The 138,196-nt window shown below is 45.1% G+C and overlaps 2 protein-coding genes across 3 annotated transcripts; both read right to left on the bottom strand.

Annotated features, from left to right (window-relative positions):
- Window positions 1-41,377: 41,377 nt before the first annotated feature.
- LOC123402418 (probable adenylate kinase 5, chloroplastic) lies at window positions 41,378-50,109 on the bottom strand. Of its 2 annotated transcripts, none has more exons than XM_045096344.1 (20): window positions 49,873-50,109; window positions 49,631-49,765; window positions 49,240-49,368; window positions 49,025-49,159; window positions 47,801-47,947; window positions 46,993-47,067; window positions 46,804-46,906; window positions 45,971-46,002; window positions 45,740-45,865; window positions 45,446-45,481; window positions 45,295-45,375; window positions 45,068-45,206; window positions 43,903-43,982; window positions 43,751-43,816; window positions 43,462-43,491; window positions 43,274-43,383; window positions 43,036-43,170; window positions 41,954-41,983; window positions 41,806-41,871; window positions 41,378-41,722 (listed from the first exon to the last, which is right to left on the bottom strand). In XM_045096344.1, the coding sequence occupies exons 1-19, from the start codon at window positions 50,047-50,049 to the stop codon at window positions 41,847-41,849; spliced, it is 1,791 nt and encodes a 596-aa protein (XP_044952279.1). In that variant the 5' UTR covers window positions 50,050-50,109; the 3' UTR covers window positions 41,378-41,722; window positions 41,806-41,846. The 2 variants fall into 2 exon arrangements, with proteins under 2 accessions (XP_044952279.1, XP_044952278.1); XM_045096343.1 differs by having other exon boundaries at window positions 41,378-41,707.
- A 7,623-nt stretch (window positions 50,110-57,732) lies between these two features.
- On the bottom strand, window positions 57,733-111,589 carry LOC123404994 (pre-rRNA-processing protein ESF1-like). Its single transcript, XM_045098874.1, has 8 exons — window positions 111,146-111,589; window positions 110,938-111,060; window positions 110,142-110,281; window positions 60,244-60,375; window positions 59,761-59,923; window positions 59,125-59,247; window positions 58,049-58,755; window positions 57,733-57,940 (listed from the first exon to the last, which is right to left on the bottom strand). The coding sequence occupies exons 1-8, from the start codon at window positions 111,587-111,589 to the stop codon at window positions 57,733-57,735; spliced, it is 2,040 nt and encodes a 679-aa protein (XP_044954809.1).
- Between the last annotated feature and the right edge of the window lie 26,607 nt (window positions 111,590-138,196).

Here is a 138,196-nt window from a genome sequence, read left to right as displayed (position 1 = left end):
ATTTGCTGTTTTTTTTTCATCTGGCCCTCTCTAGCACGGCAGCCCGCCACAGATCCTGCCTAGATTCCTGCCTGCTCCCCGTTTCCCGCCCGCTCCCCCTTTCCCGCCCGACGCCTTTCCCGCGCGCAGCCCTTTCCATATGTTTGGCCCTTTCCCGCGAATCCCGCATTCCCGCCCATGTGTGCCCGCCTTGATTCCGTGCCGCGACTGGCGCCCTTTTTTTGCCCGAGTCCCGACGCCCCGCCCAACGCCCGCAATCCCGCACGGCCTGCTCCCCAGTCCCCTCATTTCCTTCGCTGCCTAATCATGTCGTGCCGGGCCGGCACGCGGGCTTGGAGTGGCAGCCCGAGCACGGCCCACGGCGTGCTCGTGCCTGGCCCGAGAACGATTAGCACGTGTCGGGCCCGGCACGTGTCGTGCCTGGCCTACGGGCAGTCGTGCCAGCCCGCGTGGCACGACCCGTTTGGCCAGGTTTGCGTAGGGCTGAAGGTACGTCCAAAGCAAAATGAACAATTCTGACCCTGAGCTAAAAGAACTCACGAACCGAATCCCCCACGGAAAATGGGAATCGTTTCCACCCGGCGCGCCTCGTTGGCAGATGCTCGCAACATTTTTCCGTCAAATTTGCTGCAACCGTGTTTTTTTATACAAACGTTTTCCATGCAGCTTTTTTTCTCGTGTAAATTTGTTGCAACCAGCGTCATATTTGCTGCATATACGCTTGGTTGCAACTCCAGTTTTTCGAATTTTTCGTTACAATCAATGTTTTTAGTTTTGCTACAACCGTGTTAATTTTTGCTACAACCGGCATCATTTTTTGCTGCAACTGTTCACTAAAAAAGTTGCATACACGTCACGTAAATATTTGTTACAACCGGCGTTTGACTTTTGCTATCATGTACCATCAGCTTCGTTTTTTTGCTACGATCACGTAGATATTTTTTTTGCTACATTTTTTTGTTTTTTGTTGCAACCGTTGAAAAAATTGTTGCATCGCATCGAAATTTTGCTGCATCGAAGAAAAAATGTTGCATGAAGATCCAACAGTGCGGACGCGCGGGAGTTGGTGGATCGTGCGATCCGCGCGCGGCCGGCCAAAAGTTTCGGCCGGCGCGCCGGCGCAGAGCACTCCCCCGGAAAAAATTCATCGAGCTGACCATTTATGTGGCGTCCGACGCGTAGGCGCCACACTACAGTGTGTGACGCCTAAACCGTTGGCGTCACACCCGCGTCCACGCTGGCGCTGCAGGCCCCATCTCCGGCTGTGTGACACCTAAGACTCAGGCGTTGCACTTGCGGTAGTGTGGCACCGAGCTCTTAGGCGCCACACCTTCAGTTATCCAGCCACGAGTCGGCCTCCTCCCCCCTCCTCATTCACCCCCTTCACCACAGAGTGTTCACAGCTCGAGTTCAAGTCGCCCCTTCCTCAAATCCCTCTCCAAATTAACAGATTTGAAGGTTTGGTTCGGGCATTTCGTGTCCAATCCCTCCCTTAAGGTAACCCCCCCTCCCCCAATCCCCTCCTTCTCATCCCCCAAAAAAACTCATTTGGTCACTTTTTTGCAAATGTGAGGAAACCCTAGTTCTTCATGAAATTTTGGATGTATATGATATTGTTGCATTTGTTTGTATGTTAGGATAAGGGGTATGATGGGGTTAGGATTAGGGTTGTTTGGAAGTTTGGATTATGGTTGTGTTAGGGTTAGGGGTAAGATGGGGTTAGGATTATGGATGTTTGGATGTTAGGAATATGTTTTATTTTTATTAAGCAGATTTTGTAGTATTTGGATGATTGCTTATAGAAAATATTGTATGTTGTGTTGTTTAGGGATGGGAAGAACATGTGTTTATGTTCATCATGTGGACAAGGATGCCTTTTTAAAAGGCAATATTGATCCGGACCCGTATGAGCTTGACATGGTGTTCAATTTCTGTCCTAGCTATGCTGAATTGTTGGAACAAGTCCGAAAGGATTTGAATTGGATGGACCCAAGTGATGTTGTTGAGTTTGATGGTAGGCATAATGTGGGATTCGGAATGCACGTTCGTTGGAAGACCATGCATGTCAACTCCGAGCAACATTGGCTTGCATACAAGGATACGGTGGCCGAATCACTAGACAAGGCTCTAGAGTTATTTTCCATAAAAATAAATGATCCTAACTTGCACTTGGATTTCAACGAGGTTGCCTCTTAGATTGGTGAAGCAAGCCCTCCACGCATCAACAAAGAGGCCAACATTAAACCTCTTTTGACACAACAATCGAGTATCCAACATGAACCATTGCTAGAGGAGAATGATGAGCATGATGATGATGAGAATGATGATACTGCTCTCCATGACAACAACCTTGGTGATTTGGACAAATATAATTTGCAAGAGACAATGGACCATTCTATTCCGTACTCACGTGGCTATGCATCCAAGTTGGACGATGACAGTCCCGATGAAGAAGTTGATGGGGAAGGGTTCACGACAAAGGAGGCTGAAGCTTTCACGAAGGTATTAGGGCGGGATCACCAGACACCATTGTTCGAGGATCTTAGTCTTGCGGATGAAGTCGTGGTTGACGGAGGCGAAGGCATATTGTTTGGAGTTAGGCCACCTTCTCACCGGTACAAACATGTGAAGAATATTATTTTGCCGGGGTCAAAGTTCGAAACATTCCTTGAACTGAAGATGTGGTTGGATGAATATTCCGTTACGCATTATCGGCCACACAAAGTTGTTCATTCAAACATGAAGATGCATTACACGGTTGCATGTGAGGATTCAGGATGTCCATGGATTTTCCGTGCAAGACCATGGAAAGGAGGGCCCGGATGGAACATTGTCAGTTGTATGCCTCACCTGTGTCGAGGCAAGAGGGTTGATGGCAAGCTTTCGTCGCAAAACCATAGACAACTCACCTCCGAGTTCATCGCTTATAGACTTTCCAACTCCATCTCCTCTCTTCCTACAATGAGCATAAAAAGCGTACAAGACCTTGTGAAAGCCCTTTTTCACTACAAGGTGAAATACGGGAAGGCATGTAAAGCAAAGCAATCCGCATTCAAGATGTTGTATGGTGATTGGGAGCAAGCATACAACCGACTAGCTAGGTTGTTGGGAGCTATTGCCGCCACTAACCCGGGCATGGTTCATGTGGTCGAGCCGTACGGGGAGAAAACAAGAATTCACAATGGAAAGACAGTCCGCGTATTTGGCCGTGCATTTCGGGCATTTGAGCAATGTGTGAGGGCTTTTCAGCACTGTCGGCCGGTCAGCTCCATCGATGCATGTTCTTGACCGAACAATTCAAGGGCACTATGTTGGTTGCAATAGGAAGTGATGCCAATAACCGGTTGATGCCTTTGGCTTTTGCTTTGGTTGAGGCGGAGAACAATGTTAACTGGGAATGGTTCTTGCATATTTTGAGAACCAAGGTATTAACGTGTGAAAGGGAAATTTGTGTCATATAGGATCGCCATCAAGGAATACTTAACGTAGTTGACATTGTCATTCCGGGCCATGCTCCTTTGCACCATCGATGGTGCATGATGCATTTTTGTGCAAACTTCTACCGGACATGTGGTAGCAAGGAGTTGACGGATGATCTTCAAGATTGTTGTCAATCTTTTTTGGACAAACGATTTGCAAGAATGTACAACGCTTTGGTTGCAAACAAAAAACTTGATGCAGGTGGTCTTGAGTTTCTCAACAGGCACATTCAACTTCGGCCAAAGTGGGCATGAGCTTATGATGAAGATGGACGAAGATATGGTCAAATGACAAGTAACATGGCAGAATGCTTCAACCGGGTGTTGAAGGGTGTCCGTGTGTTGCCGGTGACGACAATAGTTCAATACACATTTGACAAGTTGAGAGCATACTTTCTAAAGTACTCAACTAAAACGGATGATCAGATTGCGGGAGTGAACAAGAAAAAGTACAAGTACAAGTTCCCAACAAAGGTTTACAAATGGATGGAATTTCAATCACGGAAGGCTGGCTCCCAAATAGCTACATTGTACAACAACGAGGATTGGACGTACCAAGTGAATGAGCCCGGAGGAACGACAAACAATGGCCAGCAACACGGAAATAGGGCGTTCAAGGTATCTTTATCGTTGTGTGATTGGTCTTGCGGGAGGCCAAGGTTGATTCATATCACATGCTCGCACTTGTACACGACAGCTCGCACTAGGAATGTGGACGTCAACCATCCCCTAACTGTGAGGGAGTCCGAGTCCTCTACCATGACCATGAAGAATACTTGGGCTCCTAGGTTTGAACCATACTTTGACCAATCACAATGGTCGGAGTATCATGGAGTACAACTATGGTCCGACCCGGAATGGAAGGTGGTCCACTACAAGAAATATGCTCATACATGACGTTTTTTAAGATGTCGTTGATGAATTCGTCATAAATCTATGACGATTTCATCTGAGATCGTTGTAAACCGTTTGAGGGGACCAGATCTACATATAAATTACGACGATGTGAGTCAAAAACGTCGTAACCGCATAAGATGAGATCGTCATAACTTTTACGACGATTGTAAAAATGTCGTAACACGTTCTAACTATGTTGACATGTCACTCGTGGGTCCATTCTATCCCACCTCATCCTAGTTTGTGAAGCAACCTACTATTCTGTCATTCCAAAAATTCTCGAAAAATTCTCATAAATACTTTGGATCATATATTTCTCAAATATGCGAAAACCCTTCCTTCCATAGTTCAAAAATAATTCAGCAATATTCATTTTCCTATTCTGTTCAAAATAGCACTTTGTGAAGGAAGTGCTATTTCTATTTATTTGATTACCCTCGTATTTGGGCACTCTTTCCTATCCAAATCATTGCCTCATGAAAACTTTCATAACGATTTGGCTAGTAAATCTTTCTCAGGAAATTTCCAAAGTTTGTGTTCAGCTAACAACTTTGTGAAGGAAGTACTAGATAGGAATATCCTGATGAGTTGAATTTTTCCACATCATCTATGTGCCCAAAACATAGCTCTCCATAAAATTTTAGCCACATCTAACAATCGATGTGAGCTCATCATCCCTTCTTTATTTTTGGTAATATTTTCATTTTGTGAAGCAACTAGATTTTCTATTGATTTATAGTTTATGAAAATTTACCATGGGATGACACTGACCATATAACCTCACTCCACCAAATTTTAGCTCATTTTAATTAAGCCAGTTTCCCTCAATATTTTTCTCAATATTCTGTTCAGTAGAGAGCATTGTGAAGGAAGTACAATTTTTGTTTATCCAAATTTTATGAAATTTTTACAGTACCTTAATGTGCCCAAATTATCATCCTCCTCCAAATTTCAGCTCAATCCAATCATCTATGTGAGCCGAGTTTCAATTACTATTTTCTGTCCAGATTGGCACATTGTGAAGGAAGTGTCACTTTGGCATGTCCAAATAGTATAATTTTTATACAGTGCCTTCATATGCCCAAATTAACATCATACACCAAATTTCAGCTCAATCCATTCATTCATTTGACCCCAGCTTCAACATCCATATTTCTGCACAGTGTGTTACTTTGTAAAGCAAGTGCCACCTAGATTCATCCATTTGAGCTAAAAAATTCCAAGAGATTCCCCTTAGTAGATGATCATCCACAGCCAAAATTTAGTCCCATTGTCTATGTGAATTACCGCACCGCTAATCAAACACTTGGCTGCTAATTCATGTTTGAGGTTAGTTCAGTCTCCTCGTGCGATTCTTCTATTGTATTCTTCTTGCTAACACCTACCGAGGCATTGTCCAACCCACCAGACATGCCTATTCCACCTAGAACGCGTGGCAACACAACGGTCAGGCGGTGACCATGCGGCTGGCATGCAAGTTCACGCGCTGTGGAGTTGGGGCCATCGACCACCATCTAAACCTCGACGTCAAGGCACCACACCATGTATTTATGATTAAATAGATACTTATATACCTATAAATTATTTTTGGGAAAAATAAAGAGCAAACTATAATGCAACTGCAGTTCAAATTTAACCCGCTTCCAACTGAATCGATATAAATTTTTCTTTTTCACGAGAGGTGGATAAAAGCTTTTAACACCCAACCATTTTATCAATTGTACATTAAATATGGACTAGTATTTTATAAAAATGATTTGGTCCAATTTTGAAACAAATATATGGTAGGTCCTTCACAAAAAAACTCATTTTGGTCACTTGAAAAATGGAAAATGATTTTTTCATACAAGGAAAATGAAAACTTCCTTAATCAATTTTGTTTGCCATTCCAATATGCACCCTTGTGCATAATATTATATCATTTCAACAAACTATGTCATGAATGTGGCCATAAGATTGATCATTTGGCTTGAAAGCCATGAATCTTCACACATGATAGCCCATTTCTAAGAACACTTATTTAAAATAATTGTCGCATTACTAGTTTATTATTTTTCCTGGTAACTTTGTCGCATATAATGACACAATGCAATTGTTTTCCATTTTTTGAATTTGTTTTGAATTTTTCATGGCCATTTCAAAACGCGGTCAAAACAACGGGTATGACCGTTCCTACCTAGTGGTTGAATCTTGAAAATATTTTGGTGTTTCTATGATTAAATAGATACTTGTGTATCTAGAAATGATTTTTAGGTAAAATAAAGAGCAAACTATAATGTAGCTGCAGTTCAAATTTGACCCGCTTTCAACTAATTCAACGAAAATTTGTCTTTTTCACGAGAAATCGATAAAATCCTTTAACACCCAACCATTTTGTCAATTGTACATTAAATATGTCCTAGTATGTTAGAAAAATGATTTGGTCCAATTTTGCTACAAATATATGGTAGGTCCTTCACAAAAAAACTCATTTTGGACACTTGAAAAATGGAAAATGAATTTTTCATACAAGGAAAATGAAAACTTCCTTAAGCAACATTGTTTGCCATTCCAATACACACCCTTGTGCACAATATTAGATCATTTGAACAAACTATGCCATGAATGTGGCCATAAGATTGATCATTTGGCTTGAAAGCCATGAATCTTTACACATGATAGCCTATTTCTGAGAACACTTTTTTTAAATAATTGCCATATTACAACTTTATTATTTTTCCTGGTAACTTGGTCACATATAATGACATAATGCGAAGGTTTTTCAATTTTTTGATTTTTTCATGCCTGTTTCAAAATGCGGTCCAAACGGCGGGTATGACCGTTCGTAGCTAGGGCTTGACTCTTGCAAATTTTGTGGTGTTTCTATGATTAAATAGATAATTATGTACTTAGAAATGATTTTTGGGAAAATTAAAGAGCAATCTATCAAACAGTTGTAGTTCAAATTTAACATGCTTCCATTTGAATCAAAGGAAATTTGTCTTTTTCACGAGAGGTGGATCAAAAGCTTTTGGCACCAAACCATTTGGTCAATTGTACATTTAATAAGACTTAAAATTTTAGAAAAATGATTTGGTCCAATTTTGCAACAAATATTTGGTAGGTCCTTTATAAAAAAACTCACTTTGGGCACTTGAAAAATGGAAAATGGATTTTTTGTGCAAAGAAAATGAAAAATCCCTTTGGCAACATTGTTTGTAATTGCAAGATGCAAGCTTGTCTATTCCAAGAGATTATATTTAGATTTTATCATGTGAAAAAGTAGAAGCAAAACAATAGGAAAAATACAATTACATATGCTTTATTCTAATTGGTGGAATTGGTTATGGCATGGATCGATGACATGGCGTTCATCCATCCACCCATCTCTCCATCCCCATCCATCCATCCCTCTCCCTCGCGCACAGGAACCCTAGCCCTCTCCCCGATCTCCGTCCCCCCGATCCATTTCCCGTTCCTCCACCGAAGCCGCCCCAACCCACGCCGACGCGGAGCCATCGACTATGGCCGCCGATGACCCACAAGTATAGGGGATCAATCGTAGTCCTTTCGATAAGTAAGAGTGTCGAACCCAACGAGGAGCAGAAGGCTGTGATAAACGGATTTCAGCAAGGTAATAACTGCAAGCACTGAAAGTAGCGGTAACAAGTGATGGTATAGTGAGGTGAAACGTAGCAAGCGAAAAGTAACAAGTAGTAGCAACGGTGCAACAAGTGGCCCAATCCCTTTTGTAGCAAGGGACAAGCCTGAACAAAGTCTTATAGGAGGGAAAACGCTCCCGAGGACACACGGGAATTTCTGTCATGCTAGTTTAATCATGTTCATATGATTCGCGTTCGTTACTTTGATAGTTTGATATGTGGGTGGATCGGTGCTTGGGTACTGCCCTTACTTGGACAAGCATCCCACTTATGATTAACCTCTCTCGCAAGCATCCGCAACTACAAAGAAGAATTAAGACAAAGTCTAACCATAGCATTAAACTAGTGGATCCAAATCAGCCCCTCACGAAGCAACGCATAGACTGGGGTTTAAGCTTCTGTCACAACAGCAACCCAACATCTACTTACTACTTCCCAATGCCTTCCTCTAGGCCCAAATATGGTGAAGTGTTATGTAGTCGACGTTCACATAACTCTGATACGTCTCAAACGTATCTATAATTTTTTATGGTTTCACGCTCTTATCTTGTCTTCTTTGGTTGTTTTATGTACCTTTTATATCTTTTTTGGGACTAACTTATTAACTCAGTGCCAAGTGCCAGTTCCTGTTTTTTCCATGTTTTTGACTCTTTTCAGATCTAATTTTGGAACGGAGTCCAAACGGAAGAAAAACCCCGAAATGATTTTTTCCCGAACGGAAGAAGATCAGGGGCCCTTCGGGCCAAGCCAGGTGGGCTCCAGGGAGCCCACAAGCCCCACTCCGCCACCAGGGGGAGGCGGCGGTGGGCAGGCTTGTGGCCTCCCTGGCCACCCCCTGACCTATATCCTTGGCCTATATATTCCCAAATATTCCGCAAAAAATCAGGGGATCCTCGAAAATACTTTTCTGTCGCCGCAAGCTTCCGTTTCCGCGAGATCTCATCTGGAGACCTTTCCCGGCGCCCTGCCGGAGGGGACTTTGAAGTTGGAGGGCTTCTTCATCATCATCATCGCCCCTCCAATGACTCGTGAGTTGTTCACTTCAGACCTACGGGTCCGTAGTTAGTAGCTAGATGGCTTCTTCTCTCTCTTGGATCTTCAATACAAAGTTCTCCATGATCTTCATGGAGATCTATCCGATGTAATCTTCTTTGGCAGTGTGTTTGTCGAGATCCGATGAATTGTGGATTTGTGATCAGATTATCTATGATATATATTTGAGTCTTTGCTGATTTCTTATATGCATGATTTGATATCCTTGTAAGTCTCTCCGAGTCTTGGGTTTTATTTGGCCAACTAGATCTATGATTCTTGCAATGGGAGAAGTGCTTGGTTTTGGGTTCTACCATGTGGTGACCTTTCCCAGTGACAGTAGGGGAAGCAAGGCACACATCAAGTAGTTGCCATCAAGGGTAAAAAGATGGGGTTTTTATCATTGGTTTGAGATTATCCCTCTACATCATGTCATCTTGCTTAAGGCATTACTCTGTTCTTATGGACTTAATACACTAGATGCATGCTGGATAGCGGTCGACGTGTGGAGTAATAGTAGTAGATGCAGAAAGTATCGTTCTACTTGTTTTGGACGTGATGCCTATAGATATAATCATTGCATAGATATCGTCACGACTTTGCGCGATTCTATCTATTGCTCGACAGTAATTTGTTCACCCACTGTCTACCTGCTTTCATGAGAGAAGCCACTAGTAAACACTACGGCCCCCGGGTCTATTCACATCCATCGTTTACACCTCTGCTTTTACTTTGCTTTGTTACTTTGTTGCTTTCAGTTCTCACTTGGCAAACAATCTATAAGGGATTGACAACCCCTTCATATCGTTGGGAGCAAGCTTTTGTGTTTGTGGAGGATCTTGTGATACTCCTCCACCGGATTGATACCTTGGTTCTCAAACTGAGGGAAATACTTACCGTCGCTGTGCTACATCACCCTTTCCGCTTCAAGGGAACACCAACGCAAGGCTCCAAGGCCACGGGGGAAATCCTTTGCATACTTGCCTAGGAAGTCCCTTAAGGCGTGGCCGCAGCTGAAGGATTCCTGGTGCCGTCGACACACCTGTTTCTGGTGCCATTGGAAGGACTTTTGTGCATTAGCATAGCTGACATCAGAAGCATTTCTGGCACCATTGTCAGGCAGGAGAAATCAAGATCTATCTAAGTAGGTCTCACAAACTCTTCTCTTGCATTTACTTTTGTTGCCAGTTGCCTCTCGTTTTCCTCTCGCCCACTTCACATTTGTTGTTTTCATTTGCTTTTCTCCTTCGCCGTTTTCTTTTGCCTTTGTCGTTCCCTTTCGCCCATCTGCTCTTAGGTTTGTTCGTGAGAAACCTTTCCTCATGGCCAAACCAAACTATTTCAGAAAATTGGAAGAGATTGAAACTAATGTCAAAAGTTTCATGTCTTCTCGGTTTGACCAAAATAGTTACTTCCGTAGGGAATTAAAAGAGCAAAATTCCTTTTTGGTCTGTTTGAATAAAGAGGTTGATGATATGGCCAATGATTTCCTTGCACTTAGTTCTCAGTTTGCTCACCTTGAAAAATTGGTGGGCCAAATTTCTGACAAGCAGGCTACCTTAGTCAATAAGATGGCAGCTAAACCTGAAATTTCTGATGCAAATCACGAAGATCTTAAAGTGCTTGGTGTGTCTCCTCTTGAATCTTTGTTTTCGCGTGTCAAACCTACTTATGGAGGGGCTAGATATGAATCCACTTTGGTTGAAAAACGCCCCAATGATTCAGAGTCCACCTATCTTGATGATAAAGGTGTGGAGAGTGGAGTAGAAGAAGTCAAAATTTTGGGTAGTAATGAAACTCCCACTTTGGATTTCAAGGAATTCAATTATGATAATTGCTCCTTGTTTGAATGCATTTCTTTGATGCAATCCATTGCAAACTCTCCACACGCTTATAGCCAAAGCAAAGCCTTTACCGCGCATATCGTAGATGCTATGATGAAATCTCTTAAAGAGAAGCTCGAACTAGAAGTCTCTATACCTAGAAAACTTCATGATGAGTGGGAACCTACTATCAAAATCAAGATCAAAAACTATGAGTGCAATGCTTTGTGTGATTTGGGTGCTAGTGTTTCCGCGATTCCAAAGTCTTTATGTGATATTCTTGGTTTTCATCAAATTGAAGAGTGTTCTCTTAATTTGCATCTTGCGGATTCTACTGTCAAGAAACCCATGGGGAGGATCGATGATGTTCTTATTGTTGCAAATAAGAACTATGTACCGTGGATTTCATTGTACTTGACATAGATTGCAATCCTTCATGTCCCATTATTCTTGGTAGACCTTTCCTAAGGACTATTGGTGCTATCATCGATATGAAGGAAGGGAATATTAGATTTCAATTTACTTTAAAGAAGGGCATGGAGCACTTTCCTAGAAAGAAAATAAGATTTCCTTATGAATCTATGATGAGGGCTACCTATGGTTTGAGCACCAAAGATGACTATACGTGATTCCATCAGTTTTGCCTAGCTAAGGGCGTTAAACAAAAGCGCTTGTTGGGAGGCAACCCAACGAATCTATCCTTTTTCTTTCTGTTTTGTGTTTCCCACACTTTCATAATTCTGTTATGATTGTGTTTTTGTGTTTCTTTTTGCGTTTGTGCCAAGCAAAACCGTTATGATTAGTCTTGGGGATGATCGCTTGGTCATGCTGGAAAAGACAGAAACTTTCTGCTCACGAAAAGAATTTTCATTTTTTTCTGTAAGAGCTTTTGAGTTGATTCTTTTTCTGCTGATTCCTACGCAAATTCGTCACACTGTCATACTTTTTCAGAATTTTTGAAGTACCAGAGGTATACGAAATATACAGATTGGTACAGACTGGTCTGCTGTTAACATATTCTGTTTTTGTTGTGTTGGTTGCTTATTTTGATGAAACTATGGATAGTATCGGGGGGTATTAGCCATGGAAGATTGAAAATACACTAACCCAACATCAGCACAAGTAGAATTGAAGTTTGCTACAGTACCTAAGGAAGTGGTGGTTTGCTTTCTTGTACTAATGTTATCACGAGTTTCTGTTTAAGTTTCGTGTTGTGAAGTTTTCAAGTTTTGGGTGAAGTTCTTATGGACAAAAAGATAAAGAGTGGAAAGAGCTCAAGCTTGGGGATGCCCAAGGCACCCCAAGATATTCAAGGATGTCGTAAAAGCCTAAGCTTGGGGATGCCCCGGGAAGGCATCCCCTCTCTCGTCTTCAATCCATCGGTAACGTTACTTGGGGCTATATTTTTATTCACCACATGTTATGTGTTTTTGCTTGGAGCGTCTTGTACCGTAGGAGTCTTTTATTTTTGTTGTGTCACAATCATCCTTGCTGCACACCTAGGGAGAGAGACATGCACACACCGTGATTTTGTCAAGCTTCACTTATATCTTTTGATAGACAATTTAGCTCACATGTGCTTCACTTATATCTTTTGAGCTAGATACTTTTGCTCTATGTGCTTCACTTATATCTTTTAGAGCACAGCGGTGTGTGGCTTGGTAGTTGATCTATGCTTTGAAAGTAGTCTCGAAAGGGGTAGTTATCCAAAGGGATACGAAAACTTCCACCTTCATGTGCATTGAATAGTTAGAGAAGTTTGATTAATCTCAATTAGTTTTGAGTTGTGGTTATGGTAATATTGAAGTCATGCTAGTAAGGTGTTGTGGATCTAGAAATACTTGTGTTGAAGTTAGTGATTCCCGTAGCATGCACGTATGGTGAACCGCTATGTGATGAAATCTGAGCACGATTAGTATATTGATTGTCATCCTTTGCGTGGCGGTCGGGATCGTGCGATGGTTTATACCTACCAACCCTTCCCCTAGGAGTATGCGTTGAATGCTTTGTTTCGATTACTAATAAAACTTTTGCAACAAGTATATGAGTTCTTCATGACTAATGTTGAGTCCATGGTTTAGATGCACTTTCACCTTCCACCATCACTATCTTCTTAGTGCCGTGCAACTTTGGCCGGTGCACAAAACCCACCATTAGCCTTCCTCAAAACAGCCACCATACCTACCTATTATGGTTTTTTCAAAGTCATTCCGAGATATATTGCCATGCAACTACCACCATGACATGTGCCACCACGTCTACATTGCCATTTCATGATCGTAAGATATCTAACATGATGTTTCCATTGATGTCTATGCCATGCTAGATCATTGCCACGGTACACTACCGAAGGCATTCCATATAGAGTCATAGTTGCTCTAAGTTTTGAGTTGAAAGTGTGATGATCATCATTAATGGAGCATTGTCCCATGTGAGGAATTAAAAGAGGCCAAAGAAGCCCACAAAAATTAAAAAAGAGGCCAAAGAGCCCACCAATAAATTAAAAAAATAAAAAAATGAGAGAAAAAGAGAGAAGGGACAATGCTACCACTTTTTCCACACTTGTGCATATTAAGCACCATGATCTTCATGATTGAGAGTCTCTCGTTTTGTCACCACCATATAGCTAGTGGGAAATTCTCATTATATAACTTGGCTTGTATATTCCAATGACAGGCTTCCTCAAAATTGCCTTAGGTCTTCGTGAGCAAGCAAGTTGGATGCACACCCACTAGTTTTCTTTAAGAGCTTTCACATTTTCATAGCTCTAGTGCATCATTTGTATGGCAATCCCTACTCATTCACATTGATATCTATTGATGAGCATCTCCACAGCTCATTGATATGCCTAGTTAATGTGATTATCTTCTCCTTTTTTGTCTTGCAACCTCCACCACATTCCACACCATCTATAGTGCTATAACCATGGCTCACGCTCATGTATTGCGTGAGAGTTGAAAAGGTTTGAGAAAGTAAAGGTGTGAAACAATTACTTGGACAATACCGGGGTTGTGCATGATTTAAATTCGTTGTGCAATGATGATAGAGCATAGCCACACTATATGCTTTTGTAGGGATAACTTTCTTTTGGCCTTGTTATTTTGAAAGTTCATGATTACCTTGCTAGTTTGCTTGAATTATTATTGTTTCCACGTCAATAGCAAACTATTGTTTTGAATCTAATGGATCTGAACATTCACGTCACATAAGAGGAATTACAAAGGACAACTATGCTAGGCAACATGAAAGCATCAAAAAATCATTCTTTATCACTTCTCTACTCGAGGACGAGCAGGAGTTAAGCATGGGGATACTTGATACGTCTCAAACGTATCTATAATTTTTTATGGTTTCACGCTGTTATCTTGTCTTCTTTGGTTGTTTTATGTACCTTTTATATATTTTTTGGGACTAACTTATTAATCAGTGCCAAGTGCCAGTTCCTGTTTTTTTCCGTGTTTTTGACTCTTTTCAGATCTGATTTTGGAACGGAGTCCAAACGGAAGAAAAACCCCGAAATGATTTTTCCCCGAACGAAAGAAGATCAGGGGGCCTTTGGGCCAAGCTAGGTGGGCTCCAGGGAGCCCACAAGCCCCCACTCCGCCACCAGGGGGAGGCGGCGTTGGGCAGGCTTGTGGCCTCCCTGGCCGCCCCCTGACCTAGATCCTTGGCCTATATATTCCCAAATATTCCGTAAAAAATCAGGGGAGCCTCGAAAATACTTTTTCGCCACCGCAAGCTTACGTTTCCGCGAGATCTCATCTGGAGACCTTTCCCGGCGCCCTACCGGAGGGGACTTTGGAGTTGGAGGGCTTCTTCATCATCATCATCACCCCTCCAATGACTCGTGAGTAGTTCACTTCCGACCTACGGGTCCGTAGTTAGTAGCTAGATGGCTTCTTCTCTCTCTTGGATCTTCAATACAAAGTTCTTCATGATCTTCATGGAGATCTATCCGATGTAATGTTCTTTGGCGGTGTGTTTGTCGAGATCCGATGAATTGTGGATTTGTGATTAGATTATCTACGATATATATTTGAGTCTTTTCTCATTTCTTATATGCATGATTTGATATCCTTGTAAGTCTCTCTGAGTCTTGTGTTTTGTTTGGCCAACTAGATCTATGATTCTTGCAATGGGAGAAGTGCTTGGTTTTGGGTTCTACCATGTGGTGACCTTTCCCAATGATAGTAGGGGCAGCAAGGCACACATCAAGTAGTTGCCATCAAGGGTAAAAATATGGGGTTTTTATCATTGGTTTGAGATTATCCCTCTACATCATGTCATCTTGCTTAAGGCATTACTCTGTTCTTATGGACTTAATACACTAGATGCATGCTGGATAGCGGTCGACGTGTGGAGTAATAGTAGTAGATGCAGAAAGTATCGGTCTACTTGTTTTGGACGTGATGCCTATATATATAATCATTGCATAGATATCGTCACGACTTTCTATGGTTCTATTAATTGCTCGACAGTAATTTGTTCACCCACCGTCTACCTGCTTTCATGAGAGAAGCCACTAGTAAACACTACGCCCCCTGGGTCTATTCACATCCATCGTTTACACCTCTGCTTTTACTTTGCTTTGTTACTTTGTTGCTTTCAGTTCTCACTTGGCAAACAATCTATAAGGGATTGACAACCCCTTCATAGCGTTGGGAGCAAGCTTTTGTGTTTGTGCAGGATCTTGTGATACTCCTCCACCGGATTGATACCTTGGTTCTCAAACTGAGGGAAATACTTACCGTCGTTGTGCTACATCACCCTTTCCGCTTCAAGGGAACACCAACGCAAGGCTCCAAGGCCACGGGGGAAATCCTTTGCATACTTGCCTAGGAAGTCCCTTAAGGCGTAGCCGCAACTGAAGGATTCCTGGTGCCGTCGACACACCTGTTTCTGGCGCCATTGGAAGGACTTTTGTGCATTAGCATAGCTGACATCAAACACCACTAGAGGAAAAGACAATATACAACATATCAAAATACCGGACGAATATCAAATTCACATGACTATTATTAACATGACTTATCCCATGTCCTGAGGAACAAAAGTAACTACTCACAAAAAATAATCATAATCATGATCAGAGGTGTAATGAATAGCATCAAGGATCTCAACATAAAATCTTCCACCAAGTAATCCAACTAGCATCAACTACAAAGAGTAATCAACACTACTAGCAACCTTACAAGTACCAATCGGAGTCGCGAGACGAAGATTGGTTACAAGAGATGAACTAGGGATTGGAGAGGAGATGGTGCTGATGAAGATGTTGATGAAGATGCCTCCCCTTCGACGAGAGGAGTGTTGTTGATGACGATGGTGACGATCTCCCCCTCCGGGAGGGAAGTTTCCCCGTCAGGATCGTCCTGCCGGAGCTCTAAATTGGATCTGCTCAAGTTCCGCCTCGTGGCGGCGGCGAAACCACGAAAAAGCTCCCGTCTGATTTTTTTCTGGACCAAGATGCTTCATATAGCAAAAGAGGGGGGTGGCGGTGTCAGCCCCCTCCGGTAGTTCTTTCGCCCAGTATTTTTTATATAATCCCAAAAAAATCCACGTAACTTTTCAGGGCATTTGGAGATGTGCAGAATAGTGGACTAGGATTTGCTCCTTTTCCAGTCCAGAATTCCAGCTGCCTGAATTCCCCTCTTCAAATAAACCTTGCAAAATAAGAGAGAAAAGGCATAAATATGGTACCACAAGTAATATAACAGCCCAAAAAGTAATAAATATTAACATGAAAGCATGATGCAAAATGGACGTATCAACTCCCCCAAGCTTAGACCTCGCTTGTCCTCAAGCGAAAACCAAGTCCCATAAACATGTCCACATGTTGAGGGACGAAGGTGTCGATAAAACAAAATACGGACATGAGGGCATCATGATCACACATAGGACAACAATACATCATAAAGATTCTTATGGGAAAGTAACAATTCCTTCACAAAGCAAAGCATGAAGCAAAAACCTTACCGAGAAGTAACCAACAATAAACCATAGTCATTGAAGCAATTGCAATTTATCACAACATCAGAAAGAGTCAAATAAGAGCTTGTAAGGCAAACCCACATACTCAATCATCTCTTTTGTTTTCCACAATTGTTACAACTCACGTGGTACTCATGGTGTCAAAGTTTCAGCTGGACAAAGAGGAAGATAGGGGCTTATAGTTTTGCCTCCCAACCATTTACCTCAAAGGTGAAGTCAACAACAATAAAGCATAAGTACTCAACTCCAAGTTGATATATGAATATAGATCTTTCCCAAGCATGTGACGGTAGCCAAGACAAAGGCAAAAATAGGGAATTGGTGATGATCACCATGACTCTTACAAGGGCAAAAAGTAAAGGTACAAGATAGGCCCTTCGCAGAGGGAAGCAGAGGTTGTCATGTGCTTTTGAGGTTTGAATGCGTGTCCTCTTAGTGCGGAGGAACGTCACTTTATATTGCCTCCTGAGATAAAGAACTTTATTATGCAGTCTGTCGCTTTTATGTCTTCCTCATCACAGGTTCATACAAAGCTTATTTTCCACACACTAATAGATCATACATATTAGAGAGCAATTTTTATTGCTAGCACCGATGACAACTTACTTGAAGGATCTTATTCAATCCATAGGTAGGTATGGTGGACTCTCATGGAAAAACTGGTTGGAGGTTTATGGATGCACAAATAGTATCTCTACTTGGTGCGGGAGTTTTGGCTAATATGAGGTGGAAGCAATCGTCACATGCTAAGGGATCTCTAATCATATAACATTATTTGGAACCAAGCAAAAACAATTCATTATGTTGTCTTCCTTGTCCAACATCTACTCCTAGGCATGTAATAGTTTGGTGAGTGCTCACAATTGTAAAAAGTGTCTAAGATGATATATTTATATGTGAACCTCTCTTTCCTTATTACTTCTTATTAATTGCAGCAATGACTGAGGTCTATGTTGATTTATTCTCAACAAGTTTCAATCATCATACTTGTCATATGTGAAGCTATCACTTTCTATAAAATCATCTCATGATCTTTCATGCTATCGTTCTTTTCATAGTATTGATCATGGCACAAAGCAAAGCCCTTGACTAAGATACTCTTTATTATATAGCTCGTAAGCTCGAATACATCGGGAGAGAGACAAAAGCAAAAGACTCAAACTAAACACTAAAGACTTATTCCTCTAAGAGAAGAAATAAAAACTGAAAAGGAAAGAACTAAAAGAAAGGTTAAAGCAAAAGATATAAAGGTGATACGATACCAGGGCAACTCCCCCAAGCTTGGCAGAAGCCAAGGGGATTGCCCATACCAATGCTTAGTTGCCTTCCTTCGGTGGTGATGGTGGTGTTGTTGTTGGAGTAGACTGATCCTCCATCTTCCAAGGCATAGGTGCTCCATCATGGCAGGATGAACGAGTCGCCGAAATCCTCAAATCTGCAGCCAACCTTATTGATTTAAATCTATACTCATACTCACAGTTTTGGTTCTGTAGGTCATAGATCTGGCCCTGAAGTTGATCAACCCTGTCATAGAGCCTGGAGAGGTGTTTCCCAATATCAATGGCATCCATCTTGTGATTGCTAGTGAACTCCGTGATCATCGTGTGGTTGGCGTTGAGTCCACGCTCCACCATCGCTTGACACTTGAGGACTTGTTGCTCCATTACTTCGAGCCTCGTCTCCACACTTCCGGTCTTCTTAGGCCCCTCAACATCACGGATGTGCAACATCTCCTCGCTCATCTTGATAGATTGAGGGTGTTTCAGCACTTCCGTGAGGTAGGGATTGATGACCTTCTCAAAGATCTTGTCCTTAGGAGCGTTTGGGGAAGTCATGATGATCTAGAGCTGTCACAGAAACGGGCTCGAAACGAAAACAGAGGAAAACTGCACGATACGGAGATCAAATCCTTCGGGCGACTATATATTGATTTTTTTTTGGGCCAGAAGGAGTCCTCCGCAAGAAAACGGAGTCCGGGAGGCACACGAGGTGCCCACAAGCTTGCCCTCCGCCACCAGGGGTAGGGGGCGGTGGCAGGGCTTGTGGCCACCTCGTTCGCTCTCTGGACTGCTTTTTATTTTTCTAATTTTCCAAAAATTCCAAAATGGAAGAAATTTCCTATTGGAAAAGCATCGGAGTTCAATTTCTTACCGAAACAGACACATCTTCGTTTTCAAGGTCTGAAACAGGCTGATAAACATCCCTTATGTACTCCTCTGGAGTTATGACATTGATGATATTGGTCTCAACATTTATGGGAGTACCAGAGATGTAATGCTTGGTTCTTTGCCCATTTACCACTCTAGGAAAATTTCCTTCCGTGTTATTGATTTTGATGGCACCGGAATGATATACTTCCTCGATAACATAGGGACCTTCCCATTTAGAGAGAAGTTTGCCTGCAAAGAATCTCAAACGAGAATTGTATAGCAAGACATAATCACCTACATTGAACTCTCGTTTCTGTATTCGTTTGTCGTGCCATCTCTTAACCTTTTCCTTGAACAACTTGGCATTCTCGTATGCCTGGGTTCTCCATTCATCTAACGAGCTGATATCAAACAACCGCTTCTCACCGGCAAGTTCGAAATCAAAGTTGAGCTCTTTGATTGCCCAATAAGCTTTGTGTTCTAGCTCAAGAGGTAAATGACAGCCTTACCATAAACCATTTTATACGGTGACATGCCCATGGGATTCTTATAAGCAGTCCTATAAGCCCATAATGCATCGTCAAGTTTGCTAGACCAGTTCTTTCGAGATCTATTGACGGTCTTTTGTAGGATCAATTTGATCTCCCTATTACTCAACTCAACTTGACCACTAGACTTAGGATTATAAGGAGATGCAACTCTATGGTTGACATCATACTTAGCTAGCATCTTGCGGAAAACACCATGAATGAAGTGTGAACCGCCATCAGTCATCAAGTATCTAGGGACTCCAAATCTTGGGAATATGACTTCTTTAAGCATCTAATAGAGGTGTGGTGATCAACATTTTTAGTGGAGATAGCTTCTACCCACTTAGTAACGTAATCCAGAGCAACTAAGATGTGAGTATACCCATTGGAACTTGGGAAGGGTCCCATATAATCAAAGCCCAAGACATCAAATGGTTCAATGGCAAGTGAATAGTTCATAGGCATCTCTTGATGCTTACTGATGTTCCCTATTCTTTGGCATTCGTCACAAGATAAGACAAACTTACGGGCATCCTTGAAGAGAGTGGGCCCATAGAAACCTGATTGCAATACCTTATGGGCAGTTCTATCTCCAGCGTGGTGTCCTCCGTAGGCTTTGGAATGACACTTCTACAAGATCTGTCCCTGTTCATGTTCAGGCACACAACGTCTAATAACACCATCTAATCCTTCCTTATAAAGGTGAGGATCATCCCAAAAGTAATGTCTCAAATCAAAGAAGAATTTCTTCTTTTGCTGATAGGTGAAACTGGGTGGTATGTATTTGGCTACGATGTAGTTTGCATAATCTGCATACCACGGTGCACTATGTGAAGTGCGAATGACACTTAATTGCTCATTAGGAAAGCTATCAACAATAGGTAGTGGGTCATCAAGGACATTCTCTAGCCTAGACAAGTTATCTGCTACAGGGTTATCAGCACCCTTTCGGTCAACGACGTGCAAATCAAATTCCTGTAGCAGGAGAACCCATCTGATCAGCCTAGGCTTAGCGTCCTTCTTCTCCATGAGGTACTTAATAGCAGCATGATCAGAGTGAATAATGACCTTGGAGTCAACTATGTAAGATCTGAACTTTTCACATGCAAACACGACTGCTAAAAATTCCTTCTTCCTAGTGGCATAGTTTATTTGGGCACTGTCTAGAGTTTTACTAGGGTAGTGAATGACATTCAACTTCTTGTCAACTCTTTGTCCTAGAACAACACCAACATCATAATCACTAGCGTCACACATGATTTCAAAGGGCAAGTTCCAGCCAGGTGGTTGAACAATAGGTGCGGTTATCAAAGCCTTCTTAAGTATTTCGAAGGCTTACTCACAATCCTCATCAAAAACAAAAGGAACATCCTTCTACAAGAGGTTGGTAAGAGGCCTAGAAATCTTAGAGAAGTCTTTAGTGAACCTTCTATAGAAACCAACATGACCTAGGAAACTTCGTATACCTCTGATATCTGTGGGGCAAGGCATCTTCTCAATTGCATCAACCTTAGCCTTATCAACTTCAATGCCTCTTTCACAGATTTTGTGTCCTAAGACGATACCTTCATTAACCATAAAGTGACACTTCTCCCAATTCAAGACGAGATTGGTTTCTTCGCATCTCTGTAAGACTCGATCAAGGTTGCTGAGGCAATCATCAAAGGAAGACCCGTAAACGGAGAAGTCATCCATGAAAACCTCGACAATCTTTTCACAAAAGTCAGAGAATATAGCCATCATACATCTTTGAAAGGTGGCACGTGCATTGCATAAGCCAAAACGCATACGTCTATAGGCAAAGGTACCGAAAGGGCAGGTGAAAGTGGTTTTCTCTTGATCAGATTGTGCAACAGGTATTTGCGAGAAACCTGAATAACCGTCTAGAAAGCAGAAGTGTGTGTGTTTTGATAGCCTTTCTAGCATTTGGTCGATGAACGACAAAGGATAATGATCTTTCCTGGTTGCCTTGTTTAGTTTCCGGAAGTCTATCACCATTCTATAGCCGGTAATAATCCTTTGTGGGATTAGTTCATCCTTATCATTAGGAACGACGGTGATACCTCCCTTCTTAGGTACGCAATGTACTGGACTTACCCAATCACTATGAGCAACAGGATAAATGATTCCTGCTTCCAGAAGCTTCAATATTTCTTTTCTAACGACCTCTTTCATCTTAGGATTTAATCTCCTTTGATGATCAACAACTGGTTTAAAGTCAGGATCGGTTTTAATCTTGTGCTGACATAGAGTAGGACTAATACCCTTAAGATCATCAAGAGTATATCCAATAGCAGCGCGGTGCTTCTTCAGAGTTTTTAATAACTTCTTCTCTTCGTGATTTGAGAGGAGAGCACTAATAATGACAGGATATATCTCCTTCTCATCAAGATAGGCATACTTAAGAGTATCAGGCAACTGTTTAAGCTCGAACACAGGATCACCCTTTGGTGGGGGGGGGGGATCCCCAAGCAGTTCAACAGGCAGACGATTCTTGAGAATAGGAAATTGTTCTAAGACAATTTTATCTATCTCATCTCTCTCCTCCATACGCATATCATTTTCATGCTCAAGAAGATATTGCTCTAAAGGATCCGTAGGAGGTACGACAATAGAGGCAAGAGCAATGATTTAATCCCTACCAGACGACTCTCTTTCATGGGGTTGTCTTCCAAACTTGGAGAAGTTAAATTCATGAGACACACCCTCGAAACTAACAGTGACGGTCTGCTCAATGCAATCAATGTGAGCATTGACAATGTTGAGGAAGGGTCTACCAAATATGATGGGACAAAAGCTATCTTGTGGAGTACCAAGGACGAGGAAATCAGTAGGATACTTCGTCTTACCACACAGGACTTCTACGTCTCTCACAATTCCCAAAGGGAAGATAGTGTCTCTATTAGCTAACGTGATAGTGACATCAATGGGTTCTAACTCAGCAGGTGCAATCTCATCTTTGATTTCATCATATAGAGAACGGGGTATTGCACTAACACTAGCTCCCATATCTCATAAACCATGGTAACAGTGATCTCCTATCTTAATAGAAACAACGGGCAGGCCAACTACAGGTATGTGTTTGTCTTTCGTGTGAGGTTTAGCAATTCTAGCGGGGTCCTCACAGAATTTGATAACATGCCCATCTATGTCTTTGGCTAAGAGATCTTTGATAATAGCAACACTAGGTTCAACTCTAATCTCTTCAGGGGTGCAAGTGGTCTAATGTAACCCCTATGTATCACAGTTGGAGCTTTAGAATAATTCTTTATCCTAGCAGGGTATGGTGGTTTCTCAGTGTAAGCACAAGGAACAATAGGATCACTAAAAGCAATGACTTTCTCGTCAACTAGATTGGTTTTGGCTATGTTGCTTTCTACAGGAGGATGATATTTAAACCAATTCTCTTTGGGAAGATCAACATGAGCAGCAAAAGATTCACATAGAGAAGCTACTATCTCAGAGTCAAGTCCATACTTAGCGCTAAAATCTCTAGAAGTGTTTGTCTCAACAAAAGATTTAACGCAATCAAACTGGAAATTCATACCTGACTCCTTACCTTCCTCCAGCTCCCAATCTTCAGAGTTGCTTTTGATTCTCTCCTATAAATTCCACTTGTGATCAATATCCTTCTTCATAAAAGAACCGACACAAGAAGTGTTGGGGAACGTCGCATGGGAAACAAAAATTTTCCTACGCGCACGAAGACCTATCATGGTGATGTCCATCTACGAGAGGGGATGAGTGATCTACGTACCCTTGTAGATCGTACAGCAGAAGCGTTAGAGAACGCGGTTGATGTAGTGGAACGTCCTCACGTCCCTCGATCCGCCCCGCGAACAATCCCGCGATCAGTCCCACGATCTAGTACCGAACGGACGGCACCTCCGCGTTCAGCACACGCACAACTCGACGATGATCTCGGCCTTCTTGATCCAGCAAGAGAGACGGAGAGGTAGAAGAGTTCTCCGGCAGCGTCACGGCGCTCCGGAGGTTGGTGATGACCTTGTCTCAGCAGGGCTCCGCCCGAGCTCCGCAGAATCGCGATCTAGAGGAAAAACCGTGGAGGTATGTGGTCGGGCACCCATGAGAAAGTCGTCTCAAATCAGCCCTAATTGCGCCATATATATAGGAGGAGGGAGGGGGGCCTTGCCTTGGGGTCCAAGGACCCCCAAGGAGTCGGCCGAGCCAAGGGGGGGAGGACTCCCCCCCCAAACCGAGTTGGACTTGGTTTGGTGGGAGGAGTCCCCCTTCCTTCCCACCTCCTTCCTTTTTTTTCCTTTCCTCTTGATTTTTCTTCTCTTGGCGCATTGGGCACTTGTGGGCTGTCCCACCAGCCCACTAAGGGCTGGTGTGGCTCCCCCAATGCCTATAGGCTTCCCCGGGGTGGGTTGCCCCCCCGGTGAACTCCCGGAACCCATTCGTCATTCCCGGTACATTCCCGGTAACTCCGAAAACCTTCCGGTAATCAAATGAGGTCATCCTATATATCAATCTTCGTTTCCGGACCATTCCGTAAACCCTCGTGACATCCGTGATCTCATCCGGGACTCCGAACAACATTCGGTAACCAACCATATAACTCAAATACGCATAAAACAACGTCGAACCTTAAGTGTGCAGACCCTGCGGGTTCGAGAACTATGTAGACATGACCCGAGAGACTCCTCGGTCAATATCCAATAGCGGGACCTGGATGCCCATATTGGATCCTACATATTCTACGAAGATCTTATCGTTTGAACCTCAGTGCCAAGGATTCGTATAATCCCGTATGTCATTCCCTTTGTCCTTCGGTATGTTACTTGCCCGAGATTCGATCGTCAGTATCCGTATACCTATTTCAATCTCGTTTACCGGGAAGTCTCTTTACTCATTCTGTAATACAAGATCCCGCAACTTAGACTAAGTTACATTGCTTGCAAGGCTTGTGTGTGATGTTGCATTACCGAGTGGGCCCCGAGATACCTCTCCGTCACACAGAGTGACAAATCCCAGTCTTGATCCATACTAACTCAACTAACACCTTCGGAGATACCTGTAGAGTATCTTTATAGTCACCCAGTTACGTTGCGACGTTTGATACACACAAAGTATTCCTCCGGTGTCAGTAAGTTATATGATCTCATGGTCATAGGAATAAATACTTGACACGCAGAAAACAGTAGCAACAAAATGACACGATCAACATGCTACGTCTATTAGTTTGGGTCTAGTCCATCACGCGATTCTCCCAATGACGTGATCCAGTTATCAAGCAACAACACCTTGTTCATAATCAGAAGACACTGACTATCATTGATCAGCTGGCTAGCCAACTAGAGGCATGCTAGGGACAGTGTTTTGTCTATGTATCCACACATGTAAATGAGTCTTCATTCAATACAATTATAGCATGGATAATAAACTATTATCTTGATACAGGAATTATAATTATAACTATACATTTATTATTGTCTCTAGGGCATAATTCCAACAAGAAGTGTCAAGCATGGTACGATCTTCATGAGAAAGCCGAGCATAAAAGTTTTGAGTGATGATTTATCTTGAGAGCTCATGATTGGGGCATGAATATAGCATTGATTTAAGCCTCCCCCAAGCTTGAGCTATGCTTTCCCTGTCACGAGGCCAAAAGTTATAAATAAAGTTCCGATCACGCTGTACTAAATGCATAGGATAGAACTTTTGATGAAAGTCCAATTTCAACCGATTGTAGCCCCATGATCCAGTGTCATCACATAGCCTATACCATGTCAACGCCTTATCCTTCAAAGATAAAGGAAAGACTTTCTTCTTTACCTCATCCTCGGGCAAACCTGCAAGCTTAAATAAACCACAAACTTCATCTACATAGATTAGATGCAAGTCTGGATGTGAAGATCCATCTCCTGTGAAAGGATTAGCGAGCAGTTTCTCAAGCATACCCGAAGGAATTTCATAAAAGATATTTTCAGTAGGTACCTCAGGTTGAGGAACAAATCCTCGTGCTTCCATTCATGGTGAAGATACCCCGAACAAACTCCTTAAAGGAACAGTTTCCATAGTGACAAGTGACAATAAATTTCAGCACAATATATAAATGTTTCCTTACCAATTTCCACTTACCAAAGGCACTTCACTCCCCGGCAACGGCGCCAGAAAAGAGTATTGATGACCCACAAGTACAGGGGATCAATTGTAGTCCTTTAGATAAGTAAGAGTGTCGAACCCAACGAGGAGCAGAAGGCTCTGATAAACGGACTTCAGCAAGGTAACAACTGCAAGCACTGAAAGTAGCGGTAACAAGTGATGGTATAGTGAGGTGAAACGTAGCAAGTGAAAAGTAACAAGTAGTAGCAACGGTGCAGCAAGTGGCCCAATCCCTTTTGTAGCAAGGGACAAGCCTGAACAAAGTCTTATCGGAGGAAAAACGCTCCCGAGGTCACACGGGAATTTCTGTCATGCTAGTTTAATCATGTTCATATGATTCGCGTTTGTTACTTTGATAGTTTGATATGTGGGTGGACCGGCGCTTGGGTACTACCCTTACTTGGACAAGCATCCCACTTATGATTAACCTCTCTCGCAAGCATCCGCAACTACAAAAGAAGAATTAAGACAAAGTCTAACCATAGCATTAAACTAGTGGATCCAAATCAGCCCCTCACGAAGCAACGCATAGACTCGGGTTTAAGCTTCTATCACTCCAGCAACCCATCATCTACTTACTACTTCCCAATGCCTTCCTCTAGGCCCAAATATGGTGAAGTGTTATGTAGTCGACGTTCACATAACACCACTAGAGGAAAAGACAACATACATCATATCAAAATACCGAACGAATATCAAATTCACATGACTATTATTAACATGACTTATCCCATGTCCTCAGGAACAAAAGTAACTACTCACAAAACATAATCATAATCATGATCAGAGGCGTAATGAATAGCATCAAGGATCTGAACATAAACTCTTCCACCAAGTAATCCAACTAGCATCAACTACAAAGAGTAATCAACACTACTAGCAACCTTACAAGTACCAATCGGAGTTGCGAGACGAAGATTGGTTACAAGAGATGAACTAGGGATTGGAGAGGAGATGGTGCTGATGAAGATGCCTCCCCTCCAACGAGAGGAGTGTTGGTGATGACGATGGCGATGATCTCCCCCTCCGGGAAGGAAGTTTCCCCGGCAGGATTGTCCTGCCGGAGCTCTAGATTGGATTTGCTCAAGTTCCGCCTCGTGGCGGCGGCGAAACCACGAAAAAGCTCCCGTCTGATTTTTTTCTGGACCAAGACGCTTCATATAGCAAAAGAGGGGGGTGGCAGTGTCAGGGCTTGTGGCGCCCTGGCAGCCCCCCTCCGGTAGTTCTTTCGCCCAGTATTTTTTATATAATACCAAAAAAATCCACGTATCTTTTCAAGGCATTTGGAGATGTGCAGAATAGTGGACTAGGATTTGCTCCTTTTCCAGTCCAGAATTCCAGCTGCCTGAATTCCCCCTCTTCAAATAAACCTTGCAAAATAAGAGAGAAAAGGCATAAATATGGTACCACAAGTAATATAACAGCCCAAAAAGCAATAAATATCAACATGAAAGCATGATGCAAAATGGACGTATCAGCCGCCACCGCCTCCTACTTCTCCGGCGCGGCGCTGATGCCGTCGCAGCGCGCGGGGGCACGTGACTACTCCGCCGTTGGTGCGGCCACCCACTTCCACACCCATATAACCCTAATCCTCAACCTATTCCGTTCCCCTCAGCCGCCACAACTACCCGCTCCCGATTCCGGTGACTGGGTCAAACTGACGGGTGGGGCCGTCTTTCATTGACTCGAATGTGCACAGGTCATCACGGTTCTCAATGGGATGGCGATAGATTTGTGCATCCCTCACGCGATCGTAGGCCAGAACAATCAACATGGAACCCTTTTCCGGGTCCAAATGTCAGCCATTTGATGTGTGCATGTTTTACCACGGCATGGTGATGGCCTGCTCCTAATAGTGTTGGCACGAGTCGACGGACACGTACACACAGTCGCACGTCGGTCGTGCAACTCCTGACCGTGTCACGATGTAGTGTGTCGCGGGACACCACCCCCAGGAGGAGTCGCCATTGTGGTTGTGCATTCCGGGCATCCACTTCCACATCATTTTGCACAAGTGGGTGCGCGATGGCGCGGGCTAGGGTTTGATTGCCGGATGGCGGGGTGGGGGGGGAGGGGGCATCCACGCCCACTCCTCTTTCTCCCTCTCCCCTTTCTCCCCCGTCCCCTCCCATGCAAGGAATAGTTGGGTTGTTGCTGCATGAGCCCAAACAGACATCGAGCGGATGTGTGACACGTCTATCTCATGTCTGTGTGCAAACCCAATCCAAATTTGGCGTATTTACGTCCACACCAACATGAAACACACATGATCAAATGGGTCGCCACGTTGGGTCATGGTTTCTGCCCACACTGGTCCATAAAAATGAGGAGATGAATTGCATACCTACATGGGAGCTACCGTGAGGTACAAGGACAACACCAGTGTGTCAAACCAAACTGACATCAAATGTGTCCAAGGGGTGACCCATTGATCCGCCTTGTCTATTTATTTTTATGAATTTGTCATTTTGACCATTCTATACAACTTGATTAGAATTAAAAAATAGTGCACATGATTAAACAAATAAGTCACATAGCTTAGAGCCAAATAAATTTAAAATTATAGCAAATAGATAGAATGTTTTAGAAGATGGAACTATTAATTTCTATGTGAGTTTGCATATGTTCAATCAAATCATTTTGAAATTGGGTGTGAGTCGTTTGAATTATGCAAACATTATCTCCACCCTCGAGCTAAACCAAATAACCTTGGTAATACTAATCTTGGTCATAGATGTATTCATCACGCTCATCCTTTACGATAATATTGTGCATGACCACACATGCAGTTATCATCTCCTATATAGTGTCAGCCCTCTATCTTCTCGCATGATGCTGAACAATAGTCCAACAAGATTGGATGTAATGCTCTGGAAACACTTGTAGGTCTGTTACTCCTAACGGGATCTATACTGGCTCAAAAGATTGACACTGGTGTTTTCTGGACACTTTGTCCTCACTCGTGCGTACTTGGGAGCAACTTCCTAGTCAATTACCCATCCTAAAATTACTCCAAATTGAGCACACTTAACTTTAGAGATCTTTCAGAATGGCCACACGGATAAGTACTAACATGAGTAGTCTATCATCTCTATTAAGTCAGGCTATCACATACACCCCCACTCAAAGAAACCAACGTCTTTATAGGGCCACAAGAACGTTCCCGCTAGGCACACGTATGTGCGTCCAATCCGACACATGTGCCATGTAATGTGTCACGACGGGTCACAAACGTCATGCACAACATGACCACGCACCTGACCCGCAAACATCTGTGTAACCGTGAGGGTCGGCTCTGATTCCAAATTGTAGTGTTCCGTACACATCCGCCGGTTACTGGCCATTTACTCCTGGTGGCATCTAGACTGGTCTCATAGATCAACTCTAGTCTTTCCTCCATACTTTATTCTCACTCGTGCGCACCAGGGAGCAACTTCCGAATTGATCATCCATCCTAAAATTGCTCCAAGTTAAGCACACTTAACTTTGGAGTTCTTTTAGAATGAGCTCCTCGAAAAGAAGAAATTTCCTTATTGATATGAGTAGTCTATCATGCCTATTAAGCGGGGATATCACAGTGGAGCCCTAGTTAAAAAAAATAGACCAGACCGACGGTCGAACCGAAAAAACCAGAACCGGCGGTCTCATCGATCTTTTTAAGCTAATAAGACTGTTCTGCAATCGGACCGAAGAAAACCGGTTGAACCGGGCCGGTTTTCTAGAAAACCAGTGAAAAAACCAGGATACTGAACCGGAATAAACCAAGAAAACATTTTAATAGAAATTGGGAGAAGTGTGATTCAATCCCAGGTCATGCGAGCAGTACGTGGCGCCTGTCCACGGTCCAATAACCAACTCGGATGTGCTACTTTGTTGTCCACTACACAAAAATTATTTTATTTGACCATTGTTTCATACTATATTAGCACCTATGACACTTTCCTAGGTCATGCCCGACCTCGAAACATCGACACGTCGTAGTCCCACCTAGACTCAACACAGAGGCCAGCCACCGGTCTAAATCCTAAGTGCGCAGGGGTCATGCGCCCATCATCCTTTGCACTCCTGCACGATGTGTGGGCGGCCGAGATCAGTCCTAGCACCCCTTATTACAAGCGCGATGCCTATCCGGACTACTCGGGCGCGCGTCGCTCCATTGCTAACGTCTGAAGAGATTCGGCTGATACCACGACGTTGAGTACCCATAAATTCTCCCACGTAGACGGTTAGTGCGAATAAGGTCTCCGACCAACCCAGATCAAATACCCAAATTCATTAACATTTTAATTAACTAATTGACACATCCACGCGGGAACCCACCCGCCAAACATTATTCATCAATGTTTCCAGTAACACGGTCAAGTAATTGTGTGGTTGTAACATCAGGGGGATCCGAGGTATCACCCTCGTTGGATTCCGAATGATATAACCAGACAACTGGACTAAGGGTCAGAGGGGATGACTGAGCCACCTATGCTAAGCAGTTTAAAGTGTGGTACTGGAAAGTAGTAGTTCATCAAAATTAGGCTATGCATCAGATATAGGAGCTAACTACAACAGTAGCAAAATTCTAATGCAAGCATGAGGGAGAAAGAAATAGGCGATATAGGGATGATCAAGGGGGGTTTGCTTGCCTTGTTGCTCTGTGGCAAAGGGCTGGTCGTCAGGAGGGTAGTCGTACCCGGCAGCAGCATCTGTCTCGGGGTCTACCGGTAAGAAGAGGGGGGGAAGAAACAATAAATATAACACAGATGCAATCACTAAGCATGCCATGCAATATGCAGGTCTAGGCATGAGCTAACGCAGTGACATCCGTCATAGACGGATCAGGAAAATATCGGATGATATTTCCCAGGTCTCTCGTTACTAGCGGTCAGGCGAAACAGATGGAAAGGTTTCATGTTGGCTATGCTAGGGATGCACGACACACGAACGGATAGCGTATCTGGGTTCGTCTCATTCTCCCGATCAACTTTCATGTTCAAAATATTTTCATCTGACTTAAGAATTAATTAATATTAATTTTTTAAGTTTTATTCAATATTCAGAAGATAAAATAGATTATTTTAATTCAATAAATGCAGTTATGACACCATCATGATGTCAGCAGCCAATAGGTTTGTTGACTCGGTCAAACTGACGGGTGGGGCCGTCTGTCATCGACACGTGGTTAATTAAAGTTTAATTAATACTAATCATGTCAATTAATTAACAAATTAGTTAATTAACATCATTATCCTTAATTAAGTTAACTGATTAATTAACATGAGTACTAACTAATTAACTTTAATCATCTAATTAATTAATTACTTAACTAATTATTTAATTATTCATTTTTTTATTATGTATTTACAGAGGGGTGTCCTGGGGGCCCTCTGTCAGTCTCACGGAAGGGGCCAATTGCCCCAAAACAGCTAAACACACAAGGGGGGGGGGGGGGTAATCCCCTTGCTAATCGACCAGGGGCGAGCGGGCAGGGCAGCCGAGGCCATGGCCGGGGGCTGCCGGTGGAGCGGCCCGCGTCGGCCACCGGGGTGGTCGTCGGTGACACGTGGGGAGGGGAGGCTGGAGGGGCGCGCGGCGTGCGACTGCAGGCCAGCTAGGGGAACGGGGCCGGTGCGGCTGCGGGTGACGGGGCGCGCGAACCAGCCGGAGGTGCGAAGAGCGCCGGGGGAGGCTACGGGCGCGCGGCGAGGGAGCTTAGGGCGACCGAGGTGCGGAGGGAAGGAGGGGGACGGGAGGAGCCCAGGAGGGCTCACCGCGGTGCAGGGGATCGGGTCAGTGAGGCTTGGTGGAGCCGGTGGGGAAGAGTTGAAGAGGGCGGCGGCGAGGTGAGGAAGAGCTGGGAAGTCCGGCGAGGAGGAGGATGGGGACGTGGCCGGCGACATGATGGCGAGGTGTTGGCCGGCGGGACTGTGGCCGGCGGGGCTGGCGAGGAGGCCGGGGCGAGGAGGAGGCGGCCGGTGGAGAGGAGGGCCAGGAGAGGTGGTCGAGGCCGGGGGAGGCACCGGGGGTGGCCGGTTAGGCCAGGGGAGGCGTCGGGGGTGGCCGGCTAGGCCAGCGACGACACCGGTCGGTGCGGGAGCGAGGGGGCACGAGCCCCTCGTGCTCTTGGGGGCTGGAGATGGTTGTTGGGGGGCTGTGGGAGGGAGTGAGTGAGAGGGCTAGGTGGAGATTAGGGTTAGCTATGGGGTTTTATACCCCACGGGGGTAAGGTAGGCCGGTGGGCCGGTAGGGGTGGCCGGTCGGCTGGGCCGGTTGGCCGAGTAGGCTAGGAGGGTTTGGGTTTTATTTTGTTATTTCTTTTTCTTTGCTTCTGTTTTATTTAATTTAGGCATTAACTCTTCTCTCCACAAAAATGTGCCACATGGTCCAATAATTATATTGCAATATTCCACATGACCACATAAAGTTTAGGCAATTTTGAAATCTATTTGCATTTTATATTTGAATTTAATAGCAATTTAAATTGCAAATTGGTATTGTTATTAAAGGTGGGGTCCACACCAACATCAAGGTGATGTTGTTTTCCTTAACATTAACTGTTTTGAACTTTTCATAATAGGTGCAACACTTTTCCCATCATGTTTGAGGATTTATTTTACTACAATAAAATTCAAGTGGTTTTTGAAGTGGAATGAGATGTGAATTTCAACTTGATCATATCCAATTTAGCAAAATGATTTGTTGCTGATCATGGCCATCAGTGTAGCTTAATTACAATGCTCAATGTAGTAAAAGCTGAGGATGTCACAATATCACAAAAAAATTCAACTAACTTTTCATATATATTCATCTACTAATATAGGCATATGAATCTAGCCATCTACATACAGGAATAGGAATATTCTTTTACTCATCCTACTCATATAGGAATAGTCGTGTACTCATCTACATATAGGAACTGTCATCTACTCATTCACTCATGTACATATTACTAAAAAAATACTCATATGAATCTACCCATCTTCAAATAAAATAGTCATGTAGTCATTTCCTCATAAAATCCGCACCATCTACTCATAGGAATAGTCATATATCAAAAGTACTCATCTAGGATTCATAAAATAGGACTAACTCCTCATCTATATTTCAAATCCAATCAAAACATGGCTCTCAACCAAACTAATACAAATCTGAAAAATATGCAATACTCTTTGGATAGAAAGATGGGAAACGGAAGAGATTACCTCCTAGACCAGTTTGGGAGATAAATCCAAGGAAGAAATCAACAGATCTGAAAGATTTGGAAGAGGGGATTGAGATGAGGAGATGAGGCAGCCGTCGCTGCTCTCTGTTGGGGGAAAACGAGTGGGGAGGGGGTTGGGGGAGGGGGACGACCCGTGGCTGAATAACTGAGGGTGTGACACCTAAGAGCTCGGTGCCACACTACAGTGTGTGCAACGCCTGAGACTTAGGCATCGCACTGTCGGGGGCGGGGCCTGCAGAGCTAGCGTGGACAGGTGTGCAGCGCCGACGGCTTAGACGTCACACAGTGTAGTGTGACGCCTACGTGTTGGATGCCACATAAAAGGGTTAGCTCGATGAATTTATTCCGCGGAGGGTTCAGTTCGCGAGTTCATTCAGCCCAGGGTCAGAATTGTTCATTTTGCGTGCATCCAACGCTTCACGTGCAATTTAAATTATTTTTTCATTTTTCATTTCAGAAAATAAGTAGTACTAGTAAAAGGGGAGCTCGCCGAAATCAGTAATTAACGAGTACATCTTCCAACGATTACTCTGTCCTTCACAAGTTGCGACAAGTGACGTGCTGCATGCGTGTCACTTCTCACAATGTGGGAGTTTTCTCTTTTTCCGTAGATTCGTATTTTCAAAAACGTTTATCTCCTAAATCGTGCGTCCAAATCAAACCGTTTCCACCGTTGTCTTTCTCACGTCGGGATCTTCAAAACTAGATCCCATGTTGATAGGTATTGACGAACTTTTTTTCACGAAAAAATCCGAAAGAAAAAACCGGACGAAAAAACCGTGCCTCTCGTGAAAAAAAGAGAGAGCAGAAAACGCGTTTCCCCCTTTCGAGGAGAGGCACGGGCGTGCCTCTCGCGAAGACAAAACTGTGTTTTTCACGGAAGCAAAACCGTGCCTCTCACCAAAAAAAAACAAAAAACGCGTTTTTTCCTTTCCGAAAGGCACGGGCGTGCCTCTCGCGAAGGCAAAACCGTGCCTTTCGCAGAAGAGAAACCGTGCATCTCGCAAAAAAAGCAGAAACACGTTTTTCCTTTTCGAAAGGCACGGGCATGCCTGTTGCGAAGTCAAAACAGTGCCTTTCGCGGAAGCAAAACCGTGCCTCTCGCAAAAAAAGAGAGAAAACACGTTTTTTTCCCTTTCCGAGACGCATGGCAGTACCTCTCGCGAAGGCAGAACCGTGTCTCTCGTAAAAAAAACATGTTTTTTCGCGTAAAAAAACAGAAAACGCGTTTTTTTCACACAAAAAAAATAATTTGTTTTCCTGCCCGAAAGTACGAAAGACTGGTGAAAAACCGGAACACCAAAAAAATCCGGAAAACCCCCACTCAAAAAGGCAAAAAACGCATGCGAAAAAATAGAAATAACAAAATTCGAAGGAAGCGCTCAGAACGCGACAACACGCGCGACGGATAGGAACACGTCAAGTGACGGCGCGCGGGAGCGATCGCTGGAAGGTTTCTGAGAAAGCATAGTTGCTTCCAAACCTCGTTCAAGCTTCTGATGCTCGAAAACGACGCGAGTGGGCGGGCCCATGAAACGGGCGGAGCAGTGAACGCAAAAGCTCCCAAAAAGCCGCAAAAATTATTACTCACTTCTGGTTCGCCACATCTACTTCAGATACAATGCAACCAGCCGGTCAAGCTAATAGCGTTTGAAGATTTTCAATAGCGGCAAAAGCATAGTAATAATGTAACAGCGCTATTTTATTGCATAGAACCATTCATCTATCGTACACTTAAAAAGAAATTGAATTATTTGGGAAAATTAGTGATTTTGAAAAAAAATCTTCATTCAGGAAGAAAAGTTCACGAGCCTGAAAAAGACCATTGATATTCAAGTTAATAGATTTTGAAAAGAAAATTCATCAAATCTGAAAAACGTTCATCGAATTTGCGAAAGGTTTGTCAAATTTGAAAACAAATTCAGCGAATTTGTAAAACATTCATCGAATGTAAAAAAAGGTTAATGGATTTTCAATAAATGTTCGTTAAAATTTGAAAAATTGATAAAATATAAAAATAGTTCAACAAATTTGAAAAAAAATCATCCAATTTTAAAAAGAGGTAATCTACTTTCAAAAAATATTCATCAAATTTGAAAAAGTTCATAAAATATAAAAATAGTTCATAATTTTTTTTAAAGTTCATCGATTTAGTTTTTTCTATAAAAAATGAAAAACTTCATTATTTTTTAAGAATGTTCATCAATTTATAAATAATCATCTTTTTTGAGGAAAAAAATCAAAAAATTTGAAAAAGGTTTAACGAATTTGAAAAATAGTTCACCAATTTTGGAAAAGGTTCACAAATTTTCAAAAAAACATCAAATTAAAAAAAACATATAATTTGAAAAAAAGTTCATCAAACTTTGTAATAGTTCACAAATATTAAAAATTGGTCATCAAGTTTGAAAAAAGTTCATCAATATGAGGAGAATGTTCATAAATTTTTAAAAAAGTTCATCGAATATGAAAAAAAAGTTCATCAAATTTGAGATAAGTTGGTCTATTTTGGAAAACCGTCGAGAGATCAAAGACAAAAAAAACAGAACAAAGCCGATTCGGATAAAAATAAAGACGAAAAAAATATAGGTGAAAAAAGAAATAGAAAAAAGGAAAAGACGTACTGTAAGAAGAAAGAGAGGAAGAAGCAGGAACTAAGCAGCTAACTCTCCAGGCTGGAGTGGTTAGCGCGTCAAACCACTGACCTCACGGCCGAATGATCGAATATCAGCCAATGCGTGCATTATTTTTGTTGTTTGTACAACAAAAATAAAAAGAGAAGAGGGGCCGAGCCCACATAACGCGCTAATTTGCAAAAAATAAAGAAACCAGCGCCTGCAGTGCTAAATAGAAAAAGCCTAGTAAAAAAGCATGTGTGTTGTAATGGGAGAAGAAAAATACCACACGCCCCTACCACAATAACCATGACTGAAGACCCCAATAGATCCACGCCTTTTATTTCAACATGGCCTCTTATTAGTCTTACCATTTATCCTTCTTTTCACTCTCGCTGACGGACATGCATGGTTATAGAGAATTTCTTCCATCTCAAATTTGTTTGTGTTGAGGTGTTCAATTTTCTTTTGAATCGGTACGAATACAAAAGAAAGACGGATAATGCAACACCGATTAATGTTGCATCCTAAACATCATTCTAAATATTATTAACATGTGAAACAACATCATATTCAGATTTTACATATTTTTATAATCTATTTTAAATATATGAATATTTTAAAAGCATTTGAATCTGTTCATAAACATAATTTAAAAATGTTTAACGTGTAAAAAAATATCATATTCATATTCTACATATTTTTCTAATCAGTTTTCATAGATAACATGTTAAACGCCATGTACACGCAATTGACCGCACTGCTGGGTTATACTCCCTCAGTATCTAAATACTAGTAAGATGCCCGTGCTATGCTACGGAACCACTTAAGGTAGAGCCAAAAGTAATTTCATTGCATTCAGCTATTCAAAATTTCAATGAAGACATTCTAAAGTTGCAAAAGAAATATGAGTTATTCCTTTTCTTATCACATCAATTAATGGACTTCTCTACTGATGATACTATACACAATTCGAGTTATGGTTTAAAAGATATGATATTAAAAAAAATTTGAATATATTTAAAAAGTTATTTTCTAGACAAAACAGTGAGTTAATTAACAAAAATCTTAGGGGGTTTTCTGCAAAAATGCAAAAAGTTTTCTATTCTCACTTAAAAGAGGACCGCGGGTCGATTAACCGAAACCTTAGGGATTTTTTTGCATAACGCAAAACGTTCTTGACTTTTTTACAAAATGCATGATGACGGACGGCCAGAGACACTATTTACTTTATTTTTAGGTAGAGATATATTAGCCGCCAAAAGTTGATTTATTACGTTAATTCAACTGAAAACATAACTAAAATAAATAAATTAAACCCTAGAACTACATGTCCTCGCCCTCGTTGACGAGGTCGATGTAGACCGAAGGCGGCCATGAATATGGTCACAATGCTGGTCCTTCCTTCGGCGTCTCGTGCTGCTCCCACATGCAAGGGACAGTGGATGTCCATGCTCGAACGTGTCCTACTAGCTTTTGGCAATGGTCACGACTCCAAATACAGCTCCAGTGGCGGCACGGATGCACTCGCCTCCACCGCTCATGCTTGTAATACCCTTAGATGATCAGGGCACATCGTGAGCTCTGCCAGCTTAGAGGCCTCAAGGCCCTACTTTAGGGCCTTGTATTCTTCCTGCCCCTCCTTCACTGTGAGTTGTGACGCTAGAGCACGCGCACGCACAAGCGGTAAAGCACGATCGACTCCACTGGTTGTCCCCGTCGTAGAATCACATATCCCAGTGAGGAGAGTACTCGATGAACATTGGGTCGTTGCAGAGGTCATCAGGGTTCTCAATGGGATGATGATAGATCTCCGCATCCCTCACGCGATCGAAGGCCAGAACAATCGACATGGAACCCTTTTCGGGTCCAAATGTCACCCATTTGATGTGTGCATGTTTTACCAGGGCATGGCGATGCCCTGCTCCTAATAATGTTGGCACGAGTCGACGGACACGTACACACAGTCGCACGTCGGCCGTGCAACTCCTGATCGTGTCACGATGTAGGGTGTCGCCCGACACCACCCCCAGGAGGAGTCGCCATCGTGGTTGTGCGCTCCGGCCATCCACTTCCACATCATTTTGCACAAGTGGGTGCGCGGTGGCGCGGGCTAGGGTTTGATTGCCGGGGGGGGGGGGCTCCCCCCCCCCCCGGCGCAAGGAATAGTTGGGTTGTTGTTGCATGAGCCCGAACAGACATCGAGCGGATGTGTGACGCGTCTATCTCCTGTCCGTGTGCAAACCCGATCCAAATTTGACGGATTTACGTCCACACCAACATGAAACACACATAATCAAATGGGTCGCCACGTTGGGTCGTGGTTTCTGCCCACACTGGCCCATAAAAATGAGGAGATGAATTGCATACATGCATGGGAGCTACCGTGAGGTACCGAGGACAACACCAATGGGTCAACCCAAACTGACATCAAATGTGTCCAAGGGGTGACCCATTGGCCCGCCTTGTCTATTTATTTTTATGAATTTGTCATTTTGACCATTCTATACAACTTGATTAGAATTAAAATATAGTGCACATGACTAAACAAATAAGTCACATAGCTTAGAGACAAATAAATTTAAAATTGTAGCAAATAGATTGAAATTTTGAGAAGATGGAACTACTAATTTCTATGTGAGTTTGCATATGCTCAAACAAATCATTTTGAAATTGAATGTGAGTCGTTTGAATTGTGCAAACATTATCACTCCACCCTCGAGCTAACCAAATCACCTTGGTAATACTAATCTTGGTCATAGATGTATTCATCACGCTTATCCTTTACGATAATATTATACATGATCACACATACAGTTATCATCTCCTATATAGTGTCAGTGCTCTATCTTCTCGCATGATGCTGAACAATAGTCCAACAAGATTGGATGTAACACTCCGGAAACACTTGTAGGTCTGTTACTCCTGACGGGATCTATACTGGCTCAACAAATCAACATTAGTCTTTTCTAGACATTTTGTCCTCACTCGTGCGTACCTCGGAGCAACTTCCTAGTCGATAACCCATCCTAAAATTACTCCAAATTGAGCACACTTAACTTTAGATATCTTTCAGAATGGCGTCACGGATAAGTACTGATATGAGTAGTCTATCATCTCTATTAAGTCAGGTTATCACATACACCCCCACTCAAAGAAACCAACGTCTTTATAGGGCCACATGAACGTTCCCGCTAGGCACACGTATGTGCGTCCAATCCGACACATGTGCCACGTCATGTGTCACGACGGGTCACAAACGTGATGCACAACATGACCGCGCACCTGACCTGCAAACATCTGTGTAACCGCGAGGGTCGGCTCTGATACCAAATTGTAGCGTCCCGTACACATCCGCCGATTACTGGTCATTTACTCCTGGCGGGATCTAGACTGGTCTCATAGATCAACACTAGTCTTTCCTCCATACTTTGTTCTCACTCATGCGCACCACGGAGCAACTTCCCAATTGATCATCCATCCTGAAATTGCTCCAAGTTGAGCACGCTTAACTTTGGAGTTTTTTAGAATGAGTTCCTCGAAAAGAAGAAATTCCTTATTGATATGAGTAGTCTATCATCCCTATTAAGCGAGGATATCACACTGGAGCCTAGTTTAAAAAATCAGACCGGACCGACGGTCGAACCGGAAAAAACCAGAACCGACGGCCTCATCGATTTTTCTAAGCTAATAAGACCATTCTGCAATCGGACCGAAGAAAACCAGTTGAACCGGGCCGGTTTTCTAGAAAACCAGTGAAAAAACCGGGATACTGAACCAGAATAAACCAAGAAAATATTTTAATGGAAATTGGGAGAAGTGGGATTCAATCCCACGTCGTGCGAGCAGTACGTGCCGCCTGTCCACGGTCCAATAACCAACTCGGATGTGCTACTTTGTTGTCCACCACATAAAAATGATTTTATTTGACCATTGTTTCACACTATATTAGCGCATATATTACTCAACATATATTATTCTATTGCTTAAAAAAGCGACAATCGAACGAGTGAACCGGTGGTCTGACCAGTAAAAACCTGAACCGACATCCTTTTTGGTTTGGTTTTTTAAACTATGACTGGAGCACACCAAAAACACGCTCCACATCCTTCCTAGCACTTTCTTGTTCTTTGGCAAACCTCGCCTTCTTGTGTCCTCCAGATCGGAGAATGTCTCCACAAATGTAGACCATGTAGATCTCATCAGTTAGGTAGTATCCCTTGTTTTACGAGTGACCATTGATCTCATAGTTAACCTCTCAGAATTGCCATCCGAAACCCTCGAGAAGACCGGGGAGCGCTGAAGCACGTTGATGTCATTGTGAGAACCTACCATGTCAAAAAAGTCAAAACCGGATATCTTGTGATTTTTACAGCTTCAAGTATCACCGTGCAACCATCAACATGTCCATTAAAGCGCCCCCGCCAAGCAAATGGACAACTTTTCACCCCTAGTCACTACAGGAATCAGCTTATTTGTCGTCTGTCATAACGGACGGCAAAGGGGCAGTTCACGGACAACAAAGGCCTTCGACGTTAGCCTCCGGTCGGCAAAACTTCTACGACTACTTTCGTCGGTAAAGGCCCTTCTTTGTTGTGTACATGTTGAAAGCGGACGACAAAGGGCTTTGCCGTCAGCCTTGTTACAACATATTTCTCTCTATGTGATTTTGGTAATTAATAACAATCCCTATGGACTAATGTTTGCATTGAGTTATATTCGAAGGATTTTTCCATAAGCACTTCTTGAAGTCCATTTGTTGGTTTCAAGGAGTTTATATGATGACCAAGGTGGTATTCAAAGTATTATCCAAAGATTGATCATAAAGACACAAGGTTGATCAAGACTAAGCAAAGAGTAAACCAAGATGATCAACACACAAAGTGTACAAGATGTACCGAGAGGGATCAAGTGATCCCATGATATGGTAAGCATTGTCCATAACGCTTTTGTGTACTAAGCCATGGTCTTCGTGAGAGTTCTATGTGGGGTTAGGTGTGTCTCCATGGGTTTGCGTCAAGAGGAAGATCTCATTCAACCTATGAAGGATGACATCAAGTGATGATCCTCATCAAGATTGTTGTGTGCAAGTTCAAGTGGAGCATCACGAAGATATCATGCTTGAAACTTGCCGTCCATTGTGGTGGCAATGGACTTGTGAAGATGTGTTGAAGAGTGGCTCACCCACAGTGAGAATGGGGAAGCAATCAAGAAAGGTGGTCCATCTTGAGGAAGCCAAGATCATCATCATCTAGCTCAAGAGGACTAGGTGCAAGGTATAAGTTTGCCCTTGATAGGTTTTTTCTATTGTAGGATAGTTTGTCGTACTGTCAAGGGGCTTTCTCAAGTGAGTAGCTTGATCATATCGTTCGTTGAGAGCTCAAACCATTTGCATCCTTGCATCATATCTTGGTTCTTGTTTGGTGTTTCTCCTTGTGAGTTTTAGAGCTTATGATCATCTTCATGACAAGCTTGAGTTCATCAAAAATAGAATCCATATGCATCTTCTATAATGTTTTTGATGTTGAAAGTTTTTGCCGGTTCTTCATTCATAGAGGTCTCACATCTCTATATCATTGGTATTTTCACAACTGCATGTTCTTAAGATTTCCAATGTTTGTTTGCATTCCATTCACACGATCTCCTGACTTTAGTAGCAACAATCCATTCAAATCATTGCAACATGTCAAGTCCATAATTGCAGTGTTTTGCATGCTCCGCCAATTACTTTATGTACTATGTTTTCAAAGATGACACGAGGTATACTCCCTCCGTCCCATAATATAAGATTTCATTACATCCAATACGCTCACATATTAAATGTAATAAGATCTTATATTATGCGACTGAGGGAGTAGAAAGAATCCAGTCTTCATGTTTGGAGATATAAAATATTGGCTACACCAAGATAAGGAAACAAAATCCATTACAGTGTGTGTTCCGGCTACTCTTTGTATATTGACAACGGTTGATGCAATTGCTCTTTGTCTATTGTGTATCATTTCAGCTATTCCAAAGTGGGAGCCTGTAGTGTTGCAGAAATTTACTCTTCATTCATAGTTACATTGAAAATTAACGATGATGGATGATGCGTGCACATAGTATATATATATATAGGACACTACACATGAGGATATAATCCAGCATCGCGGGATTGCGCAAAGATCTTGTCTAGTTACACTGATGAAAAGCTGATTGACTGGGACCCTGCAAATTAAAAATCTGAATGACTAGGACATTGGGTGAGCACATTGGAATGGAGATAAGAACATCAATTCCAAGCTAATACATCATTTGTTCCTTACCTCACGCAAAAACTTATGCCTGCATAGTAGACTGATTTTACTTACAATATACCGCTCAAGAAACCCCTACAAAATGATGAACAATTCGGTAAGTGTCTTCCATGATAATAGTTACACAAGTCAACTGTCAACTGAAGGCATAAGTTACCAGAATCCAGAGGGCGCATTTTCCTTTTTCCTGCATTAAAAACAAGAACAATCAACCTAAAAGCAGAAATCATTCCAAGATCATGTCCAATGTTAAACACTAGGATGTACTCCCTCTGTAAACTAATATAAGATCGTTTAGATCACTTAGTGACTATTAAATATGAGTGGCATTCCATTGGTCCAGATATCTGTGTCGAGGCGAGGGCCAGGAACGGGAGAGCCCGCCTTGCCCCCGGTACTCATATATATTTCTGAATATCATTGGGTAACATTTTTGTAACGAAATTGGTAACCTTTCTTACAGCTAGACAGTTTGATTTCCCACCACGGGCCTAGAATTATGGACTGTCGTTAAAGAACCTCTTGTCACGATAAACTCTTCTTGCCCAAATTTTAGGGTGCCAGGAGCTTTTTATTCGTAATAAACAATTAGGGAACTGTAAACCCATCGATTTAAAAGTTTTCTTATACCCATTATATTACTCTACTGAGTAACTCTTGTTAGTATATCATTTAAAAGACTAGTTTGCATGACATAAGACAATAAGCAACCAAGGGCAGACACTCTGAATAAAGACTACCTTAGATCTTTAGTTTTCTACTTTTTTATACAGGGATTCTTGAATGCTTTTTCTATTTCACTTACTTGACATTTGTTTTAGTTCATTAATCTATCTTTTGTTTCTAAGGAATTTACAGTCCTGTAAGTTTGCCACTTCAGCCATTCAATAAAAATACAATGTTGAACAACAACCTCATCAGTCAACTCAACAATGAGCAAGAAATAATAATCGAAAGTAAGTTTTTGGAACAGAATTTTTTTCAGGAACATGTTTCTACACGGAAACTAATACTGTGCAATTAAATTCATTCCTAATACTCAATACCAATAGCTGTGCAATATCTGTGTTTCACACAGCATATCGAAAGGAATAAACATATGGATCAGTTGTAAAGAAGGGAACAGTGAAAGTTGCCCACTATTTCGCACAAATTGATTCTAATATCAACCGCATGGCGGTTACAGCTATTTACGAAATTGGATGTCAAGTTAAATAAGAAACTGTTCTATATTCTTACTTTTTTGTTCCTACAAAGGCATTGGTGATGTCATCAGCCGTTGGATTCGCGGTGAATTCAGCTAACAAATCATATTTCTCTCCATTAGGTTCATCAACCCTTCGATAAATCTCATATTTATTTGGATAAGCCATCCTGTATCAATAATTCAACCAAACTGTAATGACTGAAATTTATTTAACTGTCAACACCATTAGCAGAAGTATGATACTTGGAGAATAAAAGTAAGAGAGATAACCTTAAAGCGCCCATGATAGGATAAAATGTACCAACATAAAAGAGAAGCCGAAAAGAATAACAAGTCTCAAATGATGCAGCATACTGAAGCCTCAGATCTCTTCCCATTGTCTTCAACATGAAAATCAAGAAACAGCTGAATACTAGCTGTCATGCTATGATTAAGTGGAACTTATATGGACAACTTACTTGCATTACACCACTAGATGCAGGCATATCCTGTAAATGTAAATTTCAGGGATATTAAGGTTTGCTATGACGATGCCAAGAAACAATTTCTCACCAGGTTAGATTTTATTTTAGAACACTCCTTCCTAGATTGGATTAGGCCCAAGGATTATATGAGCAAAGAAACACAAACTTTTTAGTTCCAATGAGATTACCTAAGGGCAACAAAAGAGATAGTAGAAACTACAGAAATTTCAAAAATAAACAGGTCCAGGATATAAAGCAAAAAATCTCTTAGTATGCACCCAACCTTCAGGCGAGGATTTACAAGAATCACAGGTCTGTCACCAGCAGCATCAGTCATAGCTCTCATATCCTGCAAAACACTAATATGATACTACAGATCGAGAAGGGTATATAGTCTATAACTAGGAAAAATATATTAAGACATAGAATCTTTACATCAATTATGCAGTTTCCAACAGCATTCTGGGGAGCAATGAGAACAAACATGTCATCTTCTTTATCAACCTCGCTAGCACCTGTAATCGAATTAAACATATTAGTATACTTAAAAATAAACAGAAACAGCAGAAACAAAAAAATGCACGAGCAAAAAGAAACAGCAGAAAACAATAAAAGCCACGACCAATAACAGGAAAAGCTATGGCCAAGGACAAGATGATCTGCCGTCTCTGGAGCATTGCCACACGGCAGGCAGAGCGTGCTGCAAGGCCAACCCCTTGTCAAAAGCCTATCCTCCATGAGAATGCGCCAACGCAGCAGCAACCACATGAAAAATCTGCGTTTTCCTTCAATCTTCACCTTCCAGATGGCGTCTCGGTGGTCATCCACAGGAGAGAAAGAGCCCTGGAATTGGATGGAGTAGGCCGAGGCCGTGGAGTAAGATCCATCCACCTACCACACCAGCGAGAAGTACCCAGAGTTGCGCGAACTCCTGGACCAGATGTTCCGTGGATATACCCCGAAGGGGCCAAGCCCAGCTGTTGTCCTGGAGCGCCCTGAAGACCGAGATGCCTTTGCGCTTAATAAGCAGGAAGAGGCTTGGGGGAACTCCCTTGGCACCCGATCACCTCCCTTGGCACCCGATCACCAAGCCAACAAGATGTCCAGAATTTGGTCCTGTGGCCATCCCCAATGGAAACTGAGACCGAGGATGCAAACAGCTCCCGGTTAACCACACTGTTGGGCGAAGGCGTCCCCACCCAAGGTTTCTCCGAGTCCATCCAGTCAAACCACAACCATCTGAGGCACAGCGCCGTGCTGAACTTCTCAATATCCTTGACGCCGAGCCCACCAAGGCACTTAGGCCTGCACACCTGCGACCAGCTGACTAAGCAATGTCCATCATTGCAAGCATCTTGAGGGGCGAGTTGACCATACGGTTTAATGGTTGTGTATGTGTGGGTTGTGGTGTTTGGCTCATAAGGCCCATGTAGAGTTCATATATCCATAGCCATGCAAGTAGTAAAAAATAGAAGAATCCACAAAATTTCCCCGATAACCAACACTTAATTTCATTTTCAGTATTCTTCAGATGAAACTAACTAGCCATCATCTATTTAATTCAATGCTATCGAACGTATTAATTTAGTGGATGACGAACCTACTGCTCCAATATTGATGAAGGCGCCCATCGCCCCATAGTCACCCCAGTCCATGAATTCCAATATTTTTCTGGTTCCAGCAAGCTGAAGTGGAATACCAGCAAATGCGCCTTGCCCCATGGAGCCTTGAACACATACCTGATAAGAAGTCAGCAGTCCCATGTTGTGTCATCAAAAAAGGCAGTGGGTGGGTGGAGGTATATGGATGAATACTGAATGTAAGCACCTTGACACGCTTTCCGTCATCAGCAAAGGTAAGAGATAAATCTCTTACAAGTTCCATGAGAGTTCCTATACGATAAACATCCTGAAGATAAAAAAGGTTTGTTTGACAGTTGATGCCAGCAAAAAAGATATGTAAGCTTGTGTGTCCTTACCAATTCAGGGTTAAGCTCCGGAATATTGATATCTATCTGCATGATTGAGGAAAAGTAGACAGTAATCAAGAAAAAATATTTTCCGAGAAAGCACATGAAGCAAAAAAAAAAAAAGGTGAAAGGACTACAAGGTTCAGTCACAATGATTAATCCCCAGTACATATTATTACCTTTAGGTTAAATATGCAATAGAAAGAGAACAGTACTCAAGTTGCCTCAGTGAATGTTTAGCCAGTGAGTTCTGATTTTAACCTTCAATAGAGATTTGAAATAAATTGAAACGTAAGTGGCAACCTGCAACCGAGTCTTTTTGTCTTCAATAGCACGCTTTGTAGCTTGTATCACATCATCATAAAAGTATTTCCTGATCTCTCTGGAGTGTGGAATGTTATTTAATCTTGTTGGAATACCACGCCACTCCTGGCAGAAAGCATTTAGACATACATTAATAGAAGAGATCTAAGTGGACAACTTCACTTTTATATCTCACACATAGAATAAAATGGCTAACTATATTACACGTACCTTTTTTGAAGCTGTTGTGTCCGGTGGTTTTCCTGTTCAATGAAGAGTTTGAGCAAACAATGAGAATTGGGAAAGCCGGCATAGTAAAAAAAGAAGCTAAAAGCTTTGGTTGCCTGATTATACTAATGAAGAAGAGAACATAATTAAAAATCAACTCCCCATAGTCATTTAGAAATCCTGGGCACCGCTAAGCTGCAAAATCTTCATATGGATTGTAATCCAAAGGAGACATTCGATCTTTCATCATAAAAGGAGAGGTCTGCAACATAATGAGATATGCATGCTGCCGGCTTTCAGAATATTTCAGTCACTTATTGGCGGGGTATTCAGCGGTCAACCTAATTCGGGCTGAAGCCCTCTCATGCTTCAACCGCAAGTTAACCCGTAGGGGTTCCTTTTTGCGGCGGGCCTAGTTTGGTAACTCGCCTTTTGGTCGATATTTATTTTATCTGTTCGGGTCATGTTGCCTCTTGTGGTCATGCCATTCATGGCATTGTAAAAGTAAAACTATCTTTCTCTCCAATATATACATGCAGCTCTCTTGCATGGTCTCACTAAATAAATGATATATACCGATTCTTGACATATTAGCTAAAACTGATAGCATATTATGGTTATTTTAAAATAATATTAGCACCTTATAAAAGAAGGCACATTAGCTCAAAGTGAGATGCAAAAGTATCAAAAAAGTGCAGCTTAGAAATAACGTGAAATGGACTGTTCTTAAGCAAATGGACAGACCGGTTGATCTAGTGGAGTTACATGATAGTGGTTGTGAATGACAACAGAAGAGTAGAAGAAGACATTAGTAGGAGATTTATTTATGATCTGACCGTTTGTCTTGGCCAACTTGTTTTTTGAAGTATTTGTACAAATCTTCTGTAACATGGATTCTATTTCATGAAAAACGACTTCCACTGGGCGATTTCCATCAATCTACATTGCAGATTGAAGGAACAAAGGTTACTTCTGATTTGCGGTCTGGATCACTGCTATGATAGTAGCTAGAAATACACGAGAACCTGGTTAAGCAAATCTGAGTATGTCGGAATAACAGCTTCAGAATTTTGTTTGTAAGTCTCAAGACGTGATTTAACCTGCAGAAGAAAGAAGCTCTTATGGTTCAGAATGTTTCACAGAAACGATGCCATCATTATGCAATCACAATGTCATAAAGAAAAGGGAGGGAAGGGGGTACAGTAAGTAATGGGAAGGTTTGAGTCCTCTCAGTTTAATTGTATAATTCAACTTTGTCTTCTGTAAATGACAGTAAAATTTTAAACAGCACAATTTTTTCCCCTGATGTGTCTTAAAAGTTTACAAAAAGCACTGAGAATGTACAGCTAGCTGAAAGAGGGGGATTAAGTGATGTAAAAAGGCCTAAAAATAATAATAATACAACCCAAGTCAAACATAGATATACAACACTTCGAACTTAAGATAACCAAAAGCATACCTACTAGTTTTTCCTCTAGAGTAAGCAGGAGCATATCATTAAGATTTAAGAAGAGAAGTTATAGTACAGATCAGGACCAACAATATGATTTTTTTTTACTTAGCAGCTGTGGCCTAAAATAAATAAATACAGATAGTAACTAACAGAACATAATTACAACCAAGTTTCTAAGCAACCTGCACTGGCCTAACTATTTGATGTTCAAATCTAGGTCCAAGCTAGTGATGCAAAAGGAATTTGCACAAATCGAATTCTTACATGCAGCCCCAAGCTCTCAAACTAGCATATTATATTTAACAAGATAGATACATCTATAGACCTTACCAACGATGACAAAACAAGTAAAGATTACTTAAGTGGACAACAACAGAAACCTTTTCAAATGTATCATCAGAGCGTGTAATGAGCCTGGCAGATATCTCCTCATTCTCTGGGGGGAAGTTCTTTACATGGTAAATTTTGCCCGTCACAGGATCCAGTCTTCTTCCAACACATCTATCGATTAGATTGTCATCAGGGACCTGAATTTAGAAACAAAATGAAACACAGGAGGTCAAAGATATCTGTGGTATACAGTGTTTGGGATTGACATCAGGAACCTGAACTTGAAAACAAAATGAAACACAAGAGATCAAAGATACCTGCGGTACGCAATGTTAGGTAAGAGCAATGGAAAAAAATGCATATTATTTGATTTCAGCATAAACATACTGAAGCTAACACAAAGAAGAATCAGATTAAGTTCAGAAAAAGAAGAAGAATCAGACTATTATGCACCACACTGATTCAGAAAATACATAGCTAAGTGTATAACTGCTATCAGTTTGAATGTCACACACCAACAAACTTTTAAAAAGATAAGGTAAGGCACAACTACTTGATATGTATTCCCACTAAATGAATTGGTAAAGAATGAATCTTATTACAGTTGCACAAGGGCAGACCCGATCAATTTGCTTAATTATTAAATCTATTCTCTGTCACTAGCTTCCCTCTAGTCACAACCAAAGTTACCAGATTCACCATAATGTATGTCTAGGGTATAATTTGACCTGCTTATGACCCCTAGTTATTAAATCTATTCTCTGTCACTAGCTTCCCTCTATTCACCAAAGTTACCGGTACGGCATTCTTGTGCAGTTTCGAAGGAAAAGTGCCGTACTGTGTCGACGGCCTGTACAACAACCTGGACATACCACACATTCTGGGAGAATATTGCGACAGCCCATAATATACCGTTTGATTATTTGCAATAAAGGGGCCGTATGCAACGTGCTGATGCAGAGGCCGGAGGTAACCCTCCTTTTCTAAATAAAAATAAAAATGATGAAGCTCGTTCAAACAGCCTTTCTTTCTACACATTTTGATCTATCAGAATGGGAACAAAATGTAGCACTACACAAGGATATATAGATATGCCTATTGAGATAAGCATGATCGACAAGGTCGCAACGCAATATATATTAAGATGTTATAGGAAAAAAGTTGAAAGAACATGAAGGATGTGTCAGTTGATAGTAAATGCCATAAATGGTCGAAAAAGACTATTTCCAGTACAATGAATATACCCCAACTAAAAATGGTAAAAAATGGCTTACTTCCAGTAAAATGAATATATCTGGTCTTATTTTCATACTTTCAAGACTTTGTGCTTGAGCATAACTCCTTGGATAGCCATCAAGAAGCCACCCTCTCTCTCGCACATCAGGCTGTGATAGTCGTGATACAACCATCTATATGAAACAACAGCCTTTGTTATTATAGCTCACAGAATTCTACCAGCTACAAAGAACCCGAGAAGTGAAGCACATACATCTGTGACAACTTGGTCCGGGACAAGCATGCCATTGTCCATGTATTCTTTTGCTTTCTTGCCTATATCTGTGCCAGAAGATACCTCAGCCCGTAGAAGATCCCCAGTTGAAATATGAACCAAACCATACTAAAGAAATTAAAAAAAAAAAAACGAGTTTTAGAACTGAGCAGGCTATTGATCAAAATAAACATGTTTACAGCCAAAGCTAGAGTTAAACATTAAATGAGCAGAAAGCTGATCAATCTGTCAACTACTCTCAGATACATCTATAGTCTTTCTCCACAATCCAGATTTGCATTAGGCTATTAGCACGGACGTCATATGCATTTTTGGGCAGGAACAAAAAAAAGGAAGAAATCCGAGCAATGGTTTTCTATTTACTTTTTACCTTGTCGACAATCATGCGGCACTGCGTCCCCTTGCCCGACGCGGGCGCCCCGGAGATCATCACCTTGAGCGGCGGCGCCTCCGCACGCGGCGCCGGAGCCGCCCCCTCCGCTGCCCGGCATGGCAGGAGCGAGCGCTGCCGGAACCCCATGGGAAGCATATGAATCATAGGGACGTGCTATCGCGACAACGACGCCGTGGATTTAAGTAGCGTAGAGCAAGAGCAAGCCGTAATGTACGAACCCTGGGCTTGGTGGCGGCGGAGGAGGAGACTGCCTGGGCGGTGGATGCCGGGGGCGAGCGGCGGGAGAGCGACCCCGAGAGGAGGCGGGCGGCGCCGGGGCCGCGGTGGATCGCCGGCCCGGCGAGAGGAGGGGTCGCCGTGGCCGTGGCCGCGGCCGCCGGGGAGGATGCCGCCATCCTCGTGGCGGAAGAGGGCTGGTGTGTGTCTGTGTGGAGGGAAAACGGAGAGCGAGGAGGTTCGCAGGATTGGAGCCGCGCGGCTTCAGAGTTGAGACGCGTCACCCACCCACCACCAGTCGCCAGCGGTGGGTCCTACCCATCTCGCAGGCTCAGCCATCTCCAACGCTGCCGACCCATCCGTTCGGATTTAACTATTCGGACTCATGTTACCATCCAACATAAACAATTAAACATTCATTTTCCGTAAGCTAAAAGCAGTACCGCGGTCACGTACGGTTCTTTTTAACGTAGACAAAAGCTTTACCTCGTCTCATTAATTAAAAAGAAGAGAATTGTTCGATTGATTAACGGAAAACCGGACGAATACCGATACAACATGTCCACACAGGACACACGGAGCAACCTGGCAACCGACCTAAGAACGCACTCATCATGTCGCCGAGGAGAGAATACTGTCGAGGCTACAATCCGGTGTCATCGTCATCACACCTACACAAGGGTGACTCCGACTCCACCATCGACGACCATCAATATAGCCCTCACCGCAAGCAAACGCCGAGGCCCACACCGGCCACTACCAAACAGTCAACCGCACGTGCAAATTACAAGGGAGTTCCGACTCTGTCGACGAGCATTGTAGGAGAAAAGCATTGAGCCTGAACCGAGCGAGTGCCACAACCGACCACCCGCCTCGCGTCATCGTCGCCGCAAGGCCCCGCCTCGGCAGCTTCGACTCTAGGAAGACAAAGTGAGGCGCGGCGACCCCTCGAACACGCCGGATGAGACCGACTACCAAAATTCAACAACAGACCAACTCCGCTCGAAGCCGCCATCGTAACCGCACAAGAAGTCGTGCCAACCACAATCCCGATCCACTTCAATCCTTTTCCACTTCACTTTTCTTTCTGTCACGTACGACTTTGACAACCTTGGTCCACTTCAATCTTTTTCCGCTTCACTTTTCTTTCTGCCCCTGTTCTTCCTTTACTTTCCACTAGTTGAAGGCCCGTGCGTTGCCACGGTCTATTATAGTTTTAAAATAATTGCTTGAATTGAGAAATATTCGTCAAACATGATGTTATGTAATTTTTGTTCATACTTGACAACATGATTCTCTATCAAGCTCCTTCCTTCTCGACGCCAGCTCTATCTTGATAAAAAGAGGGAGCTCCTCACTGCCTTGTCGCTACAAGGGATGGCCTAGCAGCTAAGTCAACATGTCCACTACCACCCTATTTGTCGTTGTCAGTGGCCTACTCCTCTTTTCTAGGCGCTCTTTTCCATCACCCTCTACATCCCCCATCTTTGCCTGGATCTGACGAGGCACCTAGCTAGCTCCATCTTCTTCGGCTCGACCCCTCCACTTCTATGCTTCATGGCCACCACTCAAGTCTTTCCTCCACCAACCCCTGCTCCTCCTGGCAATGGTGGTCGTGTGCCTTTCCCATATATACTGCTTCCATACCGCACCCGCTAGATACACCATGCATGTCTCGCAAAGTAGCCACGACTGCTTCGCTCAGTCGTCACCCTATGACAGGCCTATTCTCATGTGGTGCATATAGCCTTCTCCTGTCAGTGTGCTCATCCGGGTCTTGTCACTGACGAGTGTGGGAAAATTTAGGGACAAAGAAACGCATTGACAAAGACTAACAAAAGGGACAAACAAAATGAACAAAGTGGCAAAGACTGACAAAGGAAATGAGGAAAAATGATAAAAGTCAACAACCAAAGAATAAGAATGAATGAAATAAACCCTAATCCATTGCAGTAACAAAATAAAATAGAATCTAAAAATCAATTGCGTGGATGGTACATATATATGCTCTCTCTTCTACATAACCATAACCTAAAAGCAAAAGGAGGGTTGTGAAAAAAAAACAGGAGGTTCACATCCCTGAATAGAACCCCATTATTATGACCCTCCCCAAAAGAAACTAAACATGGCCAGATAATCAAGAACAACATTATCCTGTTTGGAGTGATTTGTCTTTTAGCTGAGCCATATTCAGAACAACACATCGCGTGTATTGTCATGTTTGAACCTTTTTTTTACATTTGATGTAGAATTCACTATTTCTTGCCAAATGTAGCCGTTTGTGAGATATCAAAATCATTGAGAATGACATATTTGTTGCTTGATACTCCCTCCGTTCCAAAATAAATGTCTTAAGCTTAGTATAATTTTATACTAGAGCTAGTACAAAGTTAAAACAATTATTTTGGGACGGGGGGAATACTATTTACATATCAAACGTAGAACAAAAAAATAATAATTCATAAGGTCAAACACTTCCTGCTCCGCAAGCCGCAGTTCAGAAAAAGATCACCAAGTTAAAACATAGATAAACCACGTCAGTAAAAGGGTAGAGTGTGCACTCATTCTTCAGTCTACCTAATATGCATTCATCAATAAAGCACAATTATTTACGTCCGTGACTTCATACTTGGCAATGGACACTACAGGAAAAAACATATAAGCCGAGTGTCCGAAACACTCGGCGTATACCGGTTTACACTCGGTTTATATATAAGCCGAGTGTTTTTCCCGGCTTATAGCACATGACTTACTAAGGACCGCCTTATCAAGGTGTAAGCCGAGAGCAATAGCGAAAACACTCGGCTTACATATAAGCCGACGAACCCCATGTAAGCCGAGTGCCAACGGGCACACGATTTATACATGACGGCATCCTGGTATCAACGGCAAGCCACGTGACGGTTTATATAAGCCGAGAGCCTACAGTCACACGGTTTATATATAAGCCGAGGCCCAAGTCCGCTCACATGGGTTATATATAAGCCGAGGGCCTACAGTCACACGGTTTATATATAAGCCGAGGGCCAAGTTCGCTCACATGGGTTATATATAAATCGAGGGCCAATGTGACACACGGTTTATAGCCTACCGGCGACAGGCCTCGCTCCGCTCGCTCGTCAGAAGATGGCTTTCCTTTTTATATTAGAATTTAAAGCATAATATAACAAGTACCAGATTGCAGCCGCTTGGCCCATGGATTTGAAGAATGGCCGCTTGGCCCATGGATTTGAAGAGTGGGGCGGCATCGTACATCTGTGTCGGGGCGAAGACCAACAAGGGGGCATCTTGGAGACATGACGTCGTCAGGGAAGGGGAGCAGTAGAAGGCCCCGTGGCTAGCAGAAGAGGCGGTCAACAGTATAGCTTGGCTAGTCAAGAGGGCCCCGACCGGTGGCCGTAGCATGGGAGCAGAGGCGTTGGGAAGTCAGCATCAGGCGCAGGAGGTTGGAGGCGAGATGGATGGCCGGCAACCATGCATGGAGACCTTGTGACGTGCATGGAGATGAGGTGGATTCGGATTTGGGGGTGCCCGGACAACGGATGTGCTCGTGCGATGGCCGACGAGGGCAGGGGGGTTAGAGGAAGGCACATCGGCGCGGGGAGGTCACGACACCATCCACAAGCAGGATCGCGGCCATGGCGACCACGAGGTGAACAAGGGGAGCGACGGTGGCGGTATTTCGAGGGCGATGAGATTCATCATGCAGCGGAGAGTGCGGTGAGGGTTTGCGGCTAACGACCACGAGGCGAGGGGGAGCGGCGATGGCGAATTTTCTCGGCCGCGGGGAGAGAGACGTGATCGGAGCAATGGGGTCGGGGAGATGGGTGCGCGGAGTGGGAGCTGCGTTCATGGGTGGTGGGATTTCCCCCCTTTCTATTGGTTTTTTATGGGCGTGGATGGAAGGATCGAACTAACCAGAGAGGTGGGATCGTATCAGGAGTGAAGGTCGAACCATCACGACAACACCAGATTTCTTTCTAATAGTAGAGATATGCATCCTTCTCGTCTGCGGCCATCGCTATGCCTTTCCGACAACCCTCATCGTGTCTGCTTTCTTTGGGCTACGTAGTAGTCCACGCATGATCCTTCCGCAACCAGATACCCTTCGACCCTACTGATGATGTCCATTGCAGTCTTGCATACATCACGCCACGGGCGGAGCTAGGCTAATGCAAGGGTATGCAATACATACCCAACATTTTCTGCAAAACAAATTCAGTACATAAGCTGTTGCAGACAAGAGAAATGTAGAAAAGAACGTTCAGCGCCACTTGGGCCTATATTGGGATGCTACCGTTGCTAGTTAATGCTTCTGGCTTCATTGTGAAGCCTTTAACGTGGCCGATTTGACGAAGCTGAGGAGTCCAACCACCACGCCTCGAGCTTTCAATTCATGATTCCGCTGATTCAATCGCCGTTGCGCCGCATCAAGGCGCATCGCCGCGCTGCATGCTCGCATCAGACATTTATTAAAGCAACAAACACATCATCTCATCTCCGCGACGCCGCCGGTCATTCTCATGGGCGCCTGTTAATTTGCGGGTACGGCTGCAACGACGTGCCCAATTATCTCATCGTCTGATTATTTTTTGCCAGTCTCAGAGTGTTTAATCTTTATTTCTCTGATTATTACTTAAGAAAAGAGTTTCGCAAAAAAAAACTTAAGAAGAGAGGATTGTCTTCATTCCCTAATTTGTTTTGATTAATCTATTGTTGTATCCAGTTAATTTTGGATGATGTTTACATTGTCTCACTATAAAACTTGTGAAGAAGTGCAAGAGAAAGAATGCATATAAATTTATGAATTATGAACAATCATTTCTTGCCTCTAAAAGGGTGTGATCGTAGAGTCAATTTATTATTCTCCTTGTTGTTGCCATGTAACTAAATTATTGGAGACATTGTTGCTACAAAGAATAATCTAAAGTTTCAGTGTTATTATTATGAACCTTTTTTTATGTTTTATATTGTTGTGAAGAAAAAAAATCTTTACGTCGCATACCCATGTTGGAAATCCTGGCTCCGCCAAGCAGGTGTTTGGTTAAAATGTCATTGAGTTTTTTAATTATTGTTTTCTAGAGTAAAATACTATGGTGAGATACTCTGTGAAGAAGGATGAGTTGTTGTATGATGCATGGTTGGTTGTATTTGCGGACTTTGTAAGCATGAAATCAAGGGCTCGATTTTTTTGCGACACATGCATATATGGTTCATTTCATACGCAAAATCACTTCGTATCTACGACATGCACATCATCCATGCATGGACGCAATGTATGGTTGATATGGCATTGACGGTACACCATATGCAACTCAGCCATGAAGTTTTACGCCACGGTTGAACTCGTGGAAACAATGTGGCCATTGGGCGCGTCAACCATGGAGATCGTACGTTTTAATTCTTGTTGCTCTACATATTGGTTAACTAGTTGATGCCCCATACATTGCTGCGGGTATGTATGCAAATCTCTACAAATTGAAGAAATATAAGAAGTGAGCGTTGAGTAACACATAATAATAGCAAAAATGGGAATCTCTTGATAATTAAGTACCTTGTGCTTTTACTCATTGAATCATGTCTGTTAGTTTGAGGGTTCTAATTACCAAGTCAGCAATACCCTATTTACGAACATAAAGTATATTAGATAACCATGTAAACAATTACAAATAAACAAAAATTTAGAGAACACAAAGTATCTTTTTCCAGCTAACACAGGATTACATGCTTTGTAAGAAGAAGCATACTCCCAAATGGTAGAAAATATCATGAATGTGGATGCTTTCATGATCTGTAAGAAAACGAAAGTAACTGTTAAAATTTTGTAATAAATAACCAACAAATGATTAACTTTGAACTACATTAAACAAAATGTAACCATGTGGGAGACATCAATTTGGGATAAAGGTAATCCATCTTATGAATTTAATCTGCAAGGAGAAAAAAGTGGGATTTGCTTGTTTCCTTTTGTGCTTTGGGTAAGCGCAGAAGTACCTGAAATTTGTTGAAATATACTTAAACAGAAAATACTTCTTGGAAATATAAAACGAATTACTATAAATCACGGAAGATGGGGGACTTTCACCAATTAGCAAGTAGGTAGTAGAATAAAATACGATAAAAAAAGAAATAATTAAGATACACAGATTAGGAGCATATATCTGGAGCTTGGTATCCATTGGTTGGTATCTCTTGGTCGTGAATTGCATGAATTATTGATAAAAAAACATGATGTGTTAGATGGCAAAAAATCTAAACCTAACAAAAAAGGAAACCGAATTCTAGAAGGCAAATACATCCAATGAGAAATAAGATTCATGTGAGTGAGTAAGAAAATGAATCACAGAAATAGTCTCGTTTCTCGTAGTGAAATGCAATTGCCAGTCTGTTTGAGCGAGAGGAATCGCACGCTGATAAAATTGTCGTGGTCATTCAACAAAGAATTGCATGGGAAGGTGGAGTGAATGTCAATAGGAACCATGAAGACGCAAAGGCGCTGCAGTGTTACTGAGATGGTGGTAAATCACTAGTGGGAGGCAGCTATTTAGTAATAGAGGATCCATTTCATTCATGTTGCTCTACACCTTGTATTGCATGCATGCTCTATTGTGATGTACTGCAGGCTATTCACGTACGTACATTATTGGATTAAACTCAATGTACGGCTTGTGTGAGACGACATGTGACGGCTCTAATTCTAGTATCGTTGAATTCAAAAAACTTTTTGAACATCCGGTTATCCTGCTGAGTGTGAACTATTATTGTACTAAAGATATTTGCATGCTATTTATAGATGAACTGTGCTATTTTGTATAATTATATATTTTGAGTGTTGTGGGCCTGGTTTAATTAAGCGGACGAAATATTCTTCGTTTTATGTAAATTATGTTCAAACTTTGCTGAATTCCGTCATGCTTGATGAGATTCCTCCAACCCGTTTAGAAATAAATGTGGACACGGTTGAATGACCGGCTTTCATATCATTATCACTGGTCCCCGCCGGTCCACACACGGATTCGGTGTCAGGGTCAATGTTGGAGATGCCCCTTATGACACAAAGAACAGCAAAACCAACATAAATCACAAGGAAAGTACGATTAGAACTGCGAAGAGGATTTGTAGCAGGTAGGACGGGACATTCGGATCTTGTAGTACTTCCTTCGTTCCTAAGTATACACGTCTTTTTAGAGATTTCAGTAAAAAAGACCACATACGGAGCAAAATGAATGAATCTATACTCTAAAGTATGTCTATATACATCCGTATGTAGTCTTTTAGTAAAACTATAAAAAAGACATATATTTAGGAACGGAAAGAGTACTTATAGTCTCCTAGTAAAACCTCTAAAAGACTTATATTTAGGAATGGATGGAGTAGGACACAATATATTACGATGGAGGGGCTAATGAGAATTCTGGAGGTGGAGTGGTGGCAAAGCTCGAGGAAAAAACGGGTCCAAACATCCATCGCTGCTAGAGGAGACAAAAGCACCTTGAGGAGTGTTGCATTGTATGATTTGATCCTTTAGTGCATGTTTAGTGCTAAGGGTAACTCCGGAACTATTAGATCTGGGGCTTTAATTTGTAGGATGAATGTAAATTTACGCCTTTAAGCAATTTTGCCTTTACACTTGCATCTTGGAAGATTGCTATAACTACCAAGCAAGCACTGCTGGTAGCCTTGAGAATCCATCGTGCACACAGTGCCACGAAGAATTTTCATCAAAAAGCATTCGGAACCCTTGCAGTAACGAATCAGGAGGATTATTAACTAGCTTAACAGCACAAAACTGGATCATTCTGCTGTCATAACACGGAAAATGAACCTTGAAGCTATCCTAAATCAAATCCATCGAATTAGTATCAGACTCTTGCTTGCTCTTTTGAATGAACGAAGGCAACAAGATTTCTCTTGAGAGAATTGACAGCAGACAGCATCTGCAGATCCTCGGCGTCTCGTTTCCGACTGGCCTTGTTGGGAAGAGATGCATCATCCGGTGGCTCCACGGGTGCTTCACTATCCAATGTGCCTACATGCCCACTCTTCTTCCCAGCTTGTTTTCGCACACTCCTGTACAGAACCATTCAATAGTAAGCACAAATTTAACACAGTCAAGGACAATCAGATTGTACAGTAGCATAGCAGGATAGGGAAACGATGGGTGATTATGGAAGCTACCTCTTGTACCGGGGATCAGTAGGACTAGGATGCAATGCATACAGGTGAGACGTGAACATGGGCGAGAACCTCTCATCTTTGCTCACATCGATTTCACCAAGTTTGTCCTCGACAGAATCCTTGCCCTTCTTACTCTTGCATTTTATGTTATAGCCCTTTGCACCATTGGCTGCATCCTGGCCAACGGCAACCAAGAGCTCCAACTCTTCTTTAGTTGCTTCCGGCTCATAATGTTCCTCTCGAGACTTGTCCTTTCCTTTCCCTTTAGCCTTCACCTTCGGTTTCTTCATGGGTTTAACTTCTTCATCCGACTTTTCATCGTCAAGGAAATCATCAGCTCTATCTTGGTCGCTATAGCCACCATCATCCTTTGACCACCTCTTTCTAGCTTTCCGCTTCTCCTTCATTTCTTCTTGGTGCATCTCCCAGACAGTCTTCGTCTCAATGCTATTTCTCTCTAGCATACGTTTGTTGAGGTCCTCGAGCTCTATGTTGAATGTTATCTCCATGTCCTGGTCATCCGTTTGTTCCTCGTCAGATTTATTTCCTTGTAGCAAACAATCCAACCTTTCCTCATTTGTTAACCTCCTTTTCGCTACACCATTTGGCAGAGACTCATCACCAGAATCATGTTTATCATCTTCTGATGCACCCTCACCACTTGCTATATATTTATCAAAGCCATACCTAAAAAGGCTTTCGCCCCGCTTTATATATAAAGCAAACCGAAAAAAATGCGAAACGTCAAAGATGGATAAACAAAGTAGTACAGCACAAGAAACAATGACCAACATATTGAAAAATTTCATGATACGAAAGAGTAGAAACATGCATGGCATCATTAAGTTATGTGATTTTGTAAGAAACTTACAGTTGTTCAAACAAGATATAAAAAAAATACAAGAGTCTTCGATGAGACTGTATTTATCCTTTATTACTCACTAGTGCTGAAAGCCTATCTTGACAGTGTACACTGGGTTTTCCTCTCTTGACATTTATAAATTCAGAAGGAAACTAACTTTTTCGTTTTATGTTAGCAAATAAAACAATAATTTAATTAAAATAATAGAGCTGACCTTATCTTTGAACTTTTGCCTCAAGATCTTACGCCCTGGTTCATCATCATCCCAGGTGGGCTTAACTTTGGCACGTTGCAAAGCCGGAGTCTCAAAATCAGGCGCCTTGTAACTCAGAGGTGCCTGCACGAAGTCAAACAAGTTACGAAATGAAAAAAAAAACCCCTCTTTTAGTACTACAACTGAAAGGCAGAATGAAGGAGGGGACAGGATCTGGCGAAAGCTTTGTCAATAAGCTCGGTGGAGCTCAGATCTGGGGCGATTTGGCCCTATTTTGAAGTCATGGTGGCTCGTCCGGATCTAAGGGTTTGGAGTGCTTCCCCAGTGGTGCTGCGATGATCGGCGCCATCTTGCTGATGTCTCTTCTGGCCGTAAGGGCGGCCATTCTCAACCTCCAGGCTTGCACGCCAAGATGGAGGCTCTTGGGCTTCAACACGGCGTGTCCACCGCCTGCTTTCTCCCAAATCGTGATTTTCTGATTTATTGTAGGTTCCTTTTGGTAAAACTAGAGCACTGACGTGTTTCTTTAGTTCTTTACGAGGTCCCACCGACCAGTTTTAGTGCAGTTTCCGGGTCCTTTGGGACAATTCCCTTGTTAAAAAAAGGATGCAAATACGATCTATTCAAGTAATATACCTCTGTAGCTACATCACGAGCAGGATATTTGAACTCCCTAGAGTCATAAATAAATTGCAAATCAAACACATTTCCCGTTTTCAAGAACTCGGTACCATCAAGAGTTGTGTATAGGTGATTTGCAGTTGCACTAGAATCACACTCCACAACTGCATAGTAGTATCTGCAGAAAGATCAATATAATCACCATTGAGCAGAACAGCAAACCCTTGGCAAGTAGTAACGTTTTCATATGTTAAATATCAAAGATGGATAGACAAGGCCATGGACGTTATGCACACAATCCCAAACATGTGAAGGAGAAACCGCCATACTTACATTTACACAGGATCTGAACACTTCTATATTTTAATTGGCATGAGAATATTATGGAGTATATTGTTAAAAAAAGCATTCAAATTAACTCTTCTTAGTAAGTCCCAGACAAATAGAAAAGTAATCAAGATGATAATCAACAAAAGTATCTATATGCTTTGCTCTAACCTGAGTTTGTTTAGCTCATAAGTACGGAGCTTGCTGTTCTCAGTCTTAGAGTCAAGGTCCCCATCTTGTTTTTCATCGTCATCTTCATCATCGTTGTTATCATCTTCCCCACCATCTTCATCAGAACCATCACTGATGGGGTTATAGTCCTAGGGTAGGGTCATAGGCCTGCCCTATAAGTCCTACCCAAGGACTATCCTTCATAAGGGACAAGACCCTTAGCCAATTCCGACTGAATTAAGGACTTCTCATCATCCAGTCGGTGACGATTCCTCCATCATCTAGTCGGAGATGAGCATGCGGAGCGTATCAAACTTACCGATTGGATTCCACTCTGTTCATCGTAACCCCCCTGGAGGGCAACGATCATACGTATTCATGTACCTTTATTAGCATTTAAGGCATACATTACCTGTAACGTAGACATTTAATCGCCACTACTCGACCCCTGTGCACCGAACCGTTGTGAAGGGCAGCGCACTCTATATAAGTCGCCCTTCCCTACTGGTGCAGGGGTTAGCAATTCACTGTAATCCATATTCCACTCGACATCAAGCTCCCAAGAGCACTGAGACGTAGGGCTTTTACCTCCACCGTAGAGGGGCCTGAACTCATACAACCTCGCCGTAGCTAAGGCTCTGCCCATCCTTTCGTACCCTACACATCTACTGTCAGACTTATACCCACGACAGTTGGCGCCCACCGTGGGGCAGGCGTCTAAGCGACTTTTTGGCGAGTTTGCGACTACATCTTTTCATCATGTCGTCCGGTGGAGATTTGTGCATGGGTCATGAGATCCTCTTCGACGCTCTCTCCTTCATCGTCGACGATTCGGCATGGCTTCGGGATGCTCCTCTCGACGCCGAGGCGCTCCCTAGTCGCGGGGCTACGCACTTCCGTGCCGGCGCCCGCGGCATCCTTCTTCTCCAGCAGTCGGCTCCGGTGTCGACCTTCGCCCCCGTCACGCGCCGCAACAAGCGGTCTCGCCGTCCGCGGCTCCAGCGTTGGGTGCAACACGCCCAGGTGCGCCAGAGCGCGTCTTCACAAGTGGAGGTCCTCGAGTCGGTTGTAGTTGCGCCGCCGTCCCAGCGCTCGGATTCAGTTCCGACTGAGTTTCCTTCCGAGTACGGGGTCGCGGGCCTGCAGCCGAAGTGCACATGGCCAACTCCCATGAAAGTCCCCGCCAAACTGGCCGGAACGAGCACGAGGTCGGCGAAACCTCCGGCGCTCGCCGTCAGCCCCGTCGTTCTGCCAGTCGGCGCACTCGTCAGAGCAACGTGGAGGTGTTCCGCACACCCATCCTCAACCTGGCTGCCGCTGCCAAGATAGCCGATTCCCTCCAGCCGACTGATTCAGAGGCTGGCAGAGGGATCGAGCAGATCCGTGCCCTGCTGGACACGGCGCAGCAGCAAAATTCGGCGGTCTCCCAGTCGCACAACAGGATCCACAATAGTTCTGTTCGTGCGAACACGCATCGATCAGTTCACAGCCCCGGTTCTCATCAGCGACACAGGGGAGGCAGCCGTTCCATGAATCCCGAAGATCGTCGCCGTTCACGCACCCCTCCGCGGGGTGGGCCCTACGGGCCCCGACATCATGATGATCGGCGTTCGGTCGGTGACACTTATGATCCAAGACCTGACGCAAGAGGATATATCGCCTAGAGGAGGGTCGACAGGGGCCGGGCCCACCGCGATGGTCACGGCATAGACCGTCCGAGTGGGAGCAGGACCATCGTCTCTGGCCCCGAGTGTTTCAGTCGAGCCATCCGTTCGGCTGACATCCCTCCCAACTTCCGATTGGCGACGGGGATCAACAAGTTTACAGGAGAATCCAAGCCAGAAACGTGGCTGGACGACTACCGAGTGGCAGTCCAGATCGGCGGTGGAGATGACCAGGTCGCCATGGAACATCTCCCCTTGATGCTCGACGGCTCGGCACGAGCGTGGCTGAACCAGTTGGCTCCTTCAAGCATCTACAGTTGGGCAGATCTGGCCCGAGTCTTCATCAGAATCTTCTAGGGGACGTGCAAACGCCCTGCTGGTCTCGTGGAGCTCCAGCACTGTGTCCAGAAGCAGAATGAGCCCCTGCGCGATTTCATCCAGCATTGGACAACCCTCTACCACACGGTGGAGAACGTCACAGAGCACCAAGCAGTCTGCGCCTTCAAGGCAGGCGTGCGGTACAGAGATCTGTACCTGAAGTTCGGTCGAACAGGCGACATCTCCATGAGCAAGATGATGGAGATAGCGGCACGCTATGCAAATGGCGAAGAAGAGGACCGCATTCGTAGCGCCAAGCACAAGGCAGCCGCCGATGGAGATGGAAACATCACTCGGAAGCAGAAGTAGAAAGCTCCATCCATTCCGCAGGCAGAGGCCGCAGCCGTTACCAATGCCAAGTTCAAGGGCAAGGGGAAGGCTCAGTTCACCCCCAAGAAGAAGCAGTTCGGGAACCACATCCTGGACCAGCCATGTCCAATCCACACGAAGATGGATGAAGAGGGCAACGCTATATTTCCGAAGCATACCACTAGGCAATGTCGCCTCCTGATCCAGGGGTTCGGCGAAGGGCAGCCGAGTGAAAATGACAATGAACAGGATGAGGAGGACAAGGAGGATCTGTTCCCCCAAGTCCATGCAACACTGATGATTTTTGCTGACGTTGAAAGCAAGAGTCGACTGAAGCTGGTGAACAGGGAGGTGAACATGGCCACCCCGACCAACCCCACATTCATCAAATGGTCTCAGACTGCGATCACCTTTGACCAGTCGGATCATCCAGCACACGTACCCACCCCAGGGAGGCAGGCCCTGGTCGTCGACCCGGTGGTGGAAGAAGTCCGACTGCGCAAAGTCCTCATGGAGGACGGCAGCGGCCTGAACATCATGTACGCTGACACTCTCAAGGGGATGGGCATCCCAATGTCCAAACTTAGCGAGAGCAGCATGCAGTTCCATGGAGTCGTCCCTGTTGGGGAACGTCGCATGGGAAACAAAAATTTTCCTACGCGCATGAAGACCTATCATGGTGATGTCCATCTACGAGAGGGGATGAGTGATCTACGTACCCTTGTAGATCGTACAACAGAAACGTTAGAGAACGCGGTTGATGTAGTGGAACGTCCTCACGTCCCTCGATCCGCCCCGCGAACAATCCCGCGATCAGTCCCACGATCTAATACCGAACGGACGGCACCTCCGCGTTCAGCACACGTACAGCTCGACGATGATCTCGGCCTTCTTGATCCAGCAAGAGAGACGGAGAGGTAGAAGAGTTCTCCGGCAGCGTGACGGCGCTCTGGAGGTTGGTGAGATCTCGTCTCAGCAGGGCTCCGCCCGAGCTCCGCAGAAACGCGATCTAGAGGAAAAACTATGGAGGTATGTGGTCGGGCAGCCGTGAGAAAGTCGTCTCAAATCTGCCCTAAAAGCCCCATATATATAGGAGAAGGGAGGGGGACCTTGCCTTGGGGTCCAAGGGACCCTCAAGGGGTCGGCCGAGCCAAGGGGGGGAGGACTCCCCCCCCAAACCGAGTTGGACTTGGTTTGGTGGGAGGAGTCCCCTTCCCTTCCCACTTTTTCCCTCTTTTTTTTTCTTTTCCTTTGATTTCCTTCTCTTGGCGCATAGGCCCCCTTGGGGCTGTCCCACCAGCCCACTAAGGGCTGGTGTGTCTCCCCAAAGCCTATGGGCTTCCCCGGGGTGGGTTGCCCCCCCGGTGAACTCCCGGAACCCATTCGTCATTCCCGGTACATTCCCGGTAACTCCGAAAACCTTCCGGTAATCAAATGAGGCCATCCTATATATCAATCTTCGTTTCCGGACCATTCCGGAAACCCTCGTGACGTCCGTGATCTCATCCAGGACTCCGAACAACATTCGGTAACCAACCATATAACTCAAATACGCATAAAACAACGTCGAATCTTAAGTGTGCAGACCCTGCGGGTTCGAGAACTATGTAGACATGACCCGAGAGACTCCTCGGTCAATATCCAATAGCGGGACCTGGATGCCCATATTGGATCCTACATATTCTACGAAGATCTTATCGTTTGAACCTCAGTGCCAAGGATTCGTATAATCCCGTATGTCATTCCCTTTGTCCTTCGGTATGTTACTTGCCCGAGATTTGATCGTCAGTATCCGTATACCTATTTCAATCTCGTTTACCAGCAAGTCTCTTTACTCGTTCCGTAATACAAGATCCCGCAACTTACACTAAGTTACATTGCTTGCAAGGCTTGTGTGTGATGTTGTATTACCGAGTGGGCCCCGAGATACCTCTCCGTCACACGGAGTGACAAATCCCAGTCTTGATCCATACTAACTCAACTAACACCTTCGGAGATACCTGTAGAGCATCTTTATAGTCACCCAGTTACGTTGCGACGTTTGATACACACAAAGCATTCCTCCGGTGTCAGTGAGTTATATGATCTCATGGTCATAGGAATAAATACTTGACACGCAGAAAACAGTAGCAACAAAATGACACGATCAACATGCTACGTCTATTAGTTTGGGTCTAGTCCATCACGTGATTCTCCTAATGACGTGATCCAGTTATCAAGCAACAACACCTTGTTCATAATCAGAAGACACTGACTATCATTGATCAACTGGCTAGCCAACTAGAGGCATGCTAGGGACGGTGTTTTGTCTATGTATCCACACATGTAAATGAGTCTTCATTCAATACAATTATAGCATGGATAATAAACTATTATCTTGATACAGGAATTATAATAATAACTATACATTTATTATTGCCTCTAGGGCATAATTCCAACAGTCTCCCACTTGCACTAGAGTCAATAATCTAGCCCTCACATCACCATGTGAATTACATTGTAATAAATCTAACACCCATACAGTTCTGGTGTCGATCATGTTTTGGCCGTGGAAGAGGTTTAGTCAGCGGGTCTGCTACATTCAGATCCGTGTGCACCTTGCATATATTTACGTCCTCCTCCTCGACGTAGTCGTGGATGAGGTTGAAGCGTCGTTTGATGTGTCTGGTTTTCTTGTGAAACCTTGGTTCCTTTGCCAGGGCAATGGCACCGGTGTTGTCACAGAACAAGGTTATTGGATCCAGTGCACTTGGCACCACTCCAAGATCCGTCATGAACTGCTTCATCCAGACACCCTCCTTAGCCGCCTCCGAGGCAGCCATGTACTCCGCTTCACATGTAGAATCTGCTACGACGCTTTGCTTGGAACTGCACCAGCTTGCTGCACCCCCATTAAGAATAAATACGTATCCGGTTTGCGACTTAGAGTCGTCCGGATCTGTGTCAAAGCTTGCATCAACGTAACCCTTTACGGCGAGCTCTTCGTCACCTCCATACACGAGAAACATCTCCTTAGTCCTTTTCAGGTACTTCAGGATATTCTTGACCGCTGTCCAGTGATCCACTCCTGGATTACTCTGGAACCTGCCTGCCATACTTATGGCCAGGCTAACATCCGGTCTAGTGCACAGCATCGCATACATGATAGAACCTATGGCTGAAGCATAGGGGACGGAGCGCATATGCTCTCTATCTTCATCAGTTGCTGGGCACTGAGTCTTACTCAATCTCGTACCTTGTAACACTGGCAAGAACCCTTTCTTGGACTGTTCCATTTTGAACCTCTTCAAAACTTTATCAAGGTATGTGCTTTGTGAAAGTCCTATCAGGCGTTTTGATCTATCCCTATAGATCTTAATGCCTAGAATGTAAGCAGTTTCTCCTAGGTCCTTCATAGAGAAACTTTTATTCAAGTAACCTTTTATGCTCTCCAAAAGCTCTACGTTGTTTCCAATCAGTAATATGTCATCCACATATAATATTAGAAACGCCACAGAGCTCCCACTCACTTTCTTGTAAATACAAGATTCTCCAACCACTTGTATAAACCCAAATGCTTTGATCACCTCATCAAAGCGTTTGTTCCAACTCCGAGATGCTTGCACCAGTCCATAAATGGATCGCTGGAGCTTGCACACCTTGTCAGCATTTTTAGGATCGACAAAACCTTCGGGCTGCATCATATACAACTCTTCCTTAAGGAAACCGTTAAGGAACGCCGTTTTGACATCCATCTGCCAGATTTCATAATCGAAAAATGCAGCTATTGCTAACATGATTCTGACGGACTTAAGCATTGCTACGGGAGAGAAAGTCTCATCGTAGTCAATTCCTGGAACTTGTGAAAAACCCTTTGCCACAAGTCGAGCTTTATAAACGGTCACATTACCGTCAGCGTCCGTCTTCTTCTTAAAGATCCATTTGTTCTGAATAGCCTTGCGGCCCTCAGGTAGTATCTCCAAAGTCCACACTTTGTTCTCATACATGGATCCTATCTCGGATTTCATGGCTTCTAGCCATTTGTTGTAATCTGGGCCCACTATTGCTTCTTCATAATTTGCAGGTTCATTGTTGTCTAACAACATGATTGATAAGACAGGATTACCGTACCATTCTGGAGCAGCGCGTGATCTCGTCGACCTGCGTGGTTCAACAGAAACTTGAACTGGAGTTTCATGATCATCATCATTAACTTCCTCCTCAACCGGCGTTGCAACGACAGAGGTTTCCCCTTGCCCTGCGCCACCATCCAGAGGGATGAGAGGTTCGACAACCTCGTCAAGTTCTATCTTCCTCCCACTCAATTCTCTCGAGAGAAACTCCTTCTCGAGAAAAGTTCCATTCTTAGCAACAAACACTTTGCCCTCGGATTTGAGATAGAAGGTGTACCCAACTGTCTCTTTTGGGTAACCTATGAAGACGCATTTTTCCGCTTTGGGTTCCAGCTTTTCAGGCTGAAGCTTTTTGACATAAGCATCATATCCCCAAACTTTAAGAAACGACAACTTTGGCCTTTTGCCATACCACAGTTCGTATGGTGTCGTCTCAACGGATTTTGATGGTGCCCTATTTAAAGTGAATGCAGCTGTTTCTAATGCATAACCCCAAAATGATAACGACAAATCAGTAAGAGACATCATAGATCGCACCATCTCTAACAAAGTACGATTACGACGTTCGGACACACCATTACACTGTGGTGTTCCAGGCGGTGTTAACTGTGAAACAATTCCACATTGTCTTAAGTGAGCACCAAACTCGAAACTCAGATATTCACCCCCACGATCAGACCGTAGGAACTTGATCTTTTTGTTACGATGATTTTCCACTTCACTCTGAAATTGCTTGAACTTTTCAAATGTTTCAGACTTGTGCTTCATCAAGTAGACATAACCATATCTACTTAAATCGTTAGTGAAGGTGAGGAAATAACGATATCCGCCGCGTGCCTCCACGCTCATTGGGCCACACACATCGGTATGTATGATTTCCAACAAGTCACTTGCACGCTCCATTGTTCCGGAGAACGGAGTCTTAGTCATCTTGCCCATGAGGCATGGTTCGCACGTGTCAAGTGAATCAAAGTCAAGTGACTCCAAAAGTCCATCAGCATGGAGTTTCTTCATGCGCTTTACACCAATATGACCTAAACGGCAGTGCCATAAAAATATGGCGCTATCATTGTTAACTCTAACTCTTTTGGTCTCAATGTTATGTATATGCGTATCGCTATAAAGATTCAATATGAACAATCCTCTCACATTCGGTGCATGACCATAAAAGATGTTACTCATAGAAATAGAACAACCATTATTCTCAGACTTGGAAGAGTAACCGTCTCGCAATAAACAAGATCCAGATATAATGTTCATGCTCAACGCAGGCACTAAATAACAATGATTTAAGTTCATCACTAATCCCGATGGTAGCTGAAGTGACACTGTGCCGACGGCGATTGCATCAACCTTGGAACCGTTTCCTACGCGCATCGTCACTTCGTCTTTCGCCAGCCTTCGTCTATTCCGCAGTTCCTGCTTCGAGTTGCAAATGTGAGCAACAGAACCGGTATCAAATACCCAGGCACTACTACGAGAGCCGGTTAAGTACACATCAATAACATGTATATCAAATATACCTGATTTTTCTTTGTCCGCCTTCTTATCTGCCAGATACTTGGGGCAATTGCGCTTCCAGTGACCCATACCCTTGCAATAGAAGCACTCTGTTTCAGGCTTAGGTCCAGCTTTGGGTTTCTTCGGCGGATTGGCAACAGGCTTGCCGCTCTTCTTCGAATTGCCCTTCTTGCCTTTGCCGTTTCTCTTGAAACTAGTGGTCTTGCTCACCATCAACACTTGATGCTCTTTACGGAGTTCAGACTCTGCGACTTTCAGCATCGCAAACAACTCGCCGGGAGACTTGTTCATCCCTTGCATGTTGTAGTTCAACACAAAGCCTTTATAGCTTGGCGGCAGTGATTGAAGGATTCTGTCAGTGATAGATTCTTGCGGGAGTTCAATCCCCAGTTCAGCTAGACGGTTTGAGTACCCAGACATTTTGAGCACATGTTCACTGACAGATGAGTTTTCCTCCATCTTGCAAGCATAGAATTTATCGGAGGTCTCATACCTCTCGATCCGGGCGTTCTTCTGAAAGATAAACTCCAACTCCTGGAACATCTCAAATGCTCCATGACGCTCAAAGCGACGTTGAAGTCCCGGTTCTAAGCCATACAAGACTGCACATTGAACTATTGAGTAGTCCTCCTTACGCGCTAACCAAGCGTTCTTAACATCCTGATCAGCCGTAGCGGGTGGTTCATCTCCTAGCGCAGCATTAAGGACATAATCCTTCTTCCCAGCTTGTAAGATTAGCTTAAGATTACGAGCCCAGTCTACAAAGTTGCTTCCATCATCTTTCAACTTAGCTTTCTCTAGGAACGTATTAAAATTTAGGATGACCGTTGCGTGAGCCATGATCTACAACACAAATATATTCAAAGTGGACTTAGACTATGTTCAAGATAATTAGAGTTCAACTTAATCAAATTATATGCTAAACTCCCACTCAAAAAGTACATCTCTCTAGTCATTTGAGTGGTTCATGATCCACTTACACTATCCCAAGTCCGATCATCACGTGAGTCGAGAGTAGTTTCAGTGGTAAGCATCCCTATGCTAATCATATCAACTATATGATTCATGATCGACCTTTCGGTCTCATGTGTTCCGAGGCCATGTCTGCACATGCTAGGCTCGTCAAGCTTAACCCGAGTGTTCCGCGTGCGCAACTGTTTTGCACCCGTTGTATGTGAACGTTGAGTCTATCACACCCGATCATCACGTGGTGTCTCGAAACGACGAACTGTAGCAACGGTGCACAGTCGGGAAGAACGCAATTTCGTCTTGAAATTTTAGTGAGAGATCACCTCATAATGCTACCGTCGTTCTAAGCAAAATAAGGTGCATAAAAGGATTAACATCACATGCAATTCATAAGTGACATGATATGGCCATCATCATGTGGTTCTTGATCTCCATCACCAAAGCACCGGCATGATCTTCTTGTCACCGGCGCCACACCATGATCATCCATCAACGTGTCGCCATCGGGGTTGTCGTGCTACTTATGCTATTACTACTAAAGCTACATCCTAGCAAAATAGTAAACGCATCTGCAAGCACAAACGTTAGTATAAAGACAACCCTATGGCTCCTGCCGGTTGCCGTACCATCGACGTGCAAGTCGATATTTCTATTACAACATGATCATCTCATACATCCAATATATCACATCACATCGTTGGCCATATCACATCACAATCATACCCTGCAAAAACAAGTTAGACGTCCTCTAATTTTGTTGTTGCATGTTTTACGTGGTGACCATGGGTATCTAGTAGGATCGCATCTTACTTACGCAAACACCACAACGGAGATCTATGAGTTGCTATTTAACCTCATCCAAGGACCTCCTCGGTCAAATCCGATTCAACTAAAGTTGGAGAAACCGTCACTTGCCAGTCATCTTTGAGCAAAGGGGGTTACTCGTAACGATGAAACCAGTCTCTCGTAAGCGTACGAGTAATGTCGGTCCAAGCCGCTTCAATCCAACAATACCGCGGAATCAAGAAAAGACTAAGGAGGGCAGCAAAACGCACATCACCGCCCACAAAACCTTTTGTGTTCTACTCGAGAAGACATCTACGCATGAACCTAGCTCATGATGCCACTGTTGGGGAACGTCGCATGGGAAACAAAAATTTTCCTTCGCGCACGAAGACCTATCATGGTGATGTCCATCTACGAGAGGGGATGAGTGATCTACGTACCCTTGTAGATCGTACAGCAGAAGCGTTAGAGAACGCGGTTGATTTAGTGGAACGTCCTCACGTCCCTCGATCCGCCCCGCGAACAATCCCGCGATCAGTCCCACGATCTAGTACCGAACGGACGGCACCTCCGCGTTCAGCACACGTACAGCTCGACGATGATCTCGGCCTTCTTGATCCAGCAAGAGAGACGGAGAGGTAGAATAGTTCTCCGGCAGCATGATGGCGCTCTGGAGGTTGGTGAGATCTCGTCTCAGCAGGGCTCCGCCCGAGCTCCGCAGAAACGCGATCTAGAGGAAAAACTATGGAGGTATGTGGTCGGGCAGCCGTGAGAAAGTCGTCTCAAATCTGCCCTAAAAGCCCCATATATATAGGAGGAGGGAGGGGTACCTTGCCTTGGGGTCCAAGGGACCCTCAAGGGGTCGGCCGAGCCAAGGGGGGGAGGACTCCCCCCTCAAACCGAGTTGGACTTGGTTTGGTGGGAGGAGTCCCCTTCCCTTCCCACTTTTTCCCTCTTTTTTTTTCCTTTTCCTTTGATTTCCTTCTCTTGGCGCATAGGCCCCCTTGGGGCTGTCCCACCAGCCCACTAAGGGCTGGTGTGTCTCCCCAAAGCCTATGGGCTTCCCCGGGGTGGGTTGCCCCCCCGGTGAACTCCCGGAACCCATTCGTCATTCCCGGTACATTCCCGGTAACTCCGAAAACCTTTCGGTAATCAAATGAGGTCATCCTATATATCAATCTTCGTTTCCGGACCATTCCGGAAACCCTCGTGACGTCCGTGATCTCATCCGGGACTCCGAACAACATTCGGTAACCAACCATATAACTCAAATACGCATAAAACAACGTCGAATCTTAAGTGTGCAGACCCTGCGGGTTCGAGAACTATGTAGACATGACCCGAGAGACTCCTCGGTCAATATCCAATAGCGGGACCTGGATGCCCATATTGGATCCTACATATTCTACGAAGATCTTATCGTTTGAACCTCAGTGCCAAGGATTCGTATAATCCCGTATGTCATTCCCTTTGTCCTTCGGTATGTTACTTGCCCGAGATTTGATCGTTAGTATCCGTATACCTATTTCAATCTCGTTTACCAGCAAGTCTCTTTACTCGTTCCGTAATACAAGATCCCGCAACTTACACTAAGTTACATTGCTTGCAAGGCTTGTGTGTGATGTTGTATTACCGAGTGGGCCCCGAGATACCTCTCCGTCACACGGAGTGACAAATCCCAGTCTTGATCCATACTAACTCAACTAACACCTTCGGAGATACCTGTAGAGCATCTTTATAGTCACCCAGTTACGTTGCGACGTTTGATACACACAAAGCATTCCTCCGGTGTCAGTGAGTTATATGATCTCATGGTCATAGGAATAAATACTTGACACGCAGAAAACAGTAGCAACAAAATGACACGATCAACATGCTACGTCTATTAGTTTGGGTCTAGTCCATCACGTGATTCTCCTAATGACGTGATCCAGTTATCAAGCAACAACACCTTGTTCATAATCAGAAGACACTGACTATCATTGATCAACTGGCTAGCCAACTAGAGGCATGCTAGGGACGGTGTTTTGTCTATGTATCCACACATGTAAATGAGTCTTCATTCAATACAATTATAGCATGGATAATAAACTATTATCTTGATACAGGAATTATAATAATAACTATACATTTATTATTGCCTCTAGGGCATAATTCCAACAGTCCCTAGACGAAAGGCCAAGTCACTCGGCCAGATCGCGTTGGACGTCGTCTTCAGCTCCGACAAGAACTTCCGCAAGGAAAAACTGACGTTCGAGGTGGTGGACTTCCAGAGTGCGCACCACGCGATTCTGGGCCGCGCGGCGTATGCGCGTTTCATGGCCCGTCCATGTTGAAAAGATCTCGATGACGCCTAGAGGGGGGGTGAATTGGCTATTTAAAAACTTCTTCATATTTGGCTTGAACCTGATGCGGAAATAAACTAAGAGGGTACTTGTCAAGCACAAGTCCTAAATGCACTAGGCACTGCAACGTGTATCAACAACACGGTCTACTAAGATGGACACAATGCAGTTACTAACAAGCACAAGTAAGTTACACAAACCTACTTGAGCTATGTCACACGACAAGTAGGTGAACAACACAAGACACTATATCACACTATATCACACGATATATCAAGGGCTGCAAGTATGTGCGTGTGTATATAGAGGGTATGCTTCAATGATTAATCTTGTACAAGAAATAGCCAACACAATATAATGAGCACAAACGATATGCAATGTATGTAGCTCAAGTAACACAAGTAAACCACAAGTAAGGAGTTAGGGTTAAGGATAACCAAGGTCACTGAGACGAAGATGTATCCCGATGTTCACTTCCTTGGAGGGAAGCTAGTCACCGTTAGAGAGGTGGATGTTACCACGAAGGCACACCAACGCCACGAAGGCTCACCCTATTCTCCCTTTGAGATAACACCACGAAGGCGTTTCTCAACCACTAGTGGTAAGCCTTTGAGGTGGCTTCCAAACCCTCACAAACTTTTCCGGGGGAAATCACACGGATTGATTCCTCTCCGAAGAACTCCTACCGCCTAGGAGTCTCCAACCTCCAAGAGTAACAAGTGTTGGAAATATGCCCTAGAGGCAATAATAAAATGGTTATTATCATATTTCCTTGTTCATGATAATAGTCTATCGTTCATGCTATAATTGTATTAACAGGAAACAGTAATGCATGTGTGAATGAATAGATCACAATGTGTCCCTAGCAAGCCTCTAGTTAGCTAGCTCGTTAGTCAATAGATGATCATGGTTTCCTGATCATGGGCATTAGATGTCATTGATAACGGGATCACATCATTGGGAGAATGATGTGATGGACAAGACCCAATCCTAAGCCTAGCACTAGATCGTATTGTTCGTATGCTAATGCTTTTCTAATGTCAAGTATCTTTTCCTTCGACCATGAGATTGCGCAACTCCCGGATACCGTAGGAGTGCTTTGGGTATATCAAACGTCACAACGTAACTGGGTGACTATAAAGGTGCACTACGGGTACCTCCGAAAGTGTCTGTTGGGTTGGCACGAATCGAGATCGGGATTTGTCACTCCGTGTGACGGAGAGGTATCTCTGGGCCCACTCGGTAGAACATCATCATGAGCTCAATGTGACTAAGGAGTTAGTCACACGATGACGTGCTACGGAACGAGTAAAGAGACTTACCGGTAACGAGATTGAACAAGGTATAGGTATACCGACGATCGAATCTCGGGCAAGTTCTATACCGACAGACAAAGGGAATCGTATACGAGATTGATTGAATCCTTGACATCGTGGTTCATCCGATGAGATCATCGTGGAGCTAGTGGGAGCCACCATGGGTATCCAGACCCCGCTGATGGTTATTGGCCAGAGAGGTGTCTCGGTCATGTCTGCCTGTCTCCCGAACCCGTAGGGTCTACACACTTAAGGTTCGATGACGCTAGGGTTATAGGGAATTGTTGTACGAGGTTACCGAAAGTTGTTCGGAGTCCTGGATGACATCCCGGACGTCACGAGGAGCTCCGGAATGGTCCGGAGGTAAAGATTGATATATAGGACGGATGGTTTCGGACACCGGAAGTGTTTCGGGCATCACCGGTAACGTACCGGGACCACCGGGACCACCGGAGGTGGTCCCGGGGGACCACCGAAGGGGGGCTGCGACCCCGGGAGGCAAGGTGGGCCAAGTGGGGGTGGGAACCAGCCCCTAGTTGGGCTGGTGCGCCTCCCCACTCAGCCCATGGCGCAGGGGAAAGAAAAAGGGGGGGGGGGCAAACCCTAGGCCAGGTGGGCCTAAGGCCCACCAGTGGGTGCGCCACCCCTCCTCCCCATCTGGCCGCCGCACCAACCATCTGGGAGGGCTGCCGCACCCCCTAGGGTGGGAACCCTAGGAGTGGCACCCCCTCTCCCATTCCCCTATATATAGTGGGCACTTTTGGCCTTTGGGGGACACGGTTTTCCCTCTCCCTCGGCGCAGCCCTGCACTTCTTCCTCCTCCTCTCTGCCGGCGCTTGGCGAAGCCCTGCCGGGAGACCTCGTCTCTCCACCGACACCACGCCGTCGTGTTGCTGGACATCTTCCCCAACCTCTCCCTCCTCCTTGCTGGATCAAGGTGCGGGAGACGTCACCGGGCTGCACGTGTGTTGAACGCGGAGGTGCCGTTGTTCGGCACTAGATCGGAATCGCCGCGAGTACGACTCCATCAACCGCGTTCTAGCAAACGCTTCCGCTTAGCGATCTTCAAAGGTACGAAGATGCTCTTACCCCTCTCTCGTTGCTGGTCTCTCCATAGGAAGATCTGAACATGCGTAGGAAAATTTTGAATTTATGCTACGTTACCCAACAGTGGCATCCGAGCCAGGTTTTCTATGCGTAGATTCTATGCACGAGTAGAACACAAAAGTTGTGGGCGATGGTTTGTCAACTTGCTTGCCATTACTAGTCTTATTCTTTTCCGGCGGTATTGTGGGATGAAGCAGCCCGGACCGACCTTACACGTATGCTTACGTGAGACTGGTTCCACCGACAGACATGCACATCGTGCATAAAGGTGGCTAGCGGGTGTCTGTCTCTCCTACTCTAGTCGGATTGGATTTGATGAAAAGGGTCCTTATGAAGGGTAAATAGCTTTGGCATATCATCGTTGTGGCTGTCACGTAGGTAAGAAGGCGTTCTTTCTAGAAACCCAAATCAGCCATGTAAAACTTGCAACAACAATTAGAGGACGTCTAACTTGTTTTTGCAGGGTTTGACATGTGATGTGATATGGCCAAAGTTGTGATGTTGCATGTATGATGTATGATATGATCATGTTATTGTAATAGGTTTCACGACTTGCATGTCGATGAGTATGACAACCGGCAGGAGCCATAGGAGTTGTCTCAATTTATTGTATGAGATGCAACGCCATGTGCTTACTATTTTACTTCATTGCTAACGGTTAGCCATAGTAGTAGTGATAGTAGTAGTTGGCGTGACGACTTCACGGAGACACCATGATGGAGATCATGATGATGGAGATCATGGTGTCACGCCGGTGACGATGATGATCATGCGATGCCTGAAGATGGAGATCGAAAGAGCAAAGATGATAATGGCCATATCATGTCACTATATGATTGCATTGTGATGTTTATCATGTTTTACATCTTATTGCTTAAAACGACGGTAGCAAAATAAGATGATCCCTCTTAAAATTTCGAGAACGTATTCCCTTAAGTGTGCACCGTTGCGAAAGTTCGTTGTCTCGAAGCACCACGTGATGATCGGGTGTGATAGATTCTAACGTTCGCATACAACGGCTGTAAGCCAGATTTACACACGCGAAACACCTAGGTTGACTCGATGAGCTTAGCATGTACAGACATGACCTCGAATACAAGAGACCGAAAGGTCGAACATGAGTCGTATGGTTGAATACGATCAGCATGAAGTTGCTCACCATGGTGACTAGTCCGTCTCACGTGATGATCGGACACGGGTTAGTCAACATGGATCATGTATCACTTAGATGACTAGAGGGATGTCGATTTAAGTGGGAGTTCATGCTTAATTTGATTAAATGAACTTAATTGTCATGAACTTAGTCTAAAAGTTGTCTTTATAAATATTGTAGATGTCCAACGTCAACCTCAACTTCAACGCATTCCTAGAGAAAAACAAGCTGAAAGATGATGGTAGCAACTATGCGGACTGGGTTCGCAACCTGAAGCTCATCCTTGAAGCAAGTAAAAAGGCTTATGTCCTTAATGCGCCGCTAGGTGACCCTCCCGCTCCCGCAGCAGCCCAGGACATTCTAAATGCCTGGCAAGCGCGGAGTGATGACTACTCTCTGGTCAGGTGTGGCATGTTATACAGTTTAGAAATGGGGCTCCAAAGACGTTTTGAGCAACACGGGGCATATGAGATGTTCCAAGAGCTGAAGCTAGTTTTTCAAGCTCATGCCCGTGTCGAGAGATATGAAGTCTCCGACAAGTTCTTCAGCTGTAAGATGGAGGAGAACAGTTCTGTCAGTGAGCACATACTCAAAATGTCTGGGTTACACGGTCGTCTGACTTCACTTGGAGTCGAACTTCCGGATGATGCTATCATTGACAGAATCCTCCAGTCTCTCCCACCAAGCTACAAAGGTTTTGTGCTTAACTACAACATGCAAGGGATGGAGAAAACCATTCCCGAGTTGTACTTGATGCTCAAGTCTGCAGAAGTAGAAATCAAGAAGGAGCATCAAGTGTTGATGGTCAACAAGACCACTAGTTTCAAGAAAGGCAGGGGTAAGAAGAACTTCAAGAAAGACGGCAAAGTTGTTGCCGCGCCCGGTAAGCCAGATGCCGGGAAGAAGAAAAAGAACGGACCCAAGCCTGAGACTGAGTGCTTCTATTGCAAGGGAAAGGGTCATTGGAAGCGGAACTGCCCCAAATACTTAGCGGACAAGAAGGCCGGCAACGTTAAAGGTATATTTGATATACATGTTATTGATGTGTACCTTACCAGCGCTCGTAGTAGCTCCTGGGTATTTGATACCGGTGTTGTTGCTCACATTTGCAACTCAAAGTAGGAACTGCGGAATAAGCGGAGACTGGCCAAGGACGAGGTGACGATGCGCGTCGGGAATGGTTCAAAGGTCGATGTGATCGCCGTCGGCACGCTACCTCTACATCTACCGTCGGGATTAGTTTTAAACCTTAATAATTGTTATTTAGTACCAGCTTTAAGCATGAACATTGTATCAGGGTCTTGCTTAATGCGAGACGGCTACTCATTTAAGTCAGAGAATAATGGTTGTTCTATTTATATGAGTGATATGTTTTATGGTCATGCTCCGCTGGTGAATGGTTTATTCTTGATGAATCTCGATCGTGATGTTACACATATTCATAGCGTGAGTACCAAAAGATGCAAAGTTGATAATGATAGTCTCACATACTTGTGGCACTGCCGCCTTGGTCATATCGGCGTTAAACGCATGAAGAAGCTCCATACTGATGGACTATTAGAGTCTCTTGATTTTGAATCATTTGACACATGCGAACCGTGCCTCATGGGCAAGATGACTAAGACTCCATTCTCAGGGATAATGGAGAGAGCAACCGACTTATTGGAAATAATACATACTGATGTGTGTGGTCCAATGAACGTTGAAGCTCGCGGTGGTTATCGTTATGTTCTCACTCTCACTGATGATTTGAGTAGATATGGGTATATCTACTTGATGAAGCACAAATCTGAGACGTTTGAAAAGTTCAAGGAATTTCAGAGTGAGGTTGAGAATCAACGTGACAGAAAAATTAAATGTCTACGATCCGATCGTGGAGGAGAATATTTGAGTCACGAGTTTGGCACACACCTAAGGAAGTGTGGAATCGTTTCACAACTGACGCCGCCTGGCACACCGCAGCGCAACAGAGTGTCTGAACGTCGTAATCGCACTTTATTAGATATGGTACGATCTATGATGTATCTCACCGACTTACCGCTATCATTTTGGGGATACGCATTAGAAACTGCAGCATTCACTTTAAATAGGGCACCGTCTAAATCCGTTGAGACGACACCGTATGAACTATGGTTTGGCAAGAAACCTAAGTTGTCGTTTCTTAAAGTTTGGGGCTGCGATGCTTATGTGAAGAAACTTTAACCAGAAAAGCTCGAACCCAAAGCGGAGAAATGCGTATTCATAGGATACCCTAAGGAAACTATTGGGTATACCTTCTATCTTAGATCCGAAGGTAAAACCTTTGTTGCCAAGAACGGATCCTTTCTAGAGAAAGAGTTTCTCTCGAAAGAAGTAAGTGGGAGGAAGGTAGAACTTGATGAGGTAATTACACCCCCTCTCGAACAGGAAAGTAGCGCAGCGCGGGAAGTTGTTCCTGTGGCGCCTACACCGACTGAAGAGGAAGTTAATGATGATGATCATGAAGCTTCGGATCAAGTTACTACTGAACCACGAAGGTCCACAAGGGTACGCTCCGCACCAGAGTAGTACGGCAACCCTGTGATGGAAATCATGTTGTTAGACAACGGTGAACCTTCGAACTATGAAGAAGCGATGGCGGGCCCGGATTCCAACAAATGGCTTGAGGCCATGAAATCCGAGATAGGATCCATGTATGAGAACAAATTATGGACTTTGGTGGACTTGCCCGATGACCGGCGAGCCATAGAAAATAAATGGATCTTCAAGAAGAAGACTGATGCAAACGGTAATGTAACCGTTTACAAAGCTCGACTTGTCGCAAAGGATTTTCGACAAATTCAAGGAGTTGACTACGAAGAGACTTTCTCTCCCGTAGCGAAGCTGAAATCAGTCCGAATCATGTTAGCAATTGCCGCCTGTTATGATTATGAAATTTGGCAAATGGACGTCAAAAACAGCGTTCCTTAACGGGAACCTTAAGGAAGAGTTGTATATGATGCAACCATAAGGTTTTGTCGACCTTAAGGGTGCTAACAAAGTGTGCAAGCTCCAACGCTCCATCTATGGGCTGGTGCAAGCATCTCGGAGTTGGAACATTCGCTTTAATAAGGTGATTCAAGCGTTTGGGTTCATACAGGTTTACGGAGAAGCCTGTCTGTACAAGAAAGTGAGTGGGAGCTCTGTAGCTTTCCTCATACTGTATGTGGATGACATATTATTGATGGGGAATAATATAGAGATGTTGGAGAGCATAAAGGCCTATTTGAACAAGAGTTTTCAATGAAGGACCTTGGAGAAGCTGCATACATATTAGGCATTAAGATCTATAGAGATAGATCGAGACGCCTCATAGGTCTTTCGCAAAGTACATACCTTGACAAGATATTGAAGAAGTTCAATATGGAAAACTCAAAGAAAGGGTTCTTGCCAGTTTTGCAAGGTATGAGATTGAGTAAGACTCAGTCACCGACCACGGCAGCAGATAGAGAGAAGATGAGTTCTGTCCCCTACGCTTCAGCCGTGGGCTCTCTAATGTATGCCATGCTGTGTACCAGACCTGATATAAACCTTGCCATAAGCTTGGTAGGGAGGTACCAAAGTAATCCCGGTGCGGAACACTGGACAGCGGTCAAGAATATCCTTAAGTACCTGAAAAGGACTAAGGAAATGTTTCTCGTTTATAGAGGTGACGAAGAGCTCGTCGTAAAGGGTTACGTCGACGCTAGCTTCGACACAGATCCGGATGACTCTAAGTCACAAACCGGATACGTATATGTGTTGAATGGTGGGGCAGTGAGCTGGTGCAGCAGCAAGCAAGAAGTCGTGGCAGCATCTACATGTGAAGCGGAGTACATAGCTGCTTCAGAAGCGGCTCATGAAGGAATTTGGATGAAGGAGCTCATCACCGACCTTGGAGTGGTTCCAAGCGCGTCGGGTCCTATGACACTCTTCTGTGATAACACTGGAGCCATTGCCATAGCCAAGGAGCCCAGGTTTCACCGGAAGACGAAGCAGATCAAGCGCCGCTACAACTCCATCCAGGACCATGTCCAGAGTGGAGTGATAGATATTTGTAAAGTACACACGGATCTGAATATTGCAGACCCGTTGACTAAACCTCTTCCACGAGCAAAACATGATCAACACCATGATGCTATGGGTGTTCGATACATCACAATGTAACTAGATTATTGACTCTAGTGCAAGTGGGAGACTGTTGGAAATATTCCCTAGAGGCAATAATAAAATGGTTATTATCATATTTCCTTGTTCATGATAATCGTCTATCGTTCATGCTATAATTGTATTAACAGGAAACAGTAATGCATGTGTGAATGAATAGATCACAATGTGTCCCTAGCAAGCCTCTAGTTAGCTAGCTCGTTAGTCAATAGATGATCATGGTTTCCTGATCATGGGCATTAGATGTCATTGATAATGGGATCACATCATTGGGAGAATGATGTGATGGACAAGACCCAATCCTAAGCCTAGCACTAGATCGTATTGTTCGTATGCTAATGCTTTTCTAATGTCAAGTATCTTTTCCTTCGACCGTGAGATTGTGCAACTCCCGGATACCGTAGGAGTGCTTTGGGTGTATCAAACGTCACAACGTAACTGGGTGACTATAAAGGTGCACTACGGGTACCTCCGGAAGTGTTTGTTGGGTTGGCACGAATCGAGATCGGGATTTGTCACTCCGTGTGACGGAGAGGTATCTCTGGGCCCACTCGGTAGAACATCATCATGAGCTCAATGTGACTAAGGAGTTAGTCACACGATGACGTGCTACGGAACGAGTAAAGAGACTTACCGGTAACAAGATTGAACAAGGTATAGGTATACCGACGATCGAATCTCGGGCAAGTTCTATACCGACAGACAAAGGGAATCGTATACGGGATTGATTGAATCCTTGACATCATGGTTCATCCAATGAGATCATCGTGGAGCTAGTGGGAGCCACCATGGGTATCCAGACCCCGCTGATGGTTATTGGCCAGAGAGGTGTCTCGGTCATGTCTGCCTGTCTCCCGAACCCGTAGGGTCTACACACTTAAGGTTCGATGACGCTAGGGTTATAGGGAATTGTTGTACGAGGTTACCGAAAGTTGTTCGGAGTCCCGGATGACATCCCGGACGTCAAGAGGAGCTCCGGAATGGTCCGGAGGTAAAGATTGATATATAGGACGGATGGTTTCGGACACCGGAAGTGTTTCGGGCATCACCGGTAACGTACCGGGACCACCGGGACCACCGAAGGGGGGCTGCGACCCCGGGAGGCAAGGTGGGCCAAGTGGGGGTGGGAACCAGCCCCTAGTTGGGCTGGTGCGCCTCCCCACTCAGCCCATGGCGCAGGGGAAAGAAAAAGGGGGGGCAAACCCTAGGCCAGGTGGGCCTAAGGCCCACCAGTGGGTGCGCCACCCCTCCTCCCCATCTGGCCGCCGCACCACCCATCTGGGAGGGCTGCCGCACCCCCTAGGGTGGGAACCCTAGGAGTGGCACCCCCTCTCCCCTTCCCCTATATATAGTGGGCACTTTTGGCCTTTGGGGGACACGGTTTTCCCTCTCCCTCGGCGCAGCCCTGCACTTCTTCTTCCTCCTCTCTGCCGGCGCTTGGCGAAGCCCTGCCGGGAGACCTCGTCTCTCCACCGACACCACGCCGTCGTGTTGCTGGACATCTTCCCCAACCTCCCCCTCCTCCTTGCTGGATCAAGGTGCGGGAGACGTCACCGGGCTGCACGTGTGTTGAACGCGGAGGTGCCGTTGTTCGGCACTAGATCGGAATCGCCGCGAGTACGACTCCATCAACTGCGTTCTAGCAAACGCTTCCGCTTAGCGATCTTCAAAGGTACGAAGATGCTCTTACCCCTCTCTCGTTGCTGGTCTCTCCATAGGAAGATCTGAACATGCGTAGGAAAATTTTGAATTTATGCTACGTTACCCAACAACAAGATCACGGGGAATGCTCAAAACTTGCTCAAATCACAAATAGCTTGGGTTGAGAGAAGGAGAGGGAGACGATCTATCTTTTGATTGGAACAACTCTCAAAGGGGCTCACAAATGCTCTTGGGATCTACGATTTGGAGTGAGCAAATGTGTGTGAGGTGGAAATGTGTTCTTATGAGGATAAGGTTGTGTTGGGCACTCTTTGACGAGGTGGGAGAAGAGTATATATAGTGGGGAGTGAAATCCAGCCGTTGGGGGCACTTTAAGTCACACAGGGTCCGGATGTCCGACAGTTGCCGGACGTCCGGGCGTCCGCGAGGGGTCGGATGTCCGACAGGGGTCGGTCGTCCGAGGCCTGTAGATATGACTGAAAATACTGTGTATTGAACAGTGACCGGACGTCCGGAGAGGACCGGAATTCCGGGTTATTCGACTACACTGCTACTGGTGGGTGATTCCGGATTTCCGAAGGGGAACGGGCGTCCGGGCCTCGGACGTCCGGAGGGAGCCGGAAATCCGAGTTATAGAGCTAATGTTCTTCTGGTGCAGGGCTCCAGATTTCCGAAGCTGGTCGGACGTCCGGCGCTCGGATGTCTGGAGGGAGCCAGAAATCCGAGTTATAGAACTCAAGTTTCTCTGGTGCATAGTTCCGGATTTCCGAAGCTGGTCGGACGTCCGGGCCTCGGACGTCCGGAGGAGGCCGGATGTCCAGGCCTCGGACGTCCGGAGGAGGCCGGATGTCCGGGCCTCGGACTTCCGGAGGAGGCCGGATGTCCGAGGCACTGGTCCTATTTTCTGATAATAGCAGAGCAGTGGAGATGTGGTCTGAGCAGAACAATGGAGATGTAGTTTGAGCAAGTTCATCGCAAAACCTGTGATCCCCTCTTAATAGTGCGGGATCCCTAAAGACTCAAGAATCATAAAAGGGGTACTGATGATCCATACTTGAGTGTATACTTTTATTCGCTGATCATCACTCCGCACCACTAACGTCAAAGGAACTGATACCTTTGAGTTAGCCCTTTCACTTGAGCTTGATGTTGTTGTTCCTTCTTGGCTCAAGTTGAAAGCAAGACATGATGAAGTCTTCAAGTAGCTCTCCCATACACAATGCGGAAAGCCTAGCTTATGTATTCATCTTCATTTGTCCACCATGTGAACATCCACAAGAATCAAGCATGTAGTGCTCAGGAATGCTTATCTTGATCTTGTCTTGTCTGTTGGGGAACGTCGCATGGGAAACAAAAAATTTCCTACGCGCACGAAGACCTATCATGGTGATGTCCATCTACGAGAGGGGATGAGTGATCTACGTACCCTTGTAGATCGTACAGCAGAAGCGTTAGAGAACACGGTTGATGTAGTGGAACGTCCTCACGTCCCTCGATCCGCCCCGCGAACAATCCCGCGATCAGTCCCACGATCTAGTACCGAACGGACGGCACCTCCGCGTTCAGCACACGTACAGCTCGACGATGATCTCGGCCTTCTTGATCCAGCAAGAGAGACGGAGAGGTAGAAGAGTTCTCCGGCAGCGTGACGGTTCTCCGGAGGTTGGTGATGATCTCGTCTCAGCAGGGCTCCGCCCGAGCTCCGCAGAAACGCGATCTAGAGGAAAAACTATGGAGGTATGTGGTCGGGCAGCCGTGAGAAAGTCGTCTCAAATCTGCCCTAAAAGCCCCATATATATAGGAGGAGGGAGGGGGACCTTGACTTGGGGTCCAAGGGACCCTCAAGGGGTCGGCCGAGCCAAGGGGGGGAGGACTCCCCCCCCAAACCGAGTTGGACTTGGTTTGGTGGGAGGAGTCCCCCTCCCTTCCCACTTCCTCCCTCTTTTTTTTTTCTTTTCCTTTGATTTCTTTTTCTTGGCGCATAGGCCCACTTGGGGCTGTCCCACCAGCCCACTAAAGGCTGGTGTGTCTCCCCAAAGCCTATGGGCTTCCCCGGGGTGGGTTGCCCCCCCCGGTGAACTCCCGGAACCCATTCGTCATTCCCGGTACATTCCCGGTAACTCCGAAAACCTTCCGGTAATCAAATGAGGTCATCCTATATATCAATCTTCATTTCCGGACCATTCCGGAAACCCTCGTGACGTCCGTGATCTCATCCGGGACTCCGAACAACATATAACTCAAATACGCATAAAACTATGTCAAACCTTAAGTGTGCAGACCCTGCGGGTTCGAGAACTATGTAGACATGACCCGAGAGACTCCTCGGTCAATATCCAATAGCGGGACCTGGATGCCCATATTGGATCCTACATATTCTATGAAGATCTTATCGTTTGAACCTCAGTGCCAAGGATTCGTATAATCCCGTATGTCATTACCTTTGTCCTTCGGTATGTTACTTGCCCGAGATTCGATCGTCAGTATCCGTATACCTATTTCAATCTCCTTTACCGGCAAGTCTCTTTACTCGTTCCGTAATACAAGATCCCGCAACTTACACTAAGTTACATTGCTTGCAAGGCTTGTGTGTGATGTTGTATTACCGAGTGGGCCCCGAGATACCTCTCCGTCACACGGAGTGACAAATCCCAGTCTTGATCCATACTAACTCAACTAACACCTTCGGAGATACCTGTAGAGCATCTTTATAGTCACCCAGTTACGTTGCGACGTTTGATACACACAAAGCATTCCTCCGGTGTCAGTGAGTTATATGATCTCATGGTCATAGGAATAAATACTTGACACGCAGAAAACAGTAGCAACAAAATGACACGATCAACATGCTACGTCTTTTAGTTTGGGTCTAGTCCATCACGTGATTCTCCCAATGACGTGATCCAGTTATCAAGCAACAACACCTTGTTCATAATTAGAAGACACTGACTATCATTGATCAACTGGCTAGCCAACTAGAGGCATGCTAGGGACGGTGTTTTGTCTATGTATCCACACATGTAAATGAGTCTTCATTCAATACAATTATAGCATGGATAATAAACTATTATCTTGATACAGGAATTATAATAATAACTATACATTTATTATTGCCTCTAGGGCATAATTCCAACAGTCTCCCACTTGCACTAGAGTCAATAATCTAGCCCTCACATCACCATGTGAATTACATTGTAATAAATCTAACACCCATACAGTTCTGGTGTCGATCATGTTTTGGCCGTGGAAGAGGTTTAGTCAGCGGGTCTGCTACATTCAGATCCGTGTGCACCTTGCATATATTTACGTCCTCCTCCTCGACGTAGTCGCGGATGAGGTTGAAGCGTCGTTTGATGTGTCTGGTCTTCTTGTGAAACCTTGGTTCCTTTGCCAGGGCAATGGCACCAGTGTTGTCACAGAACAAGGTTATTGGATCCAGTGCACTTGGCACCACTCCAAGATCCGTCATGAACTGCTTCATCCAGACACCCTCCTTAGCCGCCTCCGAGGCAGCCATGTACTCCGCTTCACATGTAGAATCTGCTACGACGCTTTGCTTGGAACTGCACCAGCTTACTGCACCCCCATTAAGAATAAATACGTATCCGGTTTGCGACTTAGAGTCATCAGGATCTGTGTCAAAGCTTGCATCAACGTAACCCTTTACGGCGAGCTCTTCGTCACCTCCATACACGAGAAACATCTCCTTAGTCCTTTTCAGGTACTTCAGGATATTCTTGACCGCTGTCCAGTGATCCACTCCTGGATTACTCTGGAACCTGCCTGCCATACTTATGGCCAGGCTAACATCCGGTCTAGTGCACAGCATCGCATACATGATAGAACCTATGGCTGAAGCATAGGGGACGGAGCGCATATGCTCTCTATCTTCATCAGTTGCTGGGCACTGAGTCTTACTCAATCTCGTACCTTGTAACACTGGCAAGAACCCTTTCTTGGACTGTTCCATTTTGAACCTCTTCAAAACTTTATCAAGGTATGTGCTTTGTGAAAGTCCTATCAGGTGTTTTGATCCATCCCCATAGATCTTAATGCCTAGAATGTAAGCAGCTTCTCCTAGGTCCTTCATAGAGAAACTTTTATTCAAGTAACCTTTTATGCTCTCCAAAAGGTCTACGTTGTTCCCAATCAGTAATATGTCATCCACATATAATATTAGAAACGCCACAGAGCTCCCACTCACTTTTTTGTAAATACAAGATTCTTCAACCACTTGTATAAACCCAAATGCTTTGATCACCTCATCAAAGCGTTTGTTCCAACTCCGAGATGCTTGCACCAGTCCATAAATGGATCGCTGGAGCTTGCACACCTTGTCAGCATTTTTAGGATCGATAAAACCTTCGGGTTGTATCATATACAACTCTTCCTTAAGGAAACCGTTAAGGAACGCCGTTTTGACATCCATCTGCCAGATTTCATAATCGAAAAATGCAGCTATTGCTAACATGATTCTGACGGACTTAAGCATCGCTACGGGAGAGAAAGTCTCATCATAGTCAATTCCTGGAACTTGTGAAAAACCCTTTGCCACAAGTCGAGCTTTATAAACGGTCACATTACCGTCAGCGTCCGTCTTCTTCTTAAAGATCCATTTGTTCTGAATAGCCTTGCGGCCCTCAGGTAGTATCTCCAAAGTCCACACTTTGTTCTCATACATGGATCCTATCTCGGATTTCATGGCTTCTAGCCATTTGTTGGAATCTGGGCCCACCATTGCTTCTTCATAATTTGCAGGTTCATTGTTGTCTAACAACATGATTGATAAGACGGGATTACCGTACCACTCTGGAGCAGCGCGTGATCTCGTCGACCTGCGTGGTTCAACAGAAACTTGAACTGGAGTTTCATGATCATCATCATTAACTTCCTCCTCAACCGGCGTTGCAACGACAGAGGTTTCCCCTTGCCCTGCGCCACCATCCAGAGGGATGAGAGGTTCGACAACCTCGTCAAGTTCTATCTTCCTCCCACTCAATTCTCTCGAGAGAAACTCCTTCTCGAGAAAAGTTCCGTTTTTAGCAACAAACACTTTGCCCTCGGATTTGAGATAGAAGGTGTACCCAATTGTCTCTTTTGGGTAACCTATGAAGACGCATTTTTCCGCTTTGGGTTCCAGCTTTTCAGGCTGAAGCTTTTTGACATAAGCATCACATCCCCAAACTTTAAGAAACGACAACTTTGGCCTTTTGCCATACCACAGTTCGTATGGTGTCGTCTCAACGGATTTTGATGGTGCCCTATTTAAAGTGAATGCAGCTGTTTCTAATGCATAACCCCAAAACGATAACGACAAATCAGTAAGAGACATCATAGATCGCACCATCTCTAACAAAGTACGATTACGACGTTCGGACACACCATTACGCTGTGGTGTTCTAGGCGGTGTTAACTGTGAAACAATTCCATATTGTCTTAAGTGAGCACCAAACTCGAAACTCAGATATTCACCCCCACGATCAGACCGTAGGAACTTGATCTTCTTGTTACGATGATTTTCCACTTCACTCTGAAATTGCTTGAACTTTTCAAATGTTTCAGACTTGTGCTTCATCAAGTAGACATAACCATATCTACTTAAATCTTCAGTGAAGGTGAGGAAATAACGATATCCGCCGCGTGCCTCCACGCTCATTGGGCCACACACATCGGTATGTATGATTTCCAACAAGTCACTTGCACGCTCCATTGTTCCGGAGAACGGAGTCTTAGTCATCTTGCCCATGAGGCATGGTTCGCACGTGTCAAGTGAATCAAAGTCAAGTGACTCCAAAAGTCCATCAGCATGGAGTTTCTTCATGCGCTTTACACCAATATGACCTAAACGACAGTGCCATAAAAATATGGCGCTATCATTGTTTACTCTAACTCTTTTGGTCTCAATGTTATGTATATGCGTATCGCTATCAAGATTCAATATGAACAATCCTCTCACATTCGGTGCATGACCATAAAAGATGTTACTCATAGAAATAGAACAACCATTATTCTCAGACTTGAGTAACCGTCTCGCAATAAACAAGATCCAGATATAATGTTCATGCTCAACGCAGGCACTAAATAACAATGATTTAAGTTCATCACTAATCCCGATGGTAGCTGAAGTGACACTGTGCCGACGGCGATTGCATCAACCTTGGAACCGTTTCCTACGCGCATCGTCACTTCGTCTTTCGCCAGCCTTCGTCTATTCCGCAGTTCCTGCTTCGAGTTGCAAATGTGAGCAACAGAACCGGTATCAAATACCCAGGCACTACTACGAGAGCCGGTTAAGTACACATCAATAACATGTATATCAAATATACCTGATTTTTCTTTGCCCGCCTTCTTATCTGCCAGATACTTGGGGCAATTGCGCTTCCAGTGACCCATACCCTTGCAATAGAAGCACTCTGTTTCAGGCTTAGGTCCAGCTTTGGGTTTCTTCGGCGGATTGGCAACAGGCTTGCTACTCTTCTTCGAATTGCCCTTCTTGCCTTTGCCGTTTCTCTTGAAACTAGTGGTCTTGCTCACCATCAACACTTGATGCTCTTTACGGAGTTCAGACTCTGTGACTTTCAGCATCGCAAACAACTCGCCGTGAGACTTGTTCATCCCTTGCATGTTGTAGTTCAACACAAAGCCTTTATAGCTTGGCGGCAGTGATTGAAGGATTCTGTCAGTGATGGCCTCTTGAGGGAGTTCAATCCCCAGCTCAGCCAGACGGTTTGAGTACCCAGACATTTTGAGCACATGTTCACTGACAGACGAGTTTTCCTCCATCTTGCAAGCGTAGAATTTATCGGAGGTCTCATACCTCTCGATCCGGGCGTTCTTCTGAAAGATAAACTCCAACTCCTGGAACATCTCAAATGCTCCATGACGCTCAAAGCGACGTTGAAGTCCCGGTTCTAAGCCATACAAGACTGCACATTGAACTATTGAGTAGTCCTCCTTACGTGCTAACCAAGCGTTCTTAACATCCTGATCAGCCGTAGCGGGTGGTTCATCTCCTAGCGCAGCATTAAGGACATAATCCTTCTTCCCAGCTTGTAAGATTAGCTTAAGATTATGAGCCCAGTCTACAAAGTTGCTTCCATCATCTTTCAACTTAGCTTTCTCTAGGAACGTATTAAAATTCAGGATGACTGTCGCGTGAGCCATGATCTACAACACAAATATATTCAAAGTGTACTTAGACTATGTTCAAGATAATTAGAGTTCAACTTAATCAAATTATATGCTAAACTCCCACTCAAAAAGTACATCTCTCTAGTCATTTGAGTGGTTCATGATCCACTTACACTATCCCAAGTCCGATCATCACGTGAGTTGAGAGTAGTTTCAGTGGTAAGCATCCCTATGCTAATCATATCAACTATATGATTCATGATCGACCTTTCGGTCTCATGTGTTCCGAGGCCATGTCTGCACATGCTAGGCTCGTCAAGCTTAACCCGAGTGTTCCGCGTGCGCAACTATTTTGCACCCGTTGTATGTGAACGTTGAGTCTATCACACCCGATCATCACGTGGTGTCTCGAAACGACGAACTGTAGCAACGGTGCACAGTCGGGGAGAACACAATTTCGTCTTGAAATTTTAGTGAGAGATCACCTCATAATGCTACCGTCGTTCTAAGCAAAATAAGGTGCATAAAAGGATTAACATCACATGCAATTCATAAGTGACATGATATGGCCATCATCACGTGCTTCTTGATCTCCATCACCAAAGCACCAGCACGATCTTCTTGTCACCGGCGCCACACCATGATCATCCATCAACGTGTTGCCATCGGGGTTGTCGTGCTACTTATGCTATTACTACTAAGGCTACATCCTAGCAAAATAGTAAACGCATCTGCAAGCACAAACGTTAGTATAAAGACAACCCTATGGCTCCTGCCGGTTGCCGTACCATCGACGTGCAAGTCGATATTTCTATTACAACATGATCATCTCATACATCCAATATATCACATCACATCGTTGGCCATATCACATCACAATCATACCCTGCAAAAAAAAGTTAGACGTCCTCTAATTTTGTTGTTGCATGTTTTACGTGGTGACCAAGGGTATCTAGTAGGATCGCATCTTACTTACGCAAACACCACAACGGAGATATATGAGTTGCTATTTAACCTCATCCAAGGACCTCCTCGGTCAAATCCGATTCAACTAAAGTTGGAGAAACCGTCACTTGCCAGTCATCTTTGAGCAAAGGGGGTTACTCGTAACGATGAAACCAGTCTCTCGTAAGCGTACGAGTAATGTCGGTCCAAGCCGCTTCAATCCAACAATACCGTGGAATCAAGAAAAGACTAAGGAGGGCAGCAAAACGCACATCACCGCCCACAAAACCTTTTGTGTTCTACTCGAGAAGACATCTACGCATGAACCTAGCTCATGATGCCACTATTGGGGAACATCGCATGGGAAACAAAAAATTTCCTACGCGCACGAAGACCTATCATGGTGATGTCCATCTACGAGAGGGGATGAGTGATCTACGTACCCTTGTAGATCATACAACAGAAGCGTTAGAGAACGCGGTTGATGTAGTGGAACGTCCTCACGTCCCTCGATCCGCCCCGCGAACAATCCCGCGATCAGTCCCACGATCTAGTACCGAACGGACGACACCTCCGCGTTCAGCACACGTACAGCTCGACGATGATCTCGGCCTTCTTGATCCAGCAAGAGAGACGGAGAGGTAGAAGAGTTCTCCGGCAGCGTGATGGTGCTCCGGAGGTTGGTGATGATCTCGTCTCAGCAGGGCTCCGCCCGAGCTCCGCAGAAACGCGATCTAGAGGAAAAACTATGGAGGTATGTGGTCGGGCAGCCGTGAGAAAGTCGTCTCACATCTGCCCTAAAAGCCCCATATATATAGGAGGAGGGAGGGGGACCTTGCCTTGGGGTCCAAGGGACCCTCAAGGGGTCGGCCGAGCCAAGGGGGGGAGGACTCCCCCCCCAAACCGAGTTGGACTTGGTTTGGTGGGAGGAGTCCCCCTCCCTTCCCACTTCCTCCCTCTTTTTTTTTTTCCTTTGATTTCTTTTTCTTGGCGCATAGGCCCACTTGGGGCTGTCCCACCAGCCCACTAAGGGCTGGTGTGTCTCCCCAAAGCCTATGGGCTTCCCCGGGGTGGGTTGCCCCCCGGTGAACTCCCGGAACCCATTCGTCATTCCCGGTACATTCCTGGTAACTCCGAAAACCTTCCGGTAATCAAATGAGGTCATCCTATATATCAATCTTCGTTTCCGGACCATTCCGGAAACCCTCGTGACGTCCGTGATCTCATCCGGGACTCCGAACAACATTCGGTAACCAACCATATAACTCAAATACGCATAAAACAATGTCGAACCTTAAGTGTGCAGACCCTGCGGGTTCGAGAACTATGTAGACATGACCCGAGAGACTCCTCGGTCAATATCCAATAGCGGGACCTAGATGCCCATATTGGATCCTACATATTCTACGAAGATCTTATCGTTTGAACCTCAGTGCCAAGGATTCATATAATCCCGTATGTCATTCCCTTTGTCCTTCGGTATGTTACTTGCCCGAGATTCGATCGTCAGTATCCGTATACCTATTTCAATCTCATTTACCGGCAAGTCTCTTTACTCGTTCTGTAATACAAGATCCCGCAACTTACACTAAGTTACATTGCTTGCAAGGCTTGTGTGTGATGTTGTATTACCGAGTGGGCCCCGAGATACCTCTCCGTCACACGGAGTGACAAATCCCAGTCTTGATCCATACTAACTCAACTAACACCTTCGGAGATACCTGTAGAGCATCTTTATAGTCACCCAGTTACGTTGCGACGTTTGATACACACAAAGCATTCCTCCGGTGTCAGTGAGTTATATGATCTCATGGTCATAGGAATAAATACTTGACACGCAGAAAACAGTAGCAACAAAATGACACGATCAACATGCTACGTCTGTTAGTTTGGGTCTAGTCCATCACGTGATTCTCCCAATGACGTGATCCAGTTATCAAGCAACAACACCTTGTTCATAATCAGAAGACACTGACTATCATTGATCAACTGGCTAGCCAACTAGAGGCATGCTAGGGACGGTGTTTTGTCTATGTATCCACACATGTAAATGAGTCTTCATTCAATACAATTATAGCATGGATAATAAACTATTATCTTGATACAGGAATTATAATAATAACTATACATTTATTATTGCCTCTAGGGCATAATTCCAACACTGTCCACCATGTGAACATCCACAAGAATCAAGCATGTAGTGCTCAGGAATGCTTATCTTGATCTTGTCCTTGTTAGCACATGAGATTGTCCTTATCAACACATGATCACTGACAATAGTTTCAATGATATATTAGTGCTGATCCACTTGAACTTGCACACCACAATCTTGATGACGATCACCACTTGACGTCATCCTTCATGGGTTGTATGAGATCTTCCTTTTGACGCAAGCCCAATGGAAACACACCTAACCCCCACATAGGAGTCTCACAAAGACCATGGGTTAGTACACAAACACGTAATGGACAATGCTTACCATATCATGGGATCACTTGATCCCTCTCGGTACATCTTATACGCTTTGTGTGTTGATCATCTTGATTTACTCTTTGTCTGAGATCTTGATCAACCTAGTGTTTCTATGACCATTCTTTGGATAATACCTTGAATAACATCTTGGTCAACATATAAACTCCTTGAAGCCAACAGATGGACTTCAAGAAGTGCCTATGGACAAATCCTATAAATATAACTTAAGGCAACCATTAGTCCATAGGAATTGTCATCAATTACCAAAACCACATATGGAGATATATGCTCTAACACATGTTACGTGTACCTGAAGTTGAAGATGCGAGGTCCCAAAGGTGTGATCACTGTCACAGGCAATCGGCAGCGGGCCGAAGAGTGTCTACAGCAGGGTTCGAGGATCGCCGATCAGCAGATGGCTGTCCTCGAGCTCGACGAGTACAAGAAGACAACCGACCCCGCTGACTTGATGCGTTCGAAGAAGCCAGCTTCGGAGTCCGCATTCCAGTCGGCGGGAGAAACGAAGAAGGTCAGCATCCACCCGACAAACGACACCGCTGCCTCGACGAACATCTCCACCACCCTCCATCCAAAATAGGAAGCCGAGCTCATCCAATTCCTCCGTGAGAACTGGGACATTTTTGCATGGAAGACCGCTGACATGCCAGGTGTACCCAGGGAGTTGGCTGAGCACCGACTGCATGTGGATCCTGCTGCTCGGCCTGTCCGAGAACGCCTGCGTCGGTCCGCCGCGCACAAGAGGAAGGCAATCGGAGAAGAGGTGGCTAAGATTTTGGCAACCAACTTCATTCGCAAGGTACACCACTCCGAGTGGCTCGCCAATGTTGTCATGGTTCCCAAGAAGGACAAGTCTCTCCGAATGTGCATCGACTTCAAGCATCTCAATAAGGTCTGCCCGAAAGACCATTTCCCGCTCCCCCGCATTGATCAAATTGTCGATTCGACTGCGGGTTGCGAGCGTCTGTCATTCCTTGATGCATACTAGGGCTATCATCAGGTCCGTCTGTATGGCCCCGATGAATTAAAAACAGCCTTCATCACCCCATTCAGGTGCTTCTGCTACATCACTATGCCATTCGGTTTAAAGAATGCAGGAGCAACTTTTATGCGCATGATCTAAAAATGCCTCCTTGACCAGATCGGTCGAAATGTGGAGGCGTATATGGATGATATCATAGTCAAGTCACGCAAAGGTTCCGACCTGCTGACTGACTTGGCAGAAACATTCGCCAACCTTCGTAGGTACGATATCAAGCTCAACCCGGCCAAGTGTTCATTCGGTCTTCCCAGCGGAAAGTTACTCGGTTTCTTCGTTTCCGAACGAGGGATCGATGTCAACCCCGAAAAGATCGGGACCATCGTCCGAATGGAGCGGCCGGTCAGAATACACGATGTTCAAAGGCTCACAGGTTGCCTAGCGGCTTTGAGCAGGTTTATCAGTCGACTCGGCGAGAAGGCACTTCCCCTGTACTAACTCATGAAGAAATCAGATACTTTCGAGTGGACAGACGAAGCCCAAATCGCATTCGACGACCTCAAAGTCCTACTTTCCACCCAGCCGGTTCTTACTGCTCCGCTCAGTAAAGAACCCCTTCTTCTGTACATCGCGACTACAAATCAAGTCGTCAGCAATGTTCTCACAGTCGAACGCGAAGAAGAAGGCAAAGCATACAAGGTTCAGCGGCCAGTGTATTATGTCTCCGAAGTCCTGACTCCTTCCAAGCAGAGGTATCCCCACTATCAAAAATTTATCTACGGGATTTACATGACTGCGAAGAAGGTGGCTCATTATTTCCAAGACCACTCGGTGTCTGTCGTTTCTGATGCTCCGTTGTCGGAAATCCTCCACAATCGGGACGCGTCGGCCGAGTGGCGAAGTGGGCGATGGAGATGTTATAATGCGATATCAAGTTCGAGGCCAAGAAAGCTATAAAGTCTCAAGCTCTGGCTGACTTCATAGCAGAATGGGTAGAACAACGGCAACCGACCCACATCTACTCGGCTCATTGGACAATGTTCTTCGATGGGTCCAAGATGTTGAATGGCTCCGGCGCTGGCGTTGTGATCATATCGCCAAAGGGTGACAAACTCAAGTATGTGTTATAGATACACTTCGATTCCTCCAACAATGAGGCAGAGTATGAGGCTCTCCTTTATGGATTGCGCATGGCCATCGCACTCGGCGTCCATCGCCTGATGGTCTACGGCGATTCAGATTTGGTAGTTAATCAAGTGATGAAGGAATGGGACGTAAGGAATCCCACCATGACCACATACTGCAATGCAGTGAGGAAGCTCGAGAAAAAGTTTGAAGGTCTGGAACTCCACCATGTTCCGCGACTGAAAAACCAAGCAGCTGATGAGTTGGCGAAACTTGGATCCACTCGGAGACCAGTCCCGAGTGACGTCTGCCTCGAGCACCTTCGCCTTCCCTCAGTTAAAGAAGATCCTTTCACAGAAGAACCAGTACAACCAAAGAGCTCGACAGATCCTACTGAAGTCGAAGTCCCTGCTGTGGTTGATTTGATCATGGAGATTCTTAATATCACCCCCGATTGGACTGTGCCGTTCATTGCATACATCCTGAGGCAAGAATTACCAGAAGACGAAGTGCAAGCCAGACAGATTGTCCGCAGGTCAAAGTCGTTCACTGTCATTGATGGCCAGTTGTACAAGGAAAGTGTTTCAGGCGTCCTTCAACGATGCATCTCCCCTGAGGAGGGACAGTTAATCCTGGAAGAAATTCACTCGGGAACCTGCGGTCATCACGCCTCCTCAAGGGCAATCGTCGCCAAAGCATTCAGAGCTGGCTTCTTCTGGTTGCAGGCGAATGAAATGGCGAAGGATATGGTCGACAGATGTGAAGGCTGTCAGTTCTACTCGAACAAGTCCCACAAGCCAACATCTGTGTTGAAGACAATCCCTCTTATTTGGCTGTTTGCAGTGTGGGGATTAGATACAGTCGGTCTATTCAAGACAGGCCAAGGGGGATTCACACATCTGTTGGTGGCAGTCGACAAGTTCACAAAGTGGATTGAAGCCAAGCCCATCAAGAAGCTCGACGCCCTTACAACCATCAAGTTTGTCAGGGACATCATCTCCAGATTCGGAGTACCGCACAGCATAATCACTGACAATGGCACAAACTTTGACTCGGACAGATTCAAAGGTTTCTGTACAGGCCAAGGTATCCGAGTGGATTTTGCATCTGTGGCGCATCCCCAAACAAACGGGCAAGCAGAGCGGACGAATGGACTCATTCTGCAAAGTTTGAAGCCTCGACTCCTGCGAGAAGTGGGACATGCTGCTGGCGCATGGGTCACCGAGCTGCCTTCGGTGCTGTGGGGTCTCCGCACAACCCCAAATAGATCTACAGGGCGATCCCCGTTCTTCCTCGTTTACGGAGCAGAGGCAGTCCTTCCGAGTGACTTGCTTCACAATGCTCCACGAGTTGAACTCTTCTCCGAAGCTGAAGCAGAGCAAGCAAGGCAAGACGGAGTGGATCTTCTAGAGGAGGAGCGCGAGATGGCACTGACTCGCTCAACCGTTTATCAACAAGATCTGTGGCGCTTTCACGCGCGACACGTTAGGAGTCGTACATTCCAAGCAGGCGACCTGGTGCTCCGAGTGGATCAGCAGAGACCTCACAAGTTGGCTCCCGCCTGGGAAGGACCCTTCATCATCTCCAAGGTGCTGAACAACGGAGCATATCGACTCTACAACCTCGACAGGGAAACGGACGAACCGCGAGCATGGAACGGAGATCTCTTGAAGCGCTTCTACACGTGACCGTCGACTGAAGCAATGTAAAGAACAAGTATCGTTGAAGTAATACAAAGCAGATTGAGTTTTTGCAGATTCAAAATTCTTCCGCGTTCGCAGACTCCGGTCTCAAAAAAAAAACTTAGCTCGATCCAGAATCGCCTAAGTACTCACTTTCTCTGAGTGTGCACTAAACGTTGCACTCGGGGACTTAGCTGCGATCAACAATCGCCTAAGTACTAACTTTATACGAGTGTGCACTAAACGTCGCACTCGGGGACTTAGCTGCGATCAAGAATCTCCTAAGTACTAACTTTCTCCGAGTGTGCACTAAACGTCGCACTCGAGGACTTAGCTGCGATCCAGAATCGCCTAAGTACAAACTTTCTCCGAGTGTGCACTAAACGTCGCACTCGGGGACTTAGCTGCGATCAAGAATCGCCTAAGTACTAATTTTCTCCGAGTGTGCACTAAACGTCGCACTCGGGGACTTAGCTGCAATCCAGAATCGCCTAAGTACAAACTTTCTCCGAGTGTGCACTAAATGTCGCACTCGGGGACTTAGCTGCGATCAAGAATCGCCTAAGTACTAATTTTCTCCGAGTGTGCACTAAACGTCGCACTCGGGGACTTAGCTGCGATCAAGAATCGCCTAAGTACAAACTTTCTCCGAGTGTGCACTAACCGTCTCGGGGACTTAGCTGCGATCAACAATCGCCTAAGTACCAACTTTCTCCGAGTGTTCTCTACACGTCGCACTCGGAGACTTGGCCGCGATACAGAATCGCCTAAGTAAAAAGCTTCCTTCGAGTGTATCCTAGAGATTCACTCGGAGGCTTAGCAGAACCTCATTGAGACTCATGTGGATGTCAAGACAACTGGCAACTACATGAGTATCAACTCGCTACGAGTGCGCACGAGACGCCGCACTCGGAGACCTAACTATGATCCAGAATCGCCTAAGTAAAAAGATTACTTCGAGTGTATCCTCCAGATCCACTCGGAGGCTTAGCAGACTGTGACAACCCGATGTCGGCGTTCCCGAAGATTCCCCCCTTTATTCCGTTTTCGTCGCGTGTCTATTTTCTTTTGTCGCATCATCATCGCATCATGCGCATCATCTGCATTGCATCGGCATCTTCATGCCGCCAGTTTTCAAACTTGCATCCGTTGTTAGTTGCCGGTTCGCGTCGTTGTATGTTCTGAACCCGACCGCACATGCATGCGCCCGCGGCATCGTCAAAACCCTGTTTTAAAAGCGTGTTGAAAACGGTTTAGGTCATAACTATTTGTCCGTAGCTCCGTTGGAGATGTGCCATATATATAAATGGACTAGAACGACGAGTAGAATCACGTGAAACACTTTATTTTGCTGTTTAATAAACATAAAATGTGGTTAGGACAAATCTGGACAGATTTAGAATTTAACATGTGAGGTCGTTTCGGAGGTGCTATATGTCATTTCCGACCTCCTTTAAATTGTCTAGATAGGTAGTTTAATTTCCGCTTCACCTCTCGCATGTTTGACAACATTAATATTGCCGTGTAAATAACCGGGAGTGAACTAAATAATTCATATGTGAAGTTTCGTCAATATGCAACTCGTTGCATATTGAACTCACTTAATGTGAGGACCCGCTCGACTACGTCGGTTCGTCTGCTTCACGGAGGCATTCTTCTTCCAAGCGGGATCTCAGGCAAGATGATCATTTCCCCAGATACCATTACTATCATTGCCATGCTAGTTTATCGCTTATATAGTTTATGTATCGTTGCCTACCACTTGTTAAATATTAGCCTCTTAACAATGCCATGATCACCATCAACCTGTTCGACCTAGCAAACCACTGATTGGCTAGGTTACCGCTTGCTTAACCCTGTTGTTAGCGTTGCTAGTTGCAGGTGGAGTTGCTTCCATGTGAAAACATGGGTTCCTTGTCATATCACCCTATTAATGCTATTTAATTTAATGCACCTATATACTTGGTAAAAGGTGGAAGGCTCGGCCTTTCTAGCCTGGTGTTTTGTTCCACCTTTGCCCCCTTAGTTTCGGCTACCGGTGTTATGTTCCATAAATGAGCGCTCCTAACACGATCGGGGTTGTTATGGGGACCCCCATGATAATTCGTTTTAGGTTAAAGCTGGTCTGGCAAGGCCCAACATTGGTACTACATTTGCCCAACATAATAATTTGATAAATTGAAATGCATAGGGAGTTAGCGCTACCCGAGGAGTAATTCTACATAATACAGGTAGGGCCAGTGCTGATGGTGCTGGTCCAAAACAGAGCACCGTGCGGGGCCACCGCGAGGAAACTCGAGGTTTGGCACTCGTACGCTTCGCTTATCCGTCGTGTCCTGAGAACGAGATACGCGGCTCCTATCGGGATCGTCGACACGCCGGGCGGCCTTGCTGGATTAGTTTTACCTTTGACGAGATATCTTGTGCATCGGGATTCCGGTGATGCTTCGGGTAATCTAGAGTTGAGGTTTTCCACTAGGGAATCCGACGAGATCGCGAGCTTCGTGATTGAGGATTTCTATGCGGCTTGTGGTAATTTGTGATGGACTAGTTGGAGCACCCCTGCAGGGTTAAATCTTTTCGGAAAGCCGTGCCCGCGGTTATGTGGCAACGTGGAAACTTTGTTTAACACTGGTTCTAGATAACTTGAAGTTAACTTAATTAAAACATGCCAATTGTGTGCGTAACCGTGACTGTCTCTTTCGTGAGTTCCTTCTCCGATCGAGGACACGGTTGGGTTATGTCTGACGTAGGTAGGTGTTCAGGATCATTCATTTGATCATGAGTAGTTCACGTCCGTTATGCGTAGATCTTCCTCCTCTTATTCTTGTATTCGTAAGTTTAGCCACCAAATATATGCTTAGTCGCTGCTGCAACCTCACCACTTAACCATACCTCACCCATTAAGCTTTGCTAGTCTTGATACCTTTGGAAATGAGATTGCTGAGTCCCCTGTGGTCACAGCTTACTACAACACCAGTTGCAGGTACAGGTAAAGGTTACTTGACGCGAGCGCGTTGATTGTTCATTTGGAGTTGCTTCTTCTTCTTCTTCATCATCATAGATCTAGGATGGGTTCCAGGCCGGCAACCTAGGATAGCAAGGATGGACGTCGTTCTTATTTTTCTCGTTTGTTTTCGTCCGTAGTCGGACCCTCCTCTTACTCTTGATGATTATGTAATGTACTGATGTGACTCTGATGTAGCTTGTGGCGAGTGTAAGCCAACTCTGTATATATATCTCTTCTTTTCAGTACATGTACTTGTAACGATATCCATTCTTGCGACACGACGAGATGCGCTTCTATCCCTGACGAGGCCTTCGTGCCAAATTGAGGATAGGGTCGCATCTTGGGCGTGACAAGTTTGTATCAGAGCAGTACCGACCTAGGAGCCCCTTGATTGATCGAACTTGGCCGAGTCGAGTCTAGTGAAAAAACTGCTTTGAGTCTAATTATATATCGGAGAGTAGGATTCTTTTTTCTCCTCTTCTATGCTCTAGTGAGGAATCTTGACGTAATAATTTAATTCTACTCCTCTTCTCACTCAATTTGTTTTAGGATCACGCGGATATTTTTGGAATTTATATGACGCCGATGTGACGGAGTTTTGTCTTGGTGCCTCCTATCTGCTCTAAGTCTCAGGGTACTTGAGCTCCAGGGGATTCTTGAGCACATCGTTATCATTCAGGTTTCTTAGTATATCACAACGAAGGATGTTCGTAATTGCTTCAATACTGGTAGTGGCGAGATAACCCCGATGTCCCCAGTACTGGTGCAGATTGTTCGGGAGTACTGCCATACTTTGTATCGTTGTGATCACGAGGGTCTGTTGTAGATGAAGGTCCGAGATCCTGGTTGTGTGTTGACGGATGTGATACAGGTGACGGGTTAGTATAGGAGTTGTGTGATATTACTCCTTGTATCCGTGTACCAGATTGCATGACCAGATATTTCGGGAATTCCTAGGTGGGAATTCAAGTAGTTACTTATAGGATAATCTTCCAACAAATGCATGATGTTAGGTTGGGGTTCGACATCTAGTGGATTCCTGTCCACGAAAATATCGGACGGAATCTTTCTCATGAGTTTGTTCTGGCTTGTTTCATAAGCCTCACCCTTTGTTTTGTTGGAATATGGTAATTTGAGTTGTTTCGATGTCAAGTGGTGATTTCAGATCTTTCCAAGAGGTGTTCTCATAGTTTTTATGTGAGAATGCAAATTCTTTTGTTCGTTCAATTGTCATGTCAATTCTTGTCAACCAGAGTCGTCATGTTAATTCTTTTCAACCGGTGTGTTTCTCTTCAAGTAATTCAATCCTCTCCAATTTTTCAAGAGCATTCTCTTATTCCATCCGGAGTTCATCTCATCTTGCCCAAGTTGTCCTTGTTTTTCCCCGCCCTCGCGCCCTTTTTCTTCAGTGATTCAATTTTCATCCAAGAGTTTTCTTTTCATTGGGCTTCCGCTGTCTGTTCTTTTCTCTCTTACCCAGTGATTCGTTGTGAAGATTCTCAGGAGCTTCATGTTCATCTTTATTCATTCTTGTCATCCTTACCGGTGAATTCAGTTCAGTTATCCATGGTCATCATATCCTTTTCAACCATTAAATTCTTTCCGACGTTGGAAATTCTTTCAGCCTATCTTGTTTATTAATTCCTATCTCTTTCTATCCGGAGTGTTAAAGATATTTCAGTAGTTTCTAGTTTTCAATTCTTTTAATTATTTCGAGGTGCTAACCTCATCTAGTTCTCTTCATACCGGTGCATTATCTCTCTTCTAAGCAATCTTTTCTAACGGTGGTTTCTTTGAGTGGGCCCATAACCCACAGGTTTTTCCCAGGATCTTATATGTCTCTTCAATTTTTGAGAGGTCTTTAATTCTTTTCAACTATGACGTAAGTATGAATTTCACCAGTCATATCCCTTCTCCAAGTTCAATTGGAATTAATTCTCATGTTGGCTCAACCTTTCATTCTTCTTTATTCCGGAGTGTCTCATTAATTCTTGGTGTTGCTCTCGTCATCATTCTCAGCTTGTAATTCGAAGGGGTGTTTCTCTCAATCCTGGTTCATTCTTGTGGAGATTATCATTTCAGCTTGGTGGCATTATCTTATTTGTTCCAATCATGAGTAATCTCTTTCTTGCTATCCGGTGCATTTCTGAGTTGTTTCATTCTCGATCCTCCGAAGGCCATCATTTCATAAGATTCTTCATTCTCAGCTTTCAGCTTTCATCCTCAATTCCTCTCAATCGTTGTCTCTTCGTTCGTCTCTCAATTATTCTGGTGTCTTGTTTAAATTTTTTCTCTCAGGTGGATAATGACCTCTTCATTCTCTTGTATCTCTATTAATTCTTGGTTTTTCCATTCAATTGGAACTCTTACCCGTGCTTCCTTCATTTATGCTTCAGGTGGTGCTTATCTCTCCTAAATCATTTCTAGAAGATTAAGTGGTATGCAAAATCCGTTGCTTGTCATCAATTAAACTTGATGAAGGATAAGCATAACATAAATCTTATTCTTGTTCACAGTATCTGAATTCTTCTTCCGGAGTGGCTCATGATATCGATTCCTTTTTCTCAAGTGTTCTTATCTTTTCTTTTCCGGAGTTCCAAGTTTTCTCAAGTATCTCTTTGTGAGGCTTCATCTAAATTTTGGCAAGGTCATAATCATATTCTTTTCTTCCTTGATATCTTTGCATCATTCATTCGTATACGGAGGTCCTTCTTGGTGGTTCATCAAGGTTTCAATCCATTCTCAAGTGTTCTTCAAGAATCTTATTGGAGAACCTCAAATTTTCTTCTCTTGCATTTCCAAGTGCATTTGTTCTTCCTTTTCCTTTGAGGTGGTATTATAGCATTCTTGTTAGTGTAGGAGTCTCGAAGAGATTTCTTTTCAGGAATGAGATAATTAAACCCACCAATTCTATGACCATGAGATATTCTCAACTCATGATTTCTTCATTGAGTTATCTTGGTTTGGATTTCACCTAAAGCTTTTCCTATGGATTGTTGCTATCATGGTGCTTGTCATTAATCCAAGTTCTCAATGTATCCTCTTGGTGTAAGAATTGTTCATATCTTGTTTCTCCCAACCTATCCTTGTTTCTTTTAGTGGGTGGTTGTTACCTCATAAATGCGAGATGATTTTCATAAGCCCACTACTATCTTGTTCTTTTCGTTGTTGTTTTTCCAACAACGTCGCCCAATTCTTCTTGCAAGGATGCTTGCCAAGTTCATTGGAGTTAGTAGTTGTCATTCTTTTCTTCTTTCTCTTCTTCTGTATGAGCTAGTTACTATTCTCTTGTTCCGGAGGCATTGTGATGTTGCTCTTTTGGGTCAATCTTCTTGTTCTATCAAGATCATGGTGTTCCCTTGCTCTATTTACTTGTTTGTTGTGAATATTGTCTATTTCTTCCATCTTATCGAATTTTTTGTCCCATTTTCCTACCGAAGTGTTGCCGAAATTTTCCGTGAATTCTTGCTTCTTTCTCATATCGTTCCTCATCTCTTTGCAACCGTCAAGGGTCGTTGGTTTCACTCGTTTGTCAAGAGGCGACTAAGTTTTACCTCTTCCCTTCTCATCCTCTCCCCCTTTCATTCTTGGATCTCGGGGCGAGATCCTCTTGTAGTGTAGGACAGTTGTGACAGCCCGATGCCCGCGTTCCCGAAGATTCCCCCCTTTATTCCGTTTTCGTCGCGTGTCTATTTTCTTTCATCGCATCATGCGCATCATCTGCATTGCATCGGCATCTCCGTGCCGCCAGTTTTCAAACTTGCATCCGTTGTTAGTTGCCGGTTCACGTCGTTGTCCATTCTGAACCCGACCGCACATGCACGCGCCCGCGGCATCGTCAAAACCCTGTTCTAAAAGCGTGTTGAAAATAGTTTAGGTCATAACTATTTGTCCGTAGCTCTGTTGGAGATGTGCCATATATATAAATGGACTAGAACGACGAGTAGAATCACGTGAAACACTTTATTTTGCTGTTTAATAAACATAAAATGTGGTTAGGACAAATCTGGACAGATTTAGAATTTAACATGTGAGGTCGTTTCGGAGGTGCTATATGTCATTTCCGACCTCCTTTAAAATGTCTAGATAGGTAGTTTAATTTCCGCTTCACCTCTCGCATGTTTGACAACATTAATATTGCCGTGTAAATAACCGGGAGTGAACTAAATAATTCATATGTGAAGTTTCGTCAATATGCAACTCGTTGCATATTGAACTTCACTTAATGTGTAGTGTATGATTGTGTGAATGGTCATGTCGTGACTTGCATGAATCCAGCTTCTCATGCATCATATGTGGTGTGCATCGTGTGGTGAATTCCGTGTGTTGATTTGTGTTTCCGGTTTGCTTCGTCTCGTTAGAGTTCCGCAGCGTGCCGGAATGTGAGGACCCGCTCGACTACGTCGGTTCGTCTGCTTCACGGAGGCATTCTTCTTCCAAGCGGGATCTCAGGCAAGATGATCATTTCCCCAGATACCATTACTATCATTGCCATGCTAGTTTATCGCTTATATCGTTTATGTATCGTTGCCTACCACTTGTTAAATATTAGCCTCTTAACAATGCCATGATCACCATCAACCTGTTCGACCTAGCAAACCACTGATTGGCTAGGTTACCGCTTGCTTAACCCTGTTGTTAGCGTTGCTAGTTGCAGGTGGAGTTGCTTCCATGTGAAAACATGGGTTCCTTGTCATATCACCCTATTAATGCTATTTAATTTAATGCACCTATATACTTGGTAAAAGGTGGAAGGCTCGGCCTTTCTAGCCTGGTGTTTTGTTCCACCTTTGCCCCCTTAGTTTCGGCTACCGGTGTTATGTTCCATAAATGAGCGCTCCTAACACGATCGGGGTTGTTATGGGGACCCCCATGATAATTCGTTTTAGGTTAAAGCTGGTCTGGCAAGGCCCAACATTGGTACTACATTTGCCCAACATAATAATTTGATAAATTGAAATGCATAGGGAGTTAGCGCTACCCGAGGAGTAATTCTACATAATACAGGTAGGGCCAGTGCTGATGGTGCTGGTCCAAAACAGAGCACCGTGCGGGGCCACCGCGAGGAAACTCGAGGTTTGGCACTCGTACGCTTCGCTTATCCGTCGTGTCCTGAGAACGAGATACGCGGCTCCTATCGGGATCGTCGACACGCCGGGCGGCCTTGCTGGATTAGTTTTACCTTTGACGAGATATCTTGTGCATCGGGATTCCGGTGATGCTTCGGGTAATCTAGAGTTGAGGTTTTCCACTAGGGAATCCGACGAGATCGCGAGCTTCGTGATTGAGGATTTCTATGCGGCTTGTGGTAATTTGTGATGGACTAGTTGGAGCACCCCTGCAGGGTTAAATCTTTTCGGATAGTCGTGCCCGCGGTTATGTGGCAACGTGGAAACTTTGTTTAACACTGGTTCTAGATAACTTGAAGTTAACTTAATTAAAACATGCCAATTATGTGCGTAACCGTGACTGTCTCTTTTGTGAGTTCCTTCTCCGACCGAGGACACGGTGGGGTTATGTCTGACGTAGGTAGGTGTTTAGGATCATTCATTTGATCATCAGTAGTTCACGTCCGTTATGCGTAGATCTTCCCCCTCTTATTCTTGTACTCGTAAGTTTAGCCACCAAATATATGCTTAGTCGCTGCTGCAACCTCACCACTTAACCATACCTCACCCATTAAGCTTTGCTAGTCTTGATACCTTTGGAAATGAGATTGCTGAGTCCCCTGTGGCTCACAGCTTACTACAACACCAGTTGCAGGTACAGGTAAAGGTTACTTGACGCGAGCGCGTTGATTGTTCATTTGGAGTTGCTTCTTCTTCTTCTTCTTCATCATCGATCTAGGATGGGTTCCAGGCCGGCAGCCTGGGATAGCAAGGATGGACGTCGTTCTTATTTTTCTCGTTTGTTTTCGTTCGTAGTCGGACCCTGCTCTTACTCTTGATGATTATGTAATGTACTGATGTGACTCTGATGTAGCTTGTGGCGAGTGTAAGCCAACTCTGTATATATATCTCTTCTTTTCAGTACATGTACTTGTAACGATATCCATTCTTGCGACACGACGAGATGCGCTTCTATCCCTGACGAGGCCTTCGTGCCAAATTGAGGATAGGGTCGCATCTTAGGCGTGACACAGACCCTCATTGATGCTCATGCAGATGTCAAGACAACTGACAACTACATGCTTCGCATGTTTGCCACTGGCTTCAACAAAAAACGCCAAACATAAATCACGAGCCAAAATTGTGTCAAGAATTTTTTGGCGAAGGAAGAGCAAAATATTCAATTCCAATTAAAAGTTGGTTCAACGATACTCGGTTCGGTGTAGATCAAGCTTATCCACACCGAACCACAAATGTGACGGCCAACATCAGTGGCCAAGGTTTGATACAAATCCACTCGGCATACCGAGGTAAAGTTTTTTCAAGCATCGTCAGGACTGGCACTGGGACTGGCAGGCTCCACGAACGTGTCGAGGTCGATCCCGTCTGCGATGCGAGTGGCGCTCTCAAGGAAGGTCTCCATGAAATCTTCGAATCGAAGCTTCTTGGTGTTGGCGACCTGCAGCGCCCTCAGCTTCTCCTCGCGAGCCTCCTTGCAGTGCACTCAGACCAGCGACAGCACCACGTCCGCACCACAGCGAGTAGCAGATTTCTTCCACGCCTCCACTCGGTTCGGGACGTCCTCCAGCCGAGTCATCAACCCTTCCATCTCTTGCCGGGACTCGTCTTCGGGCCAGAGCTCCTTGTCGATTCGGCGGACGACCTCTCTCAGTCGACCGATGAAAGGTCCCACTTTGCCCAGGCGAATGTGCGCTCGGAGCATGTCTCGATTGGCGTCGTCGCCGAGTGGAACGTTCGGAATAACCGACCGCTCATCGTCAGCTGCTTCAGCCTCAGCGTCCATACAAAAATCTGCAAAGACACGACGAGCAGAAAGTAAGCGCAGAATGCAATACACAGTCAAGAAGCACTCGGAAAAACAGAACTTACCACCGAGAAGCGCAATCATCTTCCTTGCCCAGTCACTAACGTACTTCTCCTGTGATATGCACCACATGTTCATCACCTTCATCTGTCCCATCAGCTCGGTTCTTTGTTTGCCCATTTTCTCCATTTCGGCCACCAATGCCTTGTTTGCCTCGCGGGACTCCTCCAAGGATTTCTCTCGTTCAGCCAGAGCGCCCTTCACACCAGCCAAATCATGAACATCTGCCTCCAGTTCCGCAGCAAGCTGAATCTTTTCAGCCTTCAGAGCGTTGTACGCTGATCCCATCTCGCAAGTCTTCTGCAAATCAGCGCGAAGAGAAGATCAGACACACTCAACAAGGAAAACAATAAAAGCTCGAAGTTCTTCAGACCCCTGCCGACGCAAGCAGTCGACTGCGGCCTCGGGGACTACACCCAGTGGGTTCACTAAGAGTGACCCCACTGCCATGAAGCTCAAACAGGTCCGCCCTATTGAGCTAAATACCAAAAACAAGCCTATGATGCTACTACTACCCGACCTGAGTAAGGTTACTCTCGGGGACTACTTGCAGTAGGTGCACTCGGAGTGCCCCCACCGGTAACATTCGAACAGATTAGTTTTGATCTAATCAAGTTAAAGAAAATGTATATAAAGACAACTGCCGGTGCAAGCACTCGACAGAAGTCTCGGGGACTACACCCACTGGGTTCACTAAGAGTGAACCCACTGCAAAATAATCATACTGCATCCAAGTATATTGCTTAAACACCCAGTGGGTTACAGGAGGAAAGTAAATACTTACTAGCCCACTTACTCGGATATCGTCCCGAAGTTCCAAGCTTCGCTTGTACACAGACGCGACGCAGTCGTACGCACTCTTGGCATCATTCGCCATCAACTCCGCCTGCACCATGGCCCCCTTGGCAGCTCCCACCTGATCTTCCGGGAGGCGTTGGGCGTCGTAATGGACAGTCGACGGACCTGGCACCACAAGAGACTCCTTGGGCATCCCAAGTCCTGCTCCAGTCGGTTCAGCAGCGATGAGCGCCGTTTCAGTCGACGACATCGTCTCGGTTGGCGGCGCGTCCATGGCGGGAGTAGTAGCAGATGGAACAGCCTCAAGGATAGGCACCGCAGCTTGCTCGGTCCTCTTCTGTTCGTCCTCCTCCACATGAATCACCTCTGAAGGAAGCCCGACCGAACGATGTGAGACCACAGGAAAAAGGACAAGAACAAAGACAGAATTCGTGGAACAATAATGTAAGCTCTAGGAGTCGCCACGATGTACCTTGCTGGGATGTGGCAACGTTGTCCGTATCCATGGGATCATCCTCCTGGCGTGGCGGAGAAGTGGCGGAGGTGGCAGCTCTGTCGAGTAAAATCCACTCGACGAATAAACATGGGTTTAATCAAATACTGAAAGAAGATAGGAGAACAAGGCACTTACGGGAACGGCGATCCTCATCCGAGGCAAAGCCTTCCGAGGTTTGGATCCACTCGGTTTAGCCACCTTGGGAGGTTGGCCCGCCGGCTCAGCAGCAGCGTCCCTGGTCCTCTTTGTGCTCCAAGCACTCGGAGCCACGGGAGTAGCTGGCAAGGCGCTCGGAGCCATGAGAGTAGCTGGCAAAGCATCCGGAACCACGGGAGGAGCTGGCGGGGCACTCGGAGCCGCTAGGGGAGCCAACGGAGCCACAGGTTCGTGGCGGCGCTTAGTTCGAGGCTCTGGTGGTGGTGGTGGCGCTCTCTGCTCCTCATCTCCCCCCTCCTCCTCTTCGGACTCCTCCGTCTCCCCACTGTCGGAGACGTACTCGGCGCTCTCCACGCTGCCCTCCTGGCTGCCTTCCTCTTCCTCAGCCGGATTCCCGTTCGAGACGAGAGAGAACCAGTTGGTCCACGCCTGCACGAGATACAGTCGACAACATCAGGCGTCATACATTGATAAAAGAAAAAGCGATAAATCTAAGACAATTGTGAGCACTCGACAAGTTATACTCACCTCATTCGGAGGAGGGTTGTCCGCGCGGAAGGGCTTCACTCGCCGGGCTCCTATGGGGTTATCGCAGGCGCCTGTGATGCTGCGGACCCACGCCGCCACAACCTCCCCGGTCACGCACTCGGGATGAGTCCGAGTGGAGTCCTCAGGCCCCGTGTAGTGCCACATGGTGTGGTGTCGAGCTTGCAGGGGCTGGATACGCCGACCCAGAAAAATCTCCAGCAAATCTATGCCGGTGACTCCCTTGCGGACGACATCTACCAGCGCGTCGACCAGAGGCTGAATCTGGATCTTTTCCATCTTCGTGAGCGCAAGCTGCCTAGGCGGAGCCGGTCGGTCTAAGCTGAAAGGGGGCAGTCCAGTTGCGGCATTCGGACAAGCGACGTCCTGGCAGTAGAACCAAGTCGACTGCCAGTTCCTAACGGATTCAGACAACTGAAGAGCGGGATAGCTACTTTTGCTTTTCTTTTGGAAGCCTAAGCCTCCGCAGAGCTGGAGGAGATGAGTTTTGTCGTTCGACTGGCTAAATCTTTTGATGGTTTGGGATCTAGCAGAGAAGATGTGCTTAAAGAGCCCCCAATGAGGAGGGCAACCGATAAAACACTCGCAAAGCACGACGAAGGCAGAGAGATGAGCTATTGCGTTGGGAGGAAAATGGTGGAGCTGCGCCCCGAAGTGGTTCATTATACCTCTGAAGAAGGGATGAGGAGGCAGAGAGAAGCCTCGGTACACGTGACTGAGCAGCAAGACGCGCTCATCCTCCCGAGGCGCCGGCTCCGTCTCGCCCTCCGTCGGCAGCCTCCACGACTTGTTCTCGATCAGGCCTTGCTCCACCAGCTCCAGCATGTCGCTCTTTGTCACTGTGGTGGGGAGGAAATCCCCCTGGATCCAACCCGCCGGCAGCGCCCGCTGTCGCCGTTGAGCGGGAACCGCCGTCTTCTGCTTCTTCCGCGCCTCGAGCTTGCTCGTCTGCCCCTTCGTCATCGTGGAGGTTGTAGATCCGCGGAGGAGGAGAAGAAGGAAGGAGCTTGGGGTGCGCAAGAAGCCACGGGAGAAGCGGGGCGAGTGCGAGTTATCAGGCGAGTGCGAGTTATCACGCGAGCGCAACGAGAAACCCTCGCTGGAGAGGTTTAAATAAGGTTCCGACTGGGTCACTAGCAGGTGGCCCCGAAATCTTATCCCCCGACCGGTTGCTGCGATATTAGTGGAGGAGATGAAGGCACGGAAATCGAGGCGACAGATACTACTCGATGACGATGTCGTCATCCCCGCTGAGCGCGCGGCAACCGAAATTTGAGGATCCCAGAAAATCCGCCGTTGTCAGTTGACCGGTCACGTCAGAAGATTCCACGAAAGCACTCGGTCTCTGACGGTTCGTTTCACAGATATATCCACTCGGATCACTGGTCAAGAGGATAAAATAGATCGAGGCAAACAACGCCAAAGTCGCATCCATACCAGTCGGATCCGTACTCCAAGCATCGCTTCATCGTTCCAACCTCGATCCATTCGGGGACTAATGATGGGGTTATAGTCCTAGGGTAGGGTCATAGGCCTGCCCTATAAGTCCTACCCAAGGACTACCCTTCATAAGGGAGAAGGCCCTTAGCCAGTTCCGACTGAATTAAGGACTTCCCATCATCCAGTCGGTGACGATTCCTCCATCATCCAGTCGGAGATGAGCATTCGGAGCGTATCAAACTTACCGATTGGATTCCACTTTGTTCATCGTAACCCCCTGGAGGGCAACGGTCATACGTATTCATGTACCTTTATTAGCATTTAAGGCATACGTTACCTGTAACGTAGACATTTAATCGCCACTACTCGACCCCTGTGCACCGAACCGTTGTGAAGGGCAGCGCACTCTATATAAGTCGCCCTTCCCCACTGGTGCAGGGGTTAGCAATTCACTGTAATCCATATTTCACTCGACATCAAGCTTCCAAGAGCACTGAGACGTAGGGCTTTTACCTCCACCGTAGAGGGGCCTGAACTCATACAACCTCGCCGTAGCTAAGGCTCTGCCCATCCTTTCGTACCCTACACATCTACTGTCAGACTTATACCCACGACAATCACCATTCAGCACCAATAAGAGAAGAAGGGCCTTGAATTGTCTCAATGTTCATGCACTTCAGTCCAAATTCTGTTGGATATATCGAGACTGATTGAACTCGCCCACCTTTGGGGATACAAGATGTCATGACCATATACAAGTCCTTACCGAAACATATCCTTAGGGGTAAGTTTGCACGGGTGTTGTGTGAGGATGTCTGAATCAAAGAGATCAGTAATATGACAACGCTTCAGATTTTGTTCTTAATCCTGAATATCCACAATTGGTGCATTTATATCTCAACTAAAAACAGGCAAATTTTAGTGATAGAGATTTCACCTATTCGCAACAAAACAAAAGGATCAGAAATGAAAACATCTTTAAGCCAAACAACATGAATCAATGCATCGTGTACTTCAACCTAACAAACTAACAAAACAACACAGTTTTTTTTACAGAACTCCTTACCGTTGTACTAGCATGCATTTTAATAAACAGCCATCTAAAAAACCCTTAATTTTTTTATATAATTCTGCAATAAACACACAAATGCAAGAACAAAGAAACACATATTAACCTCACAGAAATGAAACAAGCTCCGTTTGGTTATTTTAATAAAGAGGCCGTATGCATCGTGCTGATCCAGAGGCCGGAAGTAATCCTCTTTTTCTAAAAAAAAAAAAGAAACAACCTGGACTCAAAACACATTCCTTCAAGGTGATTCCCATGCAACTCAAATAATAAAACTGCCTTTTGAACATGGCTGAAATTGTTCAGGCAGACGGGTTACTTGTCAAGATAATAGAAACTTGAGTTGGCACACACCTTAATATGATCCCAGTCCATATTGACAACAGCAAGCCTGTGAGTTTCCTTGTCGATCACATGTGTATCATCATGCCTCGCCATCAAGTAATGAACGATGTCACAGCCCACAGAATACTGCAAAATAAATAAATAAATGCCATATATTAATCTGTGTGCTTTTCGAGGAACGAAGATGGCAGATTTGGAAGGGAAACATCACCTGGCCATCGTCGTCGTCCTCCTCGTCATCGCTAGTAGAACTCTCTTCTTCTTCTAGTCCATCCTCTTCTTGCATCTCATGATCCTCCTCTTGGCAAATCAGCTTTTCTTGTTCCATCTTTTCCTCGCCCCCATCCTCTTGGTTGAGATAGTAATGCGGCATGGTGTTCTCCCTGTCCCTGGCGCTCTTCTTGCGGCGTCTGCCGCGCTTGTCCACCGGCGCCTCCGAAGAACCGAACATGGGGTCCGTGAGCATGGGGGTCATGAACCTCGAGTCGAGGGCCAGCTTGGCCTCCTTCCGCCGCATCGGTCGGTACCGCGCCGCCGTGAACCGCTCGTCCTCCATCGCCCGCTTCATCTTCGACTTCGAGTCGAGGGCCTCCTTCCGCCGCATCGGCCGGAACGTCAGGTCGGTCCGCTCCGTCGCGTACCGCTCCCCCTCCATCGCCAGCTTTATCTTCAAATCTCCAAGCTTCACCTCGACCGAGCCTGCCACCGAGGCCTCGATCAGGAGTCGGGGGCGAGTGGCGGCGGGGATGGATGCGGGCGAGGTTGTGGCGGCGGCTGGGGACAAGGGCACCGACAACGCTAGACGCTATGTTCGGTAATCACCCACTCCCACAATCTACGGAATGGGGCAACAGCAACTCCACCATTTTATACAGCAGCTCCGTCAACTCTGCTTTCGGAGTTGTGGAGCGGAGCGATACCGAACACGGCCTTATAACCGGTTGCAGAGAAGAAGAAAATCGCACGGAATTCAGAAATTGCGTGATTTTTTAGCAATCGGAATTGTTTTTTAATAAACACCCATTTTATTTAGGGGACTGCTAGCGTCCACCGACGGACGTATGCTATACGTCCACCATCTTGATGGCCGTTGGATCTACGCGCGTCCGTCCGATTAATCTTGGGTCATGCCCGCTTGTCTCCTCCTTCATTTATTAATTCCTGCAACAACGGTTTTGTTGCAGAAACATTTCTCCTACCACGCCCCGTTTGTCTCCCCCTTTATTTATTAATTTCTGCAACTGTTTTGTTATAAAAACATTTATAACATAGATTGTACTGTATAATTTTTGTGCAATAAAGGTTGTGTTGCGGATTTTTTTGCAGCAAAGATATTGTTGCAGATATTTTTTCTAAACAAAGTATCGACGGATGAAAGTTTTACAACATTAAGATGTTGCAAAATATTTCTTGCAACAGGGAGGATGTTGCAAGAAAACACTCCGCCAGTGAAGGAGTTGCAGCGCTGCCCATCCCCTAACCTGTATCGACTGCTACCCTCCAAGAGGAGCCCACCGGAGTGCCTTCACGTTGCCATCGACGAGGACTGGAACTGCGAAGCTCGCCGTGAACCTCGTCGGATCAGGTGTGACTCATCGCCAACATCTTCCTCCTAACGGGAAGGATGCACACCAAGTATTTCTATAGCCGGCAGCGGCTAGTATGCGACGGTTGCCTAGCCGCCGTCGACCACCCAGCCGTCACCTCCGTGCCAGCCGCACGGTGCTCCGCCTCCCTGCTGCTGGATCTAACCACCACAGAGCCCCGCAACAAGCGCTCTGTTGCAGAAAGCGTTTCTGAGACAACAGCTGAGTTACAGACCCGTGCGCGTGGGTGCGGGTGCTATCGGCCGTTCGATCTAAAGACGATCGGACGTACACGGAGCCAGGGATGTAGGCGCGAGATCGGACGGCAGAAAGTAAGCTTTTCCTTTTTATTTAAGGGAAAGTATTCCTTTCATCCGGCTGATCCAACACTGGACGTCCGTCGCCTTCATCACGTGACGCGTGTCCCTTGCACCGTTACATACTTCTTATCTCCTTCTAAATCAGCTCCTTTCCTAGCTCCTGTAGCATGCCATGGCCACCACCACCTCAAGCTCCCGCAACGCCACTCCTCACACGAGCCAGCCGGTCACCGCCACATGCCCACGCTCTCCCGTGCTCGCCACAGTCCCCGTCACCCCTCCGTTGACGGCCTGCTGCGCCCCCGTCGACCCTCCGCGCGCCGGCCTGCTTGCCACCCTGCTTGCGGCCCGCCGCCCCTGCTCGCCCGCGGCCCTGCACGCCCTCCGCCACCGCACCCGCCCACGGCCCTACCGGCCTGCCCGCCGCCCTGGCTGCCATGGTTGTGCGTCCTCCACAGCTCCGTATCTCCTCTGTTTTCCGTTTGAAGGAAGAAGATGGAGGAGACGTGCCCTCCGGCTGGCTGCCCATGGAGAAAGGTCGGGTTCGTCTGAGCAAGATCCGCAGGTGAGTTTCTGCAACATGAACTTTGTTGCAAAAATTTCTTTCGCAATAGTACTTATGTTGCACAAATACGAAGAAAAAAAACTGCAACAAAGTGATTGTTTCAGAAACTCGAGCGTTGTCTCAGGAATTACCGGGTGCCCAGCCGAAGCGCCCACGAAGAAAAAAAACTGCAAGAAAGTGATTGTTTCAGAAACTCAAGTGTTGTCTCGGGAATTACCGGATGCCCAACCGAAGCGCCGCACGCAGATCGGACGGCTACGCATGTAGATGAAACGGCTATCAAGGTGGATGATGTTTTAGAAAACATGCGTAGCCGTCCGATCTGCGTGCGGCGCTTCGGTTGGGCATCCGGTAATTCCCGAGACAACACTTGAGTTTCTGAAACAATCACTTTCTTGCAGTTTTTTTTCTTCGTGGGCGCTTCGGCTGGGCACCCGGTAATTCCTGAGACAACGCTCGAGTTTCTGAAACAATCGCTTTGTTGCAGTTTTTTTTTCTTCGTATTTGTGCAACATAAGTACTATTGCGAAAGAAATTTTTGCAACAAAGTTCATGTTGCAGAAACTCACCTGCGGATCTTGCTCAGACGAACCCGACCTTTCTCCATGGGCAGCCAGCCGGAGGGCACGTCTCCTCCATCTTCTTCCTTCAAACGGAAAACAGAGGAGATACGGAGCTGTGGAGGACGCACAGCCATGGCAGCCATGGCAGCCAGGGCGGCGGTTAGGCCGGTGGGGCCGTGGGCGGGTGCGGTGGCGGAGGGCGTGCGGGGCCGCGGGCGAGCAGGGGCGGCGGGCCGCAAGCAGGGTGGCAAGCAGGCCGGCGCGCGGAGGGTCGACGGGGGCGCGGCAGGCCGTCAACGGAGGGGTGACGGGGACTGTGGCGAGCACGGGAGAGCGTGGGCATGTGGCGGTGACCGGCTGGCTCGTGTGAGGAGTGGCGTTGCGGGAGCTTGAGGTGGTGGTGGCCATGGCATGCTACAGGAGCTGGGAAAGGAGCTGATTTAGAAGGAGATAAGAAGGATGTAACGGTGCAAGGGACACGCGTCACGTGATGAAGGCGACGGACGTCCAGTGTTGGATCAGCCGGATGAAAGGAATACTTTCCCTTTATTTAAACCCAAACACTAGAAAGTACATTGTCATTATTTGAGAAAACCAAACGAACACTTTAAAGGAAAGAAGAATCATAATGCCAACAACACCACCAACCATGTCATCTGGGTGGAATAATTGGTTGTTCAGTTAGGCGTTGGCCCAGGCCTACCCGAACCTCCAGGGCCTCGCCAGCCAGGCGTGCTAGAAATAGCTGAATTTGTGGTTTTGCTACAGCCACCCTCGTGCTGAGAGGAGAAGGAGAATGCAGCGCAGGTGCTCGTGCAACCATGGAGATGGCGAGAACTCATGTGGTGTAAGGAAAGTGGGGCAGGAGAATTTCGCTCACCTCCCACACAAATCATCCCCTTATTTACACTCGATACTATCACCGCCCAAACCTACACCACCATGTCCCCTCCCCTTTTCGAGCTTCATAATGCAAAGAGATTCTTCACCATTGAGAAGGACGACGATCATCAATGGCAAATGTGATTCTTACTCTTCCCCGAGCCGTCTTTTGCATCCTCTCACTCATCCGATGGCTATAAGATACCTCTAACTCTTGATCTTGTAGCCTAGATATTTGAACAAGTGCTGGATTTGGCTATAAGATACCTCTAACTTCGTGAAGATCTACCGTGAGTAAGTCTAGTCCTCCATGGACGGAAGCCATGGTGGAATAGACAAAGCCGCTTCTTCGTGGACCCTTCGTGGGTGGAGCCCTCCCTGGACTCTCGCAGCCGTTACCCTCCGTGGGTTGTAGTCTCCACTAACATGGGCGTACGATAGCGTCACCTATCGGAACCATGCCAAAAATCGCCGTGTCAACCTCATGCGTTTGATCTCCCTACCTACTCCTCTATTACACTTGGATGTTTACTTTCCGCTGTTTATAGTATTAGAACTGCATGTGTAGGGTGTACTTGACTTGTTATAACTATCGTAGCTGCCTTTCAAGTAAAGTTGGGAAAAGGCAAAAAGAGTATCTTGTCAAGTAGTCTAATCACCCCCCCCCTCTAGACATACTTTCGAATCCTACACCTCCTCGTCATGGCCTCCGCCGGGATGATCAAGATGGCCACTGGAGGTGATTTCCCCTATCCGGTAGGGTACTGGAACGTCTCCAGATTGTTTTTTCATCGATACAGAGAGTTGCGGCGGCGGAGCAGAAGTTCTCCCTTTTTACTTCTGGGGTTTCTGGTATATATAGGATTTTTCAGCGTTGGAATCATGGCAAATGGAGCCATGTGGGCCCCACAAGCTATCAGGGCATGACCTAGGGATCGCGCCTTGTTGGCCTGTGGCCCACTGGTGGTTCCCCTCTAGTGGTTCTTTGCTGCAATATTGCTTATTTCCTCCAGAAAAAAATAAAAAAATGTTTTGGGTGATTCCGAGAACTTTCATTTTCTGCACAAAAACAACACCATGGTAATTCTGCTAGAAATAGCGCCATCCCGGGTTTGCTCTAAATAAATTATATAAAATGCATACAAACCATATAAAATTATTATAAAGATAGGCAAACATGACATGGATACTTCATAAATTATTGATACATTGGAGACGTATCAGCATCCCCAAGCTTAATTCCTACTTGTCCTCGAGTAGGTAAATGATAAAAAAAATTATGAAGTGTGAATGCTATAAACTAGGCAAGTTTGATCAATCATAATTCCAATCACTTTTTATAGCATCATAACTAGAAACTTTTTCATAAAAATCATCATGGTTGAGTAGCAATCAATTTACATGTCATGGTTCAAACAATACATTCTCTCGAAACTCAACATCATATGTTCTGAGTCATCAAACAATTTCAATGCATCATCAAGTCTAAGTAAGAGCTCCACATACTCAATTATCATATAGTCTTCTATGATTAATAATAATCAAGGCATATTTTAGAAGAAGAAAAAACATCCATCGAACACAGAGAAAGATAGGGGCTTAAAGTTTCACCTCCAAACATACTTATCAAAAGGATAATTGTCAACACTAATGGATCATGATCAAATATATTTCACTGGATATATATGTTTGGATCTTTCCCCACCATATGGTGCTTGCCAACAAGTAGACTGGGGTTGGAACAAGAAGTTGACTCAACATGAAAAGTAAGTAACGTAAAAGTAAATAGATTGTCCCTTCGCAGAGGGAAGCAGAGATTATGCAGAGGTGGTGGGGCTCATTATTTTAAATGGAGATTAATATGTAATTTTGGATGGTGTGACTTTCCTGTCAATGTCACAACACAGTTTTCAATACCTTCCAAGCTAATCAGATTATTGGCGGTTCCCAAACAGAATTGGAATTTTACTCCCTTCAACCATTCAATCACATTCCATGGCTAGCCGTATCCATGGGTGCCCTCCAAAAAATCAACTTTCTAGGGGGAGTTTTTGTTTATTTATTTTGGTATTATGCAGTACTATAAATCCCTTTTATCATCATCTCTCGTGCAATGACAAGTGAATAAACACTCATCTTGAGAATAATTCGCTTAGCATGGAAAATAATGACGGCCCGTCGCTCCATGAGCAGTACGGGCGCACAAAACGGATGTTTATTTCAATGTTTAGGGGTGGCACATGCAAATTTACTTGGAATGGCTGTGAAATACCATATATATAGGTAGGTATGGTGGACTCTCATGGAAGAAACTTGGCTTAAGGATTTGGATGCACAAGTAGTATCTCTACTTAGTACGAAGTTTTGGCTAGCAAAAGGTTCCAAACAAGCACCACAAGTTCGAGGATCCATAACAATATAACTTGTATGCAATCCAAACGTAACAATTAATTATGTTGTCTTCCTTGTACAACTTCAACTATTTTATTAAGGTTGAAAATAATTAATGGTTATTTACAATCATAAAATATGTCCAAGATAATATATTTGTATGTGGAAGTTCTCTTTCTTATACTAATCATTCATAAATTGCTTGTATGACCAATTTGATGATTGTCAAACTTCAATAAATTTTACTTTATAAACAAGATGTGAAGCTACTACTAAGCATAAATCAGATTTATAATTTAATATTTATGATATTTCATTCATTCACAATTTACTCTTAGGATATAAATGAAGCACAAGAGCAAACATCAAACTACTCTTAAAAAGAAATAAGTAGTGAAGACCAATGAGTAGTCAAACAATTAAGTAGCTATGTGAGGACTCTCTATCAATAAAGATTTTCAGATCTGATATTTTATTTCAAACAACAAAGAAAACAAAAATGCACTCGGAGAATAGCACATATCATGTGGAAAAAATAAAAATTTAGGCTCAACATAGGCTAACCGATATTTGTTGACGAAGAGAGGTGGGATGCGTAGCATACTGATACGTCTCCAACGTATCTATAATTTTTTATGGTTTCATGCTATTATCTTGTCAAACTTGGGATGGTTTGCATGCCTTTTATTCATTTTCTAGGACTAACTTATTAACTCAGTGCCAAGTGCCAGTTCCTATTTTTTCCATGTTCTTGACCCCTTTCAGAGGAGATTTTGAAACGGAGTCCAAACGGAAGAAAATCCCCGAAAAGCATTTTTCTGAAATGGAAGAAGATCGGAGAGCTTGGGGGCCAAGCCAGAAGATCCCCAGGGGCCCCACAAGCCCCCACCCCGGGGCCAGGGGGGCATGCCATGCAGGCTTGTGGGCCCCCTGGAGGTCCCCTGACCTAGATCTTGCGCCTATAAATTCCCAAATATTCCCAAAAAATCAGGGGAGCATCGTAATCACTTTTTCACCGCCGCAAACTTCTGTCTCCGCAAGATCCCATCTGGGGCACGTCCTGGTGCCCTGCCGGAGGGGGGATTTGGACACGAAAGGCTTCTCCATCAACACCATGACCTCTCCGATGATGCGTGAGTAGTTCACCATAGACCTACGGGTCCATAGTTAGTAACTAGATGGCTTCTTCTCTCTCTTGGATCTTCAATACAAAGTTCTCCATGATCTTCATGGAGATCTATCCGATGTAATCTTCTTTTGCGATGTGTTTGTCGAGATCCTATGAATTGTGGATTTATGATCAGATTTGTTGGGGAACGTCGCATGGGAAACAAAAAATTTCCTACACGCACGAAGACCTATCATGGTGGTGTCCATCTATGAGGGGGATTTCAGATATACGTACCCTTGTAGATCGCACAGCAGAAGCGTTAATAAACGTGGTTGATGTAGTGGAACATCCTGACGTCCCTCAATCCGCCCCGCGAACTGTCCCGCGATCCGTCCCACGATCCGCTTCGATCTAGTGCCGAACGAACGGCACCTCCGCGCTCAGCACACGTACAACTTGACGATGATCTTTGCCTTCTTGATCCAACAAGAGAGACGGAGAGGTAGATGAATCCTCCGGCAGCGTGACGGCACTCCGGAGGTTGGTGGTGATCTAATCTCAGCAGGGCTCCGCCCGAGCTCTGCAGAAACGCGGTCTAGAGGAAAAACCGTGGAGGTATGTGGTCGGGCTGCCGTGGCAAAGTTATATCAAATCAGCCCTAATACCTCCATATATATAGGTGGAAGGGGAGGGGCCTTGCCTTGAGGCTCAAGGAGCCCCAAGGGGGTCGGCCGAAGGGGGGGAGGAGGAATCCTCCTCCAATCCTAGTCCAACTAGGATTGGAAGGTGGAGTCCTTCCCTTCCTTCCCACTTCCCCTTTTTTTCTTTTCTCTTTGATTTTCTCTTATCCTGCGAAGGGGCCTTCTTGGGCTTGCCCACCAGCCCACTAAGGGCTGGTGCGGCACCCCTAAGGCCTATGGGCTTCCCCGGGGTGGGCTGCCCCCCCCCCCCGATGAACATCCGGAACCCATTCGTCACTCCCAGTACATTCCCGGTAATGCCGAAAACTTTCGGGTAATCAAATGAGGTCATCCTATATATCAATATTCGTTTCCGGACCATTCCGGAAACCCTCGTGACGTCCATGATCTCATCCGGGACTCCGAACAACATTCGGTAACCAACCATATAACTCAAATACGCATAAAACAACGCCGAACCTTAAGTGTGCAGACCCTGCGGGTTCGAGAACTATGTAGACATGACCCGAGGGACTCCTCGGTCAATATCCAATAGCGGGACCTGGATGCCCATATTGGATCCAACATATTCTACGAAGATCTTATCGTTTGAACCTCAGTGCCAAGGATTCGTATAATCCCGTATGTCATTCCCTTTGTCCTTCGGTATGTTACTTGCCCGAGATTCGATCGTCAGTATCCGCATACCTATTTCAATCTCGTTTACCGGCAAGTCTCTTTACTCGTTCCATAATACAAGATCTCGTGACTTACACTAAGTCACATTGCTTGCAAGGTTTGTGTGTGATGTTGTATTACCGAGTGGGCCTCGAGATACCTCTCCGTCACACGGAGTGACAAATCCCAGTCTCGATCCATACTAACTCAACGAACACCTTCGGAGATACCTATAGAGCATCTTTATAGTCACCCAGTTACGTTGCGACGTTTGATACACACAAAGCATTCCTCGGGTGTCAGTGAATTATATGATCTCATGGTCATAGGAACAAATACTTGGCACGCAGAAAACAGTAGCAACAAAATGACACGATCAACATGCTACGTCTATTAGTTTGGGTCTAGTCCATCGCATGATTCACCTAATGATGTGATCCAGTTATCAAGTAACAACACCTTGTACATAGTCAGAAGACCCTGACTATCCTCGATCAACTGGCTAGCCAACTAGAGGCTTGCTAGGGACAGTGTTTTGTCTATGTATCCACACATGTATCTAAGTCTTCATTCAATACAGTTATAGCATGGATAATAAACGATTATCTTGATACAGGAATTATAATAATAACTTATTTATCATTGCCTCTAGGGCATAATTCCAACAGTCTCCCACTTGCACTAGAGTCAATAATCTAGTCCTCACATCGCCATGCGAATTACATTGTAATAAATCTAGCACCCATACAGTTCTGGTGTTGATCATGCTATGCCCGTGGTAGAGGATTAGTCAGCGGGACTGCCACATTCAAATCCGTGTGCACTTTGCATATATTCACGTACTCCCCTTCTACGTAGTAGCGAATGAGGTTGAAGCATCGTTTGATGTGTCTGGTCTTCTTGTGAAACCTGTTGGAATTATGCCCTAGAGGCAATAATAAATATAGTTATTATTATAATTCCTGTATCAAGATAATCGTTTATTATCCATGCTATAATTGTATTGAATGAAGACTTATATACATGTGTGGATACATAGACAAAACACTGTCCCTAGCAAGCCTCTAGTTGGCTAGCCAGTTGATCAAAGATAGTCAGGGTCTTCTGATTATGTACAAGGTGTTGTTGCTTGATAACTGGATCACGTCATTAAGAGAATCACGTGATGTACTAGACCCAAACTAATAGACGTAGCATGTTGATCGTGTCATTTTGTTGCTACTGTTTTCTGTGTGTCAAGTATTTGTTCCTATGACCATGAGATCATATAACTCACTGACACCGGAGGAATGCTTTGTGTGTATCAAATGTCGCAACGTAACTGGATGACTATAAAGATGCTCTACAGGTATATCCGAAGGTGTTCGTTGAGTTAGTATGGATCGAGACTGAGAGGTATCTCGGGGCCCACTCGGTAATACAACATCACACACAAGCCTTGCAAGCAAAGTGACTTAGTGTAAGTTGCGGGATCTTGTATTACGGAACGAGTAAAGATACTTGCCGGTAAACGAGATTGAAATAGGTATACGGATACTGACGATCGAATCTCGGGCAAGTAACATACCGAAGGACAAAGGGAATGACATACGGGATTATATGAATCCTTTGCACTGAGGTTCAAACGATAAGATCTTCCTAGAATATGTGGGATCCAATATGGGCATCCAGGTCCCGCTATTGGATATTGACCGAGGAGTCACTCGGGTCATGTCTGCATAGTTCTCGAACCCGCAGGGTCTGCACACTTAACGTTCGACGTTGTTTTATGCGTATTTGAGTTATATGGTTGGTTACCGAATGTTGTTTGGAGTCCCGGATGAGATCACGGACGTCACGAGGGTTTCCGGAATGGTCCGGAAACGAAGATTGATATATAGGATGACCTCATTTGATTACCGGAAGGTTTTCGGAGTTACCGGGAATGTATCGGGAATGACGAATGGGTTCCGGGTGTTCACCAGGGGGGGGGGCAACCCACCCCGGGGAAGCCCATAGGCCTTGGGGGTGGCGCACCAGCCCTTAGTGGGCTGGTGGGACAGCCCAAGAAGGCCCTATGCGCCAAAGGATAAGAAAATCAAAGAGAAAGAAAAAAAGAGGAGGTGGGAAAGGAGAGAAGGACTCCACCTTCCAAACCTAGTTGGATTCGGTTTGGAAGGGGAGGACTTCCCCCCTTGGCCTGGCCGACCCGCTTGGGACTCCTTGAGCCTCAAGGCAAGGCCCCCCCTGTCCCACCTATATATACGGAGGTTTTAGGGCTGATTTGAGAAGACTTTTCCACGGCAGCCCGACCACATACCTCCACGGTTTTTCCTCTAGATCGCGTTTCTGCGGAGCTCGGGCGGAGCCCTGCCGAGATCAGATCAGCACCAACCTCCAGAGCGCCGTCACGCTGCCGGAGAACTCATCTACCTCTCCGTCTCTCTTTCTGGATCAAGAAGGCCGAGATCATCGTCGAGCTGTACGTGTGCTGAACGCGGAGGTGCCGTCCGTTCGGCACTAGATCGTGGGACGGATCGTGGGACGGTTCGCAGGGCGGATCGAGGGACGTGAGGACGTTCCACTACATCAACCGTGTTCACTAACGCTTCTGCTGTGCGATCTACAAGGGTACGTAGATCGGAAATCCCCTCTTGTAGATGGACATCACCATGATAGGTCTTCGTGCGCGTAGAATTTTTTTTGTTTCCCATGCGACGTTCCCTAACAGTGGCATCATGAGCCAGGTTCATGCGTAGATGTCTTCTCGAGTAGAACACAAAAGTTTCTGTGGGCGGTGATGTGTGTTTTGCTGCCCTCCTTAGTCTTTTCTTTATTCCGCGGTATTGTTGGATTGAAGCGGCTTGGACCGACATTACTCGTACGCTTACGAGAGACTGGTTTCATCGCTACGAGTAACCCCGTTGCTCAAAGATGACTGGCAAGTGTCGGTTTCTCCAACTTTAGTTGAATCAGATTTGACCGAGGAGGTCCTTGTATAAGGTTAAATAGCAATTCATATATCTCCGTTGTGGTGTTTGCGTAAGTAAGATGCGATCCTACTAGATACCCATGGTCACCACGTAAAACATGCAACAACAAAATTAGAGGACGTCTAACTTGTTTTTTGAAGGGTATGCTTGTGATGTGATATGGCCAACGATGTGATGTGATATATTGGATGTATGAGATGATCATGTTGTAATAGATAATATCGACTTGCACGTCGATGGTACGACAACCGGTAGGAGCCATAGGGTTGTCTTTAAACTAACGTTTGTGCTTGCAGATGCGTTTACTATTTTGCTAGGATGTAGCTTTAGTAGTAATAGCATGAGTAGCACGACAACCCCGATGGCGACACGTTGATGGAGATCATGGTGTGGCGCCGGTGACAAGAAGATCGTGCCGGTGCTTTGGTGATGGAGATCAAGGAGCACGTGATGATGGCCATATCATGTCACTTATGAATTGCATGTGATGTTAATCCTTTTATGCACCTTATTTTGCTTAGAACGACGGTAGCATTGTGAGGTGATCTCTCACTAAAATTTCAAGACGGAATTGTGTTCTCCCCGACTGTGCACCGTTGCTACAGTTCGTCGTTTCGAGACACCACGTGATGATCGGGTGTGATAGACTCAACGTTCACATACAACGGGTGCAAAACAGTTGCACACGCGGAACATCGGGTTAAGCTTGACGAGCCTAGCATGTGCAGACATGGCCTCGGAACACATGAGACCGAAAGGTCGATCATGAATCATATAGATGATATGATTAGCATAGGGATGCTTACCACAGAAACTATACTCAACTCACGTGATGATCGGACTTGACCTAGTGTAAGTGGGTCATGAACCACTCAAATGACTAGAGAGATGTACTTTTTGAGTGGGAGTTTAGCAAGTAATTTGATTAAGTTAAACTCTAATTATCTTGAACATAGTCTAAATCCACTTTATATATATATTTGTGTTGTAGATCATGGCTCACGCGACAATCACCCTGAATTTTAATACGTTCCTAGAGAAAGCTAAGTTGAAAGATGATGGAAGCAACTTTGTAGACTGGGCTCGTAATCTTAAGTTAATCTTACAAGCTGGGAAGAAGGATTATGTCCTTAATGCTGCGCTAGGAGATGAACCACCCGCTACGGCTGACCAGGATGTTAAGAACGCTTGGTTAACACGTAAGGAGGACTACTCAGTAGTTCAGTGTGCAGTCTTGTATGGCTTAGAACCGGGACTTCAACGTCGCTTTGAGCGTCATGGAGCATATGAGATGTTCCAGGAGTTGAAGTTCATCTTTCAGAAGAACGCCCGGATCGAGAGGTATGAGACCTCCGATAAATTCTATGCTTGCAAGATGGAGGAGAATTCGTCTGTCAGTGAACATGTGCTCAAAATGTCTGGGTACACAAACCGTCTAGCTGAGCTGGGGATTGAACTCCCGCAACAGGCTATCACTGACAGAATCCTTCAATCACTGCCACCAAGCTATAAGGGCTTAGTGTTGAACTACAACATGCAAGGGATGAACAAGTCACCCGGCGAGTTGTTTGCGATGCTGAAAGTCGCAGAGTCTGAACTCCGTAAAGAGCATCAAGTGTTGATGATGAATAAGACCACTAGTTTCAAGAGAAACGGCAAAGGCAAGAAGGGTAATTCAAAGAAGAGCGACAAGCTTGTTGCCAATCCGACGAAGAAACCCAAAGCTGGACCTAAGCCTGAAACAGAGTGCTACTATTGCAAGGGTATGGGTCAATGGAAGCACAACTGCCCCAAGTATCTGGCTGATAAGAAGGCGGCCAAAGAAAAATCAGGTATATTTTATATACATGTTATTGATGTGTACTTAACCGGCTCTCGTAGTAGTGCGTGGGTATTCGATACCGGTTCTGTTGCTCATATTCGCAACTCGAAACAGGAACTGCGGAATAGGCGAAGGCTGGCGAAAGATGAAGTGACGATGCGCGTAGGAAATGGTTCCAAGGTTGATGCAATCGCCGTCGGCACAATTTCACTTCAATTACCATCGGGATTAGTTATGAACTTGAATAATTGTTATTTAGTGCCTGCGTTGAGCATGAACATTATATCTGGATCTTGTTTATTGCGAGACGGTTACTCTTTTAAGTCAGAGAATAATGGTTGTTCTATTTCTATGAGTAACATCTTTTATGGTCATGCACCCAATGTGAGAGGATTGTTCATATTGAATCTTGATAGTGATACACATATACATAACATTGAGACCAAAAGAGTTAGAGTTAACAATGATAGCGCCATATTTTTGTGGCACTGCCGCTTAGGTCATATTGGTGTAAAGCGCATGAAGAAACTCCATACCGATGGACTTTTGGAGTCACTTGACTTTGATTCACTTGACACGTGCGAACCATGCCTCATGGGCAAGATGACTAAAACTCCGTTCTCCGGAACAATGGAGCGTGCCAGTGACTTATTGGAAATCATACATACCGATGTGTGCGGTCCGATGAGCGTAGAGGCACGCGGCGGATATCGTTATTTTCTCACCTTCACTGACGATTTGAGTAGATATGGTTATGTCTACTTAATGAAGCACAAGTCTGAAAATTTTGAAAAGTTCAAGCAATTTCAGAGTGAAGTTGAAAATCATCGTAACAAGAAGATCAAGTTCCTACGGTCTGATCGTGGGGGTGAATATCTGAGTTTCGAGTTTGGTGCTCACTTAAGACAATGTGGAATTGTTTCACAGTTGACACTGCCTGGAACACCACAGCGTAATGGTGTGTCCGAACGTCGTAATCGTACTTTATTAGAGATGGTGCGATCTATGATGTCTCTTACCGATTTGCCATTATCATTTTGGGGTTATGCATTAGACACACCTGCATTCACTTTAAATAGGGCACTATCAAAATCCGTTGAGACGACACCATACGAATTGTGGTATGGCAAAAGGCCAAGGTTGTCGTTTCTTAAAGTTTGGGGATGTGATGCTTATGTCAAAAAGCTTCAGCCTGAAAAGCTCGAACCCAAAGCGGAAAAGTGCATCTTCATAGGTTACCCAAAAGAGACAGTTGGGTACACCTTCAATCTCAAATCCGAGGGCAAAGTGTTTGTTGCTAAAAACGGAGCTTTTCTCGAGAAGGAGTTTCTCTCGAGAGAATTGAGTGGGAGGAAGATAGAACTTGATGAGGTTGTCGAACCTCTCATCCCTCTAGATGGTGGCGTAGGGGAAGGGGAAACCCATGTCGTTGCGACGCGGTTGAGGAGGAAGTTAATGATGATGATCATGAAACTCCGGTTCAAGTTCCTGTCGAACCACGCAGGTCGACGAGACCACGTGCTACTCCAGAGTGGTACGGTAATCCCGTTTTGTCAATCATGTTGTTAGACAACAATGAACCTGCGAATTATGAAGAAGCAATGGTGGACCCAGATTCCAACAAATGTCTAGAGGCGATGAAGTCCGAGATAGGATCCATGTATGAAAACAAAGTGTGGACTTTGGAAGTACTACCTGAGGGCCGCAAGGCTATTCAGAACAAATGGATCTTTAAGAAGAAGACGGACGCTAACGGCAATGTGACCGTTTATAAAGCTCGACTTGTGGCAAAGGGTTTTTCACAAGTTCAAGGAGTTGACTACGATGAGACATTCTCACCCGTAGCGATGCTTAAGTCCGTCAGAATCATGTTAGCAATAGCTGCATTTTTCGATTATGAAATCTGGCAGATGGGTGTCAAAACGGCGTTCCTTAACGGTTTCCTTAAGGAAGAGTTGTATATGATGCAACCCGAAGGTTTTGTCGATCCTAAGAATGCTAACAAGGTGTGCAAGCTCCAGCGATCCATTTATGGACTGGTGCAAGCATCTCGGAGTTGGAACAAACGCTTTGATGAGGTGATCAAAGCATTTGGGTTTATACAAGTGGTTGGAGAATCTTGTATTTACAAGAAAGTGAGTGGGAGCTCTGTGGCGTTTCTAATATTATATGTGGATGACATATTACTGATTGGAAACAACGTAGAGTTTTTGGAGAGCATAAAGGATTACTTGAATAAAAGTTTCTCTATGAAGGACCTAGGAGAAGTTGCTTACATTCTAGGCATTAATATCTACAGGGATAGATCAAAACGCCTGATAGGACTTTCACAAAGCACATACCTTGATAAAGTTTTGAAGAGGTTCAAAATGGAACAGTCCAAGAAAGGGTTCTTGCCAGTTTTACAAGGTACAAGATTGAGTAAGACTCAGTGCCCAGCAACTGATAAGGATAGAGAGCATATGAGCACCGTCCCCTATGCTTCAGCCATAGGTTATATCATGTATGCAATGTTGTGCACTAGACCGGACGTTAGCCTCGCCATAAGTATGGCAGGCAGGTTCCAGAGTAATCCAGGAGTGGATCACTGGACGGTGGTCAAGAATATCCTGAAGTACCTGAAAAAGAACTAAGGAGATGTTTCTCGTGTATGGAGGTGACAAAGAGCTCGCCGTAAAGGGTTACGTCGATGCAAGCTTTGACACAGATCCGGACGACTCTAAGTCACAGACCGGGTACGTATTTATTCTTAATGGGGGTGCGGTAAGCTGGTGCAGTTCCAAGCAAAGCATCGTAGCAGATTCTACATGTGAAGCGGAGTACATGGCTGCCTCGGAGGCGGCTAAGGAGGGTGTCTGGATGAAGCAGTTCATGACGGATCTTGGAGTGGTGCCAAGCGCACTGAATCCAATAACCTTGTTCTGTGACAACACGGGTGCCATTGCCTTAGCAAAGGAACCACGGTTTTACAAGAAGACCAGACACATCAAACGACGCTTCAACCTCATCCGCGACTACGTCGAAGGGGAGGACGTAAATATATGCAAAGTGCACACGGATCTGAATGTAGCAGACCCGCTGACTAAACCTCTTCCACGGGCAAAGCATGATCAACACCAGAACTGTATGGGTGTTAGATTTATTACAATGTAATTCGCATGATGATGTGAGGGCTAGATTATTGACTCTAGTGCAAGTGGGAGACTGTTGGAATTATGCCCTAGAGGCAATAATAAATATAGTTATTATTATAATTCCTGTATCAAGATAATCATTTATTATCCATGCTATAATTGTATTGAATGAAGACTTATATACATGTGTGGATACATAGACAAAACACTGTCCCTAGCAAGCCTCTAGTTGGCTAGCCAGTTGATCAAAGATAGTCAGGGTCTTCTGATTATGTACAAGGTGTTGTTGCTTGATAACTGGATCACGTCATTAAGAGAATCACGTGATGGACTAGACCCAAACTAATAGACGTAGCATGTTGATCGTGTCATTTTGTTGCTACTGTTTTCTGCGTGTCAAGTATTTGTTCCTATGACCATGAGATCATATAACTCACTGACACCGGAGGAATGCTTTGTGTGTATCAAACGTCACAACGTAACTGGGTGACTATAAAGATGCTCTGCAGGTATATCCGAAGGTGTTTGTTGAGTTAGTATGGATCGAGACTGGGATTTGTCACTCCGTGTGACGGAGAGGTATCTCGGGGCCCACTCGGTAATACAACATCACACACAAGCCTTGCAAGCAAAGTGACTTAGTGTAAGTTGCGGGATCTTGTATTACGGAACGAGTAAAGAGACTTGCCGGTAAACGAGATTGAAATAGGTATGCGGATACTGACGATCGAATCTCGGGCAAGTAACATACCGAAGGACAAAGGGAATGACATACGGGATTATATGAATCCATGGCACTGAGGTTCAAACGATAAGATCTTCGTAGAATATGTGGAATCCAATATGGGCATCCAGGTCCCGCTATTGGATATTGACCGAGGAGTCACTCGGGTCATGTCTGCATAGTTCTCGAACCCGCAGGGTCTGCACACTTAAGGTTCGACGTTGTTTTATGCGTATTTGAGTTATATGGTTGGTTACCGAATGCTGTTCGGAGTCCCGGATGAGATCACGGACGTCACGAGGGTTTCCGGAATGTTCCGGAAATGAAGATTGATATATAGGATGACCTCATTTGATTACCGGAAGGTTTTCGGAGTTACCGGGAATGTACCAGGAATGACGAATGGGTTCCGGGTGTTCACCGGGGGGGCAACCCACCCCGGGGAAGCCCATATTCCTTGGGGGTGGCGTACCAGCCCTTAGTGGGCTGTTGGGACAGCCCAAGAAGGCCCTATGCGCCAAAGGATAAGAAATCAAAGAGAAAGAAAAAAAGAGGAGGTGGGAAAGGAGAGAAGGACCCCACCTTCCAAACCTAGTTGGATTCGGTTTGGAAGGGGAGGACTTCCCCCCTTGGCTCGGCCGACCCCCTTGGGGCTCCTTGAGCCTCAAGGCAAGGCCCCCCTCTCCCACCTATATATACGGAGGTTTTAGGGCTGATTTGAGACGACTTTTCCACGGCAGCCCGACCACATACCTCCACGGTTTTTCCTCTAGATCGCGCTTCTGCGGAGCTCGGGCGGAGCCCTGCCGAGATCAGATCACCACCAACCTCCGGAGCGCCGTCATGCTGCCGGAGAACTCATCTACCTCTCTGTCTCTCTTGCTGGATCAAGAAGACCGAGATCATCGTCGAGCTGTACGTGTGCTGAACGCGGAGGTGCCGTCCGTTCGGCACTAGATCGTGGCACGGATCGCGGGACGGTTCGCGGGGCGGATCGAGGGACGTGAGGACGTTCCACTACATCAACCGCGTTCATTAACGCTTCTGCTGTGTGATCTACAAGGGTACGTAGATCGGAAATCCCCTCTCGTAGATGGACATCACCATGATAGGTCTTCGTGCGCGTAGGAAAATTTTTGTTTCCCATGCGACGTTCCCCAACAAAACCGTGGTTCCTTTGCTAAGGCAATGGCACCCGTGTTGTCACAAAACGGGGTTATTGGATTCAGTGTGCTCGGCACCACTCCAAGATCCATCATGAACTGCTTCATCCAGACACCCTCCTTAGCTGCCTCCGAGGTAGCCATGTACTCCGCTTCACATGTAGAATCAGCTACGACGCTTTGCTTGGAACTGCACCAGCTTACCGCACCCCCATTAAGAATAAATACGTATCCGGTCTGCGACTTAGAGTCGTTCGGATCTGTGTCAAAGCTTGCATCGACGTAACCTTTTACGGCGAGCTCTTCGTCACCTCCATACACGAGAAACATCTCCTTAGTCCTTTTTAGGTACTTCAGGATATTCTTGACCGCCGTCCAGTGATCCACTCCTGGATTACTCTGGAACCTGCCTGCCATACTTATGGCCAGGCTAACATCTGGTCTAGTGCACAGCATTGCATACATGATAGAACCTATGGCTGAAGCATAGGGGACGGTGCTCATATGCTCTCTATCTTTATCAGTTGCTGGGCACTGAGTCTTACTCAATCTCGTACCTTCTAAAACTGGCAAGAACCCCTTGTTGGACTGTTCCATTTTGAACCTCTTCAAAACTTTATCAAGGTATGTACTTTGTGAAAGTCCTATCAGGCGTTTCGATCTATCCCTATAGATCTTAATGCCTAGAATGTAAGCAGCTTCTCCTAGGTCCTTCATAGAGAAACTTTTATTCAAGTAATCCTTTATGCTCTCCAAAAACTCTACGTTATTTCCAATCAGCAATATGTCATCCACATATAATATTAGAAACGCCACAGAGCTCCCACTCACTTTCTTGTAAATACAAGATTCTCCAACCACTTGTATAAATCCAAATGCTTTGATCACCTCATCAAAGCGTTTATTCCAACTCTGAGATGCTTGCACCAGTCCATCAATGGATCGCTGGAGCTTGCACACTTTGTTAGCATTTTTAGGATCGGCAACAACTTCGGGTTGCATCATATACAATTCTTCCTTAAGGAAACCGTTGAGGAACGCCGTTTTGACATCCATCTGCCAGACTTCATAATCAAAAAATGCAGTTATTGGTAACTTGATTCTGACGGACTTAAGCATCGCTACGAGTGAGAACGTCTCATCGTAGTCAACTCCTTGAACTTGTGAAAAACCCTTTGCCACAAGTCAAGCTTTATAAACGGTCACATTACCGTCAGCGTCCGTCTTCTTCTTAAAGATCCATTTGTTCTGAATAGCCTTGCGTCCTTCAGGTAGTACTTCCAAAGTCCACACTTTGTTTTCATACATAGATCCTATCTCGGACTTCATGCCCTCCAGCCATTTGTTGGAATCCGGGCCCACCATTGCTTCTGCATACTTCACATGCTCATTGTTGTCCAACAGCATAATTGATAAGACGGGATTACCGTACCACTCTGGAGTAGTACGCGGTCTCGTCGACCTGCGAGATTCGATAGGAACTTGATCCGGAGTTTCATGATCATCATCATTAACTTCCTCCTCAACCGGCATTGCAACGACAGGGGTTTCTCCTTGCCCTGCGCCACCATCCAGAGGGATGAGAGGTTCGACAACCTCATCAAGTTCTATCTTCCTCCCACTCAATTCTCTTGAGAGAAACTCCTTCTCGAGAAAAGCTCCGTTCTTAGCAACAAACACTTTGCCCTCGGATTTGAGATAGAAGGTGTACCCAACTGTCTCTTTCGGGTAACCTATGAAGACACACTTTTCCGCTTTGGGTTCTAGCATTCCAGGCAGAAGCTTTTTGACATAAGCATCACATCCCCAAACTTTAAGAAACGACAACTTTGGTCTTTTGCCATACCACAGTTCGTATGGTGTCGTCTCAACGGATTTTGATGGTGCCCTATTTAAAGTGAATGCAGCTGTTTCTAATGCATAACCCAAAAACAATAATGGCAAATCGGTAAGAGACATCATAGATCGCACCATCTCTAATAAAGTACGATTACGATGTTCGGACACACCATTACGTTGTGGTGTTCCAGGCGGTGTCAACTGTGAAACAATTCCATATTGTCTTAAGTGAGCACCAAACTCGAAACTCAGATTTTCACCCCCACGATCAGACCGTAGGAACTTGATCTTCTTGTTACGATGATTTTCAACTTCACTCTGAAATTGCTTGAACTTTTCAAATGTTTCAGACTTGTGCTTCATTAAGTAGACATAACCATATCTACTCAAATCGTCAGTGAAGGTGAGAAAATAATGATATCTGCCGCGTGCCTCTACGCTCATCGGACCACACACATCGGTATGTATGATTTCCAACAAGTCACTTGCACGCTCCATTGTCCCGGAGAACGGGGTTTTAGTCATCTTGCCCATGAGGCATGGTTCGCACGTGTCAAGTGAATCAAAGTCAAGTGACTCCAAAAGTCCATCGGTATGGAGTTTCTTCATGCGCTTTACACCAATATGACCCAAGCGACAGTGCCACAAAAATATGGCGCTATCATGGTTAACTCTAACTCTTTTGGTCTCAATGTTATGTATGTGTGTACCGCTATCAAGATTCAATATGAACAATCCTCTCACATTGGGTGCATGACCATAAAAGATGTTACTCATAGAAATAGAACAACCATTATTCTCTGACTTAAAAGAGTAACCGTCTCGCAATAAACAAGATCCAGATATAATGTTCATGCTCAACGCAGGCACTAAATAACAATTATTTAAGTTCATAACTAATCCTGATGGTAACTGAAGTGAAACTGCGCCGACGGCGATTGCATCAACCTTGGAACCATTTCCCACGTGCATCGTCACTTCATCCTTTGCCAGCCTTCGATTATTCCAAAGTTCCTGTTTCGAGTTGCAAATATGAGCAACAAAACCGGTATCGAATACCCACGCACTACTACTAGAGCTGGTTAAGTACAAATCAATAACATGTATATCAAATATACCTGATTTTTCTTTGGCCGCCTTCTTATCAGCCAGATACTTGGGGTAGTTGCGCTTCCAGTGACCAATACCCTTGCAATAATAGCACTCCGTTTCAGGCTTAGGTCTAGCTTTGGGTTTCTTCGTCGGATTGGCAACAAGCTTGCCGCTCTTCTTCGAACTACCCTTCTTTCCTTTGTCTATTCTCTTGAAACTACTGGTCTTATTCACCATCAACACTTGATGCTCTTTACGGAGTTCTGACTCTGCGACTTTCAGCATCACGAACAACTCGCCAGGTGACTTGTTCATCCCTTGCATGTTGTAGTTCAACACAAAGCCCTTATAGCTTGGCGGCAGTGATTGAAGAATTCTGTCAGTGATAGCCTCTTGCGGGAGTTCAATCCCCAGCTCAGCTAGATGGTTTGAGTACCCATTCATTTTGAGCACATGTTCACTGACAGACGAATTCTCCTCCATCTTGCAAGCATAGAATTTATCGGAGGTCTCATACCTCTTGATCCGGGCGTTCTTCTCAAAGATAAACTTCAACTCCTGGAACATCTCATATGCTCCATGACGCTCAAAGCGACGTTGAAGTCCCGGCTCTAAGCCATACAAGACTGCACATTGAACTATTGAGTAGTCCTCCTTACGTGTTAACCAAGCGTTCTTAACATCTTGGTCAGCCGTAGCAGGTGGTTCATCTCCTAGCGCAGCATTAAGGACATAATCCTTCTTCCCAGCTTGCAGGAGCAACTTAAGATTACGAGCCCAGTCTACAAAGTTGCTTCCATCATCTTTCAACTTAGCTTTCTCTAGGAACGTATTAAAATTCAGGGTGACTGTCGCGTGAGCCATGATCTACAACACAAATATATTCGAAGTGGACTTGGACTATGTTCAAGTAATTAGAGTTTAACTTAATGAAATTACTTGCTAAATTCCCACTCAAAAAGTACATCTCTCTAGTCATTTGAGTGGTTCGTGATCCAATTCCACTAGCTCAAGTCCGATCATCACGTGAGTTGAGGATAGTTTAAGTGGTAAGCATCCCTATGCTAATCATATCAACTATATGATTCATGATCGACCTTTCGGTCTCATGTGTTCCGAGGCCATGTCTGCACATGCTAGGCTCGTCAAGCTTAACCCGAGTGTTCCGCGTGTGCAACTGTTTTGCACCCGTTGTATGTGAACGTTGAGTCTATCACACCCGATCATCACGTGGTGTCTCGAAACGACGAAATGTAGCAATGGTGCACAGTCGGGGAGAACACAATTTCGTCTTGAAATTTCAGTGAGAGATCACCTCATAATGCTACCGTCGTTCTAAGCAAAATAAGGTGCATAAAAGAATTAACATCACATGCAATTCATAAGTGACATGATATGGCCATCATCATGTGCTTCTTGATCTCCATCACCAAAGCACCGGCACGATCTTCTTGTCACCGGCGCCACACCATGATCTCCATCAACGTGTCGCCATCGAGGTTGTCGTGTTACTCATGCTATTACTACTAAAGCTACATCCTAGCAATATAGTAAACGCATCTACAAGCACAAACATTAGTTTAAAGACAACCCTATGACTCCTGCCGGTTGCCGTACCATCGACGTGCAAGTCGATATTAACTATTACAACATGATCATCTCATACATCCAATATATCACATCACATCGTTGGCCATATCACATCACAAGCATACCCTGCAAAAACAAGTTAGACGTCCTCTAATTGTTGTTGCATGTTTTACGTGGTGACCATGGTATCTAGTAGGATCGCATCTTACTTACGCAAACACCACAACGGAGATATATCAATTGCTATTTAACCTCATCCAAGGACCTCCTCGGTCAAATCCGATTCAACTAAAGTTGGAGAAACCGACACTCGCCAGTAATCTTTGAGCAACGGGGTTGCTCGTAGCGATGAAACCAGTCTCTCATAAGCGTACGAGTAATGTCGGTCCGAGCCGCTTCGATCCAACAATACCGCAGAATCAAGAAAAGACTAAGGAGGGCAGCAAATTGCACATCACCGCCCACAAAAACTTTTGTGTTCTACTCGAGATGACATCTACGCATCAACCTATCTCATGATACCACTGTTGGGGAACGTCGCATGAGAAACAAAAATTTCCCTACGCACACGAAGACCTATCATGGTGATGTCCATCTACGAGGGGGATTTTAGATCTACGTACCCTTGTAGATCGCACAACAGAAGCGTTAATAAACGCGGTTGATGTAGTGGAACATCCTCACGTCCCTCAATCCGCCCCGCGAACCGTCCCACGAACCGTGCCGCGGTCCGTCCCACGATCCGCTCCGATCTAGTGCCGAACGGACGGCACCTCCGCGTTCAACACACGTACAACTTGATGAGGATCTTGGCCTTCTTGATCCAGCAAGAGAGTCGGAGAGGTAGATGAGTTCTCCGACAGCGTGACGTCGCTCCGGAGGTTGGTGGTGATCTAATCTCAGCAGGGCTCCGCCCGAGCTGTGCAGAAACGCGATCTAGAGGAAAAACCGTGGAGGTATGTGGTCGGGCTGCCGTGGCAAAGTTGTCTCAAATCAGCCCTAATACCTTCGTATATATAGGTGGGAGGGCAGGGGCCTTGCCTTGAGGCTCAAGGAGCCCCAAGGGGTCGGCCGAAGGGGGGGAGGAATCCTCCTCCAATCATAGTCCAGCTAGGATTGGAAGGTGGAGTCCTTCCCTTCCTTCCCACTTCTCCTTTTTTTTGATTTTCTCTTATCCTGCGCACGGGCCTGATACGTCCATTTTGCATCATGCTTTCATGTTGATATTTATCGCTTTATGGGCTGTTATATTACTTTGTGGTACCATATTTATGCCTTTTCTCTCTTGTTTTGCAAGGTTTATTTGAAGAGGGAGAATTCAGACACCTGGAATTCTGGACTGGAAAAGGAGCAAATCTGAATCCTCTATTCTGCACAACTCCAAATGCCCTGAAAATTTACGTGGAATTTTTCGGGAATATATAAACAAAATACTAGGCAAAAGAAGTACCAGAGGGGAGCAACGAGGAGCCCACAAGCCTGGTAGCCGCCACCCCCCTCGTGGAGGCTACAAGGCTTGTGGGCACCCTGACGGCCCACTAGCCCCCCTCTTTTTCTATATGAAGGGTTTCGTTCCAGAAAAAATCAACAGGGAGCTTTTTCGTGGTTTCGCCGCCGCCACGAGGCGGAACTTGAGCAGATCCAATCTAGAGCTCCGGTAGGACGATCCTGGTGGGGAAACTTCCCTCCCGGAGGGGGAAATCATCGCCATCGTCATCACCAACACTCCTCTCGTCGGAGGGGAGGCATCTTCATCAACATATTCATCAGCACCATCTCCTCTCCAATCCCTAGTTCATCTCTTGTAACCAATCTCCGTCTCGCGACTCTGATTGGTACTTGTAAGGTTGCTAGTAGTGTTGATTACTCTTTGTAGTTGATGCTAGTTGGATTACTTGGTGGAAGAGTTTATGTTCAGATCCTTGATGCTATTCATTACACCTTTGATCATGATTATGATTAGGCTTTATGAGTAGTTACTTTTGTTCCTGGGGACATGGGATAAATCATGCTAATAATAGTCATGTGAATTTGGTATTCGTTCGGTATTTTGATATGTTGTATGTTGTCTTTTCCTCTAGTGGTGTTATGTGAACGTCGACTACATAACACTTCACCATACTTGGGCCTAGAGGAAGGCATTGGGGAGTAGTAAGTAGATGATGGCTTGCTGGAGTGACAGAAGCTTAAACCCCAGTCTATGCGTTGCTTCGTAAGGGGCTGATTTGGATCCACTAGTTTAATGCTATGGTTAGACGTTGTCTTAATTCTTCTTTCGTAGTTGCGGATGGTTGCGAGAGGGGTTAATCATAAGTGGGATGCTTGTCCAAGTAAGGGCAGTACCCAAGCGCCCGTCCACCCACATATCAAACTATCAAAGTAACGAACGCGAATCACATGAACATGATGAAACTAGCATGACAGAAATTCCCGTGTGTCCTCGGGAGCGTTTTTCCTCCTATAAGACTTTGTTCAGGCTTGTCCCTTGCTACAAAAGGGATTGGGCCACTTGATGCACCATTGCTACTACTTGTTACTTGTTACTTTTCACTTGCTACGTTCACCTCGCTACATCATCACTTGTTACCGCTACTTTTAGTGCTTGCAGTTATTACCTTGCTGAAAACCGTTTATCGGATCCTTCTGCTCCTCGTTGGGTTCGACACTCTTACTTATCGAAAGGACTACGATTGATCCCCTATACTTGTGGGTCATCAGGGACTTCTTGGGCTTGCCCACCAGCCGACTAAGGGCTGGTGTGGCACCCCTAAGGCCTATGGGCTTCCCTGGGGTGGGCTGCCCCCCCGGTGAACATCCGGAACCCATTCGTCACTCCCGGTACATTCCCGGTAATGCCGAAAAGTTTCCGGTAATCAAATGAGGTCATCCTATATATCAGTCTTCGTTTCCGGACCATTCCGGAAACCCTCGTGATGTCCGTGATCTCATCCGGGACTCCGAACAACATTCGGTAACCAACCATATAACTCAAATACGCATAAAACAACGCCGAACCTTAGTAGACATGCGGGTTCGAGAACTATGTAGACATGACCCGAGGGACTCCTCGGTCAATATCCAATAGCGGGACCTAGATGCCCATATTGGATCCTACATATTCTACAAAGATCTTATTGTTTGAACCTCAGTGCCAAGAATTCATATAATCCCGTATGTCATTCCCTTTGTCCTTCGGTATGTTACTTGCCCGAGATTCGATCGTCCGTATCCACATACCTATTTCAATCTCGTTTACCGGCAAGTCTCTTTACTCGTTCCGTAATACAAGATCCCGTGATTTACACTAAGTCACATTGCTTGCAAGGCTTGTGTGTGATGTTGTATTACCGAGTGGGCCCCGAGATACCTCTCCGTCACACGGAGTGACAAATCCCAGTCTCGGTCCATACTAACTCAACGAACACCTTCGGAGATACCTGTAGAGCATCTTTATAGTCACCCAGTTACGTTGCGACGTTTGATACACACAAAGCATTCGTCCGGTGTCAGTGAGTTATATGATCTCATGGTCATAGGAACAAATACTTCGCACGCAGAAAACAGTAGCAACAAAATGACACGATCAACATGCTAAGTCTATTAGTTTGGGTCTAGTCCATCACATGATTCACCAAATGATGTGATCCAGTTATCAAGCAACAACACCTTGTACATAGTCAGAAGACCCTGACTATCCTCGATCAACTGGCTAGTAGACTAGAGGCTTGCTAGGGACAGTGTTTTGTCTATGTATCCACATATGTATCTAAGTCTTCATTCAATACAGTTATAGCATGGATAATAAACGATTATCTTGATACAGGAATTATAATAATAACTTATTTATCATTGCCTCTAGGGCATAATTCCAACAAGATTATCTATGAAGTTTATTTGAGTTTCTTCTGATCTCTCTTATGCATGATTTCATATCCTTGTAATTCTCTTCGAGTTGTGGGTTTTGTTTGGCCAACTAGATCTATGATTCTTGCAATGGGAGAAGTGCTTGGTTTTGGGTTCATACCGTGCGGTGACCTCACCCAGTGACAGAAGGGGTAGCGAGGCACGTATCGTGTTGTTGCCATCAAGGGTAAAAAGATGGAGTTTTCATCATTGGTTTGAGACTATCCCTCTACATCATGTCACCTTG

The sequence above is a fragment of the Hordeum vulgare genome, chromosome 6H (genome assembly GCF_904849725.1).
Source record: "Hordeum vulgare subsp. vulgare chromosome 6H, MorexV3_pseudomolecules_assembly, whole genome shotgun sequence".
NCBI lineage: Eukaryota > Viridiplantae > Streptophyta > Magnoliopsida > Poales > Poaceae > Hordeum > Hordeum vulgare.
This window is presented reverse-complemented; position numbering and strand designations above follow the sequence as displayed.

Excerpts from the sequence above, each read along its gene's own strand:
- LOC123402418 (XM_045096344.1), bottom strand. The coding sequence starts at position 50,049 with ATGGCGGCATCCTCCCCGGCGGCCGCGGCCACGGCCACGGCGACCCCT. Across the intron at positions 49,369-49,630 it reads GCCGCATGATTGTCGACAAG|TATGGTTTGGTTCATATTTC; the intron begins GTAAAAAGTAAA and ends TAATTTCTTTAG. Across the intron at positions 47,068-47,800 it reads CTGATGATACATTTGAAAAG|GTTAAATCACGTCTTGAGAC; the intron begins GTTTCTGTTGTT and ends TTTCTTCTGCAG.
- LOC123404994 (XM_045098874.1), bottom strand. The coding sequence starts at position 111,589 with ATGGAGGGGGAGCGGTACGCGACGGAGCGGACCGACCTGACGTTCCGG. Across the intron at positions 59,248-59,760 it reads CTCGTGATGTAGCTACAGAG|GCACCTCTGAGTTACAAGGC; the intron begins GTATATTACTTG and ends GACTTCGTGCAG. Across the intron at positions 58,756-59,124 it reads GGCAAAAGTTCAAAGATAAG|CGGGGCGAAAGCCTTTTTAG; the intron begins GTCAGCTCTATT and ends TTATATATAAAG.